The sequence below is a fragment of the Parasteatoda tepidariorum genome, chromosome 7, assembly GCF_982258835.1.
Source record: "Parasteatoda tepidariorum strain Cologne lab strain chromosome 7, Ptep-v5.0, whole genome shotgun sequence".
In the NCBI taxonomy this organism is placed as follows: domain Eukaryota; kingdom Metazoa; phylum Arthropoda; class Arachnida; order Araneae; family Theridiidae; genus Parasteatoda; species Parasteatoda tepidariorum.
The window spans coordinates 78618308-78732883 of NC_141761.1; the positions used below are offsets into that span (position 1 = coordinate 78618308).

The following is a 114576-nucleotide window of genomic DNA, read 5'->3' on the forward strand; positions in this document are numbered from 1 at the left end:
TATTATTCTTTTATATTTAAATTTTTGAGCCATACATCTTACTATAAATTTTACTATGGATTGCAATCCTAACTTGGCAAATATGTACTTTACCGAAAACAAGCAATCGTGATGTGCTGGATATGTAAGGGTCGGTAAGGTGAAAGTATTTAAAAAGGCAACAAAAAAAATTTGTGAAAAAAATTTATGAAATAGCTCAATAGATTAATTCATTGATTTAAATTGATAGAATTTTTGTGAATCTCACCATTTCAAAGAAGACAATTCTAAGACAAACTTAAAAAAACTTTTATAGGTAAAGTATTGAACTACTAAGTTTTTGCAATGGTCACATATTCAAATATTTAAATGTTTGTATTTGGAAAAAAAAATGAAATGTTATAAATTTAACCTTTCCTTTTTTTTCCTTCTAAATTCTAGAAATTTTCATTATAATCTTTCAGCAAAATTTGTTTTAATCATCGATATTTTCTTCATATATACTTTAAAATCATTCAATACAAATGTTATTTATGAATCTGACAATTAATTAGGCAGCATGCAATTTTTCTATTTTCCCTCAACAAATGGCGACAGCCAAAGTAACCCCTTTAAAGCCTCTCCCCCCCCCCAAATGATGTTTAGCTTCTCCCCCTCACCTCCATTCAGAAACTTTCCTTCCAAGAATATTACAGGAGTAGTTATGAATTTAGATTCACGAAACATTTGATTTTGCGCCCTCCAACATTAAAGAGAGGATCATTTCCGATTAAAATACAGTTAATATTCAGCGGAATCTGTTTGTCTACGGAGGAAGCTGCACGATACCAGAAAGCTCCTGCACTATCCGTTTCCCTGCCAAGCGTCAGTTGGAAGTGATACGCACACCTCCGTCCAACCCCGGAAACGAACCAGAAAGAGAGCTTGCTTGGAGCAGTCAATTAAAACTCGGAAGAATTTTCCAACCAAATGGGAATAAGTTGCATAATCAAGTAGAGATTTAACTCGAATTTAAAGCAAAACTTCTGCAGAATTACGTTTCATTGACTCTTTGAGAGCTTGAGGAATCTACACCTGGTGCCCACTCATTTGCAAGCATTTCTATCAGAGATGTTGGAAAAGGTTTTATTGGAGTTGCGATTTAAGAGGCATTAGGAGTTAACTTCGGTTTAAAGTTAGGAAGAATCTTTGAATTGATAATTTCAGCTGTCAGATTTAAAAGTAAAAGACGATGATTTTATTTATAGATTACGTTAATGGTAAAAAGGGCCTAAGTAAGTCAGTGATCTTTTATTTCTGAAAAGTAAAATGTTTGTTCCTTATTGTAAGAATTATTTGGAGTGGTAAAGTTCGGCAGCTGTCTGTTAAAATTAACTTCGATAAAATGGATGAATCTCCTCCAAGGAAAAGAAAATCCTTTCAAGAAGTATGCATCACGCAAATACACATTTTATGCAGAAATTCAGAGTTATTTGTAGATAAGAATTTTGTTCCTGTCAAAGTATTTCCCTTATTGCGAAACATATAATATTAAGCTTATTGATTACGAATGCTTGCAAATTTAATCTTTCCAATATTTCTGAAAAATAATTAACATATTATTCACATCTATATATCTATATTCTGATCAACATTGGGGGGTTAGTCATAGTAATCATAATAACTAATTCTAAAATATATATATATATATATATATATATATATATATATATATATATATATATATATATATATATATATATATATATATATATATATATATATATATATAAATATATATATATATATATATATATATATATATATATATATATATATATATATATATATATATATATATATATATATATATATATATATATATATATATATATACATATATATATATATATATATATATATATATATATATATATATATATATATATATATATATATATATATATATATATATGTATATATATATATATATATATATATATATATATATATATATATATATACATATATATATATATAATACTATATATATATATATATATAGTATGCGTGTGTATGTGTGTGCAAGTTTGTGTAGTGTGTGAAACTTAAAATATAGGAACTAGTAAAAATACATATATAAAATAATACTAATAAGTTGGTCAATATCAACATATTCAATTCTAATTCGTTTTTTATATTTCGAAATAAGTTACAGGAAGGTATTGTATAAAAAACTTTTGCAATTTCGAAACGTGCATAGGCATGGTTTTAAGTAAATGTACAATGTAATTCTTACAGCGAAGTTTATCCATAAGATAAATCTGACAAACATGTTTTTTGCAAACAAGTCAGCCCTCCATCACACCATCCGCATGTCTAAATCAATTTCACTTCCTGAGCTAAAGATGTAGCCTGCAGGTTTCCACTCAACGCTCGAACAAATTTAGTAATTCCACGTTTCATTCCACATCCTTCCTCCTCACGCGCCACCGTTTTGCCCAGGTAACACCCCCTCCAGCGATCGGGATGAAGAAAAAAAAAATTTTCAAAACACCGCGTCTTGAGCAATTACCGGATCATATTCGAGTGGATCATCCTGTGTTGATGGAAGATAGAACGGATGCCCCATAGCAAAGGGCATCGGAAGTGCCATTGATTCATCTTCATTGAATTGATGGATAAAAATTGAAAATTTTCGTCAGCTTTTGTTTGTAATATCAGTTATTGACGCTTTGATGATGTTTTTATCAATCGTCATTTATTACTTGATGCTGTTACTGTTTCGAACTGAATATTATATTATTTTTTTCAACACCTCTAAGTATGTAAGATCATGCATAAGTTACTAAATATTTTTGAAAATTAGATTTTATCTAAAATAAATTGTTTCATGGGCAGTAGATTTTTAGATATATAGATACAGAGAGATAGAGCGAGAGAAGTAGAAATAGAATTGTAGAAATAGAGATGTAGAGATAGAAATGTAGACACAGAGTTATTGAGATAGAGGTGTAGAGTTAGAGATGTGGAGATATAAAGATAGAGATCGATCAATTTTTTGTGAGAAATTGTTAAAACTGTCAACATTTATGCATTTTTAATAATGTGTAAAAGCGTTATGAAAACTTTTATTTCAAAATGCTTTTGTTCAAATTCTCAAAATTAAAACCCCTCTAAAGTAAGATTTTTAAAATTTACTTTCGAAGCATAATTTAATGCTGAATAATCCTTTACATTACCTGATAAAAACCTCATTCGCTTCAAAAATGCGCAAACTGGAAATAACAGTCGATATGTTTCAAGAGCTCAAAAATAGGCGCCCACTTTCAAGACTTGCCAGAAACACATGAGAAAAATATATATTTTTTTCTTTATTTTCTCTTCTTTTCATTCATGCCTAGCAATAGCCTCTTGAAATTTGGAGCCTATTTTTTTAGCGATTGAAACATGTCGACTGTTATTTCAAATTTGTGTATTTTCGAAGCGAAGTTTTCAATCAAGTAATATCTTACCACTTTAATTTAGTCCTTTATGTACTGAGAAGCTTTTAAGACCCGCTAATATTATTTCCACATAGCATTAAAACGGAACAAAATATCCCATCAAACTTGTCTGTCTGTAATATGATATTTATCATCACTAGTTGACATCATGCGATTATTTGAAGTTGAATATCATCCATGAAACTATTTAGTTTCTGATATTTTGCTCGAAGCCGCCATTTTATAATTCCTCAATTTCATTTCTCAATTCTCAGCTTTCTATCTCGACCAAATTTGTAAGCAAATCTTTCGTATTTTTTTATTTATTTTTTTTAATTTTTTTTTTTAATTTTATTTATTTGATTGATTTGTTAACATTTTCAACTTGTTTTAAAAGAAAGTATTAAATTCCCCAATTGTAATTAAATTTTTTTAAAGCCGAGTAAGTTCCAAATTGAAAATAATTTTAAGAAAAATTAGAAAATAATATTGTCCTGGTGCAGAGTAGACATTATTTAATGGGTCAAAAAAGTTTAACATGCATTTGATATTTTTGTAATAGTTTAGAAAATAAATGGTTAAAGAAAAAACATGATTTGTAGCTAAATAAAAAATACAAAATAAAAACACTATGCATACACATTAGTTTTTATTCTTTTTAAAACTTTGGAGATATATTTACAAAAATTCAAAAAAAATTTAAAAATTCAATTTATAAAATAAATTTCTTTTAGAGTAAATAAAAATAATTTGCAATTTATAAAGAACTACAAAATTGTCTACATAATGGTATTTCATCGAAAAACCAGTGAAGGTGTCTATACTACTCTTCTGCTCCAGAAGTCAAGGGTTCAAGACTTTCTTCAATTTTTTTTTTTTTTTAAATTCTACTTTTAGTGTAATATAGTAAAAATAAGGTATTCTGTGTTTGAATTAATTTCTATTAAATATTCAGCTTATATATTAGTTTCAAAAGCAATTTTAACTTTAAACTTCAAGTTGTTTTAATGAATGTTTTTAACTCTCGAACTAATAAGGAGATTTCGCATTGCAAGCTTCTAAATTTGTTTAAAACTCAAAATCATCTCTAAATTTGGATATCAGCAATCAAATTTAATACTCGTAACTACTTGCAACTTCATTTTTCAGCACAGTCTATCTTCCTATGAGAAACACGAAACCAATTAAATATTACATTAATGTAAATTAGCTTCAAAAATACCAATTTACTTCCTATTTTAACTTTAAACCTTAAACAGTATTAATTAACGTTATAGTCTCTAGAAGTCACAAGAAGATTTCTCATTTCAAGCTTCTAAATTTGTTTAAAACTAGAAATCATCACTAAATTTGAACACCGGTAATCTAATCTAATGTAGGTAACTTCATTTCTCAGCTCAGTCTATCTTCTTATAAGAAACACCAAACCAAGTCGTCAGTTTTCCCACGTTGTTTCAATTAGCGACCATTACTCCAAATTATCTGCTTCCAGGTGTCCTACCATCACCTCAGGGTCCATTCAATTGCGACGCAAACACCGATTCTATTGTCTGATTACTTCAGAACTTGCGAAAACAAAGTGAATAATTACAATCGACGCAGATGTCAAAATGTAATGACAAGTTCTCCGACACATACCCAGTGAACTCAGATTAATTCGTTACTCCTCCCCACCAATATTCCTCCTTGACGTCTTCATTTATTACCGAACGGGAAACTGAATAACCGAGTATTCTAATGAAGACATTACAAATAATAAAGTGCACTCTCATATAAATGGTATTTTAAGACAACGGAGCCCGGTCATTGCTTAATGGTGACTTTATGGTAATGCCGACTCTAATTCCCACTTTGGTCCGTGGAAGAGTATGCATTTTGAGTGACAAGGACTCTCCTCTTGATTTATCCGAGAAGATGCCAGTTCGTGACAATTTGCGTAAAGGGAAATGGTGTATTCTGTCGGAAATATAATAACAGGACTCCCGCAAACAATACCTCCAGGCTGCGCTGATGAAAGTTATGATTTTCTGCAACGTTTCTGCAAGGTTGCGAATGAAGAGTGAGAAAAGGAAGATTTTCCGTTCTGAATGCGAGATGTTGACGAGAGCCGGTAGCGTTGGCTACATCATTATCTAAGTAAAAATCGAAGATAATTTACTTCAGGTCATTTGAGAACATAATAATGAATACTTTGTTTAATATTATCATAGATGGTGTATTTTAATTATTATCATTTCTATTTATAATTTCATGTAAAAACGAAAGGACTAAGCTGGATTAAATAGGTTTTTAAGGTAAATTTAAATCACAGCTTTGAAGATTATAATACCCAGATCATGGCTTATTTGTATCCCTTTTCAGTGATTTTCAGGAATTATTAGTATGAATATTAGTGCCCACACGGGCTTAAATTTTTGATCCTAAACATTTATCTTTTCCCCGACTAATACTTCGTATTCTCTATCTGTATATAAATAGACTGTGATCACTGATTTAGATCATGTTTTCTTCTGCAGTTTTCGAATTTCCATGGAATGGTTTAAAAAATGAATTAACTTAAGACGGAGGGAAAGGTAGTAAAAAAATATGTTGAGATGATGTAACTGAAGATGTAACCATAATTAAAATATCATATTTAGAATACAAGTAAAAGGAAGGTTTGAGACAAAATTGTTCAGGAAAACAAGACCCACTGTGGTCTGTAGCACCATAAAAGAAGAAGAAGATTTAAAAACAATAGTAATTTTTCCCTAGGTATAGTTTGCTCACAATTTCAAAAATGCGAAAAACATTGCAATCTATACAGATGAAACTTTTCTTAATATCTCTTGAATGACTTCGCCTATTGATAAGGTATTTTTATCCCTCAAAACTGCAAATACTTTGTTTATCATTTTGAGATTTTTTTCATTCCATAAGTTATAAAATATTAAAGGAATATTGTATTTAACCATGAAAAATAATTTCCAGAGTCCCTGTATACAGGGTCTATGTGAATGAGCATTAAGTTAGTATGTATAAAAATTGCATTAAAATAAAATAAGACTACTCGGAGACAAAATTCTGGTAAAATTACCGTACTATATAATAGCATATACTAATAACGTATCTGTTTCAAAAAAAAAAAAAAAAAAAAAAAAAAAAAAAAAAACATAATTCCGATAATAAATACTAAAATATACGATATCTAAACCATTAATTTGGTAATTTTTCCTTTCATGGTTTACCGGAAATTCTGGTTTTTAAAATTATAGTTCTTATTACCACATATTTAGTAAAAAATACAAAACTGAAATGTAAATTTTAACAAATAAATGATTTTTATACCATACTCTTAGGTATCCTGATAAATTTACCACATTTATCAAATTTTATCATACAGGATAAAACCATATTTTATTGATAATTTTGCCAAAATCATTACCAAATCACCTCGGAAAAAATTACCGAGCTTTTTGGGGTTCCCATAGAGCTAGAACTATTTTTTTTTATCATTCTCGTAATTTGTACCATACTTTTTTTCTCAGGGTGTCTTTATTGATAACGCTACCTTTTGCATGTATGCTTTTTGATCTATTCCATGTTTGCTTTTCTTTGGACCTTATCAAATCGAACAAATGAATTGGTTTAACATACTCTTTCCTCTTGACTTTTCAAATGAATTGAACTCTTTTCAATTTGATCGAACAGATAAAATGAAGATTTAAGGAAGATTTTCACTTTTTTTTAATTATTATTTAAAACACTTCAATTTGGAGAAGGAATATAATAACTGAGTTTTCGACAAGAATTCTTAAATTGCATACTAAAGATGATAATTACTGAACACCTCATGTACTACAGATTTTGTAAATTGCCTATGTGGAAATGAAATATTATGAGAAAACTATGTCCCCGAATAAAACATTCTACCTTTATGTATAAAAAAGAAGTCGATTAGAAATTTTCTAATGCGAATGGTTAAGCCTCTTGAAGTTTTTCTCATTGTTTTGCTATTTTATTAAATTTTTATCAAAATAAATGCTCAATATACGAAATGAAAAAAACATTGTAGTTATAACACAAATTTGTATAATGTCCTAACCTTCCGTAATACAGATTGAGACAACTGCAACATATGTATTGATTTATGTATTTTCATTTTCAAAAGTGACAACTGATAAATAACGCTTTTTGGCGAATAATTAGGATTTTTATATATTTACTGGTATCTTTTTAACTTTTTATGAGTTAGTGGCAGTTATTAATGATTGTAGACATATCCATTTTTATCTAGTGCTCTCAAACGCTAATCATAAAAATAGTCAAGAATATCAATATCATGAAAAATTATTGTGATTCAATGTTGGAAAGTTACTTCTTCATTATATTGGTTGGACGCATAAAAAGATATGCAAAATTATTTATTTAAGTAGAAAGTCCTCCAAAATTTGTCCATTTTTTTTCAGTTTTAATATTTGGATAATCTTTTAGTTGAAGATATAAAAAAAATTATAAAATTAAAGCTTGGCTTCGAGTTAAATGTACTTCAATTGTGGCTTTTTTTCTTCTTTGGCGTTAGCACATTGAAAATAATTAAGATACTCCAATATTGGCCAAGTCTTAATTTATTGCAATTCCCTCTTTGTATAATTTTAATGTAATTATAAATCAAGCTCGATTGCAAAAATGGACACTTCCTTGTTAAAGATGTCGTAAATTTGAATTCAAATTAATAACGAATCTTATTAATTTTATTTTTCAGAATAATTTGGGAGATATATTGATTGAATTACGTAATTAGCCTCGATAAAGGAAACATTTTTTTTCTTTCTTTCTAAGTGTCAACTGCATTGTCATACAATAACATTTCGAGTATTACGAGAATTTGCAAACATTAAATAAAAATTTTATTATATCAAACCTACCACAAGTAAAAATGCATCAATACAAGCTCTTCCGCTAAACTTTACGTGTACTTTACTTCTTTTCTAAAAATGTCATAAATTGAAATTGAAATCAGTTGCTTATTAATCAATCTTATTTAATCTTAAGTAATTATGTATATGCGAAAAATATTTGAACATATACTTGTCGATTTTGAATTGTGAACATTTGGATTGACTATACTTGAATTCAATTATGTATTTGTCACTATAAAGTAAAAATCTTATTTTACTTTTGATACGTAAGCTTCTAAGCTTTAAATACATCGTCAGACAATAACATTTCACGCATTGTGCGTATTTGCAAACATTGAATAAAATCTTTATTGCCAGGACGGACCCACTGCAAGTAAAAGTGCATAAATGCATATTCTCTTGCAAAAATTTACGTGTGTTTTACTTCAGTGGTAACGATGGCATAAATTTCAATTAAAATCAATTTCAAATCTTATTTTATTTTATAGAATTTTACGCCCAATACAAAGATTGAATTATGTACTTGCAGCTATAAATAAAAATTTTCTTTGTCTTTTTTTTTTTTTTTTTTGGTACGTAAATTTCTAAGTGCTAAATACATCTTCAGACAATAACATTTCGTGCATTATGCGTATTTGCAAACTTTGAATAAATCTTCACTGAATGGACCCACCACCAGTAGGGAAAAGTGCATCAACAACCAAAATCTCATAACATTTTCGATCTCGCGAAATGCAAATAAAATTTTGAATACATCGTATCATAAATGGAAAAGAGAAATCATATAAACATGGGGAAACAAAGGGGAAAATCTTAGTTGAGGGAGAAGAAGGGGAAAAAAAACTACTTTTAAAGTAGAAGAATTTAAAAGAATGAGAAAAATATCAGTGATGAGTTTTAGAACTACATTTGTTGTGAATGCGAGATAAGAAAATCAGTTTTTCGTGCATCCCACGGCGCTATTTTCCATCAGTGCAAAACAGAAATGATATCGCAAAATAGAAAACTCAGAGAATGAAATGATACATAAAAGAAAGAGATGCGTCTATGTGATTTGTTTATTTTCGTAACAGTGTGTCGCATCTTTGATGGAAAAGTCCCACCTGTATATGCTAAAAAGCACTACATTTTCAATCCAGACGGAAACATTTTCAAAAATATTTTATACAATTTTGATCCACAATAGTTGCATTTGAATTTCTCACTAATGTACAGGTCGTCAGAAGAAAAAAAATAGTTTAACTAGGTCTGTCTCTTGCTCGCATCTATCACTTCCAATTTTCTCTATACAATCATTGTTTGTTTTCTTTCGATAAAAATATTGTTATATCAAAATTAAAGATTATTCAAGGAGGAAATCCTATTGTTTTTATTGTATTAGCACAAATTTAAGATTCCATTAATGAAGTTTATCAATTGGGGTAAAATGTAAACTTAATCATTTTATTCAAATACCATTGTAACTTACTCTTAAAATTCCTTTATTTAATTTTAATTTTTTTTAAATTTTTGGTTACTGTAAAAAAATATTTTAGAAATGCTTTTCACCTAAAATATAGCAACATTAAAAAAAAGTTTTATCCTATTACCATTGCAACTTACTCTTAAAAGTCATTTATTTAAATTTTTTTTTTTGTATTTTTTAGTTACTGTAAAAGATTTTTAAAAAATGATTTTCGCCACAGATGATAGCAACATTGCAATAAGTTAATTCCTAACATTGCTATATAATTTTACTCGATTACTTACTTTTACTGTACTTGAGTGCAAAAATTTTACCGTGAATTTTATTTTAAAAGTAACAAGATTTTATGAAAAGTAAAATACTACTTTGCCTTTTAGTAACTGTAAACTTAAAGCAAATATGATTTTCATAAAACTTTGTATTATTAGGTTATATCATACAATAAATTTATAGCATAATAAAGGAACACCATCATCATCACCCAATCATGGCCAAGCACCTAGCCCCATTTCCATTAGCTAGGTTCTTGGCCGTCAGGGGTTTATCTTTTAACGGCCATGGTAACTGTGCCACGCAATTCTGGCCCTTGGTCAGACGACGTGGACAGCGCCTACGCTAGTACCCCTCACACCAAACTTTCATACTCCAACCAACAAAAGGACTTTCAGTCCCGACAGAAATATAGTGCATCTTACACGCCGGTTGCTTAGTCGGTCACCGGGATCGAACTCATTACCCTCAGTTCTCTAACCAGCGGTGTAAGCGACGCCTTAGTTATTTTGAATAATAATTAAAATAATAGCCGAGAGTGGTATTAAAACGGGATGAAATAATTAAAGTAAGTCCTGTTATCTAAAGAACAAACAAACAATTTACAGGTATAAACATAATAACTTTTTTATAACTAGTAAGGGATAAACAGAATGACCGTTATAAATTTTATAATGATGATAGTCAACGATCCTGGATTTTCTCTGCATGTTAGTTGTAATGTCATGCGATATATTTTTCTTCGTTTATCCATTGAAAATACACCCACAACAACTAGAAACGGTAAGATAAAGGTTTTTAGATGATCATCTTTTACTACTAGTTACCTACTCAAACTCACCGCCTCATCGTTCCGCGTTGGCCTTTGCCAGCATTGTTCAGAGTTCATGTTAATGATACAGTTGTCCATAATGTGGGCAATAAGGGTGTAATGCTGAGTTGTCCACGTATTTAAACTTATACCCAATTAATCAGGCCAAAAATATAGTAGCTAACCAAAAGTAATTGTACAATTCAAATTCTTCAGTTTTTTTTTAAATTTTTCAACAAAATTAAAATGTTACAGAATAGAATTAAGTGCTTTATTTACGTCACACTAAACCTGTACAATGGACCTATTGGCGAAGGTCTGGGAAACATCCCCCATGATCCAAAGACATGCCATCATAATTTCGATCTTCTGCAGAGAGGGATGGCTTCCTCTTTTTGGTAGCCCGACGATCGGCACGCGAAGTCGTGTACTTTACGGTAGAACAGTTTAACGAGGACCGATACCGCACATCCTTGATCTTAACGCAGGCTGATCAAAGTGGTCACCCATCCACTTACTGACCGCAGTCAGTGGTGCTTGACTTCGGTGTTCTACTGGGAACCGTGTCTTTACGATCAGTCCCCTGTAGGGTAGATTAGTATTTTCCGAATTGGCATTAGTATAAAGAAAAAAGATTTTGAAAAAAAGAAAATTACCATCCGTATGTTATTGATTGTATTTGCTTTCAATTCCTTAATTAGTTTTAGTTGACTTCAGAACCCGCACAAATACTTAATAACCAAAATGAAGCGAATGCGCGAAGTGTTGGCTTCACGTTTTAAACAACATATTTTTACATTTGTTTACTTTTATTTTTTGAGCTGTTTGCTAACATTTTTAAATTCGCATAAGATACCTTATTTTTTGACATTTTATGCTATAATTTTGTTTTTATTATTGTTATTTGCTTTGCTTTTGTAGTTTTCATTTTTTTAATATGAAGCTACTTATTTTTTCGTCATACTTTTAGCTATTTGTTTCTTTATTTTTTTGTATTTTAAGTTAGTTGTTTTTTTGATTGCTTCAAGTTACTAGTATTCATATTTTGTGATATTTAATTTTCAACATGAACAATTCTGCTATGAACACAGTTAAATGTTCTGCCTGTAAAAAGTCATTTTCTCTTCGAAGACAAGTCAGTAAAAACAATCTGATATTATGGATATTCTTCTAGATACTTTTTCTCGTATTTGTCAGACTTTCGGTGCAAATTACAATGTATGAGGAAATTTTAAATAGCATTTAAAGACAGACAAAACTAATGAGTGTTCTGAAACAGTTTATAGTTTGTTTAAACCTGGATTATACCGGGAACAGCCCATACTGAGCAGTGGCACTGAACCTTAAAAAACATCAATGTAGGGTGCACCTAGCCAATATGTACCAGGCAGTGACCTTTAACCTTAAAATGCATCAGTGTAGCAACCAGGCAACGATACTCACTTCTCTTGATTTATTCTATTATTATAAATTAAAAACAGCAATCATTATCAATAGCAGCAAACTTACATTTTCATGAATCTGAAGGGAACGGTGAAGTTCAGGGAAGAGCTCTCAAGCGACACATAAAGTTTCCTCGAGTCCTGACTTGATTATTTATTTCATCTTTTCACTAAAACTATTAAGGGGTTTGATCAAATCACTTACTATATTTAGAGAAAACACCTTACAAAGTTGTTATTTTAATATCCTATACAGGATTGATCATCTATCTTAGAGATTTAATCAAATCTCCGTTTATAATCTCCCTACCACATCAAACCGCAATCAAAATATCAATGTTTCGATTCAGTACTACTGATAATTTAACTTCACTTTTAATTCCATTATATAATAAAAATTGTTTTAAAAACTGCTCTGAACTAAGTCGTAATAATTCTCTCCACACATTTCTGCATTATTCGCAACATTGTTGTTTGACTTCAATTTTTAATCTCCTCACTTTTCGAAGAAAGTTTAGTAAAGAAGTTTAGTAATCCTTTCTAGCCAATTTCTTTATAACGCGCGATCCAAGCAGCCATGTAAACAAAACCATGAATTCTGAACTGGGTTATAACAGTCAAAAGAGGATGTGAGACTCCATCGCGGTAGCTAAGTGTCACAACAATTAAATAGAAATATTATAAGACTGCTTAAATTTTATTTACAAGCTACTTTGACATTTTGAGTGACACAAGCATATCTACTTTGTAGTATGTATGTACAAAGTAGACCAAGTCTATTTTGAAAGGCATAATAATTATATCGGCGGCTCGCGCTTTCGTGCCACAGGTCTGGGGATCAATCCTCGGACCGGGCAAGGTTGACTCAGCCTTTCATCCCTTGAGTAGGTGGATAAAATAGAGTACTAAGCATGCTTGGGGACTAAATACTAGGGGTTCCGCTTTCGGCTGAAGACCAAACCGGAACACCTGCACCCCAGAGCCCAAGGTCAAGAAAACTGAGATGGACACAGTACGAATTGGCCCTCTCTAGGCTGTCGGCCACTGATTTTAGTTTTAATAATTATACCATTAATTGCTAGGGAAATTGACTTTAATATTTTATGCTTAGGACAATCTTTAGAATAAGCATCTATCACAAATCTGGTAAATAAGCTAATTTGCGCTTATTTTTTACTTTAACTGAAGAGTGTTTGGTCTGGAGTAAATTTTAATCGGAAAAGAAAATTATTGTTTCATTTTAGTTTTTAGTGTTTCACTGGAGGTCAGAGCACTGATCTTGTGGTTCTTGGAAGTATCTTAAAATTATTTCAATGTGTTGAATTTTCCATATTAATGTAGGTAAATTAGAACAATTTTCAAACATCGATCCAGATTTATTTCACAACTTTTGAGACCTTGGTAGTTGTCAAGGTATTGTGATAAGACTTAAATTAAGCTTTTTCGCGAATAATATATTATTTCCTAACTGATGTGAATTTGCAACAGTTACTCACGACCGTTTGGTCGGTCAAGTTTAGCCTGCAAATAACCAGCGCTCTCTATGCTTATTCTGAAAATGGAGTGAAACGTCAATGCGGAGAAAGAAAAGAAAATAAAAGAAATAAGAATAATAAAATTTAAGAAAATAAAAAACTTTGTGGTTTAATTTTTTTATATTTAAAAACTTCTTTCAATTCAGCATTATTTAGGCTCAAAAAAATTTGCAAAAAATGGGAATAAGGCACTGATTATGATAATTTTCTGCAAAGTTTAAAAATGTCACCAAATTTACGATTTTTTAAAATAATAATAACTGTTAAAATATTTTAGCCATTTGCCCGTTCTAAAACCCAGATAATTTTTTAAAGCAAGGTGGCATATGCAGTTTGAAATAATAACTTTGCTTCAAGTGTAAGACACTTAAACTGTGGCTTTTTAATTTTTCATGGTGAAGCTTTGGAAAACCTTGATAAACCTAAGTTCTGACTGGGTAAAATTTAGCGATTTAAACCTAACTTCATCATAAATGAGTCAGCATACAGCAATGCATCAAATGTTTTACATTGGTATGGAAGACTTCTGTGTTTTTAAGCCACAAGGAAACTTCTGCAATTTTAAAATTGTAGATATGTTATATTAACTTACGAAATGAATGATAATGATCTTTTTCACACGATTAAATGTAAAATATTCTTATAGTGAAAATTAAGTGTTATAAATACATGCTGGTTTTTTCGCTGAAAATATTTTTTCCGTAAAACTTCAAAAAATTCCTCGAATTTTAGACTTAAGTTTCTGCAAATGCTACAAAGTCTCTCCCCTTTATTTTCCTTGTGAAAAATGTTTCTCGTTGAATATAAAAACTCTGATGGTAAACAACAGAATGCATTTTGACAGGGAAGGTAAATATAAACAAATCACAGGAATAAGTAGATGAAAAAATAGAGTGAAGGGGAAAAAATTCTAGATTATTCTATCAGAGGAGTCCCTTAAAGCTGTTTTCGCTCCCGTTTCTGTCTATACTGTTTTATTTCTCTTTAATCTCAAAGCTTGTCAGAAAATTTCGTGATAGAATGATTCTTGTGGGCGTTAGAATGATTCTTGTACGTGTTGAGAGTCATTTCACAGCTTTTGGAATGCAAAGTTATTTGGCGGAGGTGTTGCCAAAGTTCATCTCCCCATCTCCTCCTGCACCCCTTCCGGAAAAATTGTTTCCCAAATAACATAAAGGATCTGATGGAACATTAAAATACGAGTGATTTTCAGTCTGTTGGTGCAAATTGAAAACGTTTGCTTTCTTATTCCAGAAGTAGCAATGAAGAAACGAAATCTTGCAATCAACTAAGGTTTCTTCAACCTCTCCCAACATGTATTGTGCAGGGGGAAAAAAATCGGATTCAAAGAAATATTAGATTTTATCAATGATTTTCCTTTTTTGAAAAGATTAAAGATTCCTAAATTGGATTCTACGAAATGAGTTCAGCTGCAAATGACATCTAGAAGCTTTGATTTTTCTTCTTCTAAATTGCGTTTTTGGTTGGAAAAGCATTATTGATTGCGTTCAAAGCTAAATGATTTTTTTTTTGATGCAATTCTCTCACTTTCTAAGATTAGTTATTTGCTGTAGAAATGAGAAAAAGGCGAAACAAAATAGAGTGAAAAAAAAAGCAGATAATTATTTTAGCGTAATGTTCCAAATAAAAGTATCTTTGCCGTTAATTATAGTCATTAACTTGCTTATGAATTATTTTAATTTGGAAAGAAGTTAAACGATAATTGTTTTCTGAGGTATATTTACTTTGTTTCGGTTCCTTTTTATTTGTGATTCGATAATTGGATACATTTGTTGCCTTTTTTGAAAGTTGAGGAGTCGATTGTGGGAAAATTCTTTAGTTTAACAGCTCTCTCGTATTTTTATTTACTTAATATTTATAGCATTACATATTGTTGCTTTCCGTCCTTTGGAATATTATTTTTATGGCAATCTTTATTTTTTAATTTTTTAATGTATTTATTCGATGCTAATTAACTCTTTTTTTTCTTTTTAGTTTCGTAGTCTAATAAGAATATTTTCAGTAAAAATAAATTCCATTTTACGAATTAGGATTCAGATTTAATTATTTACTAAATATGAATTTTACGTAATTAAGTAATAAAATAAGAGGTAATTGTAATATGAAAAATTAGCTTTTGATACGAATACTAAAGAGAATATGATGCTCTTGAAGAAATATGCAACCTCCTGGTTTTGCGTTTTCAAAACTCATAAAAAAATTGCAAAATTGACAAAAGAACTTTTTAAATTAATAGCTATTTTTTCAACACACTTTATTTTACAAATATATGTCTCAGATGGTGTAACAACTATGTGTTACATTTTTGGCTACCTTTTTCAAAAAAAAAAAGAAAGATTTTTTTTAATAAATAAGTGCTATGATTAGGTACTTTTTTTCTAAATAACGGCAAGGTACATGTAAAGTGACAATTTTCAAAAGAATTAATTTCTCGCATTGTTAAAAATTTTGAAGTAAATTTAAAATTATAATTATTAAAATACTGTTATCTTTTTCGCATTCCGTAATGTTTCTGAATCAATCCGAGAATACAAATAGTTAAAAATGTTTAATACCAATTTAGATACAGGTATTTTGATAATAAATGTATACATAGTATTTTATTTCGCCATAGACTTGCTTTAATATATTGATACGATGCTAATTTTTTAAATTTTTCTCTCTTGAATATCTAAATATAAATAATATTGTTTAAAAAATATTGTTCATAACCGTAATAGCAGACACTTTTGCATCGATGAGCAAAACAATTTAAAAATCTTAAAATTCATCTGCAGAGTTCGTGATTAGATATATTTATTTACTAATTTTTTTTTTCTGCAAGGTAGAATTAATATTAATATAAAATAATCTTGATTTGGTTCATAAAAACATTTTTTTGTCTTTATTGCAAAAGTGGATTTCCGTTTTGCATTACTTCCGTTATCATCATTTGATGAATTTTAGGTTCGGCATGGAACCGTTTTTACTAGAAATAAAATATAAAAAAATATACAGAAGACACTATACTTTTGAAGAGACGCCATGCAATAAACACATGTTGAGCTCACTTCACTAAAGTGATTAGGTGCTAGGGATGAAGTCCGGAAGTGTTGAGATCTTTGTTTCGCTGTGGGTGGTATATGGGTACATGCCAATTACCAAAATGACCGACAGGATTCACAATTGATGCCTACTCTCTGCGCTCTATTACCCCGCTGTAGGTTACCTTCATTGGCTGTTCATCTCAGTTATTCTGTAGAAACAAAGAATTTGAAGCAATTTTTATTCGCAGAGGGTGAGGTTATCAGAATTTTGCAACGAAATTCAAATTCTTAAAATGTGAAAAACTTTGAAAATTGCAGATGCTACTGTTTGAAAATTTGTATAGGCTGTTCTTTGAAAATTTGCAGAGGCTGTTCCTTAAAAATCTACAGAGGCTTTTATTTTAAAATTCGCAGAAGCTGTTCTCTTAAAGCAGTTCTTTGAAATTATGTAATTTTTTTCTTTTCTTTTGTGCGTGGATGTTGTTTTTTGAAAATTTGCAGAGGCTGTTCCTCGAAAAATTAGCAAATGCTGTCCTTTGAAGAATTTCAATATTTAAAAATTTGCAGAGACCATTTTCTGAAAATTTGCAGAAGCTGCTCTTCAGTCAAGTGAAATAACTCTTTCTAACAGTTAACATGTAATTTTTAACTGTTGTAGCAGTTATTCATAACTGTTAACTTTAAATTTTGACCATCTGTAGATAAATCTCTCCTTTCTAATGAAAGAAATATGGCGTAAAACTTCAATATCATGAAAAGTGTTTGGGATTAAATTTTTCGTTACTAGGAAAAATAATTCACTCTGCATTATTTAGAATCATAAAATTATGAAAAAATTTATAATAATTCATAGAAATTTTTGTGAATGCTAAAAATAGTTTTCCTGTTTGCTGTGAATTTGAAAATTTTGTTTCAAACATTCGATATTTATATTTTTGAACGAGATTTAACAGAACTCTTTTGTGAACATACATTTTATATAAGATATATGTGTTTGCAACTATGTGTAAGAGACTTCATGCGTTCTTTTGTATTAATTAGCTTTAAAACTTTTAATGTTATGTTGAGAAAAATTTATTTTTCCATGAAAATCTGAACTTCTTAATAACTTTCGTGTTACCAATATTTTTTTTTTAAATTTTGAACGAAAAAATACTAAAAAAATATTTATTGTAATTTTTTTTAAAAATTTTTTAATTCTAATTCTTATCTAAGTAATTATTTTCAAAACAGTTTATGATATTTTTAGCCCTTAAACTCATAATTTTTATTAAGCATATTTTTCATACTTTTTTCATTATTTTGTTTAATTTAGGTCAGAATCAGTGAAAAATACTATCTTTAGCATTTTAATAATTTATGGTTATTAAATACAGCATGAATCACGGATGCCTTTTTTTGCGTTAAAGGTTAAATCTTCCAATTACCACTGACTTCCAACCAATATTATTTCAAATTTTCATTTATTTAAATCTAAGGTAAGCAGTTTTTCACCATTGAAATTTCTTTAATTTACAAAATCAATCATTGATAAATTTGTGAATATGAGCAGAAATTAAAGTATCAGAAAAAAATATTGATAAAAGGGACACCGATGTCCCATCTGCGTCAAAGGTTTAAGAAACAACAAAATTATTTCGCTTGAAACAATAATATTAATTTTCTTGAAGTTTTTTTACACATCGAAAATTATAACTGTTTTATGATTAAAGCTCGGAACAAGAAGAAATAACAAAACAAAACAAAAAACTTCTTTTCTTTTTTTTCTTTCTCTTTTTCTTTGCTTTCTTCGTTTCGTTGCAACCCTAGTGAAAGGTGAAAGTGGGGGGTAAGGATGGGCTCCCAACCAAAAATAATGAGAGGGTTTACAAGATATTTTCTCACTTATCCATGAAGTTGACCAGGTGTATGCCACTCCTTTCTAATGTCAGCTGTAAAAAGAGAAAAAAAGAACAAAAAAAAAAATATATATCTTAGCTTTTTATTAAAAAAATCTTGACCAAAGCATACGAGGACGTTTTGCTACGGACAAATCTCTTCGTGTTCAATTCTCTTTTACCTGCACCAGTAGGGGAGAGTGGGGTCAATTGTAACAGGGTACGATTGTAAGAGAGCAAAAATTTCGAGTGTCGGGTTCTGGATTTGGTTCCTAGGTGGCGCACAAGGTGCATTTAACAAATCTACATGTACACCCCTGATGGCAACCATTTTTATGTACTTTTGAAAGAGTTACATCGCAAAAGATATTTTCACGCCACGCAAGTACTTTTTTTGGTATTAGAATACTATATTATAACAAAGTAATTTTGTTTAAACAAATAAAAATTAGTAACCGAATATGTAAGTGGACACCTTAATTAACATTTCAGTAAAAAAAAGATTAGTTTTGCTAATTAATTAGCATTGTTTTTAACAAATGAAGCTGAAATGGCGTCTTGGGGACAATTGAAACAATAAGTAAAGGGACGATTGTAACAGTTGAAAATAAATAATCTTATGTTTACAAACCATTACTTAACTCTTTAAGAACCACCAATAGTTTCCTATAGCATTTATATTATGTTGCATGTGCATTATTTTATTTGTCACCTTTCACAGCATAAATTAAAATTTTTAACCCCTTAAAGTTAAAAGTTTAACCCTTTAGGTCTCTGTTCATTATTATTTTTACTCCTAAAATATCACTACTATTTCGATCAATAAAAAAATATATCACAACTATGATAATATGTATAATTAACTATGTTTTAGTTGAATTTATGAGCTGTTACAATTGACCCCTTAAGTGGGGACAATTGTAACAAGTGCACGACTGTCAAAAATTGTTAATAACTAATATAATAATATTTAAAATCAGATATTTATTTTTCTTCTAGTAGAGGATAGTCTACTTTATACGTCTGTCAATAAATACTAATAATATATTGGATTCTTTGTTAGTTAAAAATAGTTAAGTAAAAAATGTTACAATTGACCCCACTCTCCCCTACTTTAAAATTTGAAGTTGAGAGAAAAGAGTGTTCAGGTAAACTTAGAGTAAACCACGAAGTTTAGTTTCAAAAATGCTCTCAAAACATTAAAATGCTATCAAATTATTCCAAAACTACTTACAAATACAATCTTGAGTAATTCTGTCCTAATTTGTTTGCATTTTGAAAACATTTTTAAGTCGTTTGAACCTTACTCGCGACTTACTTTGTTTACTCAAGAGAGTTACCTAATCAAACTTTTCTCTCAACTTCAAATTTTAAATTACTTATGTAGCTGAAAGATTATTTTGCCATGAAGGATTTCTCTCGTGGTGTAGCGTCATCTTATGCCTACTTTTTGAATGCTCTGCTGTCATATGAGCTATTCTATTTTTAATAATTGATCTTTATTGGCTATCGAAATGAGCTACAGGGGGCGCAGAGCAGAACTCTCTTCCTATGGCAACACTTCGCATGCTTCCACCTTTAGCGTGTGGAGAGTCATAGAAGAAGGAAGTACGTAAGTTTCTGTCTTGATTTGCAAATAGATTAAAAACTTTTGAGTTAGGAAATTTTATGGAACTGAAAACTGCATTGAACATAGTTCTAAAAGGAAAAGTCCTGGAATTTTTAGACAATATTTTTGGCAAGTAAATACGAAAAATATTGAGAAAGGGGGAAATATTGTTGTACATTCCTATACAGCTGAAAAGAGAAGGAGAGGGTCAAGACATGGAACCGGTCTTCTCCCCAGATGGCGTATTCGAGTGTTGCGATTGCGAATTTGCAACTCATCTATAAGTGTTTGCTTATCTTTAGCTAGTTATTCATGTATAAGTGTTTGCATATCTTTAGGTAACATCCTCCCGACCGGCCTTAATGTACGGTGGTCAAGGAACTTATATCATGTCAGAAAAGTCCCAGGTTTAAATCCAGCTTCGTGCAAATAGCCAGGATTTGTCATAAGGGTTGAAAGGCCCAAGCCTAGGCCCCCACATTTCTGGGGGCCCCCTAAATGTTATAAATACATTCTATTTGTGTTTTTACTTGAGAATTGTCGATTAGAAACAAGAGTTAATAAAAATTAAAATAAGTATAACCTTAAATTTACTTATCGTAATTTATTTATGTTTAAATAATTTAAAAAAATTTCATAATTAGGTAAATTTGGTTTTAAGTAACAACCAGGTAGTTCCCATGACAGTTCTGCATCTGGGGCCCTCGCTTTTCTAGATCAGATCCTGCGAAATAACCTGGACAAAAAGAGAAAGTAGTAGCGTTCAAAAAGAATTAAAAATCACATAGGAAAGTAAAGTTGAAAACACTTTCCGGAGCAAGTTATACACTATGAAGAAAAATATGGTCTCTACTACCAGAATATGGAGAAATTTATTGTGTTTCTGAATCTATCGAAACACCAAAATGCTCTGTAATTTTTAGCGGAGGATTTGGTATTGATTTTGGTAATATTAACAACAAAATATCTTTTGATACTATGCAAAATATGGCAAAATTTGTTAATTTTATAGTTATACCTTAGAGCAGCATAAAAACCATTCATTCATTTAAATTCAAATATTATTTAAAAAGTCGAAATTAAGCATAATTTAACACATTTTCACATTTACGATTGATGCTTAACTTTTGGACGCCTGTGTATACATTGTTGAATTATTAAAATTTGTGATTTTTATACTAGCACCGGAGGCTTACTTATCTTAACCGTCTAATTCTACATAGTGAATAGATTTCTTACTGAGCTTTGCATATTAGAATGCTTTGCAGATCAAATATCCCATATTTCTTTAAATCTAATAGCTATCTTTTAAGACGGGTTGTCTTTAAGACGCTTTGTACATTTTAAAAATAAAGATCATTTATAATAATGAACAAAATGATAAGAGAAGAGGTAAGAAGATGACGTTTGAAAGTTTGTTGTTAATTAGAGCAAATCGACTTTAAAGTTTCTACGTTGAAATGGAATTTTAATCTTACGGTACGTAAATTTTCAATCTAAAAATACTAAGAATCATTTAAAGAGTTCGCACTCTTGATCTTTTATTTTGTTGCTAGAAGGCTAATTTTCTGAAGTTGCTCGGAGGCTGTTTGTTGCCAAACTCATTTAAAACCTTCTTCCACTTTTTTTTTTAAAAGAAATATCTTTTTATGTCTGTTACTTTATTCAATGATGTCTCTGACGCCTCATATCACAATCGTCAAAATAAATAATAGGTTTCAACTGAAAATCATATCTCAATTATAATCTCAGATTCAACTATCAAACTTCAACTTCTACAACTTCATCATTAATAAATCATGCGTTTCTCCACTCTTACGTTGTATTGCTAAATAAGACTAAAATATGACCCTTCAAAATGAAAAGATCTTTCTGAAATGTTTTTTACAATCTAAATTCTTTCCAAAATAAATCTTAATTTTTTAAAAATATTTGTTAGAAACTTCATCCTCTAAGCTTCAGAGTTATTGATACGCTTATCGCATATAAATGGAAAATAAAAAGTAAAAATAATGACCCATTAATTTAATGAAGGCTGTTAAAAATCTTTAGTCTCAGATAGATATCTTCTTGGAGCTCATATGTATCGATTGTTAAGACTTTAAAATATTAAAATTAAGTTCAGATAGAGGGGAAGAGATATTTTTTTAAGTATCTGATATATATATATATATACTTTTTTTTATTTACAGAATTTTCCATACCCTAGGGGATTGAAGGTGGGCAATTTGAATACAAAAGCCATTACAATGCAATCAGGCTCGTGTAGCTCCTGGAATATGTATTGTAATGAGACTACTATTCAAATTACATTGTTTCAGAAGCGAAAGCCGTTTATAAACGACTTTGGAGTCTCAGCTGTTTTCTACGGTAAAAAAAGGTGATCGCTAAAATTTGCATTTATTGTCGGTGATTTAAACCAACATTAAAAAAACACGGGGAAAAAAATCGTTTCTCGATTATGTTATTAAAAAGGTTGCTTTTTATTTTTTGGTTCAATAAAAAAACAGAGGGGTAGCGATATGAATTTAAATACCCGTCATAATACGTACTTAAAAAACATTAATTCAAAAATAATGCTGGGTTTGATTAGACTAAAGAAGAAAAAAATTTGTATAAATACCGAATTTCTGGGGTGGGGAGCTTTTTTTTTATTCTCTTTAATTCGCTTATTTTATAATACATATTGAGAATATGATTTTTTAAGTTTCAAATAGGTTTTTAAAAACGGAAAGGCATTTTTTTTGTTGAATTAGATTTAAATATAAAACTAATGGATTTAATATGAAAAACATATCCAGCGCACGAAGCTGTTTAATTTTCTTTTAAAAAAATTTTTAAATAAGAAATCTCAGGGCATATTAATTATCGAAATTGGGATAAATCTCTTAAATACAAAGCAAATTAGTAATGAAATATAAATTAATATATCGTTCAGATGTTTTTATTTAATAAATTGCTAATTAAAACATAGCATCTAATGAAGACAAATGTAAGTTGTTTTGGTTTAAATGAAGGAGAGGTGAAACCTCTAATGAAGTTAATTATTCTAATTGTTCATATACATTAATTATTTGATGTAATTAATATTTAATTAGTACAGTTTTTAATGATTTTTTTCCTCCACTATCGTATATAGTTCATTTCACTAATAACATTCGTTTTTAAACGATTTATGTACACCAAAAGATATAGAGATATTTAATATTTTTAAATTTAAAATAATTTTGAAATAAATTTAAAATGAAATAGCTAAACAGTGTGATATTTAGATTAAAAAAAATAGTTAAGAAATAATATTAATTTTCATGACATCAAATAGCATAAGGAAAAGAGGTAGATTAGTCAGTGAAGAGGCCAGAATTCTCTGATATTTGAAGAGGGTGACTATACTGTTCTATTTTTCATAATTTTGTTCTCTCTTTCTTTTCTTTTTTTTTAAAAATGTCTTTTATGTATGTGGTACAAATTGATAATTAAAACTCAGTAATAACTAACTTCATAAGTATTTTTTGTTAAGTTATTTAACCAGCATGCAATTACGTTTAAAAAGATGCTTGTTTGAAATGGCAAATTCATTCGGTTAGATTTCTTTAACTTTCTTTGACAACCACAGAAATTGTATTTATTAAAAGTACGATATACAACAGACAAAAGAATGCAAGAATAAACTTAGACTATTTGATACGTGAGAATTTAATACATATTAAGCATATTTTATGCAAAAAAAAATTACCGATTAGTTCAAAAAACTTTTTTTTTATTCACATCAAATTAAAATAGAAGGAAGAGATGGTTGTTTGGTACTATAACAAACTCCATCATCGGTGCTAATGTACTGTATATGAATATTAGTCTCGATAGTGAGAAAAGTACTTGACTTGCAGATGCCTGTTCTCAGAAAATGTTAAAAGCACGAATAAAACCCTCATTTTTTTCTGCGTAAGATCAAAATTTTTCAAACAGTTTCACCTATTTTTTTATTTTTAATTTATGTGGTAACTATAAGCTTATTGTGAATTTTTATAAATTGAAAAGGATGTCCAAAAATTCAAGTTAGATCGGAGTTTTGAGCCATTTACGCTAGAACACATTTCCACCGAAAAAGAAAGAAGACATTGTGATAGTACACATTCGATAGAACAGGTTATTGAAAAGGGAGAGCTGCAACACAGAACAACGCACTTTCATTGCTTACAATATTTTGAGCACTTTTGTGTAGTGTGATTTTCAGGTCTCGTAGTTCTCTGATTATAGTGAATCATGTAATATAAGGGTATTGAACTCTTTTTTAAGCTTAAGCCTTATATCAACAAGGCCCAGACCATCCATGCTTTGAAGGAGGAAATTATGTGCTTTATCAACGAAATTAAGCCACATTTATGCAGAATCGTGTTTAATAGTTTTGGCAAAAGAGGTGCGTCTTTGACAGCAAAGACCTTATTATCTGATATACTAATCCCTTTATAACTCCATTCTGTATTATTCGTTTAAAAAAAATAATAATAATCTTAAGTTTCAATGAAAATTACATCTTGCTGGAATTATGGAACACCTGATATATTTAGGGTTCTCCATTCAGATACTCTGTAAAAAATTCGAATCAAATTACGGAAAAAATGCAGACACTCAGAGAGTCGGTATTTGTTTACCGTTTGAGGCGAGTCGAATTTCTCCGTGTGCTACTTCCTGGGGCGGGGAGGGCTTAAGTTCACTTAGTAGTAATTATCATAAAATCGCTGAATCACTCTAATTAAATAAATTATGTTGTAAAATTTGCGGTATATTTTACGGCAAAAATTTGATTTTGCGGTAAAATGGATTTTATAGTAAAATGGATTTTACCGATGATGCACCCAAAGTGCCGGTACTTTATATTATTATTTAATCCGGATTTTTTTATTTTTTTTTGCAGTGTAAAATGATACCAAGCATGCGATCAGATTTTTTGAAATTTTCATAAATTGCTTCACTCACAATAAATACTCCATAAAGTCGAAAAAGTAGTGTCGAATAAAAACTCTCCTAAATTTTCTTGTAAGAAATTACTAAAATATAATCGATATCTATTTTCATCCGTCACACCTGGAAAATTAGTTAGCATGCCATTATTTAACGTAGTTATTAAACAATCTTTGAAAAATTTTCCGTTGAAATTAAACCTCTACAGATGGTTCATTAATGTTTCCTAAAACATCAGCTTTGAATCAATAACTTGTTTATCTTGGTTCCTAAATAACAGTTTAGGCATTTGATTGACACCAAACAAGAAAACATACGAAAGCTTAGCAAGATGAGACGGTACAAACAATTACGTCTCAGCGATTACTTGTTGCAACTTTTGACCAATCTTACGGATCCTCTTGAGTGACAACTAGACAGTTGAATGGTGGGGATTAGTTGAAACGAATCGAAGTATATATTTTTTTCTATTTTAAAACAATGAGTCTAACAGGGGGTCATAAGAACTGCATTAGCACTTTTTATACTGGCAGATGGACTGCTGGAGAACTGTCATATTTGTGGTAATCAATTGGCGCTGCGAGAGCATCGGTGTTATTCACTAATAGGTTCTTTTCCTCTATGTAATACGGGTGATGGGAGGCTATGCTTATTAGATATACCCATGTCATAGCAGAGTGACAAGACTATTACGCAGCTGGAGATAACATGGAGGGAGGCGAAGAGACCAGAGTTGTTAATACCATAGTCAAATGATGAGTTCTATTTTTCTTCGTTGATTTATAATTAAAATTTGTACTTGTAGGAACTGCGAAATTTAAGCATGTATTAAATCTTAGGAAAAGGACAAAATAGTCACAATAAAATAGAAATTTTGATTAGAAAGTTTAATAAACTACAGTTCAAATTTATAACCATTCTTGTTATTTAAAACATTAGGGCTGTTTTTGCAATATGAGGCTTTTTAAAAATAAAATTAAAAGATTTGATAGCATCTGCTAGAATCATTTTAGGGAGTAAATATAACTGGAATTTTTAAAAATATACGTGAAAATTTGTTTTTATAGGAAAAATTTCTTTAAAAGAAATTTATATTTTCGCTACGGAGAAAAAAAACTCTGGTAAAATTACTGACATTGTATAGTAAAAACATTTTTAAAAAAGAAAAAATAAATAAATAAATAAAAAAAACATGGTTTATTGGAAATTCCAATTTTCAAAATTATAATTATTATTGCCACACATAAATGCAAAACTGAATTATTTTTTTTTAACTGCATAGATGGTTTATCTGCTAAGCTGTAAGGTATCATGTTAAAATTACCAGATTTACCGCATATTATTAACATTATTTTATAGTTAATTTATCCAAAATCACAACCTGAGAACTTCGGTAAAAATTACCGAGATTTTGGTGTTCCCATAGAGATGGAAACACTGTAAATTTTACATTATTTTGATTGCTTTTATCAGGTTTTCTTTCTTGATGTTGTATTAGCGTGTTATGTTAAAAAAAAAAACTATCGCTTTTGTTGAGAATGACCAACTACTTGAAAAATTAATTACAGAAAAGAAAAGAAAAACAGAAAGTTATAGAAATGTGTCTTGTATCCCTTTCTGTTATTTATTTATTTTACGGTTTTCTGCATTTTTCATAGGAAATCGGATAATTTTTCACACCAATTTTCAAGATTAATTAAGTAAATAATTTTGTAAATCGGTGAGATTTCAATTAATTATTAAATTCGTCAAATAGGCTGAGACTACAAAACAATTGTTTTTTTGTGGCATACCAAATAATTCCTTCTGAAATATATTACTGAGCCCTGATTGACTCAGCTCGTGCGTCATTGTTTTTGTGCATCAAAACATAAAAACATTTCGAAAACAATAATTTATAATTTTCTCAGTTTAGCAACGCTGCCATCTATTGACAAGTTTTGTACCTAGTTTTAAAGCTTGCAAGAACAAATTTTAAAGCTTCCTAGTTAAAGCACAGAGAACTGTACATTTAACTTTCTCAATAATTTTTCTTGTTTGACAATTTAAACATTTGACAATTTAAACCTTAGTTGAATAATTAATCGGAAAAAGCTAAAATAACTGAAACATTCCCTTCAGTTTTATAAAACAATATTTTCTAAATTTTAATTGTTTACATTTTTTTTTTAAAACAATAAAAATTAGAATAGTTTATACTCAATAGAAATATTTGAAAATCAATTATTCTATCAACTCTAATCAATTTTTTCGTTAGTTTAAAAAATACTTTTCTTAATTAAAAACTGGGTAATCTCATCCTGTGTTGCATCCTAATATTCATTTTTAATCTATTTTTTAGATTAAAACTGAAAACGATTAAAGGAATTTTCAGTCAATTAGCCCTCTTTAACATTTTCTTTCTCAAAAACAACTAAAAAAAAAAAATTCAGGTTCATTTGACATTTATTTTATTACTTACACCTGTGAAGCATTAGAATATTCTGTAAAGAGTTTATGGCATATAAGAAAAGTTTTATAGCTTATAAGTCAACATTAGGTTAAGCTATGAATTTAGGGGTAAAGAAAAAAAAAACATATTTCGTTTATACTAAGTTAAGCATTATAGGTGATTGAAAACAACTAAACGAAAAAAAAATACGAATAAACTTGCTTAAAACTCATTGAGGAAAATGAATAAAAAATTTAAATTAAAAATTAAGCGGAAAAAATACGATAATGAATTACTTGAGAAACGATTTTCAGAATCTCCTAAACTAAATTGCCAAAAAAGGGAGGGGGTTAAAAATCCAATACCAGGTTCATAAAAACACTCTTTTTATTTTTCCTATATCCCTTGGCAATTTATTGAAGCTAATAGCTATACAGAAAGCTAGGTCAAGAAGGTTTTGCAGAAGTTTTTTTTTATATGTATGGGGGAGGTAAAACTTATCGGTGTTTAACATTAATAATTCAATGAGATTTAATTTGCTTGCCTGGAAAGTCATTACGAAAACAATGGGAAGCACAAATGTTTTCTTAATGGCTTGATGGTACTTTCCCCCCTCTTTTTCCCTGCAACCTCCCCTTTTTCGCTTGCTGCCTTCACCAATAAAACCTGGTAAATACTGAGTGGAGCATTTAACTTTTAAAAATCTTAATAACTAAAATCTTTCCTATTAATGTTTAAAAATAAAATAACACATTAATCACTGGGGAGAAAAAAAGCCCTTAACCGGGAGTTTTTATTAAGGTAGATATGATCGTGTTTAAATAATATTGATGAGATAAAAACACCATTTAAAAAATAGGTTAAATATATACTAGGTGTTTATAAAGCTTCTTTACGATTGTGGTTTATAGAGGTTTGTTATTTTTCCGAGTATAATTAAGTACATGTTACTATTTTTCTAAAAGTTATGAACCATTCCATAATAGTACAGGTAATTTTAATTTTCACAAAACAGAAGACGTCATCTCTCCATATCGCTGATGATATATCCAATTCAATGCTTTTTATCATAACGATACTTACTTTTCTAAAACATGAATTATTTAATTTCCATGTCAATGTTTTCTATTATAAAGATGCTTACTTTCCTAAAGGAAAAATCATCTTTCCATGTCAATGTTTTCTATCATGAAGATACTGACTTAAAGCAAGAATTATTATCTTTTCTTGTCAATATTTTCTATTATAAAGGTGCTTTCCTCTCTGAAATAAAAATTATTGTCTTATCATGACAATGTTTTCTATTAAAATCTACTTTCATTTCTAAGAAAAACATATCTATGTTTTGACATATAAAACATATAAAAACGCTGGTTTTCCTGAAATAAAAGCAATTGTCTTAACATGTCAATGATGGTCTTTCCATCTAAATGTTTTCTATCATAAAACTGCTTATTTTTTTGAAACAGAAACCTTTTCATGTCAGCGATAGTGAAAGTTGAGAATACAGTTTATCTGTGCAGTTTTGTTTCAGAATTGTACTTTATCTAAAAGGGTTGTGTAAAATAATGGAATAATGATTTTAAGTGAAATAACTTATATATTCTTTTTATATTTCAATGAATTAAATAAAAATATCGATTAATTTCCTTCTGAAATGTGAAGTTGGCGTCGTAAAGCGGTACTAAAATATTTGCACTTTTACTGGAAACAAATCGAAGAGATCAAGCACAAATTACACTTATAAAAAACGCTAGAAATTTAAATAAAAATAATATAGGTAATTGAATAATTAAAGGAATCATTTATTAAAGTCCTATAAAATATGTAGATTTTATTTTACTCTTATATAAGTAGATTTTCAGTTTTTTAAAATATTCTGAACTATAACCAATCTAACCAAAAATAGAAGAAAAAAGTTATCTCTTTAAGAAAAAAAATTTTCTCCTTGGAACACAAAACAACTTGAAAAGCAAAATAAAACCGTGGAGAGCAAAACAAAACATTGAATTATAATATGTGTGTGCTAATAGTAAAGTGTGTAATAGTTCCAAGTGTGTAGCTAATAGTGTGCTAATAGTTCCAAAGTGTGCTAATAGTAAAGTGTGTTATTTATTGTATTTGCTTTATTTTTATTATTATTTGTGCACTTTCTTTCTCCTAATAAGGATAATAATATTAGATTGAGATCTGTATTAATCCAGTTAAACTTAAAGAAGGGGAAAAATTAGGATATTGGAAGGAATCGATATAATACTTTCCTTACGTGCATATTTAAAGCTTGTTAATTGGAAATCCTTAAAAATTTAAATACTAAAAATAGCTTGTCAATATTAAGTTTTAATATCTTTTATTATATATATTAGAAAATTGAAAAATTTATTTAAAGCATTATTCAGGAAACCAACACCGTTTACTTACAAACGGCCCTTAATAATAATAGCCCGATGGCTCATAATGGCTGGAGAAATATTAGATTAGGAAATATACTGAACAATGTGATTAACAAGAATTTTCTGCATCAAATTTACCGTCGCACTTGGTAGTTATTTAAAATTACTGAATTAACTGAGAAAATAACCCAGCAGGAATGCGTGGCCTATAGCCTAGTATACAGTTGCCCAATAATCTCCATACTGATCCTTTTTTTTCTTCTTTCTCTTTAACGTAAAAGCATACTTGCATCACCATTTGCCGGGAAAAAAAACGGTCATAAGGTAAAAAGTGATACATTGTACCTCAAAAGGTGATACATCTACCTCAAAGCAAAGTTTAAAAATATAAAAATTTATTGCAGCCAAGGTTGCACAGTTAACTTAAGTTTTCTCTTTAATTATATATATAATAAAGATATGTTGAAAGATGAAAGCAACTTCCAGGTTACAATTTTAATTTGGATTCATATTCGACGACTGTAACTTTAACTATAGTGAACTTTTTTAGGCTTAGGATGTAATACAAATCTCAAGTTTTTCTGAAAATTTAGCTTCATTCAAATGTTATCTCTATTTTCACACAATAAAAAAAGTTTACTAACACATTCTTTTGAATTAGTTTATTGAAAAAATAACGTTTAACATATGAGTACAGTTGTACTTCAATTATTTAATTATTTATTTTACATAAAATAATATTTTTGTACCATTGTGCACCAAAAGGACTGTAAGAATGTCCATTTGTGCAGTAAATCTTACCAATCTCGTATTTTTAGCCTTAAATAAACAGTTCTACTTTACGAAATTACAAAATGAGATGTAATCAAAATTTGATCTATTTCTGAGAATCATGTTAGGTTTGTCAAAAACTCGTAAGCATAAACTCGTAAAAAAAAAAAGGTTTATGATTCTTGAGACACTTAAGTGAGAAAAAAATATCGATGAAAAAAAATATTAGATGAAAGATATTAAAAAGTAAAATTCAAAAAAATATTCATTTAAAAAAAGATATTTCTAGCTAAATGCAAGTTTAAATTAAGCATAGACAAGCTATGATCAAAAATTTAGTGTAAAAGTTAAGATGTTTTCATTTAGTGCAATTAAAAGCCTTATATTGCAAGTATTCTGCACTCTCAGAAAAATTGATCAACACTGGATCATTTATATACATATTTGTCTTAAGTGGAACCAAAATGATAAGTATTTCTCTACCAAAGTTGACAATACTTGAGTCATGCCATAATACTTGGGAACCCACAGTTGAACCTGTCATTGCCTATTTAAAAATATGTGTACAATAGATTAAAAAAAGTTATATTGAGAAACCTTCGGTTTTTAATTAGAAATTTATATGTACCGAGAAAAAAAAAATTTTTTTCTACATTTCTTAAACAAATGGCAGATTCATTTGGGAAATTATATTTATTATAAACCTTTTAGTTAAAAAATATTTTTGAAATCAAATAGATTGTATAAAAATATATCTTGACAATGATGGTGTAAACAATAGCAACACCACAGTGATTTTAGATTTGAAAAGATAAGAGTTTAAAAGATAAAGAGTTTGAAAAGATAAGAGTTAGTTATAAATGTACTCAGTTTTTTTTTATAAGATTTTCACACTGCGAAAGCCTGCAAGATTCATGGTTTTTAATTTTTGCATCAATTCAGACTTTGAAATTTTAGCCTCAGAAGCCAGTCTCTGGCGAATGCTTTTAAGTTACCAGCAGTGGTTGGCAAACAAACATTATTTTTGTAGTTAATTACAAGTTCATTACTTATTGTACAACTACTTTATTGCAAAGATAGTAACTACAACTAAATTTTTTAATATAGTGACTATAAACTACTTTCCATATGTAGTTATTTCTTTTAGGAGATGAACTACGCCAGGGAACTTAATTTACGCCAACGTTAAAAATGGTTTTGAATAAAAAGTTGGTTTATTTCAACGAAAGTAATAACTACGAAGTTATTACTTTCGTTTAAATGATGTTTACATGAGCCACTTCATGCATATTCATGTTTACATGAGCTAGTTTGATATTCTAATCCATTTTTTAAGAATTTGTTGTTTTAATCTTCAATTTTTTATGCCTTTCTCAGTAGTGAATATTTAATTTAAGAAATGATAAAAAATTATAAAATATTTGTGGTGTAATTTTTAATGCTCTTATATTTTATGTAAGAAATTAAGTACATTGAAAATTACAGAGTAAAATATGTTCACTTCCATTGGAATTAAATCAATGCTTCATGAGTGTACGTTCGCATTTGAAGATGTGACAAAAGTGATTAATTATCAACTATTTGAATGGCTAGTTTAAATATTAGAATACGTAATTCAAAATATGTAGTTCTTATTAATGCTCGGCTACTACGTGGGCATTCAAATTGCGCCCATTGATGGACCTGCGAAGATTTGCTCCTATCGGATTCGAAAAAATAGTTGCCTCTGAAACTTGCATCTTTACTAAACAAACGTTAAAAATAGTTACCAGCAATCGTTACAAATTAATGTTTTTTTGTATCGTACTACACTGCTTTAGCACACACACTACACCACACTACACTACAAAATAGCACACTACACTACAAACTACGAAAAAAATAGCTTCTACAGTAGCTTTGGTACTTGTAGCACGCATTTTCTGATCACTGGGTAACCGAATACGCTTGGAGGCTAATTGTGTAATATTTAATCTGAATATAATTATGTATTTAAAATATTTTGGCTTAAATTCATGTATGTATTATATGCTGAAAAATGATAATCAATCATCGAAACTTCTGGTTTTTTTTAAATATTGAATAACTTTTAGAAATACTCAAAATTCGTTAAAACACTGTTCTTTTAAGAAAAGCTTATTACTTTTATAAATTACTATTGAAATTTCGCTTGCTTTGTATCGTAAATAGTAAAATTAAGGAAAAGAGTACGCATTAGACATAATATTAACTTTTAAATAACTCACAAATAATATCACAATGCATTGAATTAATGTATTTATTGCAATGTGTTTCTGAAACAGAAATTCATAGATTCAAGGGAAGCAAAATTTGCCTTATTTTCAACTATAATTATACCAATCCAAGTGGCTGAAATATTACATTTTTCATTAAGTCTTCATTTATGTTTTTAATAATTCTAAAAATTCATGCATTTAAAAAAAAAAAATTTCCTTATTTTCAAATATAATTATACTAACACAGCTTGCTGAAATATTAAAATCTTCATTTAAACTTTATTAATGTTTATGTAGCCAATTTTCTACCTATAAGTTGTCCCTAAAGGTATTATCATTACAACACATTTGCGTGAAACGTATTATTACATTTACATCATAAAATCGAAAATGATGAGTATATGGTTTTATAAGTAAAAAATAATAATATCTCATACACCCAAAAACATTATATTTTCTCTTTAGAGCTCTGAGTGTCTTCAAATTATTTTTATAATGCCAACGATCGGTACTTAACTCCTCCCTCCAGTTACTTTGAAATATGGCGATGAATTTTTAAAACAGCCCTTATCTCCCTCATAGAAACATTCTCATCCAATAACGAAATCCTTTAATAAACGCCAAAATGGAATAGGGTAACTTCCGAAAAATCTAAATATTGATAAAATAACATTGATTAACACTATTCTAGTGTTTTTGTGATTAATTGGCGACTGTCCAAGGCAGGCGAAGTTTCAACGGCTTTCTCATCCATTATAAAATGCCTTGGCGAGCAAAAAATTTCTAGTTAAAGCTTCCAGTAACTGAAGCTGGATCATTAAGGGAGTTATTATTATGGTAATGAATTGGTGATTAATAGACTTAAAAGAGTATTTGAGCCCAACTAAATCTATAGAGTGGACGGTGGGTCTTATTTTTCACCTTGGCATGAGAACTAACCTAGTGTGAATGCGGTTTGGCGCGGATGGTACGCAATTAAAGCGCTAAATCATCGCTGAGATGGGAGCCATTTATTTGAGACATGAAAATTAAACTTGATTGTTTCACAGTTTAAGAAATTGTTTTTATACTGTTTAATTACATCTGCCAATTTTGGCGGCTGCCTGCTTCAGAAACATTAGGAGGAATCGTTTCAGTTGGTTGAGAAAGGGAATAATTTATTTAAATATATTTCTGCTAATCTATTTTTCTTTTTTTTTCAAGTAATGAGAAATCAATTCAGTATTATTTTGATAAAATTATGTTGAAGAAAATTCATTTACAAAATTAGAGTAGCATTTATTTTTAAAAGACTACGTGTTTTTTGAGGTACATTTCATGTTACAACAAATAAATTAAAAGCTATTATTAAAACTGATTAGTGAAAAAAAATTACAATTGGATACTAGCAAGTGACGCAGTGTGTGTATGCTTATTGGTTGCAGAAACATGCCGTTTGTTTATGTTGGTAACTACTCTTTCCATTTTATTTCGAGTAAGCATTCTCTTTCAAGTATGAATTCTCTTAAGTTACACATTTTATATTCTTTCACAAAAAATTATTTGGTTTACTTCTTATTTAACGCACAAACAGGCACGAAGCTGTGACCTGAACTACCACTATAAATATTAAATACCAAACCACTAGTATATAAGACATGTTAACTTGATTCTATCATGAGGTCCCTTTTGATAGATGAAGGTTGACATAGTCTATAATTAAAATCCCACATTGGTGATCCGGATGTGATAAAAAAAAATAATAATAGTAAAAAAGACAGCATGAATCAACCAGTGGTATCTGTTCATCGAATTCTATCACAGATAAAATTCTGTTGTAATGTGGCGTAACTGTCACTATAAATATTAAATACCAAACCACTAATATATAAGACATGTTAACTTGATTCTATCATGAGGTACCTTTTGATAGATGAAGTTTGATATAGTCAATAATTAAAATACCACATAGCCATGAACATAAACTAATTATGAAACGAAATTGCAAGATACACAAAACAAAAATAATCCCGGTTACAATAAAAGACATTAACAAATAATAAACCAAGATTAAACAAAAGACGTAAACAAGAAAGAAATGTATTTTAACAAATTCGATTTACGATATGGCGTTATATTTGATTAACTTCACGTTAACTGACATAAATTACGTGGAAAAACTTATCTTGACTTTAACCCGTCATCTTGTTTTAAACAACCAACCGGCGTTGAGGTCATGGGTCACGTGTCAGTGATTTTCTTTTTGAGTTGCAAGTACCCAATTTTATAAAAATAATCGAGCTAACCTTGTGAGCGACAGAAACTAAAACAAAACGATGAAATTCTTTACTTAAATACATTAAAATTTTTTGTAAATACGTAACCAATAAGAATATAACTAAAGATGCTAAATACTCATGCTTATGTTAACTATATTTTGCTAACACAGTACGTTACCAGAGCTGCTACTTATCCGGAAAAGACAAAAAAAAAAGAAGAAAAAAAACTGGCAATAAGAACGTTTTTTATTAAATTTTCCTTCATAAGAAATATACCTACCGAAACTACAACTACTTATTAATAAGTGAAATATATATCATTATTGCATCTGTACCTTAGCAGCAACTGTGGTGAATTAGTCACGAAAAGGTTACTTTCGATAAAAAAGAGAAAAAATGGAAACGTTCTTCTATATCACTTCAATTTTAATCAATCAATTGGATATCTACAAGTGACGTCATCGTAGATAAATCACGCCATTCTTTGATTAAGAAGCTAGTAAGGTTCGACACTACATGTGTGACGTTGCTTACAGGTATCCAATTATATCTGATCCGAAAATTGATTCAACGTGAGCCTAATCGCTATAACTTTAACCAGCCAAACACAACCACGTAATTAGGCTCAACCATATGATTTCTTTTTCTCGGGTTGCAAGTGCCCAATTGGCCAAGTATTCTGCTTACATGGTATTTTTTCAATGCTTGGCAATATATAGCACTTGTCTGAATAACTTTTAGCACTACTGGTTATTTGATCAATTTCAGTTCCATAAAATGCTTGATTTCAATTCTTTAAGGACGTCGTTTGTCAATGAAGACAGAAGTACATTGAAGTAATTTTTTATTTTTTTTAAGATTTTTAAATTTCTCCCTATTTTTCTTGTTCTTAAATTTATTTCGATACTGAATAAAATACATATTGATTTAAATGATATGTACGTACAATTAATTTTTTAAACTAAAGAATAAATTTCGAAAAGTGTTATCGATATAGATTTTTCTTTTCTTTGTTTATAGAAGAATTTATCATATGGCGAAATAAGATAAACAGGAGTGAATAAAAGTATGTCGAAAACACTTTTCTAATATAATAAAATAAAAATCTAATATAAAATTTTGAAATTGGTACGAAAATTTTGTGTTTTCAAATAAATGATAATAATTTTTGAAAAATTAATACTCTAACGTAAATTCACTCAATCTTATGTTTATGGAAAATGTTTATTGGAATATGGAGAAAGAAAAAAAACAATACATGAAAACAAAACATACAGAAATATTTCATTCATTCATGCTATGAATATAATCATCGTTCATGATAAAATCGTACAGAGGTTAACAACATTATCGCAGAGACACTATATTATAAACATTAGATAGTCAGCTACTCAAATCTTCAACTAATTAATTCTTTTTAGTGTTTCGATTATGCGAAGAGGTTCGTTGGGTGAGGAGAAACTTTCAGAAAAGCGGCAGAAAAATCACACCAACGGTGATAATTTCCATCATTTTTTGCGATGTTCAGTTCTTCTGTTTCGCCTCCGTAATTAATTTAAAATCTGGAAAAGTGCGTCCAAGCAAACTAAAGTAAGCCATAGAATTTCAATTCGCGATCGCAACGAACTATAGGGGGCGTTGTTGTATGAGACTAATACCTGCGATTTCTATATGAACAGTCATTCAGTTACTCTAGAGACGTCGTTAATGTAGCACGTAGCATTGCAACGTTCCTTTTTTATTGTGGCTAATTAAATTTAAAAAAGAAAAATGCTTGATATTCTTTCTTATGCAAACGAAAACAAAATGGTATCTCTTTTTATTAGCGAAGGAATATCCAAAACACATCGGAAAAATATTTGTACATTAACAGAAAAAAATATGTATATTCTTATAAGAGTTAAAACCTAATGCCCGAGAAATAGTACTACTAAATTTAATGATATAACATGAAAGGCCCATTTAAACTTCACATTCTATAGTTTTAAGAATCATATTACTTCAAAAATTAAAATGAACAGAAAGTATACATAAGCCTCATAATTTTATGAAATTTAATTTTGTAAACAAAGTTTTTTGACAACAATTTTTATCAAAAAATTTCAAGTTTCAATAAAAGTCATTATTTAGAAACTAAGAAACGTAAAATAAAGAATGCTGACGAAACAAAAACAAAAAATCAATTCTTCTTTGTCGCCATTTTTAGTGCTACGAAAATTCGTCTTTGGGATTTGCCAAAAACAAAACAAGATGAAATTTTATTTTTTCAGGAGGGAAATATTTTACCGAAAAAACGAAAATGTACCAATTCCCACAACATGAAACTTTATCTTGGTAAACGTACGTTTTGGAAATGTTATTTCATTTGGAATCTTATTTATCAGAGTTCATATGGCGATATGATTGTTTTGAATCTATGCTAAACTCTATATCGGCTCATTTTCCACCGAAATCCGATTGACTATTTTGATTTTAAATAAAATGTTTTATTTTAAGGAATTGTCGCAAAAATTTTAAGTGTAGATTGGCGGCACTTAAAAACCGCCAAATCTGTAGCGGCGGTGGCGTTAATACGTAAGTACCGAATTTTTATTCCATACTTTTCTGAATCATATTACTTCAAACATTGGAATATATAAGAAGTATACATAAACACATAATGTTATACCACTTAATTTTTAAAAAAAAGTATTTTGAGAACAATTTTTATCAAAAAATTATAAACTAAAAAACGGAAAATAAAGAATTCTTAGGATAAAAAAACGATTTTAAGAATTCTTTACATTGAAATAAAAACTTTCATATTGTTTCTTTTTTTATTATTCTTATAGTTCTTAATCAGACGTAAAAAACCATTCTGTAGAGAACCATCATCAAATGAAAAAAAAATATTTACAAGCAAATTTTTTATTGTAAAAATCATTGCACTTACCTGATTTATAATTCCCGGAGAATACCAAAATGATAAGTTCCTTGTTTGAAAACTTTATTCTCAAATAATAGATACATAGTTTATCCCTTCATTACTTTTAGATAACATACTACACAGCAATATTTTATAATTGATATGAATTTGAATATGTAGCTAAAAACAGAATAGCTGAATTCTAGTTGAACTTATTCTTTCAAAACTAAAAAATACTTACCAAGAAAACGATACAAATTAATTAAGAATCAGCACAAATGGCACTATTTCAAGTAACTTGGATAATTTTTTATTGTTGTTTTCCGAATTATATGGATACAGAAATATATACTATTCTATAACGAAGAAGAATATGCTATAACTATTACAATTCTGTATGTTCTGAATTCATATTTATTCACTGGAATGACGAAAGCAATGTTGACTTCACTTTAATTCGTAATGAATTGAAGACAGAAGAAATGCATTTTACCTTAATACAAACATCTGTAACAGTATCCGAAATCGGAAGTCATCAGTTGCAAGTTTGTTGATAATAGAAATTAAAAATTATTGAGAAATTTTTCTTCAAATGTTTGGCGTGTTCTGTTCCTGAAAGATTTACTAATATTCTGGAGATTTTTTTCAAGTTCTTCGGCCTTTTCCTTAGGGAAATTTTGTTTCTTATTTGCTGCTAAAAAATGGCGTCTTATTCAGTCAATGATTTTGATGGAACTAAATGAAAACGTGATAAATTAATGTCCGATATTTACAGGCTCCCGCTAGACGGCGTACTCGAGCGTTGCGATCGCGAATTGCTGGAGGAAAAAAAAATTGAAAACACGAAAATGCAAAAAAATTATTGAAAGATAACTTCCCCATTGCGTAATCCTAAGTTATCCACTCATAAATTTGTTTTCATTCTGATATTTTTTAAAAAAATTTTCTCACTATTTTAAAATTCAAGGCTTATTCAAAGTTTGTTTGAACTCACTTTTTCTATAGTTTTAAATTACTTACGAAGTCTTTATTCATTATGGTAAGTTTTAAATTACTTACGAAGGGGAAAGAGAATTTGCGATGATAAATTTCTCCTGTAGTATAGCATCCTTTTAAGTAAGAATATCAAAGTAAAGAATCGCATAGCTAAGATTAGTTCTGCTTTATCTTAAACTGGAAAAGTCTAAATCTTTTTAATTTATACTCCTTTTTGATTTCAAATCGCACGCAGTCCACGCGTCACTTTATAAGTGAATAACATTGAACACTTAATTAATGAGTGAATAATATTTACTTATAGAGTACCTACTATAACGAATAATATTTATGTATTGAATTACAAGATATTGAACAAGAATAACTATAAGTAAAATTTTAAGTTGTGGCAAAAACTTGAGTCATTTTAAGTTTTTTTGAGTTGTGAAATGTTGCAAGAAATTTAATGCAATATAAGTAGAATTATTTTTAATTGTTACTAATATTATTATGCTTCTGCATAATCTATTCCAAACATACTTTTTTCAATTTTAATCGATCCTTAAATTGTAAAATATAAACTAAAATATGTATTTCGTCTTTAATTTATTTCTATATGCCACTGTACGTATTTATTGTAATTTGAACTTTATCCTGTGAATTAATATTTTTTAATCTAAAAATTGGTAAAATCAAAATAATAATAAAATTGTCGAAACATCGAGATTTATTCAAAGAAAAGTATTTAGTAGCACTTAGTATCTGATAATTTCTCTTTAAGTGATGTAATTTTATTTTTTTTTTTCATCTTTTATTTCCCTTCATCCTAGATATGAAAAAATTGAAAAAGTATTTTGATGTAGTATTTCCTTAAAAAAAAGCTAAATCTTTTTTCTGTGCGTTTTATTATTAAGTATATGAAAGGAACCGCGGTGACTCAGAAAAAGCGTTCGTCACCCAATGAGGTGTCCTAGACTCGAATCCCAGAAATGGCTGGTTGATATGAATTCTGCACCTGACTCGCACCGACCACAGCGTTGACCGAAAGTATTCCCAGTGGTAGGCAGATCATTGGTTAGAGTTTTCTAGCTGTCGGGGTGACCGTGGGAGGTTTCCGTGGTTATCCTCTCGATATAAAGCAAATGCGGGTTATCCATCAAAAAGTCCTCAACAAAATCCAGTTTCTCCCGATGCCTGATCTATGAGTTACCTTGCCTTATGGGTTGGGTTCGAAATTACAAGGCTATGGAGTTAAACATTGATGGTTGTAAACTTAAAATTGGGTCAACTGTTCAAAGCCGGTTGTGAAATAAAATAAAAGGGATCAGAAAATAATAAAGAAAATTTTCTCCTATAAAATATTTTTCCTATTGTACTGTGTTTTATGTAAAAGCGGGAACAAAAGATTTGGTATGTTATTTACTGAATATTAAAGACAACATTTCTCGCTATTAGAATCTAAAAGTAAAACAGAATTTCTGAACGTAAATTTTTTATATCGTTTTTTCTATTATGGAGACTAGTGGAGCCTGGGCTTGCATTATGGGATGAGGTTTTCATTGGAAATGAGACAATCTGTGGCAGATATGTCTCAAAAAATTGTTAATAAAAGTGCTGAGATTCTGTCTAGCCCTACTTATATTTTCAATTTAAAAACACACTCGGGAAAATGCGGAGATAAGATTCTATACACGTTTCGTGAGACACATTGCAGAGATCAAATTAATCTTAAAATTAAATTTAATGTCATGAGTTTGGTTTAAAAAAGAGAAAAAGGATTTTTACCCTGAATAAACTTTTCACCTTGCTCTCATTATATTGAGCATTCGGATATATCGGGTTCCGGACAATAAGCTATTATCCGGTTTTCGAACAATCACTTACATAAATACTTTTTTAGATATTTATCAGAACTTTTTTTAAAAAAGGAAGAAACATTTCTTTCACAAAGGGCGGGGGAAACAAAAACATTTGCAAACAAAAACATCGATTAAAATTATAAGAGCTAAAAATTCTCTTCCTTCCATGGAACCTGAAAGCAGTTAATCGGTTCTTTAGAGCTTAAGCAGAATATTTAAGACACAGGCCATTGTTTGTGACCAAAAATAAGAAAAAAATCAATTAGATATTCCTATTTTCAATTATTCATTGTTCGATTGCATTTGCGTATATATGTTTTTTTTTAATATTCTCTAATTACCTACATAATACCTGGCAGATTGAAATACCACTTTTTCCCTCGTTTCTTGTCAAGCACGATATAACTAAGAGGTAATGGACTTGTAGAAAACATTTCTAAAAGTTCTGTAAATAACTCAATTTCAAAAAGGTAAATTTAAAAATATATTCCAATACAGCGAAATAAATGAGTAAAAATTTGTTATTATTTAGTGCTGCCATCTTTCGTACTCTTCTTTAAAAATAAACATTTTCTAGAATTTAATGGAATAAAAACAAAACACTTTGTTTAAAAACAGGTTTTTTTGTTAAAAGGACTCAAGTATAAAAGGCATAAGTATACAAAAGGCTGTTTTTTTCTTAGAAGTATAGGTAGGTAAGAGTATTTGTTTTAACTTTAAAGTTATTTCGAGGTATTTCCAATTTTTAAAGGTAAAACGTAACTATGTTTTATGATTTTGCTTACCTATCTTTTTTATGTTAGTTCTCAATAAAAGAATATATTTTTGTAGTTTTTGCGTTTGATAAAGTTTGAATCAAATTATTGGCTGGTGTCATTTCCGTGAGAACTAAACGAAAAACTATTTTGAAAATAACTAATGAATCAGTTAATAACTAATGATAAGAAAATGGATAGAATGTGGAAGAAAGGAGAGAATCAATGAATAATTTAATGAGCGAATCAATTAAAACAACGAACCAGTTTGTAAATAATAAATAAAAACGAATATTCTATAACGATTTGTGGGATAATGCCTAACCATGTAATTTAAATCAGTTTTATTTGGATTTATGTTAGCAACGTCTTGCGCGCGTGTGGAATTTGAGTCGCCCCAAGATCGACAAATGCCCTGATTTAACTACATAGACTTCATTTGCAAGCATCCAATTTAAATTTAAACACTATAACAAAATAAAGTTTCTCTGTTGTTATCTTTTGGCAATAACTTAAAATATGCTATGATTTACTAGGGTCACGGTCTCAAATCGCGCATCATACCCGATGCCTTTAATCCAGTGGCGTAGCGAGGGGGCAGCAAGGGGGGAGGGGCATCATGCCCCGGGTGCTGCACACAAAGGGGCGCCAAATGGTCAGCAAAACAAAAAAAATTGTTGGATAATTTTTATTATAATTTATTTCTGGAAAATATATTTTAAATTTAGTGCCGGTGAAATATAATAAATGTTAATTCGTAAATAAAAAGGAACACTAATCAAACTGTAATAATATATTCATAATAGAAATGACACGTCTTTTTACTGGGCTGACTCGACCTGTGTCTGTCAGCACTTCCTTATGGCATCTACGCTGCGTAGTTACATATATTATCTCCAAATATTTGCAGTGTACAAAGTACAAACATCAGTGTACAAAGTGTTTGTATGTTTGTACAGTGTACAAAGTACAAACATTCTTTCTTTCAGAACACTATTTATTTTTGCTTCTATAAACGCAATGTAGCTTACGCTTGTTATTTTAAAACGATAACAATAGCACTCTAATGTACTCATATGTACAGTCACGGGAAAAAGTATCCCGAAAATAACAACTAAAAGATTGTCTATTTTTTAATATAGATACTTCTCAGACACACAACAAATACAGCGTTTTGCTGTTTCTAAGAAAGGACACAAACGCCGTATTTGTTGTGTACCTGAGAATTATCTGTTTCAAAAAATAAATTATTCTTTATTTGTTACTTTCCGGATACTTTTTTTCGTGACTGTACTTATCCGTGACACTTGCGACAGGTTGTAGAATTCCGCTACAAGTTAGGTAAATACCCGAAATATTAACGTTTAAGTTATTTTGTGTATTTTTCAGTTTTGCGTCCTTGTCATCGCGCTCTGCTTAGAATGAAAATGAAATGTTATTAAATGTTTTAAGTTTAATGTTAGCATAAATTATAGTGTATATTTCACTGTGTTGCTACCTTTCAAGTTCAAGGCATTCTTGGTTAGTAATAAAACAAATAAGATTACTTACTACATCTACTCAACGATTCTATTATTCAGTGAATAGGGTATGAAAAAATTTAAAATGATCAACTTTGATGATATTATTGATAAATTTGCTTCATCAAAAGCGGAAAATTTATATAGTTATTAGCTTCATTAATGTATTATAATCATATTATTAAATATATGTATCTCCTTAGAGATAATATTTACTTTTTTATTGTTTTAAAGCTGCGTGTTTTTAAAATATTTCTTTATAAATATGTAAAATAAATAATAGGTATCTTTTGAACTAATTCTAGATGATCATATACATTTCAAAATCTAGTCTTGTTTTCTCAACTACATTTTTTGTCTCAAATTTAATGCCTAGCTTGAGCCTATGACTTTATTTATTTTACTTTATTTATTTATTACTTTGCGAGTATATTTTACTTATAATATTAGATGGTTTTCGAATGGGGGGGGGGGGGGCGCTAAAAAGGTATTGTGCCCCGGGTGCGAGTTAAGCTCGCTACGGCACTGCTTTAATCATTTTAATTTCTTGACGATAAAGAGATTGTTATGTCAAAAGTTAAAATTATTTGATAAAAGGATGAAATTTTCTTTCATTATATTAACTGTTTTTTGACGCTCATAAAGCTATCTTTGATAAAATTTGTTACCCGTTTTTATTGAGATAAAATTTTAACTTGAAGCAATTTACTTTATTATTATTTTTTTTTAAAAATGAGACAATATGCAAATATAGTTATGTTCCTAGAATAAATTTAGTGAATTTAATTGTGAATTTATATTTGGTTTATAAAGTAAGCTTATCGCAAAAAATGTATTTTGCATGGTATATAAATTTCATTCATAGAACTTTTAATTTTATATTCAATTTTTGGTTAAAACGCATTTAATAGTTTTGCTAAAAATTTATATTAGGATGCCAGTCTTATTTTAATTTTTTTTTCTTGCAAAATATGAGAAAAAAAGTTTAATAATTACATTTTTTAATAATAAGAAATCACGATAAAAATAATAGGAAAATGGAAGATTTTATCCACAGTAAAAGCTCCAAGTTGCAGTACCCAATCCAAGGGGAGTCCTATTTTACACTCCAGTCATATTTTTGTTGCCAAATATAATATATAGTTACAGTGCAGAAAATTAATTTCTAAAATTGCTTTTCAGTTTTAAATATTAAGTCATTTTGTGTATATTATTTTATCTGCATTATCTGAACACGGATTTTACATCAAATTCCTTTAAATATAAGTATAATTCAATTTTTATTGTGTTTCTTATGTAATACTTTACATTTTTTGCAGCCTTATAATTGTAAAATATGCAATCAATTAGTCATGAAATATCACGTTTATATGACAATATTATATCTATTTTTTAATCATTACGATTATTTTAAAAAATAAAACCAAACCCATTTTTTAGTTTTAAGCTTCCAACTTTGAATCAAAAGCGAAAAAATGGAAAAGAAAGCACTAATGTAACGTAATAAAGCATTTATATTATTAATTTAAAATCATACGATTATTTTAATTAAAAAACTTACCCTATTTTTTAGTTTTTAACTTTCAGTTTTGAGTCAAAAAAGAAAAAGTAGAAGAAGAGAAAAAAAGAAGAAGAAAAAAACACTAATGTAACGCAATAAAACATGAGTTGAAATAAAAGATTACTTACTGCTAAATACTGAGATAATTTATTATTAATTTTATGTTGATGACCAAAGATATCTGTATAAGTTTAAAAGATATATGCATTTGTTTAAAAATAAATATACAATTTATACTTTAAAAGTCAAACTTCTATACTTCAATAATCTCTTGTTTATGACAGTTAAATATAAAGGAATCTTTGTTTATAGAAGTTCATATCATATTTATGATTTTCTTATTTAATAAGAGTGCCCCGACAAGCAATTAGAAAGCTGAACAAATCATTTGAATTAAATGTTATGTACAGATATACTTTTGATTTGATTTTTTTATAAAAAAATAAAATAATTAAATTTTTTATTTACATAAATCGGATTATGAGAATGTCTAGCGTTCTTAAAGATCCATTGCTTTTAACTTTAGTATGTATACTTGCTTTGTTCAGACTGCTTTGGAAACGAAGGTTAAAATCTCCGGCATATGTCTTTCAACTTTTTACAGTACGTGGAGGTCGCTGTTGGAGTTGTCATTAATAGTTGAAAAGGTAGATTAACACAATGCAGCTTTAGATAACAAAGCTGGTCGATAAATACTGCTATTTTAATTTATTTACTTACTGAATACCCGAGCAATAATAAATTTAGTTGTAAAAAAATTTCAATGTTTGAGAAACGAAATTTCCTATTAAACCATTTTAATGAAAATTCCTCTGTACTTACACATACATATTTCAAGAATTTTAGTTGCATAATTTGAACTTTTTTCTTTCTAATGACTTCAAAATTACGAAATTTTTTCAAAAGTGTGCCTAATGAGCCTAAGTTCGCCATTTTGTTTCATTTTAAAATGAGCCCTTCATCTTAAATTATATGCAAAAATTCTAAAAATATCATTTTAATCCTTTTTCAGTCTGTACTTTTTCACAAAAACATAATAAATTCATAAAAATTTGGGACATGATGGCAACGACCATTAGTCCATTTAACGTGGGCCAGATGCATCTTTTTTTTAATGCGCAAAAAGAGGATACGCAAATAGGAAGTCGAAGAAAAAATAAATGAAATGAATGAAAATAAACGATTTCATTTAATCTTACGTAAATATTTAACATTACAAAAGTGCAACAAAATTCTTATTTCGTCAATATTCACTCGTCAAAGATTATCTGGTTCTAACAAAGTAGGGCTTACAGTTCTATGCGATGAATAGAAAAGATGATAAATTACACCAACAATCACTATCAATATTAGCATCACCGAAATCAATATTCCAACAATGCCTCCAGTACTAAGGCTGTAGCCAACATCACCTGAAAAAATTGAAAAAATGAAATGAAAAATAAAAAGCTTGTTAGAAAATAAAAATAAAAATATTTTGAAAATAAAATAATAATAATAAATTTAAAAAATAGCAACTATAATTATACTATACTAGGTATACTTACTTAGTATACTTAGGTATACTTACTTAGTATACTTAGGTATACTTACTTAGTATACTTAGGTATACTTACTTAATATTCTTAGGTATACTTACTTAGGTATACTTACTTATAATTATACTAGAACACTAGCAATTCGAGAAGTGAAGTGGTTATGCCTAACCATCTGATTTAAATCAGATTTAATTGGATACCTGTAAGCGACGTCACACGTATGCGTCGAACCTGATTGGCTTCTTATTTGTCAAATGCCATGATTTACCAACGATGCACTTGCAGGTATCCAGTTATAATGAGACATAAGCATACATACGATCGTTCTGGTCCTTAATAATGAAAAGCTGGAATTTCTCGTATTACAATTTATTCTGGATCAAAACATAGATTGATGGAGGAAAACATAGAATAAAGGATCGAAATACAAAGTTTCTGTTGAACTTTTGAGCTTTTCCTTTTTCATTCTGTTTTTCGATATAAAAGAATTTGCTATAATATAAAAATGATCGTATCTATATAAAGTGAAAAGTTATGTCACGTTACGTGTAAAGTATTACATCTTTGGGTAAAGTTATGCCACATTTATCTGCTTCACGTTGCATTAACTTTATTAATATACAGTAGGAAGTCAACCTTTTCATCGTTCGGGTAAAAAAAAAAAAAAATTATATTAAGGATATATTAAAATATAGGACTCCTTAATATACCAAAATATATCAAGGGTAAAAGTAATGCATAACATTATCCAAAAAAAATCACTTTAAATATTTTTAAATTTTCTCTGTAAAATTGACTGAGTGCTTGTCTCGCCCAAGGACGTCTTTTCTTTTCCCTTTTTCCTACTTGTTGTACAGTGCGAAAAAAAATTTAATACTCTGAGTAACTTTTGGGCTGAGAAGATTTATTAAATCTAGGTTTCTTTCTAGAAAAACAAAGTTCTTAATCTACAAAACTCTTGTCCGGCCAGTCTTGACATATGCCTCTGAAGCTTAGACAATGACAAAACTGGAGGAAAATTGTATCGCAATGTTTAAGAGAAAGATTTTGCGGGATGCACTTGGTGGTGTAAATGAATACAATAACTGGAGAAGGAGATTTAACTTTGAACTGTGCAAAATTTATAAACAACCTGATACTATTAAATACATAAAAATAAATAGAATGAATTGGATTCCCACGTGATTCGAATAAGTGATGACAACACAATAAAAAAGATACTGTTTTTCAGACCCACTGGAAAAAGAAAGCGGGGAAGGCCGCGGCTGAGATGGGCTGACTCAGTGGAGTCTGATTTTCTGACAATTAATGAAAAAAATTGGAGATCAAAGATAAATCGGAAGTCATCATGGAGAAATCTTCAGAGGAAGGCATTGGCCCACACTGGGCTGCCTGGCCAACTATGATGATGATGAGTAACTTTTGATCGGATCTTGACGTTCTAAGATTCAGTCTTAATGGTTTAAAGAATTTTACGCACTTCATAATCTCTTAAACTTTTGACCTCAAATATGCTACTTACTTGGCGCAGAAGATATTTGAAAATACTAAATCAGTTATCACTTGAGTTTTATTAATATTTCGGTTATCATTTTTCTGAGTTAATGTCTTTTTATCGACGGATTTGGATTCCTAACCTAAAAAAAGTTAAAAATTTTTTAAATTTTTACATTATTTTAAAGAATGAATATTTTAAATGGCAAAAAAGAAAAAAAAAATTGAATGAAATCGGTCAAATAGTTCCTGTGATATCGAATTTTAAATATTTGACTTTTTAAAAATTAAAGTTAGATATAAGAGTAAATTTTTTTGAAATGTCTTGTCAGAAAAGCAGCAATTGAGTTGCTATAATATCAGCTCTATTCAAATGCGAAACACTATGAAAACAAATAAATTATTTAGATGTTTGTAAGGTGCGTTTGTATAAATAGCCCTTTTGTTTGAACGATATTTGATATTGTGTTAATCCTTGTTTACATTATTGTGTTAAAAAAAAACAATTGTTAAATTAACATAAAATTTATTCTTACTCTTTCTAAGGTCTTCATTTTTTCTATCCAACAGGTGTAATTTTGTTGTATTCATGACTAAATCAGTTTTTTGGAATTTAAAAGCTTCTGAAAGAGTAATTAGTACAAAGTTACTACCACATGCAAATCAATAATTTAAAAATTATCAAATCAGAAGATAGCAAACTCTTATTCAAATAAAATTTATATTCCCCCTCCCCATTTCTTCAATGAGAAGTACCAATTTCAAATTTTGCAAAATTAAATAAAGATTTTTTTAAAATCTCGTTTAATAAATTTGTTTCTCTGAAATCATTGAAAAGCACACAAAACTCATCATAGAAGTTGATGTGCATGTACATAATGGTGACAATAATTTTACCATTATGTACAGTGAAAGATTCTTAGTAATAAATTACCATGTCAAAATTTGCACTTAAAAGCAAATTTATAGAATTACAGAGAATAATTGATTTATAAGTAAGAAAAAAAGACGCAATATATTAGTGCAAACATGAATCATTTTCAACAAATGATTACATATTAAAGTTCAAATTACATATTAATACAAATTTGTCGGCGAAACTTTCATAAACTTTACAAAAATCTCATAATACACCAAATTTTTTTGTGATTGCTTCTTAATCAGCGTAATTTCCCTTTTAAATCATTGAATGCAACTAACGCACAAAATACACCATAAAAGTTGATGCCTAGGTGCATAATGATGGCAATAATTTTACCATGATGTACAGTAAAAGATTCTTCGTAATAAATTATCCTGTCAGAATTTGCTTTTAAAAGTTAATTTATAGAATTTCAGAGAACAAATGATTTAAAAGTAAGAAAAAAAGACACATATATTAGAGCATACATAAATCATTTTCAGCAAATGATAATATAATAAAGTTCAAATTACATAACTTTAATTCACAAACTTTACAAAAATCTCATAATACAGCACATTTTCTTTGTGATCGCTTCCTAATCAACGTAATTTTCATTTTAAATTATTGAATGTTACTAAATAAGTCAATAAAAACTAGCTTTTTTGCCTGTGTTAATAACTACAATTATATTTTCTGTATAGCTACGATAAATATGGTAGATTTGTCTTCTACAGAACAATGTGTCTTTCTTCTGTAAGGTTGATATTTTATTATACTTCTATTATAACTATTTTATTATACTTCTAGTACAAAGATGGAGTTAATTTCACTTTCGTGTTCGTTAAAGTTATTTCTATCTAACTAGATAGAAATTCTGGTACTAGATTCATTTGGTTAGAGAGGAGGCACCTCAAATCAGATAAAATAGGAAAAATATTACACAAGCTAGACTGTAAGGCTCGGTATTTAAAAGCGAATAAAAATGGTGTTGGCCCACTATTCCGTTGTGACATTCAATTGAACATGCAGCCAAACGACAGGAGGAACTGTAATGTATCATTTTGGGTCAGCGTACACGGAGGGGAAAATTCTATTATAACTCCGTACAGTATGGTAATTACATTCTTGGTAGAAAAAAAAACATAATTCTGGTCATAAAACTAAAATATACGGTGTTTGAACCATACATTTGGTATTTTTTCTATTCCTTAAACCAGAAATTCTGGTTTTTCCAAATAATAGTTCTTACTAAAACAGATATAGTAAAAAATACAAAACTGAAAAGTAAATTTAACGAATAAATAGGTATTATACCATGCTCTAAGGTATAATAATAAAACTACCACTTTTACCAAATTTTATCACAGATTGTAAAACCATATTTTATTATTAATATACCAACCGGGTTTGATACCGGGTTTGATTCCCGCTACAGGCATGGATGTAATTTATGTCTCTGTTACATCTGTATTTCTTGTGTTGTTGGAAGACGTTCCCGTTGTATACCATGTGGCATACGAGTGCCTCATGGTGCAATTTTAGATCCACCCTTAAGAAACATCTCTAGAATAAAAATAGGGATGATTTATTCTTGAATAAATTTTCAATGGAGTCATTCAATTCTTTGATACTATTCCCGTATTTTTCTCATTTTTGTGCACATTTGTTTCTATCATCCTTGTCTGTCTATGCTGCATTTTTAATCAATCCTCAAAAAACATCTCCTGGATAATATTTTTGTATTTTCTCAGTTTTGTGCATATTTATTTCTGTCATCTTCGTATGTCTATGCTGCATTTTTTTCTGATTGGATTATTGAACGCGTTCCGGAGTGATTCATTTTTCGCAATCTGCTAATTTTTTCTTTCCCCTTATGGCAAGTATGGTAGATTCCCGAATGCTAAATCAGATTTCAACAAGCATTGTAGTTATTTTTACAAAATTCAAATTATTTGAACAATAATTACCTTTAGAAAAGGAACACATATACGGCGCTGGCTCATAATCACAGTTCATAGGATGCCATCTCGCTGTACCTAAACTGAATTTCACACACTCGTTATTACTCCGAAGATCAGAAGGTGGTTTATCGTCTTCCCAATAAGTAAAATCCACAGGACTTCGATCTACCCATACGTAACTACCTGCAAACGAGAAAGAAAAAAATTAACAAAATAGCTGCAATCATAATTTCTAATTCTCTCTGTCTCTCTCTCTCTCTCTCTCTCTCTCTCTCTCTCTCTCTCTCTCTCTATATATATATATATATATATATATATATATATATATATATATATATATATATATATATATATATATATATATATATATATATATATATATATATATATATATATATATATATATATAAATATATATATATATATTATCTATGCATATTATATATACATATTAGAAGGCTCCGCCCCCTGCCCGCTACCGCTCGTCAACCCCCGATAATTGCTGCGCAATTACATTTTTGTTTGCTTCGCGAACAAAATTAAAGTGTTTTCCTGGAGATCAGCTGGCAATTTTTCTGCACCAACATCACATAGAAAGAATATGATAGGATTGTAAAATGTCAGAGGTGCTTATTAACATCATTATAAACTTATATAAAGCAAGTCAGCCAGAAGTGACGAAATGATAGGTGCTTGTTTCGATGCATATATTTGAATGAAAAAGTATTTTCATTTATAAAGTTAGTTAATAAAAAGATGCAGATTAATTAAAATTTTCCAGTAAAATTCTCAAATCAGGATATTTTTATAAACATAGTAATAACTGAAAAGAACATCCTTTAGTTAAGAAATTTAATGCCATTAAAGAAATCTTGAAAATCAAAGATTGGAATAGATTTAATTTTGTTGTGTTTAATAAAATCTAGCATAGGTAGTTTATTGGTAATTATCCATGAAAAACAACCTCTTATTATATTTCTAATAATTTTATTTAAGTAGTTAGATTTGGTTAAGTAAGCTTTAGTTATGTAAATTATGAAATTTTGGACTGATTATTATATATAGAAATTGTACAATATCAATTTTAATTTTTGAACTCTTGTCCAAAGCTAAAATCTTTATAATGATAATATTACTATTTATTAATTCCTTATTTAAAAATCTAATACAGAATTTTTTTTTCTGGAGATAGCCTATTGAAAATCTTCAGACAAATGATATCATTTAGAAAGAATTTTTGCGCTTTTTAACGATAAATTTCTCAGTTCTAAAGTTTATATAAAATTTTAATAACCAGTAATAGTATTTTCATGATATTTATCTGCAAATTCAAAATATTTCTCTTCTTCACAATAACATACATAATCGGATAATTTAATGTTTCCGGAAGTTTTACTAATATTATAATAATAAAAACACTTTTGTGTAGAGTTTTATAACATTCATAACATTTAACAATATTAAACTTTTTTAACGGGATCAAATATTTTAAATTCTTCTGTTTTTGGTGCTCCTCACACTATTGCACTGATATATTTTGCTTTGACTATAGTAATATTAATTACTTGAAAGCACTATCTTTGTGGAAGTAATCGTGTGAGCTGATGCAGAGATTATATCTTTTTCATTGTTATTTTTTATTAAAAGTTTTTATTTATATATATATATATATATATATATATATATATATATATATATATATATATATATATATCATAGAACTCATTAGATAAGTTCAAAATGAAGAATAAAACAAAGAAAAATAATAGACAAATAAAAAGAAAGGGGGGGGGGAATAATAAGTAAAAAAATAACAAACAATAGTTCATATATATATATATATATTTAAAAAAAAAAAGAAAAAAGGAATGAAACTTTATTAAAAAAACCGGGGAAAAAATATATAATCTTTTCTTCAGCTCACACGATTATATCTGCAAAACAGAGTGCTTTCTGATATTGTATCAATAAAGCCAAAGCAAAATATATTAATACAATAGTGTGAGGAGCACTCAAAAATTTTTTTATAAAAATAACAATAAATAAAATAGATCACAAAAAGTAAAAATAACATGTAAAAACACGAAATAAAATGAAATAAAAGGAAAAACATTAAAAACGGGGCTATAAAGCGAGTAGCAAAATCAAATCAACTTACATGGTCGAAATATTTTTCAAGAATGATTTAAAAATTGCCAGATTACAAAATATGAAAACAAAAGATGAAAACAAAAGCGCAAATTGAGTGTAACAAGAGGGTTTTAAAGTGTCGTTCCTACTGCACAGCTGAAGAGATTTGTTATTCTGAGATTTGATTTGTTAGTTACCAAGGATGGGCCCGAAATGGATGTGCGCAAGGTAATATTATACTGGATAATTTTAAAAATTGATCATAAATAGTTTTAGAAGATAGATGTTTATTTAAGAAAAAATATAAAATAGAAAAGAGAAACATAAATTGCCTGTTTTGCAAAAAATTTTAGTCGCGTATTTGCACGATATGGATTAGCACATAGAAAAATTATTTAAATTATCAAGGAAAAAAATTTTAATAGATAATTTTAACGCGGATTTGCCCGAAATGGATTTGCGCATGGAAAAATTAACAAAGAAAAAAATTTTAGTAGATAATATTAGCCACGGATTTGCCCGAAATGGATTTGCACGTGGAAAAATTGTATAAATTAATAAAGAAATTTTTAGCAAACAATTTTACCAACGCATTTGCCCGAAATGGATTTGCACATGGAAAAACTGTATAGATTAACAAAGGAAATAATTAAGTAAAGGAATTTTTAGTAAATAATTCTAACCACGGATTTGCCCGAAATGGATTTGCGCATGGAAAAATTATACAAATTAGCAAAGAAATTATTTAGTAAATAATTTTGGCAATGGATTTACCTGCAATGGATTTGCACATGTAAAAATCATAAAAATTAACAAAAAAATGTTTAGTAAATATATCCACAATAATATACGATTAATTCAATGATTTTATATAAAATTTTATTACTTCAGTTGGGTATCCATTGTTTTTTTTATCAAATTTTGAAAGAGTTTATCGATTTGTTTTTTGGATAAATAAATATTACTACATATTCTTTTAATTCTGTTCATTTCATTAAAAGTGGTATTTAAACAGATGCACCTAGAAACATTAGAATTCCAAGTAACTAGTTTATTAATATTAAAATTAAAATAATTTCTTTTATCGTATAAATCAACATAGCAGATATTTTCAACTTTCATAATACCCGAATCCAAAAAATTGAAATTAATATTATCATCATGATTATGAAGTAAGATTAATTCCTCAGGGTATATATCACTCAATAAAATAGTATAATCCTGGAGATTAAAGATAATTAAGTCATCAATATATCTAAAAACAAATTTAATACTAAGAGTATAATTTTTTTTATAATAATGCAAAAATAAGTTAGCTAAGAGAGATGAATAATTAGATCCTTGTGGTATTCCATTAGCAATATACAATTTCCTTACTTAATTATCAGTCCTAAATTTCATAAAATTCCAGTAAAATTTAGAACTATCACATGTGGGTCTAATACTTATTTTACTAAACCTGGCACCATTTTCTCTAACTACTTAAATAAGATTATTAACTATATTACTAAAGAAGGTTTCTCTTGGATTATCACTAATAATCAAACGATTTTAGATTTCATTAAACATAATAAAATTAATTCTATTGCGACTTTTGATTTCCAGGATCTTTTCAATAGCATTCCCCTTTCTAAACTAAAAGATGTCCTTTTGAATTATTACTATGATTTTAAAAATATACTTTGTTGCGATTTTGATTATTGGGAAATTCTGATTAATTTTTGTCTTTTTAGTAATTATCTTTACAATGGAGGGGATATTTTTCTTCAAATTAATGGAATACCACAAGGATCTAATTATTCATCTCTCTTAGCTAACTTATTTTTGCCTTATTATGAAAAAAATTATACTCTTAGTATTAAATTTGTTTTTAGATATATTGATGACTTAATTATCTTTAATCTCCAGGATTATACTATTTTATTGAGTGATATATACCCTGAGGAATTAATCTTACTTCGTAATCATGATGATAATATTAATTTAAATTTTTTGGATTTGGGTATTATGAAAGTTGAAAATATCTGCTATGTTGATTTATACGATAAAAGAAATGATTTTAATTTTAATATTAATAAACTAGTTACTTGGAATTCTAATGTTTCTAGGTGCATCTATTTAAATACCACTTTTAATGAAATGAACAGAATTAAAAGAATATGTAGTAATATTTATTTATCCAAAAAACAAATCGATAAACTCTTTCAAAATTTGATAAAAAACAATGGATACCCAAATGAAGTAATAAAATTTTATATAAAATCATTGAATTAATCGTATATTATTGTGGATATATTTACTAAACATTTTTTTGTTAATTTTTATGATTTTTACATGTGCAAATCCATTGCAGGTAAATCCATTGCCAAAATTATTTACTAAATAATTTCTTTGTTAATTTGTATAATTTTTCCAAGTGCAAATCCATTTCGGGCAAATCCGTGGTTAGAATTATTTACTAAAAATTCCTTTACTTAATTATTTCCTTTGTTAATCTATACAGTTTTTCCATGTGCAAATCCATTTCGGGCAAATCCGTGGGTAAAATTGTTTGCTAAAAATTTCTTTATTAATTTATGCAATTTTTCCATGTGCAAATCCATTTCGGGCAAATCCGTGTTAAAATTATCTATTAAAATTTTTTTCCTTGATAATTTAAATAATTTTACTATGTGCTAATCCATATCGTGCAAATCCGCGACTAAAATTTTTTGCAAAACAGGCAATTTATGTTTCTCTTTTCAATTTTATATTTTTTCTTAAATAAACATCTATCTTCTAAAACTATTTATGATCAATTTTTAAAATTATTCAGTATAATATTACCTTGCGCACATCCATTTCGGCCCCATCCTTGGTAACTAACAAATCAAATCTCAGAATAACAAATCACTTCAGCTGTGCAGTAAGAACGACACTTTGAAACCCTCTTGTTACACTCAATTTGCGCTCTTGTTTTCATCTTTTGTTTTCATATTTTGTGATCTGGCAATTTTTAAATCATTCTTGAAAAATATTTCGACCATGTAAGTTGATTTGATTTTGCTACTCGCTTTATAGCCCCCTTTTTAATGTTTTTCCTTTTATTTCATTTTATTTTGTGTTTTTACATAATATTTTTACTTTTTGTGATCTATTTTATTTATTGTTATTTTTATAAAAAAATTTTTGAGTGCTTCTCACACTATTGTATTAATATATTTTGCTTTGGCTTTATTGATACAATATCAGAAAGCACTCTGTTTTGCTGATATAATCGTGTGAGCTGAAGAAAAGATTATATCTTTTTTTTCCGGTTTTTTTAATAAAATTTCATTCCTTTTTCTTTTTTTTTAATATATATATATATAAACTATTGTTTGTTATTTTTTTACTTATTATTCCCCCTCCCTTTCTTTTTATTTGTCTATTATTTTTCTTTGTTTTATTCTTCATTTTGAACTTATCTAATGAGTTCTGTTTACTTGCAGCTTAAGCGCAATAAATGAAATTTATTGTTTTTCTTAACTTTCTTCGTGTTTTCTTGTATTTATTTATATATATATATATATATATATATATATATATATATATATATAATATAGACACGCACAACGATCAATGATCTGTATTTATCATTTATAATTCCTTAGATAAAAACTTACAAGACGGTCTATGTAATCTTAAAGTGGGGTAGAGAAAAACGATAAAAATTAATTTCTTACCACGAGCTCCTCTTCCGAGACCAATACTGAATGATGAAAGTGTATTGTAACCTTCTTGCTTAAGATAGTTCTGAACTAATTTAACTTCTTCTAATGAATGAAAGCTGGCTAAACTGCCACCTAAAAAGTTTTAAATTAAAACTCTATTACATTCTGTTAAAAATATCAGATTACGTTGAACCATTATAGTTCAAATTTGATAAAGCCTTAAAATTGTGGCAATTTAACCAAGTTATCGAGCTGAATAATTTATCTTCAATCTAGAGAACTGCGTCATATTTGACTGAGTTACCGAGATGAATAATTTAACTTCAACGAAATTTCAATAACTTTCTGTCTATACGTACCCTGTAAAAAAAGGGTTTCTCAAAATTGAGCAAACATGAGTCAAAATAGCTTCAAAACGAATAATAGTGGAATACTCAAAATTGAAACAGCATATATTCATTTATGAGCAAAATTCTTTGTCTCAAAAGTGATGTGGAGGGAGAACGGAGCGAGGCAGGTGTACGTTGGCGGCCAACAGGATTCTAACCAAGCACCACAGGGCTCGTGGTACTATGTTCCAACCACACTATTTCTACACCTCAGTCCAGGGAGAGTTAGAAAGCTTTATATAGGGGCACCCCACAATGACACATCATGACATACTAATTTCCAATTTTAACGGTACGAAGGGTTACCACTTAGAAAATATGGTTCCAATAGCTTAGTCAAGGAATCAGTATTTTTAATTTCACTTTTTGCTTATTTCGTTGTATCTTAAGCACGTTTAAACTATTGCAATATATGTCAAGACGCATCATTGAGGAGGCCACTATATAAAGCTTTCTAACCCTCTCTGACTGAGATGCACAACTATGTTAGATAGAACATCCTACTATTAACCCGGAGGTCCTTGGCTCGAATCCTGCCGGCAGCCAACGAACATCTATCTCGCACATTTCTTCCTCTACATCACTTTTGCTAAAAAATAAATATATGCTGTTTCTATTTTAAATGCACAAGGTTTTCGAATTCGACTATTATTTGTTTTGAAGTTATTTCGACACGTTTTTGTTCAATTTTGCGAAGCCCTTTTTAACAGCGTAGACTGCTCAAATTCTTAAGTAGTGCTCTGTACCTGTTACCAATATAAGTTAAGATTCCTTCCTAAATGTTAGAAAGTGAATTTATTACCATTCAAAATTTCGACCAATTTACACTATAAATCTTTTTAGAAGAGAAAAAAAAATATTATTTCCCATTTTAAGTGAACCTGAAAAATGTAGTTTTTAAAACTTTTTATTTTATCACCGTTTTTTATATGAGATTTACTTGCATTACATCTATTTTTTTGGAATAAATATGTAATACAAAGGTTACATTGACATAAAATCTTAATAAATAAAATCTCAAAGAAGATAAAATTGTATAAAATCTTAAAGAAAAAGAAGAAGAAAATCACCTGCTTGATGACAGAGAAACATAGCCTTGAGCCAGAATTTATAGTTAGTTGAAAAGTAATAACAAATATTTCCGAGCTTGACCCAGGTAGCATTCTCAGGACAAACAAGGTCATTTTCAATAATCGCACCAACTGTAGGCTTTATTTCTTCCTCCATTTTGTTTTCTAAAATAGATTCATATGTTCCTCTATTCTTATATTCTTCTTCTAAAATATATATTTAAAAAGAGAATGCATATCACTACTAGTTATGGTTAATTCAATGCTGGTTCTATATTTTTTATTTTTATCCATTACAAACACACCCATACGCACTCACACACAAACGTATATACGTAGACAGATTGAGCGAGAAATCAAACCAAGATTGAACTTGTTTACAATCATTTACATTCAGATTTACCTAATATGTGCCTAAATTTAATATCTTATGGACCCAGAAGGCGCTGGTTACTTCAGAAAACAAACACATCGTTTATATTAGATAATTAAGTTTATATAAGATAATTATCTGTAGATAATGAAATTTATAACATAATTTGTGTTATTAGTTTCGTTGTCTTTACAACAAAATAGGAGAAAATTACTTTTGGTATTTAAGATAGTCGGATGCTTGCAACTCGAAAAGAAGTGAAGTGATTACGCTTAACCACGGGATTTAAATCAGATCTAATTGGATATCTGTAAGCGACGTAACGCGTGAATGTCGAATCTGATTGGCTGATCCGATTGGCTGAATCAACAAATGCCACGATTTACCTACGATTACACCTGCAAGTATCCAATTATAAATCAGGCAATTTTATAAAAAGTGTCCTAAAATATATAAAAGCGTCTTTACAAAGGTTAATATATATATAATAGAGTGTAATAGACTGTTTTTGTTTGTGCACTGGGGTTGCTTAAAAGACAGAAAGTTAGGCAAGATTTACCTTAAATAAATAAATTAATACTCACGTTCAGTACTCAGAGCACAAACGAAAGACTTCTTTTCTGTGCAATCTTGCACTATCCATCTTGCTTGGCTATCCATGGACACGCAGTTGTTAATTTGTGATTTTCGCCGAGGTTGCCCACTGAACCAGTTTGCATAGGTAGTTTCACGTTTTATCACTGGTACATACTGATTCATTTTCTAAATATGATTGCAAAGTTTGGAAAAATCACTATTTTATAGGATTTGAAGTCTAATAAGCAGTGCAAGAAGAAAAAAATTCTTGGAATATTATCGTATTGTATGGTATTGTCATTTGTAATTTAAAAAAAACGTAAATTTGTTCAATAAAACCTAAGTATATGGTATTTCAGCTATTAATTTGATAATTTTTCTGTTCATATAGCAATGGTTTACCAGAAATACTGGTTTTCAGTATTCTAGTTCGATTACCACACAATTAGTAAACAATAAAAACGAATCTGAAAAGTAAAATTAACAAAATAAATAGTTTTTATGCCATGCTCTAAGGTATCCTGATAAACCAAATTTTAACAACATTTAACAAATTTACCAAATTTTATCATATATTATAAAACAAAATTTCATTGCTAATTTTTTCATAATCATTACCAACGCGCTTCGGTAAAATTACCGATCTCCACCCTAAAAAAACATATAAAATTTTGCAATTTTTTGAAAATATTACTTCTCGGTTACACTTATGCGGTTATTAAGTTAGATAGATCATCAAGTTAGGTTGCAATTATGCAGATTTAAATGCTGCAGGTCAATTTGGGTGAAGTAGCCATATTCACCGAATTAAAATCTGTAACTTAAGCCATTATTCAAATGAATAACAATTTTTTTTCTATATTTAAGTTTTTTCTTAACTTTTATTCTAGTTATCAATTAATTTTTGCATAAAGAAGTTGTCAAGTATTTTATATGAAATATAATTTTGATTCATACATGATGCCACACCAATATATAAATTCCTTTTTTACTCATTTTATCTAGCCAATTCTTCATCACATAGATTATTCTCGTATTGATGAGTACAGGGTCACAAATTCGGAAGTGCAGGACACTGGAAACTTTTCATGTGTTGAAGGGAATGGAAGAAGTATTGTGGTATCAACGCTGAGATTCGAACCCACGTTCTGTTGGTTATGAGGATGACAGATTACCCTGCTCGGCTATAATATCTTCCCAACTGCAAGAAACTAAGTGGCTTCATTAGGTGAGCTTAATTGGTTTGATAAAATTCTGGGTTTTTAACCATATTAGGTGAAAGCCACAGTTTTTCTCACAGATAATAGTTTGAATACCACTTTCTTTATGGTTATTTGATCATTTTGTTTGAATATGATAAAATAACAATTAAATAAATTGTTATTTAACTATTTTTTAGAGAAATTACTAACAATGAAAGTGGTTGCTTTTAATCATTTTAAATCCCTGACGTGTTTAAATACTTCCGCCCCTAATAATAGCGAAATCAAGCAGGTTTTAAGAACTTACAGTTTCTCTCACTCCTATCCAGAAGAATTGATCTTGCTTCTTGATTTTTTTCTTCAAGAAAATAGCATCGGCATACGAAGTAAAAGTGGCTAAATTGGCCTCGTGTGTTCTGCATTTAGCCTGAGCTTCAACCCAAGACAATTGACTGTCTTCAAAGATACCGTAACATGTTGTTCCAACTCTGCTCCATCCAGTAATGTTGCTGCACATAAAAGGATCCTTTGATGGTTCCGTCAATAATGGATCTGCCAATTTAAAAGAAACATCTGCATTTTAGTTCTACTAATTGACATAACTTGATAATACTGTAAATTATAGACAAACTAATTTCATTGATGAGTTTAAAAAAATCAGTTAAATTCAGTGAGGTTTAAACAAAATTAACTCATTTTAGGCTAAAAAGAAGAGTAACTTTTTTGAGGTTGAAGCAAAGTTAACTTATTTGAGGTTAAAAAATTGTGGTTGAAACAAAGGTAACTACATTAAAATTGTATCTGAAATAAAAAAAAGTTAATTTCAGTAATCAATATTTGACCATCTTTTATAGTCATAAAAAAACAGAAAATGAATAATATTGACTAACTTTTGATCTAATAATCAGATTATTAGATACATAGTTTCACAAAAAAAATCCACAGTTTTTCGCTTTCGTTTATGAATAGTTTATAATTTTGGTATAGTTTGTCTAAAATAAGAGCTCCTCCAGACATTCGTCTTGATCTGTGGCGGTGACTATGGTAACGAGGTATGACTATTTTAAGTACGGGTGCGAGAGAAAGGGAATCTCTTTGGTCTATTGTGTTTGTCCGATAGGGAAGCTACCCTCCTTAAAATGCGCCATTCTTGTTTCCATAGCACCAGACGACCTCAGACTTTGTGATGGGAGGAGTTCTTAGCTTAGACAAAGTAATATGCATTAATTTGCTTATTGTCAATAAACAAAAATGATTGAATGAAGATTTGTGAGCAAAGCGCAGAGAAGGCAGAACCCTTTTGATTAAACTTAAAAACATTAAAAAGGGTAAGAAAGAGCAAATAAGTATCTGTATCGAGAGTTAAAAAAGGCTAATCTGAATTTACATACAAAAAATTTAGAATTCAGGATAAACTAAAAAGAAATAGGAGATCACACAAGAAATATTGAAGATTAAACTTAGAACTTTTGGAATTCACATAGAGAGTTAGAAAGTAAGATATTTATTTGTATACTTAGCTCAAGTTCAGCTTAGAAATTGTTTTTCCTTTAAAGTATTGAATGTGAACTTATTTTCCTTTATTTCTATTTTTAATTATTTATTAAATTGGACTTGGGACACAAATATTACATTTGTTTTGTTAAATAGTTACTCACAGAAAAGTTCACACATGAATGAAAGCAATGTGCCTCTACAACAGTCCTAAGTTACACTTATGTTTCTTTTAATTTATTTCACTATTTTTTTTTTCTATTTACGTTTAATTCTATAATTTTTAATGTATTTGAAGGCAAATTTTGGACGTATGACACTTTAGCGCTGTCAACGGATTGACTAAGATTATGCTATTTCGTTTTTAAGAGACATATACATATGATTTTAACACATTTTCATTCCAAATTTGATTGGAACTCACAAAGTAACGTATACTTACTTGTAGACTTTTGACAAATGTATGCTAGTTCACGATAACACGGAATATCACTCCATTTCCCCATGGAAGAACTCTCATAATCAAGATGTACACACAAACGCTAAAAATAAAAGAATAATTACTGATTCGATACAATGGCAAAAGTTCTCATCACATGGCTTGCAGGAAAAAGGATCGCTGACTTATTTTCCAAAACCTATCCAAATTATTGATATTAGTAAGTCTTTTGACAATTGTTGAAAGGTTTTTTTCTAATTTTTTTCTTCCTTTTAGTTAATTGATAAATAAAATTTTGATTTAGTACAAAAGCTTAACTTACCGAATTATCCCTGGTGAATCCTCTATCTTCATCCTGTAAAAAAAAACATGAAACCATTCAGAATATAGGGAAATATCTTACTCTATCTCATTAAAAGATCTTAAAAAGTTTTCAACCAAGGATGGCTGATCCGACGATTTACAAAAGACGCTACAGTCCATTGTAATATTATAGGAAACCACTGTTCCTAGTTTTTATAAACTTTCCTAACTGATTCTCCTTACGGTAAATGAAGTAAATAATCAATAAATCGTTATTTATCATCACTACGAAACTACGATTACACTACGATATTTATCAACACTTCGGAATGAAATATACCGATCCTACTAATAAAGCATAAATAATTCAACTTTTTAAAAATGTATTATTATTTATTGCCTTTCTCAATGACTTTATGCTATTAGATTAAGCAAAACATGTTTTAAGTAATTCATTACATCAAAATAAGGAGTAACTGCATTTAATATCATCAAAGGCTATTGCTCGAGTCCAAATAATGATAGCCAAAATGTACAACAATCAGGCAAATTTCTCCTTTACTTATTCCTTTCGAAAGGCTGTAGAAAAAAGTCCTTCTACAGTATCTAAAACTCTTTAAACAGTAAAGCTCATTCCACTAATATAATATTTTGCACCTATCTTAGTATATTTGATAAATACTAAAATTGATTGATAAATACTTAATATAAGTAGAGACAGTTATCAAAACTAATTAGGCATCATTTTCGACTGTCTATAATAGTATGGAGATATTTAATGTTACGTAAATTGGTATTATTTCATTATTAGTTTTGTTTCTTTTTTTAGAACGTAACAAATTTTTTTATTTCAACTACAGTTGATTTCAAATTATTTAGATTTATATAAAAACCTTTAAAAAATAAGCCCAGGGTCTTAGAAAACTTTCGAGTTACTAATTTAGCCGCTTAGTTCCCACCAATTGCGTTCATGTTGACCATTGAGTTTATATGACATAACGAATAAAAAAATAATTATACATTGAAGAACGTGCAATGTCATCAACAAGAAGAACTAATTGAACATCTGCAAAAAGAAGCCGAATTGTCATATTGAGAGAAAATGGCCTCTCTTATGCTGAAATTGCAAGACAAGTTGGTGGTTCAGTGACTTGTTCTGGCGTACAAAAGTTCTGTTTACGTTATGAATAAACGAAATCAGTGGAAAATAAAGCCAAATCAGGCCGAAAAAACTGCGCAAGAGCTACTGCCGATAGAAAAACTTAACGGTAAACCTTCAAGATAGAAAAATTTCATCAGATGCCATTAGATGTGAAATGAATGCAGCGGGTATTGCAGTAAGTTCAAGAACAATTAGAAAAAGGTTATCAGGATTTGGACTACAAGCTAGAATTCCAAGGAAAAAAACATATTTAAATCAAAAACAAAGCAAAAAACGAGTTAAGTGGGCAAAAGAACACATTAAACTGTCAGAAAATCAATGGAAGCAAGTAATCTGGAGCGATGAGTGTAAAATATCGCTCTTTCGTAGTAATGGTAGAAAATATGTGAGACGTTGAATAGGTGAAGCACTTCATCCTGATAGCATTGAAGCAACTACAAAAAACCCAATAAATGTCATTTTTGCATGTATGTCTGCAGATGGTGTGGGTGATTCAAGTGAAGTGATTCAAGTGATTGATGGCATCCTGAATGCCAAAAAATAAATCGAAACTGTCCTGAAACCAAAATTGATACCTTCCATCAGCCATCAATTGATACCATCCAGATACCTTCCCCAACAACGCAAGATTCATTTTTCAGCAGGATTCAGCTCCATGCCACACAGTCAAAGTATGTAAAGAATGGTTTCAAAATAAAGGCATAGATATATTACCATGGTCAGGAAACAGCCCTGATCTCAATCCAATTGAAAATTTGTGGCGACGCTTGAAAATTCTTGTACGAAAAAAACGCCCATCCAATAAAAGACAACTTATTGAAGCAATAATTGATTCTTGGCACCACGTGATTACGAAAGATGAACTCCAAACACTCGTTCACTCGATGAAAAGACGCTGTGAAGCTGTCTTAAAAAATAAGGGTTATCCTACTAAGTATTGATTGTGTAAGTATCACTTTAAAAAAATGCAAATCTGAGATAGATCTTACTATTAGTTGCATAACTTTTTTTGTAATACAGATATTGTAATACTGTATTTATTAATAAATTGTACATTAAACTACCTTCATTTTGACATATAAACGTTTGTATTTAAGTGAAAATTAATGTATTCTACAAGCACACAAAGTTGAATAACATGAAACTTTCAAAAAATGTCCACACTTTTGGCCACCACTGTATGTATATATATATATATATATATATATATATATATATATATATATATATATATATATATATATATATATATATATATATATATATATATATATATATATATATATATATATATATATATATATATATATATATATATATATATATATATATATATATGTAAGACACGTCTCAGACTGCCACGATACGACTACAAGTTTCTCAGATCAGGGGGTTTTGTAACCAGTGTACTGAAGAATATCCAGACGAAGTTAATACATGTGAAATACAGCGGATAAGCTGACCATGCACCAGATGTTACCCACCCAATTCCATTGTTGACCATACATTGCATACAAGAAAAGGGAGAAAATGATCCTTTGGAACCAAAACACTCACTGTCATCATTGGCTCATTCGCGTTCCATTCAGAATAGTCAAGAGGCGAGTCATCACTCCATTTAAACACAGTACCTTTATCAATATTTTCCAGTCCAATCCACATAGTTCTTCCCATATCTAGCATAATGTCTGTGATAAAACCTTAACGAGAAAATACATCATATAATTCAGTTCTATGCAAACAGATTAAATTAGGAAACGAGGGTAAAAAAACAAAATTACATTAATCATAGCAGTTAGTGCAAGATTACACCCTTATTTTGTGAAAAGCAAGACTAAATAATTCTTTAAAGAAAAACTTTAGTTTTTTGACATTTATGGCAGTACAACTGTTACTTTAAGGAAGTGACGTAAAATCACATCCGGTTCTGACAGACCATGTGCCGTAGACTGGAATAATTGAAAATCTGAAGAGGCAAGATCTGACGAATACTGCGGATGGGGACTTCCCATTGATGCGTTTCCAAATAGCAAAATCAATTTTCATGCAAAATCAACCTTCAATGTCTCTTGGCTTCAGTTCGGGTGGAACCCAACTTCCTCTGTTTGGGATCCTTCCCAACAATTTTAAATGATATGAAATTGCTTACTCGCTCACTTGTAATGTAATCCTTTTATGTTTGAGATGAATCTTCCAATACCTTGGCTTCGTACAATTTTAGCCTTCCACTGCGTTCTTTGTCTTCCACGTCAAACCATTTTTAAGCTTCTGAAACCACTCACAACAACTTCTCTCACTTAAATCAGCCTCACCATATTCTTCTCCAAGCAATCGATGAGTCTAAAACAATTACGCAATGCTAATACGGAATCACACACACACACACACACACACACATATATATATATATATATATATATATATATATATATATATATATATATATATATATATATATATATATATATATATATATATATATATATATATATATATATATATATATATATATATATATATATATATATATATATATATATATATATATATATATATATATATATATATATATATATATATATATATATATATATATATATATATATATATATATATATATATACACTGGTTATCATAAATTAAGGAAAAATCACAAAAATAGCGATAACTCTTTCAAAAGTAAGCCAAACCGTGCAAAATTTGCATATGTTATCCACTAAGAGTAGCTGAGTAAAATTGCAATATGCAAATTAGTGGCGCTGCACTCGGCTTACGTCATCTGCCTGGAGCATAAAAGTCCAAGTTTGAGAGAAAGCACACAAATTTTACTGTGATTGCGACATTGAAAATCTGAGATAGCCAATTCGTAATAATGACCTCTAGGCATCATTTGCCTGAAGAACTACGATGGAGAGCCATCGGGAGACTAGAGGCAGGGCAGAGTCAATCAGAAGTGGCCAGATGGCTAAATGTGAGTCCATCTGTGGTTCATAGACTTTGGAGGCAATTTCAAACCACAGATTCGGCATCTAGGAGGTTCAGTCAAGGACGGCCAACTGTTACGACCAGTGCCGATGACCGATATTTGACATTAAGTGCACGCAGGAATAGAACCGCTACTCCGACACATCTTAGATCCTCTCTTGCTGCAGCCACCGGAAGGTTGGTGTCAACGTCAACTGTGCGCAGAAGGCTCCACGAAGGTGGTCTGTATGCGAGACGACCAGCCATTTGCGTGCCGCTCACATCACGCCATAGGAGAGACCGTTTGCAGTGGGCCCGACAACATGTCCACTGGACGTCAGATCAATGGAGGCCTGTTCTCTTTACGGATGAGTCCAGGTTTAGTCTAGAAAGTGACAGTAGACGTTATTTGATATGGAGAGAACCTGGGACCCGTTATCATCCATCAAACATCCGTGAAAGAGATGCATACGGAAGAGGCAGTGTCTGTGTTTGGGGAGGCATATCCTTAGGAGGGCGCACATACCTCCATGTCTTTCCAAGGGGAACCGTGAATGCTCAGGTTTATCGAGACAACATCCTTGATGCTTATGTGCGCCCATATGCCGGGGCAATTGGTGATTGCTTCCTGTTACAGGACGATAATGCAAGACCACACAGAGCTCGCATTGTTGATGATTATCTTCAACAGGAAACAATTACTCGCATGGAGTGGCCAGCTCGATCCCCGGACTTGAATCCTATCGAGCACGTTTGGGATGCTCTAGGGAGGCGTGTATCTGCCATCAATCCGCCCCCTCAGACCCTTGCCACGCTTGCAACTGCTTTACAAGAGCAATGGCTCTCACTTCCTATTGAACTGATAGACCGCATAATTGAAAGCATCACACATCGCTGTTTGTGCTGTATTGCTTCTAGAGGCAATCATATTCCATATTAAAGGTACTTTTTCTATTGCAAACCGATACTTCCAATTTGTTTATTTTATACATGTGCTAATTTCTATACTACTATTAATGTCTGATAATTTCTTTTTATGTTGTTTAATACCTTACTATGTGTTGTATATTGTGGGTAAGTTTCATAAAATTCCATGTGTAATTTCTTGAGTTATCGCGATTTTTGTGAATTTTCCTTAATTTATGATAACCAGTGTATATATATATAATATATATATATATATATATATATATATATATATATATATATATATATATATATATATATATATATATATATAATATATATATATATATATATATATATATATATATATATATATATATATATATATATATATATATATATATATATATATATATATATATATATATATATATATATATATATATATATATATATATATATATATATATATATATATATATATATACCTAAATTTTTATTTTAATGTGCAAAGCAACATATTATAGTACTTTTACGCTAAATTTAAAATTCAATAACTGAAAATTATTTTAAAAGTTTTGTTCAAAAGAATTCTTTTTCTTCAAAACTCTTCTTGTTTTCAATTAGTAACCTATTATATTTTCCTTATACCCCTATTATATTTATATTATTGGCAAATTATCCAATAAAATAAGTTGGTTCATATCACCCTATTGCTAAATAAAATATCTTCTTACTTAAAACGTCTTCAGTATTGACCTTTTTTTTTGTCAGTCTACGCGGAGAAAAAATTCTAGCAAAACTACCGAACAAAACAAAACTAAACTATCTAACAAAGCTAATGGTAATGATATTTATTATTAAAAAACCCCCATAAAATTGGTTAATAAAACTAACATATACGATATTTAAAGCATTCATTTGGTAATTTTTCCGTTCATATGGTAACAATTTACCGGATATTCTGGTTTTCAAAATTATAATTTTTAAGACCACACATTTAGCAAAGAATACAAAGCTGAAAAAACTTAGACCGAATAACGGATTTTTATGTCATGCTCAAAAATAACATGAAAACCAAATTTTACCATATTTACTGAAATTCAGCGCATATTATAAAACCATATTTATTTTTAATTTTATAAAAATCCCATCCCATCCCCCTAAGGCCCATCGTTTAAAATTACCGAACTTCTTGGTGTTCCCATATAGAGTAGTGAACAAAAAATCACCATCGATTACCAAACATAACATAGAAAAAAATATTGTTTTTAAGTTCTACATCGAATTTGCAAATTTTTGTTCAATTTTATTAATAAGTTGGTTTGATCACTATTTTTTAATACACATTTCCTTTTATTTTCCTAAAACATCATTTCGAAATAAATATCAATCAATACTAAAAATGTTGCCAGTACTTGTTCCAGACCTGATATGTTCTGGATCAATCATCTACCTCTTTGCGAGATTTTATTTGTGTTGATTATAGTAAGTAATCACGTAACGTAAGTCACGTATTTCATTTATCCTAAAAAACAAAGTTAAAACGATCATCTACCTCTTGCGAGATTTTATTTGTGCTGATTAACGTAAATAATCAGGTAACTCACGTATTTCATTTAACCTAAAAAACAAAGTTAAAATGATCATCTATCTCATTGTCATGTTTTATTTGTGCTGATTAACGTAAGTAATCACGTGGCATAAGTAACGTATTTTATTTAACCTGGAAAAAAAATAAAAATTAAAACTCCCTTATCAGGACATTCAGTAAAAAAGATTAAAAAAAGTTTTAAAAAATGTAGACTTTCGGTATAAACTTTACAGCAAGAAATTTTGTCTCGTCCAAATGTTTCTTTTTTTCTGGGAATATCTTGGTTGTCAAATAATTGGAAATCTGAGGGCAAATGGTCTGGTCATTATAGGGGATGGGATGGAACATCTTTGTCTAACTCAAAAGCTTTTATGGAGCGTACAGCAAGGAACTTTCCCAATGAAACATGATTCTTTTGATTCTTCACTTTTCCATTAATCTAATTGGTCTTTCACCGAGTTGTCAAGGACGCGTAAAGCAGAGGACTTTCCTAATGAAACATGACTCCTTGAACATGACATTCAATTCGTTTAATCAATACTTTACTGAGTTCACGCTTTAGAATCTGTATAACGAAGACCATTTGCTTTCAAAAGTTTTGAAATATTCAGATCTTCCCACATACCACTAACTGAAAATCAGTATAAAATTTCTAGGCAACCCAATAATTTAATACTATAAATTATAAGCGTTATAAATTATAAATTGCACTTATAATGCAGAGTGCCCCGAAACTCTACAAGCATTAGGAGAGGGAGTCGAAGACAACTAGACAAGCACAAATCCCCATACAACTCATGATCGGAACGCAAGTCGTAAAACTCTAGAGCACGAAACATGTTGTGTCACGAAAGGATGGGAACGGCTGCCAACATTCTGGCAGACTTCACACCGTCGAAGGAGTGAACGTATATTGGTGGAAACACCAGGCATCATTCGCATGGTAGCAGCAACTACGGATATCTGGGCAATAAGGCCTTCAGCAGATTCAATGGGACCATTGTCGAAGATGAGGCTCTTCAAATGACCCCATAAGAAAAAGTTCAGACCTAAAATTAAAAGTCCAGTCCCAGAAGAAAAGTCCGCACCTTCTAGCACATTACGACTTGCGTTCGGACCATGGATTGTAAGGTGATTTGTGCTTGTCTAGTTGTCTTCTATCACTTTATGACGTATGTGCCCATGAGTTAGGAACACTCTGTATTAATATGTACTAAGAAATGAATTTTTTTCATAACAGTAATGTTTTACTAAAATAATAAATATTACTTTGTTCATCAGCGCTGTGAATAGATGCTAGAGAAGCGCCCTCTTTTTCACACTCTATCTTAGCCTCATCCCAGCTTTTTCTTTGACTCCATTTTTTTCCGTAAGATTTGTAACATTTATTTCCTATAAAATACATCGAATGCAATTTCGATAAAATATGTTTAAAATCTATAAAAAAATGTGTGCATTACCTTATAAATTAATTGATCTTTAAAATGGTTTACCTTCCTTGAATGAACAACTGTTTCTTTCTTCTGAAGGGCATAGTGATACATCGCGGGTGAAACTTTCCATGGTATATTCTTCTTATTGGTATTTTAAAATCTCAAGTTTTGAGAAAAAGGAGTCTGGGTAAACGTGAAGTTTGAAATGAAAATGTTTTCAAAATATCATGATGCAAACAGATTATGGTAGGATAACTTCCCCGTTGCCTAATCTTGACGTAAGTTGTTTGCATTTCGTTATTTTGAAAGTGCTTTTTTCAGCATTTGTAACTTCACTGTTGACTCTAGATTTACCTGAATTTACTTTTTCTATACTTTAAATTACTTATGAAGGTGAAAGATAATTTGCCATGAGGAATTCCTCCCTTGATATAGCGTTCTCTTAGGGATATTTTTCTTAAGGTTCTACTGTTACATGAACTATTCTATTTTTATAATTGTTCTTAGTTTGTAAAAGTTATTCAAGTATACGTTTTACCTATCTTTTACTTGCATCCTGCCGATAGGCATTTATGGTGGTCAAGAAGGTAACCTCATGTCTGAAAAGTGCCGGGTTTGAATTCCGCTTCGTGCATGGATTAAATTTATCATTCTCTGTTATGTCCTTCTTTTGTTTTGGGGGTGATGTTGATTCACTTATATGGTGTCCACGAAAAACAGATTAACATTGCAGCCCCTCAATGAATAATTGAAGTGAATGAAGGTGAATAATTGAAGTACCACAATAACATATACACTCTATAACAAAAAAATCGACGCACTAAGAAGGAGTTGTCTGATTAAAACGAAAATTGGTGGATAGGAAGACAACGTACAGAATAGTAAATGATTAAAATTTCAGAACAATTGAATAATTTATTGTAGAGTTACAGTAACAAGTTCAATAAGGTGTTGACCCACCTCTAGCCTGGATACAAGTTGCCACACGGCGTGGCATAGACCGATAAAGCTCCCGGATGGTCTCTTACGGTATTTCCTGCCAAATTCGATCCAATTGTCGAACGAGGTCATCAACATTCCGTGCGAGATGCAATCGCCTTCCCATCATATCCCAGACATGCTCGATGGGAGAGAGATCCGGTGATCTGGCAGGCCAAGGAAGAGTTTGACAAGCTTGCAGACAGTTCATAGCAACACGTGCCGTATGTGGTCTGGCATTGTCCTGATGAAAAACCTGCCCAGGGAGCTGCAAAAGGAACGGTAGCAAAACAGGTCTTAGGATGTCGTCGACGTACCGCTGTGCAGTAAGTGTACCTCTGATGACGGCCAAAGGGGTCCGGCTGTCAAAGGAAATGGCACCCCAGACCATAATGCCTTGTTGAGGGCCAGTGTGGCGTGCAATAGTGAAGGCAGAATCCCCCCGTCCCTACCCTGTGCGTCTCCAAACACGTCTTCGATGATCGTCAGGACACAGTTGGAAGCGGGACTCGTCGCTAAAGACTATACGTCCCCAGCCGGCATCATTCCAGCCATGTCTGTTCAAAACATTCTTGCACACGAAATTTCAAAGCAATCGGATGATTGCTTCTTGGTGCGTCGATTTTTTTGTTGTTATAGAGTGTAGTTACCAAATGTGGTGGGAATTTGGAGAAAAAAAGTTAATATGAAGAAAAGCCTAACTTCAGTGGATATGAAAAGTGTTTGTGATGCAATTTTTTAATGTTTGAATAAGACCGGAATAAACGTTGCATTATCAGGGTTCATAAAAATTTGCAATCATTCAATGATTTTAATAATTTTGATTTACGTCAGTAGAGAGGAATTCCTTCCCCCAGGAGGGAATTTCATATAGTTTTTCTAGGCGGAATAAGGTCAGTTTGATTACACTTGCTACAAATTCCGCTGCGTCTTTCGAAAATGTAATTTATGGAATACTTTCGTAAATTTTATAATCAGGGTTCCGAAATCAATGAAAATGTTTCTTTGTTCGAAAAACAAATGCTTTGCAAAGTGAATTTTTTAAACTTGAAATGGATATCCACGTTAAAGGCATATTAGAAAAGAAATCCCTCACAAAATTCATGTCCTCAATGTGCACATTTTAATCCCAAATTTGCAGAAGGAGCTATCAGGCGCATCGTCACCATTTGTGTTGATTTATCGTACCAATTCCGGTTTTCAAATATGAAACGTTGTAAACACAGACTGGTTTTCAGTAATACTAATACTTGTTTCTATTTTACTGTATTTATTTGTTTGTATACATAAAAACAATAAAATTTTAACATTTGCTATGTTTATTTGCTTACAGTTTAAAACATGTTAAAAATCCTGTGTCTGGAAAAATATAATGTATATTTTAAGTTTTGGATTATGGAAAAGTGTTTTAAAAAATTCTAAATTTGAATAAATACAGTATATATATACAGTATATGCTTTGTACAGTATATATATACAGTATATATATCTCTCTATATATACAGTATATGCTTTGAGTGATTAACGAATTAACTAGGTTGAAAACCACTTATCTCGGTGGAAAAATCTCGCCAGATTAGTGATTTTTAAATAGTTTAATAACTTTTTATACACTGAAGAGCCAAAAAAACTTTTATACCTGCCTAATATCGTGTAGGGCCCCCGCGAGTACGCAGAAGTGCCGCAACACAATGAGGCATGGATTCGGTCAATGTTTGATGTAGTGCTGGAGATAACTGACACCATGAATCCTGCAGGGCTGTTCATAAACCAGTGGGAGTAAGAGGGGGTGGGGATATCTTCTGAACATCACGTTGCAAGGCATCCCAAATATGTTCAATAATGTTCATGTCTGGGGATTTTGGTGGATTTCCGATACTCACGGCATACTCGTGAAATGGTCGTACGTGAAAATCCAAATTTCATTGCTATCTCGGAGATGCTATGTCCCATCTCCCGTGCGCCGACTATAACACCACGTTCAAACTCACTCAAATCTGTATAACCTGGCATTGTAGCAGCAGTAACCGATCTAAGAACTGTGCTGGTCTGGTCTTGTCTGGTCTTGTTGGTTGGTCGGGGTCCCTGAGGCCAAGATGGCCCTTTACCCCTTCATCATGAAGTAAAGATCGTTGAGGTGAAACCTTGTGGTGATAAGCATAAGCTAAAGTTGAAGTGGGGAGAAAAATGGCACATTGCCATGGTGCGGAAAAGCTGTGGTGACTTGAAAAAGAGTTGAGAGTAATCAACAAAAATGAAGTCTACTGTGCTTTGCTTGAGGAAAACATCTCGCTGTTTTTAAGATTACTTATCTCGAATTCATAATTAACATCTCCAGTCTCCGCTAGTAACTAAACTGGGCGAGGACCCGAAGGACAATAGATGTTAGTAAAGCCAGACTCCTACTTGCGAAACATGCTTCGACCAATCGGTTTCAAACGCAAATGACCGCCATTAACATGTCGGACAGGCCTAAATGCTACTAACGAAAGGTCAATGCAATCATCACGTTCACGTACGTCTAGGCTAAACAAGTTACTACTGCCGCTTACACGGTGTGTTCACGTTGGCTGGATTTGAAAACTATTTCATCTTGATGTTCTGTCTTTCAAACATTGATCAGTGATCGACGTCGCAGAAGAACTGCAGTCATCAGGTCTGAATCAAACGCTCACGAAGAGAGGAAGAGATCATCGCTAAGGCATGGAGGTGGTGACGACTGGCTGGCCGGAACACATCGTTGGTCATCCCGCTGCATGGCGACCGAGCCCCCGGCTCGGAGAACCCGCAAGGCACGTCTGTCTCCTAAGGCATCTTCCGGTGTGGTGGGTGCGTGGGTGAAGAACTGTGCTAGACACTCGTTGTCTTATATATGCATTGCCGATCGCAGCGCTGTACTTTGATTGGCTCCATACCCCTTTATTTGCATACTCATGCCTGTACCAGTTTTTTTTGGCTCTTCAGTGTATATCTAAACTGTTTGCCCTTTAAAAAACAAATATATTCCTTTACGGTACGATAGTATGGTACGATGTTATATTATATTTTAAAATTATATCGTTGGCTCGAGAGTAAAGGTAGTTAAACTGTGGCTGTTCTATTTTTCCTGGCAAAAGAGCTTCAAAATGCCTTTCTTTACTTTTTCACCTTCCCTTTTTTTGTGAGTTAGATATATAGGGTGTTCCATAATCACTACCCTTAATAAATAGTTTAATAATTACTATCAAAATAAAAAAATATAAGCATAGTTGAGGTCAGTTTGTCGTCAACCCTTACGTCACAAAAATTAAACAGCTTTTTTTCAATAACTTAAATGTGTTACTATTATATTTTTGTTCATTTTTGAAATGGGACTTGAACAATTCATGTACAATAAAGAACTAAAAAAAAATTTCGCAACGTCAAATTTAACACCAAACATAAATGTCAAATAAAGATATTTAAGATGAAAATGTAATACCTAATCGGTACCACTCTTTCTCACAATTTCCAGGCATTAGAGGTGTAGGTTCAGGAGTAGCAAAATCATAGCTTGCATTCACTCCTCTTTTGCAAACAACACCAAGAAATCGATTGCAATGTTCGGTCTTCCATGAACCTGAAAAAAATATAAATATTTATAAATAGTTTAAGAAATATTGCGTGCAAAAATAGTTTAGATCCGCATTCCATCAAAACTTTCATAAGACACTGTATATAATACATAGATTGTCCAAAATGTAAGAAATTGGTTAAATATCTTGAGAAATAAACATTGGATCAAAAAATTTTAAAATTTACGCTTGGAATATTTTTCAAAGATGTATTCATAGTCGATGATAAAATGTGCGACGAAGATGGAGCTGGCTCGGACATATCCTTAGAATGCCCAAAGAAAAAATTTCATCTGTTGCGCTTACATGGGCCCCTGATGGTAAGAGAACAAGAGGAAGACCCAGACTTACCATCCAGCGCATGTTTTTGGGCGAATTAAAAGAATGTGGAATATCTGGCTGGGAGGAAGCAAGATCTATTGCTAAAGACAGGAGGCGTTGGAGGGATATGCTGGAGGCCTTAAGTGCCCAAGGCACGTAGAGGATAAGTAAGTAAGTATTCATACTCGATACCCAATTTCTCCTCCTAGGCTTGGGAGTGCTTCTTGGGAGTGCTTAATTTTTTATTGTAGGTTTGGATTTTTCAGAAAGCATTTTCTCAATTTGGTTCATATGTTGTGCTGAAATGAATGAAGATGGGGTAGTAATTTTTTGAAAATAGACAAACCTTCAGAAATACTGGTCACATTGAAAAAATAATAATGAACTTGTTTGATATATTTAAAAACTTATCAAATGATACCTAACTTGACCCTTGCCTCACCCCAGGGGCTAGAGTGGAAGAGATTGAGTTTTAAAGCACGGTTTTCTTGTACTTCCTTTACCAAATGCTACCGCTATTTGCTTATACTTTTATCCTTTGACAGATTTTTGGCTTCGATCGTTAATTGATTTGGCTCCATGTCTTAAAGCCACGCTCTTCTGCTTTGTTGTTGTTCATTTACGTCGCACTAGAGCTGCACAATGGACTATTGGCGACGGTCTGGGAAGCATCCCTGAGGATGATCTGAAGACATGCCATCACAATTTTGATCCTCTACAGAGGGGATGGCACCCCCGCTTCTTCTACTTTGTAAAGCTTTCATTTAGTTGCTAAAAACATTTCACCATCTTTACCTACATTTCGATTGATATTTTTTTTAATTTTTACTTCTAAATTTTTTAAAAAAATCCTTCATAATTTTTTCAGTTCTTGTAATTACTATTACTGTTATTTAATAGACAAAACTATTTAGCTAAGTTATTTTTGTAGTTAACTTTATACTATCAAATGCGACTCCAAAAAGGGATATTAATTTACTTCAGGATTACTCTAGGCGAAAAATGAGTTTAATTTTGATGAAATAGACATATTTTAGCTTTTTTTTTTTAATTTATTATTCACATGAGATTTAGAGAAATTCTAAACACTTAGTTTGAGCTGCAATGGCTCAGGGGATAGAGCATTCGCCTTCCAATGAGGTGAACCGGGGTTCGATCCCGGCGATGGCTGGTCGATACGAATTCCGCATCCGGCTTGCATCGATCACAGTGCTAACTTGAAACATCCTCAGTGTTAGACGGATCATGGGTTAGAGTCCCCTTGCCGTCGAGCTAACCGTGGGAGGTTCTCGTGGTCTTCCTCCTCTTGTAACGCAAATGCGAGTTAGATCCATCAAAAAGTCCTCCATGCAGGCAAATTTCTCCCAATACTTGATCCAGGAGCTCTCTTGTCTCCTGGATTGGGTTCAAAATTACAAGGCTACGGAGTTGAACATTAGTAGTCGTAAAATCAAAATTGGGTCAGCTGTTCAACTACGATTATAAAAAAATAAGAACCATGGGGTCCGGGCAGCCCGGTTGGTAGGGCACGGGGCTGATGCCCAAGAGATCTTGGTTTCGATCTCGGTGGGTTCAAGGCTACGGAGCTGAAAATTAGTAGTCGTAAATCCAAAAATTGGGTTGACTGTTCAACGACGGTTATATAATCAAATATAAAACACTTAGTCTAATGAGGATTTCAGAACTCTTGATGTAGTATAACAAAAAAAAATATCCCACATGTGTTTGATGAAGGTTGTAACAACTTAGTAAATTTTATAATTATTATCATAAAATTGCATTTTATACATCATAAAACACATAATGTATGCTGTACTAAAAATGTAATATATTGTATAATTTTAAAAAAGCATGCTCTCCCATACCTCTAAGTTTATCAAAATTCACACATTTGCTGACAGTAATGGAAGTATTAAAATTATCTTCCCAGTACAAGAATTGAAGAGGTGTATCATCCGACCATGTTAAAGAAGAATCGAGCCCTCTTGCTGACAAACCTATCCAGAAGTCTGTATTAGGTGCAGTTGACATCTAAAAATTAAAAAAAAAATCCCTCATATATCCTTTGTTGCGATCCATACCGATTTTCTATCAAACTTTCTCTTACAATTTAAAAACGTTTATAAATGGTAAGCAATCAAGACTTTTAAATACGAGTACACGATAAAAAAGTAATAATAAAGTCATAATCTAAAAAAATATAGAACGTTAGAGTTTTTGCATTCGATAGCTAGAGTATATTACGAAATGTGTCTTTATGATACTTATACACATTTTATCATTATGTTGTTGTGTTTGAAACACATCTCTCTGAATACACATTTTTCAAACTCGCTTACTTTTCAAGTTCTTCTCTACCTATTAACTTTTTTTTGGTTGAAAGTGCTTGCAAAAGAGGCGTTTGGTTTGGAAGGAGCCAGTAACAGAATGGCGCCATATTTATCAAAGTTTAAGCCTTAAAAGTAAATCTTAATACACAATTATTTTTTAAAAAAACTCTAAACTCGTACAAAAAAAACTCCTGCGTGCAATGGAAGCTGCATTGGTGATAAACATCATGTTAAACTTGTTAAATTGAAGGAGTTCTTGAGTCCACAAAGAGCACAAATGCTGTTTTTAGAACACTTTTCTTATATTTTGTGAGGTCTTATCTCAGTCGTTCTGAAAATCATAAATAGGCTTTTACGTCCAATGAAATAACAGCAAATGCTCCTCAGCGAATAATACTTTATATAATATTCTAACAAATATTGTGAGTTCATAACAGTTAATCCTATGTGTTGGGTTATGCGTAGTCAATCTCAATGCTAATAAAAATAGCTCAAAATACAAATTTGAAGAAATGATTTGAAGAACGAATGATTTGAAGAATGATGAAGAAATGAAGAAGATTTGAAGTTTGTCATCTAATTTTTTAATAATTTAAAGTTTGCCTTCACTGTTTGGGTTCATAAAAATTAAAAAATTTGAGAATTATCTAATTTTCATGTTTATTATCTTAGTGAATAATCTTGCTTGATTGTCCAATTTAAAAAAAGACTTTATTTAATAATATTCATATTTTCATAAATAATTTTGAAATTTTACTAACATTTATAATATTTGCTCGCTTTAAAATCTATTCTTTTTTAACACTTAAGTTTTGAAGTTCAAAAAGAATTCATATGACGAAACAGATTTTAAAAACTTTCAAGCATTATTATTGAAAGTACTAAAAATAAAATTATTGAAAATACCAATAAATAAGGCAAAATTAAAGAGCGTCCACATATCTAAGAAATTTTAATTTTACATTTTTTTCTCTACATGAAGACTTTGTTATTAAATACAGGGTTATTCATAATTCCCTCCGCCTGTAAACGCCATTTTTCTTTACTACAACTGGCTTCAGTGGTACATGTTACTGCCATCCACCGGCAACTGCTTAAATTAAAACCTGAATACTTTCGGAATAATTCATGTTCTTTTTTGCCATATTCGTCTTCGTTTTTTCACTATAACGCTTCGAAATCCTGGAGGGAATTATAAATAACCCTGTATATATAAAACTGAAATATATTAATTTTATTATTACGAAGAATTAAAATATATTTATCTCTTATGACTTCAGTCAATTCATGGTTACTAGCAGCCTTTAGAGACAAGCTTGGTCACTTTACACAATTATACTGTGCATCATATGAACATTAATGGTAACTCTAATGTTAACAATCCATATGCACAACGCAAGTTGTATTTAAATATTCTTATTCTGCAGCCCCTTCTCCATCTTACTTAGTTTTAAACAATAAATTAACCAAATTTTTTTACCGTCTAGCTGTTGCCCGCTGTTTTGCCAGGGCGGGAATAAAATGATTTCAGTTAAAACTACTTTCAAGAGATGTACGCGATGTTTCTTTCTGTGTTAAATTTTAATAATAATTTAAAATCCGTCTGGCAAATATTAAATCAAACAAGTCACTCTAAGTATGAGTTCGGAACATTTCAGCATAGTTGGCTTAAGAAGTTTTAAAATAATTTCCATCTCTATTGTGAGGTAAGATAGAAAACTCTACCTAATGCTCCATCATTGCGTGCTATACTACCTCCTCACGCACCTCGAGCCATAACTTTCAGTATCATATATATATATATATATATATATATATATATATATATATATATATATATATATATATATATATATATATATATATATATATATATATATATATATATATATATATATATATATATATATATATATATATATATATATATATATACGAGGGTTGCTATTTATATTTCTGGCCTTGGCAACAGTAAGTGTGTTGCTAAGCGACCGCAGACGATTTTAATCGAAAGTTTGATATTTTTAAATTCGAAAAAAGCAGAAGAACAGGCGAATCATTCTTCATCATGACAATGCGAGCTCTCACACATCGACTCAAACAAAGGCATTTCTGACGGAGTGAAAGATCGAACTAATGGGTCATCCGCCGTACAGCCCTGATTTGGCACCCAATGACTTCTTCTTATTCCCACACATCAAAAATAAATTACGTGGACAACGATTTTCGACCCCCGAAGAAGCGGTTGATGCATTCAAAACGCATGTTTTGGAGTTACCTCAATCGGACTGGAAAAAGTGCTTTGAAAATTGGTTCAAACGCATGCAAAAGTGTATTGATCATCATGGAGAATATTTTGAAAAACAATAAAACCAATTTCGATCCTACATATTTGTTTTTTCATTATTAGGCCAGAAATGTAAATAGCAACCCTCGTATATATATATATATATATATATATATATATATATATATATAGGACAGAAGGAAAAAAAGAGAAAAATAAAGAAAATTTAGAAAATCATTAAGTTTTATTTGCTGCACGTAAGCTGCAAGTATATAGCACTCATAAAATAAGTTCAAAAAGTAGAGAAAACATGGAAAGAATTACGGAATAATTAAAAAACAGATAAACAAAATTAATTAAAGAAATATATTATTTAATATAGTTTAATATTTTTTAAACAATATTTTTTTAATTTATATTATTAATTTTCATCTAATTTTCTTTTTCTCTTTTTTCATTATTCTGTAATTTTTTTCTATGTTTTCTCTACTTTTTGAGCTTCTGTAAAAAAAAGGAAAATAACTATGGTGTTGTCAATGAATAGAGAAATGCCCTATTAGTTCATGGTGCCACATAGGGATAATAATAATGAAAAATATAAAAAGAACTCACTAATCGGAGAATAAAATCAGTTTCTTCGAATGAATGAATCGAAGCAAGATGTCCGCCGTTGTCTTGGCAGAAATATTGTGCTGTATCCCAACTGTATTTCGCTTCCTCTCTGACTAAATAACAATGATCTTCATACAGATACCACTGATTTCTGTATACGGAAGGTCCACTAAAGTTGCAAGGAATTTCTGGAAATCGAAACAGAGAAATTTTGATACTAACGGGGAAACTGGTTGTTGCAATCCGGAACTCATTTATTTAATGAACATACAATTTGAAAAAAAAAACTTTTGTGCGAAGATATCATAAAATGTGTGATCAGAAATAGTGTTAAAATTGATAACTTTTCTGCTTACAGTTATAGTGATGTAATATCGAAATCTTCAATAACAGTATCGTTTTTTTTTTCTCTATCAAAACGTGGTACCCATAACAATATGCTTAAAGTAGAAATGGAATGATAATAGTAGCGACGCTAGGCAGAGATGAACGCAAAAAAAACACTAAGATCAAGAGAAATAGCAAACGAATCATAGTGTTGCCTCCGATCTTTCTTTTGCCCACAGAACGGGATCAGTTGAGTTACTGACGTGTCGATAATTTATAAAAAAAGCTTTTTTTTCATTTATGTCTAGAATGTTAAAAATATTATTTTGATTCCATTTAGAGAGTTTTTTTTTACTCTATGGATCCTGTTTCGATGAAATAAAAGTAGGCGTGGTTTAAAAATCACTAAATGTTGGAACTGAAACAGTAGCCTTAACAGATAGATAATTTTTAGCATTCTTGACTGTTTTCCTTTAAATACCTTTATAGAACACTTTATTCCGTTGTTTAGAAAATTATTCTTGACAGTGAATAGTATGTTGATAAAATTATTATATAATCAACGTGTTTCACAAATAGTCTTATTACTTTAAGTGTTCTCCAAATGAAGCAGTAACTCTAGTCAAAGCAACCATAATTAAACCCTAATTAAAGTTAATGTTCAGATAAAAGTGACATGCCAGAGAGAAACTAGAGAATTTGGTATGTCAACAAGTGATGCGGATCACTTGGACTAACAATAAAACAATATTTCAAAAAGAAAAATTATAATTTTGCATTAATAATTTTGTAGATAGATTTAGAAGTTTGTGAAAATAAATATATCGTTTTTTTCTTCTTTTTTGTAATTATTTTTTTTTGGGAGGGGGGGGGGGGTAATTGATTTTTCAAATTGTCAATCATTTCTGGAATACCCGGGCTGAAGGATATACATAAGTTTAACTTATTGGCTATTATTGTAATTGATTATCACATACCTAATATCATTATTAATCTATACATAATCAGTTGATCTAGTAGACCTGAAAATCTGAATTTTCGGTTAGTAGCCTGTGGCCGGTATACTCTAATGACTGAGTAGCCACTTTACCTCAAACTTATTGAGTCGGTGACCGATATGGATGAGTCCTTTTCATTCAACATCCCTTTGTCGTTAGCTTTCTTGGCTGGATTAAATTTAAAAAAAAAAACCCATATTAGAAATAGCCTACGGCTATAAAAAGTCAATTAGACAATGAAAACAATACGGCGAAATTTAATTGAACATACTGATCTTAAAGAGCTTTATGTAAAAATATATGAGTAGGTAAAACATATTTAATGTATACATTACAACCTTGAAATATGTGAATCTTTCAACCACAAATTGATAGATTCTGACGGATCCAAACTTTGAATGGTGGCATTGAACATTTTAATGAAAATTCTGTTTTCCAGAGGCTCTTTCAACAACGTTGTACTTTTATCATTAAACAATTTTTAAAAAGATGATGGGAAAAAGTGACCGGTTGTTTATTTAATTAAAATCTTTTTTTTTCTTTTCTTGTTTTTGTTAACTCACCACTTTTTTTTTTTTTTTTTTGACTCGCCACTTGGTAAGTGTCTATCTTCAGGTCTATAATCCAGTTTTAAAAAGAATTTTATGTGGATATCAAAATTTACCGCAGAGGATTTAATCAATATTTAGCGCAATTATAATAAGAGTATGAAGGGCATGTGGCTTATCACAGTTTAATGAGATGGAACAAAATTCACGAAATTAACTTCAAATTTCACGAGTTCAAATTTTAGGGGTCTTCAAAACACATAAATAATATAAAAACTAACATTTTTAGGAGGAGTAAGTGCTTTTCCTTCTTTTATGCAACAAATACTTATCATGAAAAGTTTATTCTCTTTGCATTGAGTGTAGCAACAAGCACAATACAAAAGGAAATATTTTAAGACAACATATAAATAGCGTAGTAAACATTTAGGAAAAATAGGAATTTACGATGATTTACTTTAATCAACTGATGAAAACTTGCCAAAAAAATCGACAACTATTCACATTATTTAAATTTCAAACGAATAATGTAAGCTATTCAAAAAAATTGATTCTTACTTTTTGATACATTCTCCAAATTAGGAATTACCGGGTTTCTAGCTAAAAAAAAGTAACAAGAATAACATTATAACACAAAATATCATGAAAATATGAAAGATCTTAATACTGTCTAAAGTGAAGTGAAAAAAGTATCCATATTATCTTACTGACATCCAAGCTTTAAAGAATCACAATGTCATTTTCGTTTACATATTGTTCTCTATTATATATAGCTTAGAGGGAAGCTATATTATTCACTATAGTATGTAGTTTAGAGGAAGCTATATTATTCGCTATTATATATAGCTAAGATTGAAGCTATATTATTCATTATTATATATAGCTTAAAGGGAAGCTATATTATTCACTATCATATATAGCTTAGAGGGAAGCTATATTATTCTCCATTATATATAACTTAGAAGGACGTATACTTATAAATGTGAAGGAAATTATTTTTTCACCCTTAAGCTGCATAATCATTATATATTTCGACATCTGATATAGCAATGTTTACTTGTAAAAAAGTACGATTGATTCTATGCTGTAATTTTTGGTTGGCGCTGTTCCAAATATGAAAATTAAAAGCTGCATTTTAGGCATATTTTACTTTTTTGTAATGGAAAAGATAAAAATGCTGTTCAAGCAAGAAAAAATTATGTAATGTGCATGAAGAAGATGTATTGACAGAATGCCATTGCCAAAACTGGTATCGAAATTCTTGATCCTGAAATTTTGATGTTGCGGACGCACCACGTTCTGGAAAGCCAGTTGAAGAGGATGAAGACACAATAAAGGCATTAATCGACATAAATCAGAGAATAAAAACTCGTATGATTAATAAGAAAATAAAATTATCGAATTCGGCCGTTCACGATTATTTGAAACACCTAGGTTTTAGCCTCAAAGTACAACGTATGGATTCCCTATGTTCTTACGGAAAGAAATTTGTGTATAATGATGTTTGAGTAAAGATAAGCTTAACCTATTGCTTTGGAAATTAATTGATAAACCAAAAAAAAAATCGTCATATTTTATTAACCTGAGAACTTGAACGTTTTAGTCTTTAGATTTCGGCATATGTAACTTTAGGTAACTAACTATACTACTTATTATAATCAAAAACGGAAATACCAATTTTCTTGAGTTTAAACCGAATGCTTCAAATTCGCTTACACATTATGCTTTTATAAAACGTAGCGAAAAGAATCTTAACATCCAAGAAATGGTAAAAACAAATTATGAAGACTGTACCATAAACTATAATTTTATCAGCAACTTTTTAATTTAAATGTATTGGTATTCAAAACGAAATTACATAGCAATGTAATTTTTAATACATTTTTATTCCCGGAATATTATTTAATCAGATATGTTATACCAAGAACCTGTTATATATAGAAACATAGTATACATAGTAGCATGTAAAAATTATGCTATTTAGAACACGTTTTGATCTTCAGAACAATATTTCAGTCATTAATATCATAGTCCTTACTGGTAACAAGGAATTAAAAGTAACTATTAAACGAAGTAACAGCAATAAAATTTCGGATACTTTTAATCTTTATAATGATGTTTTTACCTAGCATTGCATTTTACCTAACATTGCATTGATGTTTTTACCTAACATTGCATTGTTTTAACCCAAACGTTGCATTAAAAATATAATGATATCCAAAAAAGTAATATAGATACATGTAATGAGGGCAATGTGAAATACATAAAACATATAATAATAGCATACTTGGTGGTGCCTTGCAAATAAACCATCTCTTAACACCGCAATAATCTAACTCCCATTGAGAGTTCTTGTCACCGTGCTTTACACAAAACTTTGTCGGACTACTGAAATCAGGTTCACCTCTGTACCAATTAGTATATAGAGAAGTAGAATTATCAACCCAGTGTAAAACTATAAAATTGTAAATATGTATGTATAACAACTGTAATGTACTGTAAATAACAACTATAACGTACTGTAAGTATTAGTATATATATGGAAGTAGAATTCTCAACCCAGTGTAAAACTGTAAAATTGTAAGTATGTATAAATAACAACTGTAATGTACTGTAAATATTAATATATAACAAATAAAAGCGCGCCATATAGATACTACACATGCTAGTGATACAAACACAACAAAACGAAAGTTATATAAGCAAAAGAAAATTCAAAATATAAATCACGCATCACAGGTATAATATGATATAAAAGTTGAAATTTATATAGGTCAAGAAATTTAGAGAAAAAAATATTTAGAATAAGACGAGGACTTCTGGCATTATTACCGTACTTTATGGCGATAAGTACCATACTAGCACGGTAATTGTACCATCTGATATAATTATTTCTGATTTTAAAAAAAACGTAATTCTGGTAATAAAATCAAAATGTGTGGTATTTAAATAATTCATTTCAAAAAAATTTCGTCGATATGGTAATGCCTTACGGGAAATTCTGGTCTTCAAAATTACAATTCTAATTCCATACTTTTAGTAAAAAATACAGAACTGAAAAAGAAATGTTACTGAATAACTGGTTCTTATGGCATGCTCAAAGCTATCAGGATATATATATATATATATATATATATATATATATATATATATATATATATATATATATATATATATAAATATATATATATATATATATATATATATATATCTATATATAAATATATATATATATATATATATATATATATATATATATATATATATATATTATATATAATATATATATATATATATATATATATATATATATATATATATATATATATATATATATATATATATATATATATATATATATATATATATATATATATATATATATATATATATATATATATATATATATATCCTGATAGCTTTGAGCATGCCTTAAAAACCAGTTATTTAGTTAAATAACTGGTTTACAGAACTAAATATCCGCATTCGGACAAAAAACTCGATACAGAATATGCAAACACTTTCGATAAATCAGCATTTGCAGCAGAAATAAACAAATAAGAAAAAACAGTCGACATATTTCAAACGCATCAAAAATAGGCGCTCATTTTCAAAATTTGCCAGACGTGAATGTAAAGGAGCAAAAATTATTTAAAATAAAAACGAAAAGTTGCCAGCTAAAAATGGAGAAACAAAACATGAAAAACCGAAGAAGTTGTTTTTGCTTCTTTACATTCACATCTGGCAAGTCTTGAAAATGGGTGCCTATTTTTGATGCGCTTGAAATATGTCGACTGTTTTTTCTTATTTGTTTAAAAATATTACATTACCAAAGAGATGAATAAGTGTTTTCAGTGATTAAATAAATAATCCCTTGGAACTGAAGTGGTAAATTATTACCTTATTGAAAACTTCATTCGCTTAAGAAATAAACAAATAAGAAAAAACAGTCGACATATTTCAAGCGCATCAAAAATAGGCGCCCATTTTCAAAATTTGTCAGACGTGAATGTAAAGGAGCAAAAATTATTTAAAATAAAAACGAAAAGTTGCCAGCTAAAAATGGAGAAACAAAACATGAAAAACCGAAGAAGTTGTTTTTGCTTCTTTACATTCACATCTGGCAAGTCTTGAAAATGGGTGCCTATTTTTGATGCGCTTGAAATATGTCGACTGTTTTTTCTTATTTGTTTATTTCTTAAGCGAATGAAGTTTTCAATTAGGTAATAATTTGCCACTTCAGTTCCAAGGGATTATTTATTTAATCACTGAAAACACTTATTCATCTCTCTGGTAATGTAATATTTTTTTTCTGCACTATAGTACTGTCGAAACGTTTAATATATTAGAATGATCATATTTTGTCCGTTTCATACAACAGCAAAAAATTAATACAATAAATTTATTTCACTTCATTTTTTAACCAAATACCAACTTGTTAGAAATCAAAAAATATAGTTTAAATTAATTATAGTTATTTTTTTCCTATTAATGAATATTTTTGAACCAGAATCTATCAGATGTGTGACCGTTAAATTTTTCAAACTTGTTGCCCATGAATTCCGTTTCAGAAAATTGGAAATCCCAGACCTACGACAAGTCTTATATTTTCATATCGTATTTTCGACCTTAAACTTTGGGCAAACCTAGCGGTTTAAGTTTTATAGCTCATGAAAACTATCTTTTTTAGAAGAGTATTACAAAGAATTATTATTTATAATCAGTTTTAAAAGATAGTATAGAAAAAGTTGCTTTTTTTCTACAACCAATTACATGTAATGGCATGTATTAGTTTTACAGTATGATGTTTATTTGTTAATTGCAACTTGAAAAGAAGTGAAATGATAATGCCTAACCCTGTGATTTAAATCAGATTTAATTGGATACCAGTAAGTGACGTCACGCGTGTGCGACGCCTGTGGGTGAACATAACTGGCTTAAGGCTCCTATACTATGTCTGCTTCAGGGGCTCTAGACTGGCTATTAAATCAATAAATGTGATGATTTGTCTACGATGACGTCACTTTCAGGCATCCGATTGTATTTTTAAAAACGATAAAAGGCAAATTACTTACGGTCATCTTTTCCTCTTTTAAGTCCAAACCAAAGTCCTCTATAGTGACCCTTGGCACTTCTGTAAAAATTAACTTGAAATAATGAAAAGAAGTCAGTATAATTTAATAAAAACTTCAAACTTTAATAATGAATAATTATTTCCTCCACGGGGAGACAGTGAAAGATACATGCTACTTGTCGGTAGTATCTCCCTGAATATTATTTCACTCAGTCGTACTCAGCTTATTTATTATCTGACTCCATTTAATTTCTATACTTTACAAGATTACAATAATTCTAGTAGAAAATAACTTGACAGAATGCATTAACTTTCACCATTTTCATTTAATCAACATTCGAATACAAACATCGTTGCCATTTTCTCTTTTAACAAATATACAATAATTACAGCTTAAAGAACATATAAAATAACTTTGTGACGTCAGACATATATTTACAAAAACTATCACTCTATTTTCCACACTCCCACCTTTTGATAAATGCTAATTTATCAAAACATTTAATGTTAAACTAATTTTAAAACATTCAACTCAATCACACACGCACGCATATAATCAACACACATATAATTCAACATTCATATAAATTAAGATAGAACAGTTTACAAATAATAATGAGAAATTGAATTAGTTATCATAACGTTTTGGAAGTCTAATTCTTCTTCCGCACCTAGTTTGATCATTCTTGGAATCAGAGTCTGGAGCAACCACAATTCTTGGAGCAACAGTCTGAGTTGTATCAGAGTCTTGATTGACAACAACTTCAGGTGCCACAGCCTCAGTTTTGGTAATGTCTACTTTCTCGCATAGTTCATTACTACATGAAATCTCTAAGGGGTATATATTTTTAACAGGTCGTGTCAATTCTCCATTCGCAGTTTTAACTTTAACCACACGAATGAAATTGTCTTGTCCAGGAAAAACTTCAATAATTCGTCCAAGAGGCCAATCCATTCTCTTCTTATTATCGCACTTAATTAACACAATATCACCTATCTTTAACTCTTTGATTAGATACCTTTTCTTAACAGGTGACTGCACTAAAAGACTAAGATATTCATCTCGGAATCGTTTTCGAAATTCTTTACGTAGCCTTTGCTGGTATCTCAACCTTTTTGAAATATTAACGTCATCCAAATGATCCAAATCTGGGACACCAACAGTTGGAATATCCTGAATGAACAGTGATGGAGATAGGGGAACCAAATCTCTTGGATCATCTGAGACATACGTGAGGGGTCTTGCATTAATTACAGCTTCTACATCACACAGAATGGTTAGAATTTCTTCGTAAACAAGACAGGCCTTTCCTAACACCTTTTTTAATAGACTTTTCACCATTTGCACAATTCTCTCCCACCAACCGCCCCACCATGGTGCAGCTGGGGGATTAAATTTCCATTGTATTCTGTAGATTGAAGTGTCACGAATTATCTGATCCCAGTTTAGACTTTTCATAAGATTCGAGGCTCCAAGAAAATTGCTTCCGTTGTCGCTATATATTATTTTAGGCCGACCACGGCGAGCTATGAACCTTCTTAAGCCTAAAAGAAAACAGTTTGTGGACACACTTTTTAGTAGCTCCAGGTGAATAGCACGATACACTGCGCAGGTGAACAGTAGAATCCACAATTTTTCTCCAGTCTTCATGTATAACGGTCCTGCCAGATCTAATCCAATTACCTCAAAGACTAAAGTATCCCTGGTTCTATCTTCTGGTAGTGATGTAGGAATGGATTCAACTCCTTTTGCAGCATGCCTCCTGCACCGGACATATTTCGCTATTACACGTTGCACAGTTTTTCTGCCTCTTAAAATCCAGAATTGTTGCCTAATATTCGTCAATACAACCTGAGTTCCAGCATGTGAGAGTTGTAAATGACGTTCATGGATGAGTTTGTTAACCACATCATTATTAGATGGGAGAATGATTGGGCACAAAAAATTTTCTTCATCTTTACGTCTTATGATCTTGGTCTTGAGTCTAAGAAGTCCTTCATCATCATGAAAGGTACAAAGCGATTTTAGCTGTTTATGACATTCACTTTGCTTAAAATGGTCTTGTTGAATAAATTTTACAAGTTTCTTTTCTGCAATTTCCAATTCAGTAATTAATAGCTCCCCTGTAATTTTCTTTTTTCTTTTAAGTGAGTTATTTGAAAAACGGAGAATCCAGGCAATCATTCTAAGTATTTGAGAATACTTCGAAAACCTTCTGTTGTACCATTTTCTCTCTTCCTCAGTAACGAGAAGGGTAGATGATAAATCAAGACCTTTCCTTTTTTCTTTTTAAACTTCCTCTTCATCTATTTGTACTTCTGATTTTGGCCAATCTTCTTCGTCTTGTCTCAACCATAACGGCCCCTCCCACCATTTGGATCTTAAATAGGCTCTAATTGAGCAACCCCTTGAAGGTAAATCGGCGGGATTGTGCTCTCCGGAAATATGTTTCCATGAATCTTTATTCGAAAGCGTTCTGATTTCTCTTACTCGGTTATTAACAAACACTCCCCAGTTCTCATTCCTTATTATCCAACTGAGAGTGGTTGAGGAATCCGTCCAATAGGTAATGGGCACACCAAACAAATCCATTGCCTTCATTACGGAATGGGCGAGTCGTGCTCCAATACAGCATGCAAGTAGCTCAAGTCTGGGAATTGACATCTTGTGTAAAGGAGAGACTCTACTTTTCGCTTGAATAAAATCAACCCGTATAGTTTTGCCTTCAACTCTCCTAAGGAATACAACAGCACTGTATGCAAGTTTGCTTGCATCCACAAAGACATGAAGGCTTATTTGAGACCTGGGCTGGCATATATCGAGACATCGGGGAATTTTAACACTGGATAGTAACTCTAAATCTTTAATCCAGACTTCAAATTTATTTTGGATTTCTTCTGGAAGTTCTGCGTCCCAACCAATCTTGAGATTCCAAGTTTGTTGCACAATAAGCTTGGGAATGACTGTCACAGGGCATAAAAGTCCTAGAGGATCGAATATTTTATTCACAGTTGAAAGAATATTTCTTTTGGTCACATTTTTCTTCGATTCTTCAACTGATGGTATATCACAAAAAAGAGTATCTTCGTTTTTATCCCATTGTAATCCCAAAACAGATATGGGTTTCTCAGAAGTTTTTATTTCGTAGAAATTTGAATGTTCCCAACCTCTGAGGTCAAAACGGCCTCTTTCCAATAAATTTCTCGATTGATGAATGAATGTTATCATTCTTTCTTCAGTTGGCAAAGAGGTAACACAATTATCTACATAAAAGGATCTTCTTAAGATGTCTGCTGTTTCCTGCATCTCTATTGGGGCGTTTTCTATCAAGTTATTCAATACAACAGCTAATAGGAATGGGCTGCATGTAAGTCCAAATACGACACGCCGATGTCGGAACACCTTCGTTTGTCTTTTTTCAAAGTCCTCCCACCACAAAAAACGGAGAGAATCACAATCTTCCTTCGAAACAGATATCTGGAGAAATGCCTTTTTGATGTCGGAAACTACGCCAATCTTATCCTTGCGGAATCTCATTAATATAGGTGGAATTTCTTCTAGAAGATTGGGGCCTTTCTCCAAACAGTCATTCAGTGACAGGTGCCCTTTTACATGACAAGAAGCATCAAATACAGGCCTTATTTTGGTTGTGGAATTCTCCTTTATAACGGCTCTATGAGGCAAGTAAATAGAGGGACGTTGATGTTCTTCTTCGGGTACTACTTCTATTATCCCTGATTCTTTCCAATCTTTGAAAACTGCATTGTAATCATTATACTTTTCTTCCCGTATGAGCTTCAGAGATGTCGAAATAAGTCTTTTCTCTGCAATGTCCCTGTTGTCAATCAACTCACAATTGGCTTCTTTCCAAGGTAAATGGACCTCATAACGGCCATCTTCGTTTATTGAAAAAGTTTTCCTAAAATGATCGACAGCTGCTGCTTCCATTTCTTTTCTAGATTTGGTTTCAATAGGATCTTTTATACCAAGGATATCCATTTCCCAGAGATTGGCTATTGATGCGTTTGTTACAAACAATGAAGTTATCAGGTCGGTTGAGGTATGGTCAAATCTCTCTCCAGGCACTTTACCCATGACTATCCAACCCAAATAAGTTTCACACGCTATTAGACCGCATTTAAGTTTATGTATGCGCCCGGTAAAAAGTTGGCCGCAAAAATCAGCTCCTATTAAAATTTCTATATCAGGGCAGTTTTCTCCATAATCTGTTATCCATATCTTGCTTTCTTGCAATTCCTTATTCCAGGAACCCTGTTTAAGTCTAGGGATCTTACTGCAAATTTTTGGATGATCCAAAACTTCTATGTCACATGAAAAATTCCCACTGAGAGCTTCAAGATTTACTTTAAAGAGCTTGTGATGCTTTTCCTGAGTATTAAATCCGCCAAACAATGCATGTATGAAACTTTTCTTCTCTATTGGATCCAAGCCAAAAGTTTCAGCAGTACGTTCAAGTATGTATGACCTTTGCGATCCACTATCAATTAGAACTCGAACTTGGCGTGTTTTACCTCTTGATTTCAACTTCACAATTAATGTTTGAAGTAACACGTCCTCTGTACTGCAATGGCTTGTCAAACTGACTTTTGGCGAGGTCAAGTCGGATTTCTTTTCAGTTAGTTTGTTAGCTGGCAATTCTGGACACATTAACACCAAATGCCTTTTGCTACACAAAACACATTTTACCCGAGTTTTGCAGAATTTTGATCTGTGTCCGATTTTCAAACATAGAAAGCAACACTTCTTATTACGTAAAATTTCTTGCTTTTGTTCCCAATTCAGTGCTTGAGCGTGAGAGCATTCCTTACTGTCGTGCACTTTGTCACAAAATACACAAGGATGATTTATTTTCTTCTTTTCAAGTGTTCCCGAGAACAAATCATTAGCGGTAGTAAATTGTGGCGATTTCTCTTTTCGTTGGTGGCGTTCATTTTCAAAACTGGATTGTTCCAAACGATTTCGATCATTTTCAAAACTGGATTGCGCCAAACGAATTCGTTCATCTCCTTCTACTTCGGTTTTGAGAAATGCCAATAAACTTTTTAACTTTGTGCTGTAAACATTATTTGATGAATCATCTGTAATGGCGCCTGGGTTTCTTAGCCATACCCTAAAAACATCCTCCGGAATGCATGATTCTACAAGTGGAAAAAGCATGGCGGCGTATTTGTCGGAGGTTAAGCCAATTGATTCCAGCGCTCTTAGATATGATTCTAACTTATCATACAAACTACTGGTGTTAATTTTATTTTTAGCTCCTTTTGCATTTTGAACAACCAGTTGAAGAAGTTGTCTCACATAAAATTCAATTAACAACTCATCTCGCCCAAATCGAGATTTTAAACTTTCAATCGCCTTTTTATAATTCTCACTAGTGGGCGGAAAACTATCGATTATTTCTCTAGCTCTTGTTCCTTTGCTGATGCATTGAATTAAGTATTGAAATTTATCCTCATTTTCTAATTCATTATCCTCGTGTATTCTTTTAAACTGGCTCCAAAAGGAAAGCCAATCGTTTAACTCTGAACTAAATTTCACTAATTCTATTTTTGGCAATTTCAATTTCCTTTTCGTTGACAACGAACAACCATCTAAACTTCCTCTATCTAAACTTGCGTTTTTCGCCAAAAAAAGCTCGAAATTTACTTTCGCAGAAACCATTTTTTCATTATATTCTTCGATAGCATTATATTCATCGTCGTATTTTTGCTGTTCGGAAGTATCTATTAACATGTCGCAGATTTCATTGTCCAATATCGTCAAAGACTGATAAATTCTTTCTAAGTTAGCGTAATTTACTTTAATATTTTCCTCCTTAGGATTTTCTTCCGCCAACAATTTAGTTAATGCATTGTAAGTTTTGGTAAAATTGCCTCCAATTGGCGAGCGTTTCTTAATCAAGAGTTCCATAATTTAAAACTTAATGGCACAATACCTTTTGTAGAATCACGTCCGTCGGTCACCACTAATGTCGGTAGTATCTCCCTGAATATTATTTCACTCAGTCGTACTCAGCTTATTTATTATCTGACTCCATTTAATTTCTATACTTTACAAGATTACAATAATTCTAGTAGAAAATAACTTGACAGAATGCATTAACTTTCACCATTTTCATTTAATCAACATTCGAATACAAACATCGTTGCCATTTTCTCTTTTAACAAATATACAATAATTACAGCTTAAAGAACATATAAAATAACTTTGTGACGTCAGACATATATTTACAAAAACTATCACTCTATTTTCCACACTACTTACTTAACATCTTTTAAGAAAACGGCTCATTTTCTACTTGTTTGCACCATGATAATGAGACAATTTATAAATTCCAAACAGGAAAAAAGCGCTTGTTTAAGGATAAATATATTCTTTAACCAGATTTGCGCATAAGTATAAAATTCGAGGAAGTTGTAACTTTGAGTATTATAAAAAATTGGTAAATTTTACAAGCGACTAGGGACAGGACGATTCCATGATGCAAACGGACTTAGAACATTTAGAAAAGGGAAAATGAGCTCGATATCGGGAAAACGTTGCTGGTGAGAGCTTTAGCTGAGCAAAATATCGCCTTATTTTAGCGCCAACATTGGAAGTCAAATTTTGGCGGGATTTTCTGAAGAAAAAAAAACTTAGCTAGGGTCATCCAAAAAGAAAGAATTGATTATTCGGCTTTACAGAGAAGACAGTCAGATTTGATTTTTTTATCTTCAAGGAACGTTTTTGATGCAGAGAGGTACGTACCTCAGTACTGTTGACAATTATCGGTCGCTGTTCCAGCAATTCTGTACATGTTGAAGGAGCGTGAGGGGGGGGGGGTCGTGAAAAGAATTCCGTGTATAAACCGGGCAGTGGCACTTGACCTTAAAAAAACATCAGTGCAGGGAATACCGAGCAAATGTATACCGGGCAGTGGCACTTGACCTTAAAAAACATCAGTGTAGGGTATACCGGGCAAATGTATACCGGGCAATGACACTTAACTCGACCTTGTATATGTTTCAAACATTTACCAAAAGTCTAGTCAACTAGACCTAGTATAAGTGCCACTGCCCGGTATACCCTACACTGATGTTTTTTTAAGGTCAAGTGCCATTGCCCGGTATAATTCTCACATTTCATACTTTGCCTAAAATCATCCAACATTCTCTACAATGCCGGCGTTTCATACTTTGCCGGTAACATACATATATTAAGATCTAACTGACTTTAAGTAAAAAGAAATTTAAAAACAAAAGCAAAACAGATAACAATAATAAAAACAGAGACATAACGAAAAAATTCAACAAATAATATATTTTATACGAGTTCGAAAATGACAGCAAATGTCGAAAAAAATACACATAAAAACAAATGCTTACGGTGACGGTAAACCTTTGAAATTTAGCCAATACGCCAAGGAAGCGAACAAAAAAATCCCCAATATTCTCAGTGTAATTAACTTTTTTCCCTATTTTTACTCATCCGACGAAACTCTAAGTTTTTAACATTATGGAATCGTCCTTCCCCTAGTCGCTTGTGTAAATTTTTCTATTGCAATGAGGGAAATGCTTCATGTATTCAGCTATTAAACTTCATTAAACATAAAAATAAAACGATGCGCTAAAACTATTTTAAGAAAACGGAGGGAGATAAAAACAAATGGTTTTGCTGTGCGTTCTGTTTACGAAACTAGATAATTTATTCTCATAAATTTTCTAATTAATTAATAAGTTCACAAATAGACACAGTTTCAGACTAGAAAACGATAAAACAATGCTTCCTGCAGTCTGTCAAACCAATTCATAATTTCGTTATTAGAGTGATCCGGACTATTAGTGCAAATGGAGTTTATTTGAAGAAAAAAAATTATAGTTTTCTTAATGACCAGTGTTAATAATCTTTGAAGTTAAGTTTTAAATTTAGGGCGAATAAAACCGAAGCAGAAGGCAGCAAACCACGCGTTTCTATCTCTTACTGTTTTTATTTAATTGATTTTCTGAATTCTTAGTTTGATTCTGAGACACGTAACACACTGTAAAAAAAATTCGTGTGACACTAAGAATGGTGGCAATTACTTTACACCAAAATTGTGTTCCACTACACAAAGAACCAAGGATAGTTTCAAGAATATTCTTTTATTCTACCTTCTTGATGTAAAGCAGCCGCCACCATGTTTATTATTCAGTAACACTAAAATTTATAAAGGCAGCAAGATATGATGAACCACACTTAAAAATGCTCACTGAAAATCGAATTATCTTGTCTATATTGAAAGAGTTATCATACCTCACGTCTTTTGCCTCTTGCTCTAAGGTGCTATCAAGTGCAATTGATACAAATTGATTAACTATACTTATATTCTTAGAAATACTATAGAAGTTATGTGCATCTATATAAAACCTAACTCATTTTTAGTGATTTATACGAGCAATATTTAATTATTTCTCTTTTTTTACGATTTAACTTTTTGTATTAAAATAATAGAATGATAAGTAATAGAAGAGGAAAACAATCATGAAAGATCACAAATACATTAGATTAAAAGAGTATAAATAATATACGAATGTCGATGCCACAATGGAGCAACGTCTTCAATTTTCTTCCGAAGGCTTACATTTAAGGGAATCCTATCTCACTATAAAAAAATAATACATCTGAAATTTCGATTTTTTTTTTTCAGAAAATTTTTCTCCCGTAATTTACCATTTTTCTTTTATTTTGAGACATAATTTTGTCTCTTTTTACATCATAGATTGTTTTTTAATCAACAGATAGAGTCATTCGCTCATTTTTATGGCTATTCTCGCAGACTGATTCAATTTCATTAATTTTTCACCGCACGGCTGTTATATTTTTATCCTTATTTTCTGTACTGTACTTTGTAATGATGATTACGTTCATTTTGTTTACTTTTATTACCGTTGTTACAAGTTTTAATTTTTCTTACTATCAGAAAGACATGTTTATCGACTCGTTAACTACTACAAACAACTACATTCATTCTTACTTACTAAGGAATATTTTTAGCAAATAAATAATTAATAAGAAATTGTTGCTAAAAAAATCAAAATCAAAATAATATTTCTAAAAACAACCTTTTTGTTGTGGAGAATAATAATTAAAAAAACAAAAATGTGAAAAACGAAAAACGTGGGGCGCATGAAATACATAACAGTAACAGTATGTGTGCTCATGAGAATATGTGTATGTATATCTGCAATTGTATCTGAATGTGGATGTGAAATATGTTTGTGTATATGCCCGTGTATGTGCATGTATATGTGAATATGTATGTGTATATGTACTATTATGTATTTCATGCTCCCCACGTTTCTTGAATTTTTGTTTTTTAATTATTATTCTCCACTACAAAAACGTGGTTTTAAAAAATATTATTTTGATTTTGATTTCTTTTTTTGTACTCACTTCCAAAATCTCAATTTTTTCACTCACTGTATGCAAAACTTTTCAACTGACATGTGACAGTAATTTGAAATAATCGAATCGACAACAAAAGACAGTCGCGAAAATATTAATTTTTCCTTAATTGTAATTTTATTTTACTTTGTATGTCTTTTTTCTCTTCATTTTCACGCATTGTCATCCAATTCTGAACTATGTGCCAAATTTGAAGTCTGCAGCTAGTCGGGAAGTTAGTTTAAAATCGATTACAAATTTCCACCCGAACAGACATACACGCAGGCAAGTTGATATAAACGTGGTAAAATGATTAAACATTTGATTGTCGATTGTTAGCATTTTAAATTGGAAAGCGACTAGATCATATCAGTGGAATGTTAGTTTACGAAAGGTAAATTAACTGGTTAAAGTAATGGAATTGTTTCAAAACGAACCCTATTCCATGCTCTTCTTGTTGTGCATTATCATAAGTAGCTAGATCCCCGCCATAAGCTTGACAAAATTTTCGAGCTTGATACCAGTTCAGTCGCTCACTTTCATATGTTGTCTCCTGAAATTAAACATGAAATTATTAAACTTTCAACAAACATTTAGAGTCATAACTATTTTGAGTACTTCGATGCGGAAAAAAAATGCTTAAAAGCACTGCTGTTTGAGTTTTGATTTATTCAGAACATTGTATTTTCAACTTTCCTGTTTCTCAATTATTATATTTAGGCAACATCTTAGTCACTTTGACTGAGATAAATATATTTTATTTGATAAACGTCGTTAAACAGCTGACCCAATTTTTGGGTTTACGACTACTAATCTTCAACATCGTAGCCTTGAAGTTTTAAACCCAATCCGGGAGACAAGGGAACTCCTGGATCAAGTATTGAGAGAAATTTGCCTTCGTGGAAGATATTTTAATGGAACTAACACGCATTTGCGTTACATGGAGAAGAAGACCACGAGAACCTCCCACGGTTAGTCTGACGGTAAAGGGACTCTAACCCATGATCTGTCTACCACTGAGGATATTTCACGTCAGCACTATTGTCAGTGCAAGCCGGATGCGGAATTCGAATCGACCAGCCCTTTCTGGGATTTGAACCCGGTTCACCTCATTGGAAGGTGAACGCTTTATCCTCTAAGCCATCGCGTCTCTGAGATAAATGTAAGCAAAAAAGTAGGGGTAAAATGGTTTAATTTCCCTTTACAAGGCATTATGACGATAAATATGGACGAAAATATCGAAATGGCTTTTGCCAGAGTTATCTGTGAATTTGAAGCGCTACAGTTTGCATTTAATAGTTTTCCGCGTAATAAGTGAAGAATAATAAGTAAAGGTGAAAACCGTTGTTTGCAACTAAAAAATCAAAAATATAATTATTTAAATATTTGCTAATATGTTATTTAACAAGCGTGAGATAACCTTTTACCTTAAACTTGCCTAAAAAATCTTTAACAAAAAACTAGTTTCTAGATTATGCGCTATGTAAAATTGTACAATAGACTCATTCCAGACAAAGTGAACTTACAAAATTAATCTTTATTTACATACTTATTGCGATGAACTATCATTTATTTTATTGTATAAAGATTACTCAGAATAATATTTCATGAACATAATGTATACTTTTAATGTGTATTACTTTGTCTTGTGCTGGTTAATTTTCTATTCTCATTCAACTTAATCTAGCCAACTTTCAATTTAAGAAAAGTTACAAATGCATTTTTAGAACGAAAATAATAAAAAATTAACAAATAAAAACACAACAGCTGATGTTAATCTGCTATACTTACTATTGATAAATCGTGTCCTCATTGCAATAGAGCCAGAACACAAGGGAGTAAAATTTTAGAAGTCTGAACAGATAATTTAAAAAAAATAGGTGAAGTTATTTCAAAAATGTATGGCTTAGAAACACGTTATAACGCGATGGCTTAGAAACACGTTAATTTCAAAAATGCTTATATATTTTAGCAAATTTTAAATTATGGTGATAAAACTATTATGAAATTGTGATTAATTCGTCAGTATAACGCTTGCAATTTCCTCTCCTGTTGCAGAATCTTTTGTTTCAAGTTGCGGCCCTATAGCTTTAAAGGAGCGATGTGTTTCAATTTCAAACTAATAAAAAGTCCCCAAACAGAACAGTGGATGCCTTTTCTAAATTTCCCCTCACAAAATTTGTAGATTTAAATTGCTTTCAAAGATATATCCCACCCCCACCCCCTTTATTTCGTAAAATTCATAATAATTATAGTCTAAAATTGCACTCAAATCGACACAAAACAACTATTTCATCACAATTTGATGATTTGAAGACAAACTTTTTGTGCTTGCCCAATTGTTCACCAAATTATTCAATTGTGATAATAATTCGATATTTTTTAGACTCATTTCAAAGCGATTTTAGATAGCAATTGATATAAAACGTTAAGTCAACACGAAGTTAAATTTAGATAAATAAAAGTAGCGTTTTATATGCTTCCGAACTGCCAGCTAAGAATGACGAGGGGACTTCAGCGGCATGCTATGATAATTCTATTGCATGTCCAAGTTATACCATCTTCTATAAATACGAAATACGCTTACCCAAAATACACTTATACAGGATACAAAATACACTTACCCAGTAACAAAAACCACTTTCTTCGTGGGCCTTCCAGTTGTATCCTACAGGGCATTGTAGTGGTGCAAGTGTTGTGGTTGGCTCAGTTGAAGCTTGAGTGGTGCTTCTGATAACAGGCTGCATTTCACACATATAGTAGTTGCTTGCACTACAATTCAATGCTACCCATGTAAACATTGTAGGATGTTGCTCGTCGGAAGAAAATCCCAGGCATCCACCTGAAATTGATGGCGTAATTGATTTTGAATTCTGTTTATTGCAACTGCGTGATTCATGCATCAACTATATATTAGAAACACGGTGATACATATGCATCAAACAACGCAACAACTATACTATGATGAACCGTGTTTCTCATAAATCAACTATAACACTGTATCCTACATCAACTGCATCTCTCATGTGCCAACTATTATAATACTACCTCAACTATATCACTCTTCTAGCAACTGTGCTATAACAACTATGTCACTCATGCAGCAACAATTGGATACTTGCAACAACATGGTTACGTCTAATCCAGTGGTTTTCCGTGGTGTTTTAACGTTACAGTCTTACGGCTTGGGTTTATTATCATACTGAATCGACTCGACCGAATTGACTCGACCCGAATCAGATTCGACACACACGCGTGACGTCGTTTGCAGGTAATCAGTAAAATCTGATTTCAAAGTCGATTCAGTGTGATAATAAATCCAAGCCGTAAGACTGTACGTTAAAACACCACGAAAAACCACGGGATTAGACGGTTACCTGCAAACGACTTCACGCGTGTGTGTCGAATCTGATTAGCTGACCGATGCATGACTTCGCTCGCAGATATCCAATTGCTTTATGTTCAAACAGAGCATATAAGGTAAAAACGCATATGTTTTAACACCTCTTTTTAACTATGCCTCACTTTAAAATTGAAATATTTAGCACTAGAACCAATTGGATTCATCGTTAGTAATTTTATTGGAAATATTTCCTTAAATTGTAAACAGTTCTCTTTTAGGAGAAACCAAATGTTTTTACTAGTACAGTTGGGTAAATTATTTAATTATTATTAGGTTAATTATGATTATTATTATTATTAAATGGAGAATTTCATAAATTGTACAGTTTTGCATGGGGTACAACAAAGTGAGAGAGAGAGTCAAATTCGTTTTTAAAAAAACTTTCTACAACTACTACTTCTCTACAATATGCTCATCTCAAATTGCTATTTTACCCAGTTAGAAGTTATAAATATTTCTTTTTTTAAATTATACAAATTTCTAAGTTGAAGCTTAAAATTGAGTTTATAAATAAGCAAGTTTTATACACCTTACTTGAAGTATTTCCAAATTATGATGTAAGCTATGGTTTATGTGAAACTTTAACAGTTACCAGTATTCTATAATCTTCAAAGAAGAGAAGTGATTGCTTAATTTCTTAATTATTTTTTTTTTAAAAGTAGTAAATTTTTTGCTTTTCTATAACAATTCTTATAAATTAAAAATGTTTTCAAATCAGATGGATGTAGCATCAATTCCTTGTGATGACAATTCACAGAGCCCAGAATGTTTTTTATTGTTTCTAGTACTGTATAATCAAAAATTATGCAAAGTCAATCTAAAATTGAAATTAATGAAATTATCATTATAAATGTTTTCGCTCTAAAGTATAGAAATCAGATATTCTGCAGTTTATCTAATTGATCTGTAGATTAAATAGGGTGATTCACTAAAGTCCCAAAAAAAATTTGTCATTTCTCAAATTACCTAGGTAATCTAAAAACTACCTAGATAATGTGTAACATTACGTGAACATTACATACTAAGCACTCGTAAAAGTGAAAATAAGATGTTTGCTGGAAGAACAGCAACGTTTTTGTACGCTTAAATTAACATAATGTTATTTATTTATTTTTCGCTATCTAAGAAATCAAGTCACCACAATCAAACAATCAACACATTAGCTGATAGAATCAATCAACAATGTCTCCAAAAACTATAATACAAGGAATCAAACGGTTTAAAATATTATTACAATTAGAGAAATAATCATAAATAATTTTTCAAAACTTAAAAAATCAAGTCAATATAATAAACAGATTAGTAAATAGAACCAAACCTTTGAACCCGTTAATGCTCACATTACTTAGGTAAATTGTGGAAAACTCATGATTCCTTACTTTAATGGATTACTCTAATTAATCTGAATATTCGCTAGGTATTGTGCATACATATATTAGCATACATAGTAAAAAAAAAAAAAAAAAAATTTTTTTTATTTTTTTTTTTACTATGTCTTTTATAAACTATTCTTCTTTTACTTGCTCCAATTTTATTGTTATTTACTTTTGTACTATTTAATTGGTTTTAATGGTAATGCTTTTAATTGTTTTACAATATTGTTCTCTTGTAATTTTTGCACGTTTATCTTTTAAATTGCTCTTTTAAATTATTCTTTTAATTGACACTTTTAATATATTGCTGTTTTAATGTTTAGCACCTTACATGATTTTAGCTGTTCTACGCCCGCCATGTTCATGGGCTGTTGCCATGTCTGATGTGTATTTTATGTAATTTATGTTTCTACTGTTCTCTGGATATATTTTTTTTTTTTTTGGATTTTAATAAACATTTACCCGTATGCCCTAAATAAGGGCGGGTCGGGGTAAATTCTTCCATATATTAGCATACATGCAGATACATTAGCGTGTTTGTAGATTCACTAGGTAATGAGCATGCTCTTTAAAGTTAAATATAAACAAATATTTTTGTTTTAACGTAATAAGCCGGCATATCCTAGCATACATCCTAGCATATTAGCGTATCTGTAGTTTCACTAAGTTATATGTATTCACCATTAAAATATATGCGAATATTTTAGCTTTAATATAATAACCTGGTGAGAGTAGACAAGGAAGTTAAATGTTCTTACGAGGAATTAAATTTTTTCTCTAGGAAACAATATTGATCTTATTTTTTTTTAAATTTGAAACAGACACATCTACTACTTATACCAAATTTTTTTCCGGTTAATTAAGGTATGCTCTAGTGACAAACAGAGATTTTGACCACAAGAAATTGGTGCTAGTTGGCTAGTTGCTATCAAAATTTTTCACCCTACACATTCGTGCTTTGATTTTTAAAATAAATTAAATACAAAAGTTTCTTACCTTGAGAAAAATTTTGAGCCAGACACTCAGCGCAGCTTGGTTCAAAATCATTTCCAGACGTCCATTTAAATGATTCACTTCCATTTGTCTTAACTTGTTTTGCTGCAACTAAATACGAACCTTTTTGTCCAATTATAACAGAGGCAGCATTGTGTTCTTTAGCTCTAAAGGTGATAAAATGTTTTTGTCATACTTATTATTCTTTAAAACCTTCATCCACTGAATTTTCTCAAATTTAAGGCAATGTATGAAGAGCTCAGTGGAAGAAGGTCCTAATTGGCATTAAAAAAAATTAGATTTCTCAGGAAAAGGTTTTACGATTATTTAATGAAACAACATTTTGTTTTTTTATTTTAAATTTTGCAGATATCTATGGATGAAGGAACTGATTGACAATTTTTAAATATTTTTGGATTGGAAGAAAGTTTAGAGTTGATTTGATCACAACCACAGTCAGAAAACCTGCATTTTGACAAAAAATTAAATTACCTAGAGAGTGAACTGTATGACGTTAATAACTTAAATCTGTGTTAGGGGTATATAGAATACAATCACGTAGAAATCTGAGGAGAAAAAATAAGAACATTACATAATATTTATTTCCTATTTCCAAGTCATTCGTTTAAATGTTACTTAAATCTCAACTCCTCGCATTTAATTTTTTATTATTAAAGGGAGAATGTTTTTTAATAATGTTGTAGTAGATTTATTATCACATGCTACACTAATGGGAAATATATATAAGGTAAAGATAATTTTAATACGACGGTTGCTATTTATATTTCTGGCCTTGGCAACAGTAAGTGTTGCTAGGCGACCGCAGACGATTTTAATCGAAAGTTTGATATTTTTAAACATAAATTCAGCAGACGATTTACCATTATAGCTTCATTTGTGTTGTTGACAGTAAATTGAAAAGTTCTTCTCTTTCAAAAAATGGAATTGGGTATAATATGAAAAAAACACAACTACTTCGATTTAGTAGGAACAACATATGACGCAATGCTAAACGAATGGAATTTAGTTGTTGTTTATTTAGTTATTGTTATTAGTAGTCATTGTTATTTGTTTTAGTTGTTGTTGTTTATTTAGTTGTATTTAGTTTCAATAACTTTTCTTCATAATGCAATAAAATCTGGCGAGCAGCTATTTAAACGATCGAACACTTCGTTTGTTTATTTGTGGCTTGAAGTTAGGCTCGCAGAAAATGCCGTTCATGGGTTAAATTTAGTAGGAACAACACAACCTGTGACGTAGGCTATATTATACCCAATTGAATCGTGAACATTTTCGTGCCATTATTTTTCATAACTTTCGACGTGGATTGTCAAGACAAGAGTGCTTCGATGAATTTAATTCTTTATTCAGCGGTAAAGCGCCATCCTACAGCACTGTAAAAAATTGGTATAACGAATTTAATCGTGATCGAGGTTCGATCCAGGACGAATCCCGTGCAGGTCATCCAAAATTCGTTGTTGTGCCAGAAAAGATCGATGCTGTGCGTGAACTGATAAAGCAAGACCGTCATGTGACATACCGTGAGATAGAGGCGTCTTTGGACATTAGTATGACTAACATCAATAAAATATTGCATGAACATTTGAGCGTAAAAAAAATTTGTTCGGGTTGGATCCCGCATAATCTGACAAACGCTCAAAAAAAGGCTCATGTCGATTGGTGCAAGGAAATGTTGGAAAAATACGTTCAAAGTACATCAAAGGCTGTGTATAACATCTACACAGGTGACGAATCATGGATCTATGCATATGAGCCGGAAACAAAACAGCAATCAACTGTATGGGTCTTCCAAGACGAGGCAAAACCAACAAAAGTTGTTCGAGGAAGAAGCACATCGAAACAAATGATTGCCTGTTTCTTCGGCATTAACGGTCATGTGGCAACAGTGACGTTAGAGCAAAGCAGGACGGTCAATTCTGAAAGGTACACGACCATTTGTTTGCCAGAAGTCATCGGAGAAATTCGAAAAAAGCAGAAGAACAGGCGAATCATTCTTCATCATACAATGCGAGCTCTCACACATCGACTCAAACAATGGCATTTTTGACGGAGCGAAAGATCAAACTGATGGGTCATCCGCCGTACAGCCCTGATTTGGCACCCAATGACTTCTTCTTATTCCCACACATCAAAAATAAATTACGTGAACAACGATTCTCGACCCCCGAAGAAGCGGTTGATGCATTCAAAATGCATGTTTTGGAGTTACCTCAATCGGACTGGAAAAAGTGCTTTGAAAATTGGTTCAAACGCATGCGAAAGTGTATTGATCATCATGGAGAATATTTTGAAAAACAATAAAACCAATTTCGATCCTACATATATGTTTTTTCATTATTAGGCCAGAAATATAAATAGCAACCCTCGTACAGTGCACTCTGAAAATTAAACAAACACAGCAGGAATATAGGAATTTGCTTAAATTTCATAAAACTTTCTGTTGCCTTAAATTTTTTGAATTTCAGTCGACTTTAGAGTCTATTAAAAGTTCCCTAGTTTTCCCCTGACTGAAGTCCTCTATTTGTTTATTTACTTTTTTGCGTAGATTTCGTATTAAAAATGTATTATGAAGCACAAAATTATGATCTTCGAGTAAAACGTAGTTTAGAACAGTTGATCATGTAAATAAATAATTAATTTTAACAGAAAGGATCACAGAAATGACAAACACCTTCCGTTGTTTACTTAATTATGAAATACCTAATTTCCTTTTAGACTAAGATAACAAATTCATCTTATTAAATAGTTTTATGAAGCCATAACGTTACCATAATACTTTTTTTAGAATCGCTGTTGAACAACCGACCCGATTCTGAGTTTACGCCCATCACTGTTCAATTCCATAGCCTTGTAATTTTGAAAGAATTCTTGGATCAAGCATTGGGGACAAACTAGCCCTCGTGAAGGACTTTTTGTTACATGGAGAGGAAATCCACGGAAATCATCTACGGTTAACCCGAAGGCAAGGCAATTCTAATCCATGATCCGTTTACCACTGAGGGAATTTTACATCAGCACCATGGTCAGTGCGATCCGGGAGTAGACTTTGTGCTAACCCACAACCGCTGGAATTCGAGCCTGAGTCACCTCATTGGAAGACGAACACTCTATCCCCCTGTGCTTGCAGTTTCTCTAAAGAATTTCTTTTTATTGTAAGCTATGAGTCGAATAACAGAAGTGACACTAATTAAAGTTGAGTTACATTGGGTTAAAAAGACCTGTGCTTACAGTTTCTCTAAAGAATCTCCGAGGAAAAACTTTGGTATTGCAAGACATTATGAATAGAAACGAATAAAAACGATTTGCTAAATATTGATAAATGCTGTTTGCACTGAAATTATACTTACATATTATCCAGCACAGTTAGTTGTGCACGCTGAAGAGAACAGTAAGATACAGCCTGTTCGTACGTTGCTAAATTCTTGAATGTTTTATAACAGATGTTACCATAATAGCTCCAACTCTATAATAATAAAAAAAAAATTTATTTCATGAATGTTACAAAATAATACTTTTTTTTATAATGGAGCGCTCTAATGTGTTTGAAGAAAATGTCATAAAAGAATTTTTTATAAAAGGGGAAAATTTTATAAAACGCATCTGGCAACGGAGAGGAATTTTAATTGATTTCGTTGCTAGATTTTCTTTGACGGTATTAAGTTCATGAACACCGTAGAGCGTTTCTTTAATAGGTCTTGAGAAACAGAGAGAAATTGATTGGTCTACAAAATTAGTTCTTACTTTTTAATTATTTTAATACTCAGGGTGTTTCGTAATAAACATGGTTCATAAATATTTTTTGAATACTTGTCAAATGTCATATGAAGTAAAAAAAGTAGGAACATTAAGTGTTGCAAATTAATATTTAAGCTCAGAAAAATCGAAATCTGTAAATCCTAGCGGAGGAAAGAGAAGCTAAAATGCTAAAACCCGTTTGATTGCCTGAAGTAATAAAGATATGCACGAAGATGATTGTTAGAAACTTCTCCAAGTTTACTAGTCATTTAAACTGGTGTTAAATGTGTTTCTTTCAGCATTTCTTTCATTGATTAGATAGCAAATTTGTTTCCTCTTCACTTATAATTTGCAATTTCTAATATTAATGCTTTTTTTTACTTCATTTTTGACAATGGTCGTAAAAATAGGTATTCAATTAATTCGTAATTTTGTCAAATGTTTAAGTATAGTTTCACCATCATGAGTTAGCGTGTATAAAGTGAAAGTTAAGCTTACCGGTAGAGTTTATTCCCGAGATTCAGGGGAAGAAGGCTGGGATAGCCGAAGCGAAAGAGAAATGGAGAATCGGAAAAAAATTTATTAAGTGTCATATTTGTTGCTTTTGCACAATCTTTTCACATTCCAAATGAAATTTTTAATAACATTTTCTACAATTTCTTATTATTGCTACTTTTACATATTTGTTTCACCGATTCACTCATTCACTCGCCAAAAGAAAGGCGCCCTATTTTGCGCGCTTAAACTTTCCCCACCTATGAAAAAGTGAACTCTCCCACCAAGCTTTTCTACCACGCGCCAACTTGTTGCGGTAAAATAATACAGTGTAACTTTTTTAAATTTTTAAATTTTTAGAAATGATCTGGCAATTTTAACCAAGTATGTTTTGGTTGTCACAAAACATAAAAATAGTTTAGAAATTTAAATTGGAAAATTTACTCAACATATTGCGGGTTATTGCCGCAATAAAGAGCCCTTTACAATGTATATAAAATGAAATAAAGTAACCTAAAAAGTTTGGGTCAAGGATTATACATAAAATCTCAGTGCCATCTACGATGAGTCATAATATCATGCAATCAAAATTTGGTATGGATTTATACAAGGACTTTGAAAAACTAGCAAAACACTAAAAATAATTAATTCATCGGCAGTAAAAAAATAAATAAGCATTGTCAACAAATGTGGAAATTACTTTCTTATTTTACCTTCTCTAAAGAGGTGAAATAATTTTAAACTTTTTTATAATGATCCAAATTCTTAAAATTTCGTGAATATCAAAATAAAAAAAAAAGAAAGAAAAAGAATAAAAGAAAAAAGTAAGAAAAAAATAAAAAAGAAGAAAGAAATGAAAATTAAAAGTTATATTATGCCATAGTTACATAAAGAAATGAAAATTAATTAATTTAAGAAAGATAAGAAAGAAATTCTATTGCTTTTCTATTTCAAATAAAGCTCTATCGTAGTTAAGTGAAATGCATAAAAACATACATATAAAATTGATATGCAGGATTTCTGTAATCAAAAAGGATCTTTGTAAGAATAAAATATTAGTTTCTTACAAATTCCTCGTAAAAAAAAATGAAGTAAAGAACTATGCACATAAGAGGTTGCAAATTAATATTTATGTAACAAGAAAGAAAAGATTTTTAAACTTCTACTAACCATTATTGAGGTAAATGAAAGCAAGGAGTCAATAAAATCATTATTTGTTTGGTGGTGTAGGAATGTATTCTCAAGAGCTGCCTTAAAGCTTCAATTTAAGATGAATTGGTTTTCGCTTAATTAATTACTGCCTTTTTTACTCTTAATGACCTCACTAGTAGTAGATCAGAGCTTGAAAGTGTTTTATTAATTGGAGACTCAAATATTAATTTGTGACTCGTTCTTCCGATCTCATTTGGTCAATTTTAGTCTAAATTTTTCAAGGTCTTTAAAAATATATGTTAGGAACGGTCTTTACGAAACACCCTGATTATATTTTGCTACATTCTTATTGCGAATTAGTTCCTTACCGTTGGACAAATGTAATCGCTGTCTGTTTTAGCCACTTCGCAGACAAACTGTTTCCCATTGTCGCAGTTACCATCAGTACCCAGTTTCTGAAATAAATTGTTTTAAACTAATAGAAAATAACAATTAAAATTGTCGAAAATTTATCAGAATTCCCAGTTTTAAATGATTTATATAAATAAGTGACGGTTGTGAATAAACTGAATAATTCGGTTAAAGCTCTTTTAAAAAAAAAAAAAAAATCCAGACTTAACTGAAATATTATCCTGAAATTAATCTATTTTTCTTTTAAGTGCAATTGTTAAAAAATAAGGAAAAGGGATAAATCTTATTTTTGTAATAAATTGCTACAAATATAACAAAGCGGCAAAAAAGTTCTCAACCCACCTTTAAATAGATTTCAATATTTAACTTTCGTTAAAGACATACGGATAACATTATTTGATTAGTTAAGAGCCAAAATCTCCGAAAAGTAACGAAGCAGATATTGTTTCGCAGACTTACCGTGGTATCAAGATTAAGGCATTTTAACTCGTCATAATCTCAAAATTAAATAAATATTTTCATTTTTCTACAACTATAATGAATTTCGGAAATTCAAAGTAGTAATTGCACTCAAAAATATTATCAAATAATATATTTTATGAAATAATTAGACTTTGAAAATTACAACTTCGCACTTTTATCAAGATATTTTAACTTGTATCTGCCTAATAAGTAGTTAATTTTTGATAATACATTAGTTTTCTTAATACATACTTAGAAGTTATTCAAAGCAGAAATTTTTTCTAACGAACTCAAAAGAAAATTTTATTTTAATATTTAATGAACTGGATTAGTTGATAAGTAGTTAGCGTTATTGTATCCTGGGAACAAGGCGAAACCTAACGAAGCTATAAATTCAGCTACCATAGAAAAAAATCTTCAACGAATACTGCTATTTCACTTTCCAATTTTCACTATTTTGCCAATTTGTCATCGTTAAAATGACAAGATATTGACAGCGGAATAAAAACAACAATAAAAAATCGAACACAACTGAAAAAGATTACCAACACAAAGTAAGTAATGTGTGTTTGAGAGATATTTCGCTTATTGTGTTTCCGACACTACTAGCTTTCCTTGTCTTTTTGTCATTTTGTCGAAGCCTAACGAAGCTATAAATTCAGCTACTATAGAAAAAAAATCTTCAACGAAAACTGTTATTTCACCTTCCAATTTTCACTATTTTGCCAATTTGTCATCGTTAAAATGACAAGATATTGATAGCGGAATTAAAACAACAATAAAAAATCGAACACAAATGAAAAAGATTACCATCACAAAGTAAGTAACGTGTGCTTGAGAGATATTTCGCTTATTGTGTAACCGACACTACTAGCTTTCTTTGTCTTTTTGTCATTTTGAAACTGTTGCTGTAACTTACTTTATTCTATATTTGAATAACAATTTATGCTCCAAATTTCCAAATTTTTAAACAATAAAACAGTATCTCGAATATTATTCTCTATTTTGAAACTCGGTGCTATAACAAAATCAGATAAGATTAACATTTCATAGGCTAAACAAAATAATAGCAGAATCTTACCACCGATGATGCTTCATCTGCGTAAATGTAACTGCAATAAGTAGATGATACGGTTTCACCAAGGGAGGAATTTTCGTGAACCCAATAAGATATCTCATTTGAATCTAGAAAAGAGGAAATTGAAAGTCTCATGAATGCATTATAGAACACAAAAAGACAGAAAGTTAACGATATATTTTTTATTTGTTTATATTAATGGATAAATTTTGCAAAACGGTGCGGTTAACCCTAACTTTAACGTTAACGCTGCTTGAGCTTTAGGGCGCATTCTCGAAAATTTCTCAACAAATTGCTGTTAAGCGTTATGGTTAACGGAAAACGAACTCTATGCAAAATCTCTCTGTTAAATCTAAGTGTATTCATTGTTTCCATTTACTTTAACGGAAAATAAAAAGTCATTTCATTGTTAGAAATTTCTCAGAAAAATGGTTAAATAGCATCCATTTAATTGTTATTTTACCATATTCAAACAAAACAGTCAAATAGCTTTGTTATAAGGTTTATATTTAAGTTTAATATCTCTCTTTTTCTGATTCGAGACTTATTTATTTTGATTACTTTTTACTTATGTGCCAATATAATTTTTATACCATTCAGTCTTGTCTTATTTATACCTCTATAGTTGCCGCTCTATAGCCCACAATTATGCAACAAAAGTGTTGAAATTCAAAGTGCTGCAATGAACTTAACGAGCGTTTTTTAAGAAATTCCCAATTTTTCGAAAATTATAGCAATTTTAAGTGCTTTTTTCCATATTTTTTTCTCAAATTTTTGCTTTGACTACTATTTATGTATTGTTGAAGGAAAATTTATTTACCTCTCGCAAAATCTGTATTTCATAAATTCGGGCTTAAGTGATTTTCCAAAGTAACAAAAAAGAAAGAGAGATAACATATTCTTCCCGGATATATAAATTAACATTTATATTTAAATAAAAATAATAAATTTCAAAAAAAACTTTAATCAGTAGACATAAAAACCATTTCTTGCCAGAGCTGTTAAGATAATAATATGACTTTTCATTTATTTTCTCTCATTCAGTTACAAAATCTATATTCCTTTGATTAATATTTTTTTCAAATGCTTGAAAAAAATTGGATTGCAAGATGAATTAAGTAGCAACTAAATTTTCTGGAAAAATATAAATGCTACAAAAATTCTTCTTGGAATTCAATACTCAAATTTTCAAATTTTATTAAATTCAAAACGAACTTACTTTCAAACAAGATCGAAGCCATATTCTGTAAAGAAGCATTATCGCTTATAACAGCTAAATCTCCCCCGAATATTTGGCAATATCTTCGTGCTAATCTAACATCATAATCAAACTGAATACCTCTATAACATTTTTGACCATAAGGAAACCAGCCAGGATTGCAGCATATCACTAAATAAACATATTAAACAAAAATTAAAATGCCAATAAAAAAATTTCTCAGAAGAATAAAGTATGACAATGAAGTTTAAAAAATCATAATTAATAAAGCTAATTTGTGCTTTATTAACTACTTCCAAAAACTTATAGATATAAAAACTATCTCGATTGGTAATTTTACTAGTACTAGCCGATTTTGACCAGCTAGGTCACCTTTCAAAATTATCTTACACAACATATAAACTTAAATAATAACCATAGGAAAAAAGGTAAGTTTATTCAGAGAAAGAACGTTTTCGTGCATGGTTTCGTAATTTAAGTCTGTACTAATTATTTAACATATTTGAGATTACACATTTAAAGATTGAGTCCTAGAAAGTGAAGATCCGATCATTCTTTGCGCACTATACGTTATGGTGTTTGGTTTCATAACTTAAAATATCGTCTGCACTAATTAGTTAGCATATCTGAAAAATTCTCAAACCTTTAAGATTGGATATTATTGCGCGAAATTACGATCATTAAGTGAACAGTTAGTCAGGAACCTTCGTTTTTTATTTTGCACACTGTACTTGAGTAATTCATAAGTTAACATTCATGCAATCATTAAAGTAATTTATGAGTAAGGGGAAATAGCTTGTTATTTCTGTAAGAAAATCTTTAATTTTGCCTTTCCTTGGTTTAAAATGTAATTTAATGGCAAAATAATTTCAATAAATAGCAGCTCTAAAAAAGTTAAATACGCTTAATTTAAGAAGTATCTAATATTATTTCCTTGATTTAACTAACAAATGCAAAGAGCTACTTTGCTAGAAACTTCGAAAACTTTTTCCTTCAAAATTCATCAAAATTTGTGAAATTAGAAAATTAAAAAACTTTACTGATTCTTGCCAAGCAATTTTTTTTTTTTTTTTTTTTACTAAAGCAATTTATACAAAACCCATCACTAATGCTTTTATAATTTCTTTTTCAATGTAGAATTAGATAGCACAGATAGAATACTTACATACCATTTAGCTGATTCGCTTCAATTTTAAAGTATCAACGCAAATTTTAAGCATGAGAAGTTAAAAATATGTTAATTCCTTGTATGTGTGTGTTCTTTCATTAAAACTTCTTTGTGCTCGTCTATTTTGAAACGCTTAATGTCAAATGTTAGAAATTTAGAAAGGTAACGCAATTATTTATGCTGTATGACATAAAAAGAAAATTTTCTCTTTCAAAAATATTAAACTAATGAAATTTACAGTAAGTCACTCTGATTTATAACTATGTAAGGCATTTGAAGATTATTGACGCACAGAATTTTTGTCTGTAATTTCACGAACAATTATTGTGGATGGGAAAAAACTACATGAAATATGCCCTCAAAATGTAGTCAAAACAATGGGAAATATTATTTATGAAAAGAATTTGGAGTAATGAAAGCTATGTTTATTTATAAATATCAGTTTTTGCTATAAATTTATAGTTATTAAGTGAATTTTTGTGCGTTTGTATAAAATATTTGCAATTTTTTTAACTTGGATTTTAATAGTAAGTACTCAATCACAGTGTTTATTTATTGTTATATTTTTTACATTTATTGAAATAAAAAAAACAATTCGCCACCGATAACCATGGTGGTTGCAGAGTTGCAATTATGACAATAGAATTGATTTAAAGCAAATTCAAAAGATCGGAAAGCAGTATCACATTTTTAATGCATTCCTCATATAATATATTACTTTAAAACAAGGGTTGAACTTTTATTAAAGCTTTGAAGCAGTATTCTCTATGAGTTCAAAAAAAGTTTGAAAATAAAAAAGTTTATTACGCATTAAACGAAGGCTTTTCAAGATACCTCATGAGAAAAAATTAATAACTTCATTTTAAATTTTGAAACAGATCAGTCAATAACAGACTTAGTTTGAAAGATAATTTTCGAGATTCTTTACCTGCACTGCAAAATGAAATAAAGTGAAGGATCGTCTGCCATCTCATTGTGTTTCTTTATGTGATAGCTGCCCTCTTCCCTAAGACGTATGGCAACAGCAATTTACAGAAATCGAATAGAGATTAAAATGATGCAAGTGCATAAATTCGGAAGTCGTTTCCTGCTTGGAAGGAAACGGATTCATTGCTGATTAATCTATCCCCCTCCCACATTTCGGACAATCCACAAAACTTCTGATATATCAAGAATGAAAATAAATAATAACGACTATAAGTTAGTTTCACTAACTTTCAGTTAGTTTGCTACGTTTTTAGATGTGAAAGTCTTAGAATACAATACCATAAAGTATATTTTTCAAAATAAACTCTTTATATTAAAAATTATTTTTGGCCCATAGAACCTAAAACTTATATAACAAAACCTTTTTCAACCGCTAACGTAATTTGAACAATTTCGGAATCGAAACGTTTCGAATACAAATTTATTTAGGACTTGAAATAAAAAGTTTTGGGTAATTTTAAAAATTTCACCTACAGGAATAGCATAACTTAAAACCTGCAAACTGCAAAAAAATAATTTTTGTGATAAAGGAAGATTGCAATAATATTAAAAATAGCATACTGAACTTAAGTAGAATCGATAGAAAATTTACGAGAAGTCAAAATTTTAATGTTTAAAAACTTGATTTCGTTCATTTCTCCATTGCGGGAAAAAAGTATTGTCATAATAAATATTTTAAATAAGAAAATAGAAGTTTAATTTCTAATAAATATTGATGCTATCAAAATCTGATTCTAATTAAAAATCGTATAGTGAAGAGCTTTGCCTATGCAGAACTTTAGAAAATTGAAATATCAGCTTAAGTTAGCAATGTAAATTCTTTAAAAAAAAATAGTAACTAACTAAAACAGTAAAATACATAAAGAAACTTTCGATATTTTACGGTACGATGGACTATTTGAGATTCCTTGGTAAAATATGACTTAAAACTGCCCC

General features: G+C 30.4%; 1 protein-coding gene across 2 annotated transcripts; it reads right to left on the minus strand.

Annotated features, from left to right (window-relative positions):
* Window positions 1–46197: 46197 nt before the first annotated feature.
* On the minus strand, window positions 46198–113736 carry LOC107446703 (macrophage mannose receptor 1). 2 transcript variants are annotated; one of them, XM_087168104.1, is made up of 25 exons: window positions 113582–113736; window positions 111486–111656; window positions 110270–110373; window positions 108684–108770; window positions 106281–106396; window positions 102916–103079; window positions 99768–99985; window positions 97581–97696; window positions 87721–87779; window positions 84933–85100; window positions 83204–83245; window positions 80773–80960; window positions 77409–77574; window positions 75090–75227; window positions 70488–70610; window positions 65312–65454; window positions 62612–62644; window positions 62293–62392; window positions 60664–60908; window positions 59163–59340; window positions 58206–58370; window positions 56759–56878; window positions 50931–51107; window positions 48596–48682; window positions 46198–46439 (listed from the first exon to the last, which is right to left on the minus strand). In XM_087168104.1, exons 1-25 carry the CDS (start codon window positions 113625–113627, stop codon window positions 46285–46287), a joined length of 3309 nt encoding a protein of 1102 aa, XP_087024230.1. In that variant the 5' UTR covers window positions 113628–113736; the 3' UTR covers window positions 46198–46284. The 2 variants fall into 2 exon arrangements, with proteins under 2 accessions (XP_087024230.1, XP_042904048.3); XM_043048114.3 differs by having other exon boundaries at window positions 58206–58412.
* Between the last annotated feature and the right edge of the window lie 840 nt (window positions 113737–114576).

What these genes read in the sequence shown, in the direction of transcription:
- LOC107446703 (XM_043048114.3), bottom strand. Translation starts at nt 113,627, where the DNA reads ATGAGATGGCAGACGATCCTTCACTTTATTTCATTTTGCAGTGCAG. An exon ending in GAATTTTGATAAACTTAGAG is followed by an intron (nt 75,228 to 77,408) that starts GTATGGGAGAGC and finishes TATTTTTTTCAG; the next exon opens with GTTCATGGAAGACCGAACAT. An exon ending in GGATAGGAGTGAGAGAAACT is followed by an intron (nt 59,341 to 60,663) that starts GTAAGTTCTTAA and finishes AATCATATTTAG; the next exon opens with AAAATGAATCAGTATGTACC.